The sequence below is a fragment of the Colias eurytheme genome, chromosome 8 (genome assembly GCF_061535395.1).
Source record: "Colias eurytheme isolate Ceu_HAF_F1 chromosome 8, ilColEury1 Martin Lab GWU primary, whole genome shotgun sequence".
In the NCBI taxonomy this organism is placed as follows: domain Eukaryota; kingdom Metazoa; phylum Arthropoda; class Insecta; order Lepidoptera; family Pieridae; genus Colias; species Colias eurytheme.
The window spans coordinates 9,723,785-9,847,250 of record NC_142987.1 but is presented as its reverse complement, the minus strand read 5'-3'; the positions used below and the strand labels follow the sequence as shown (position 1 = coordinate 9,847,250).

General features: G+C 36.5%; 5 protein-coding genes, 1 long non-coding RNA gene and 2 pseudogenes across 10 annotated transcripts; 3 read left to right on the top strand and 5 right to left on the bottom strand.

Annotated features, from left to right (window-relative positions):
- Window positions 1–6,919: 6,919 nt before the first annotated feature.
- LOC149906734 (solute carrier family 23 member 2) lies at window positions 6,920–54,954 on the bottom strand. Of its 2 annotated transcripts, XM_090104908.1 has the most exons (14): window positions 54,837–54,954; window positions 53,958–54,012; window positions 50,944–51,048; window positions 49,271–49,391; window positions 47,576–47,809; window positions 47,223–47,358; window positions 30,495–30,615; window positions 29,543–29,684; window positions 26,838–26,951; window positions 15,200–15,339; window positions 14,228–14,375; window positions 13,707–13,925; window positions 7,904–8,018; window positions 6,920–7,125 (listed from the first exon to the last, which is right to left on the bottom strand). In XM_090104908.1, exons 2-14 carry the CDS (start codon window positions 54,003–54,005, stop codon window positions 7,038–7,040), a joined length of 1,731 nt encoding a protein of 576 aa, XP_089961034.1. In that variant the 5' UTR covers window positions 54,006–54,012; window positions 54,837–54,954; the 3' UTR covers window positions 6,920–7,037. The 2 variants fall into 2 exon arrangements, with proteins under 2 accessions (XP_089961034.1, XP_089961035.1); XM_090104909.1 differs by lacking the exon at window positions 26,838–26,951.
- On the top strand, window positions 19,329–20,537 carry LOC149906735 (uncharacterized). The gene is made up of 2 exons (XR_016456988.1): window positions 19,329–19,582; window positions 20,185–20,537. It is a non-coding gene; the product is annotated as an uncharacterized LOC149906735 (long non-coding RNA).
- A 3,122-nt stretch (window positions 54,955–58,076) lies between the features above and the next one.
- LOC149906733 (uncharacterized) lies at window positions 58,077–62,879 on the bottom strand. Its single transcript, XM_090104904.1, has 5 exons — window positions 62,562–62,879; window positions 62,279–62,370; window positions 61,586–62,187; window positions 60,600–60,740; window positions 58,077–58,522 (listed from the first exon to the last, which is right to left on the bottom strand). Exons 1-4 carry the CDS (start codon window positions 62,692–62,694, stop codon window positions 60,665–60,667), a joined length of 903 nt encoding a protein of 300 aa, XP_089961030.1. The 5' UTR covers window positions 62,695–62,879; the 3' UTR covers window positions 58,077–58,522; window positions 60,600–60,664.
- Window positions 62,880–65,526: 2,647 nt separating this feature from the next.
- LOC149906732 (uncharacterized) lies at window positions 65,527–67,522 on the top strand. Its single transcript, XM_090104903.1, has 2 exons — window positions 65,527–66,023; window positions 66,128–67,522. The coding sequence occupies exons 1-2, from the start codon at window positions 65,906–65,908 to the stop codon at window positions 66,862–66,864; spliced, it is 855 nt and encodes a 284-aa protein (XP_089961029.1). The 5' UTR covers window positions 65,527–65,905; the 3' UTR covers window positions 66,865–67,522.
- Window positions 67,523–69,196: 1,674 nt separating this feature from the next.
- On the bottom strand, window positions 69,197–79,828 carry LOC149906731 (uncharacterized). Of its 4 annotated transcripts, none has more exons than XM_090104912.1 (4): window positions 79,696–79,828; window positions 79,200–79,342; window positions 78,275–78,369; window positions 69,197–74,693 (listed from the first exon to the last, which is right to left on the bottom strand). In XM_090104912.1, exons 2-4 carry the CDS (start codon window positions 79,333–79,335, stop codon window positions 73,554–73,556), a joined length of 1,371 nt encoding a protein of 456 aa, XP_089961038.1. In that variant the 5' UTR covers window positions 79,336–79,342; window positions 79,696–79,828; the 3' UTR covers window positions 69,197–73,553. The 4 variants fall into 4 exon arrangements, with proteins under 4 accessions (XP_089961038.1, XP_089961036.1, XP_089961037.1 ...); XM_090104910.1 differs by having other exon boundaries at window positions 79,703–79,827; XM_090104911.1 differs by having other exon boundaries at window positions 79,466–79,826.
- Window positions 79,829–83,891: 4,063 nt separating this feature from the next.
- Atg12 (Autophagy-related 12) lies at window positions 83,892–86,491 on the top strand. Its single transcript, XM_090104917.1, has 3 exons — window positions 83,892–84,307; window positions 84,554–84,690; window positions 86,058–86,491. Exons 1-3 carry the CDS (start codon window positions 84,196–84,198, stop codon window positions 86,178–86,180), a joined length of 372 nt encoding a protein of 123 aa, XP_089961043.1. The 5' UTR covers window positions 83,892–84,195; the 3' UTR covers window positions 86,181–86,491.
- A 510-nt stretch (window positions 86,492–87,001) lies between these two features.
- LOC149906729 (uncharacterized) lies at window positions 87,002–90,614 on the bottom strand (annotated as a pseudogene).
- Window positions 90,615–93,836: 3,222 nt separating this feature from the next.
- Window positions 93,837–95,164, bottom strand: LOC149906728 (uncharacterized; annotated as a pseudogene).
- Window positions 95,165–123,466: the final 28,302 nt, after the last annotated feature.

Genomic DNA, 123,466 nt, shown 5'->3' with positions numbered 1-123,466 from the left:
ATGATGATTTTGAACAAAGAAATGTCTGTGGTCTTAGGTACACGACGCGACGGGTACTAAGATTTTATTTGATGAGATTTGGTCGATTTTTGTCAGGTCGTTGATCTTCAATCAATCATCGTTGATCAGTTATCGAAGAAGCATAATCTGATATTAAAATTACATTTAAATATAAATAGCCGAATTTTTTTCCTGATTGTTATCAAATTATGTTATTGTAATTAAAAAAATGGAGTACCTACATTCCTACATAATATCCTATGACCTATCGGGGAGTCATAAATTCAAGACCTTTCTTCCGGTGCGTGACGTCACTTTTTTATGTAGCTTTTATCCTCACCTCAAACATTCTACTTGTATTTTTAATTAAGGTTTCAAATACTTTTCACATAATAATGTAAAAATTTATAGGTTGACTGATTATTTTTTGCATTGTTCCAGATATCAAATGAAAGTTACATTTTGCTGGGCTTTATATTATTATCGAGTGTATTCAATAAATATTAACAAGCAAAAAGCTTCTCTGCCAAAGTTCAGCAGTTGTAAAATGCTTTTTAATAAGCTTTTCGAATTAAATTAGTTACTACTAGGCCACTTCAAATTCTTATGATCAGGAAATTTGTTATTTATCGATAATATGGTAGAATGTAGTTGTACCTACATTTACCTAGGTACTAGATGAAAAGTGTATTTTCTTTTTAAAAGAAAGAACTTTAGCCTTTTGTTGTTCAAAGGAAAAAGTAAATTAAAAACCCTTTACATTTTTTCCTGGAAGGGGTGACTCGATAACCCTATTATAAAGTGACATTACTGCGAGGAAAAAGTAAGAATGATTTTATTGACAGGGGAAGGAATACGCCACTCACCCTTACAGTATTGAAGGCATTTTTACAAGTCAATATCTTGTATGATAATGTTTGTGCGACCCTCACTACCATAAAACATAACAATAAAAAACGAAGCTTCTATATTATGTAGGTATTTTATTATTATGGTATAACCTATATTATCTGTGGCAAGCATTAGCAATGCCAGTGTGTTGGCAATAATTCCATGAAATAACAATGCTGGGTTATCAAAAGCCTTAAATATCTAGTAAATATACATCTTTATTGCTTTTTTATTTCCTTTTTCTTTCTTCCTGATATTAATATTACATAGAGTATAGACAATCTTCTTCTTCAATAGTTCAATAGTTCTTCACTAGAAATAAATCTTTATAAGATATTTTTTTCACTAGGCAATGATGTTTCATTTATATTATTTACCGCTACCCGACCGCTAGGTCCGCCCCGGCTTCGCTCGTGGTACATATTTACGTTTTCTCTACATAAGAACCATCCTCGTACTTCAAGGAATATAATAATTATCGAAATCGGTGCACCCGTTCACGCGTGATGCCGTGACTAAGGAAAACGGGTTTCATTCATAGATAGTTCTATTTAAATAAAAAAATATCAATTCATAAATCTAAATATAAATCTAAATTACGTTAAAGTAAATGACGTGTTTATGTCCCATATTTCTCATCAACCAAACAATAGAAATATGTATACTTAAGCATAATATTTGTTTCAGTAGATGACAACGAGCTTTCTGCTTCATCACTGGAGCTTAATTATCTAAATATATCTTAATTATTGAGAAACTGGATAAGACATGTCTCCTAGATTATTATCTAAATTAGAAAAAGCCGATGATCATTGCGAAAATTATTTTTTCAATCGATTTAACAAATACTGATGAATCTATCAAACCCGAGTAACTACATATACGCAACACAGTATTTAAATTCGTTGCAAACTTGTAAACATTCCCTAAATTATTGCCCCAAAGTTCTTTAAATTGAGATTAAAAAAATATCTAAAAAAATACAAGTTACTATAAACAAATTCTCAAAAAAGCTATCAAATAATCTTATATATAAAAATGAATCGCAAAATGTGTTGATAAGCGCATAACTCGAGAACGGCTGAACCGATTTCGATAATTCTTTTTTTATTATATTCCTTGAAGTACGAGGATGGTTTTTATGTAGAGAAAACGTAAATATGTACCACGGGCGAAGCCGGGGCGGACCGCTAGTTATGAAATATTAAAACTTCGTATACATCTTAATGGTCCGGGAGCCAGCAGCAGATTTTATGACCAAGTTCCTCTCAAGCGGTAATTAGTAAAATGCATCAAAGTATAGTATTATGAAGCCTCGTGAACGTCAACAGGAGCTCGGTTGGGGGGAAGAGCGGTTGTAGCCTCCCGTATCAGCTGACGGTTTTTCCACCAAGATACAGCCAGCTGACATATATATTTATCCACAGTTACATATAAGCTATCATCAGGTAAATTTTTGTTTGAGAGGAAATAACGGAAAATAAATTTTTCTTTAAATTTAACTTTCATGTTCGAGACAGCAGCTGACGTATAATACACCATGTTGTAACCAGCTGACTATTTTTTTTCGTTGAGATATACAATTTGACAAATTTTTAGCTGAGAGGAAATGAATGAATGAATGTATTTTTTTTCCTATGTGCGTGGGAGGCTACAACCGCTCACCCCCCCAACCGAGCGCCAGCTGACGTTCACGAGGCTTTATAATACTATACTCTCATGCGTCTGACGAATTATCTCTTGAGAGGAAATAGTTAACCAAATTTGCACCTGGCTCCCTAACCATAATCAATTATTGGCGGCTCACATGGCGTGACAGCCTGCAGGAAAGCTTAATGCGATCAAACACTTTTCCACTTGAATGACCTAACCTAGTTCTGCGTAACCATATATAGGCTTAAAGTAAAGTTTTTGTGCATGTACTCCTGAGAAAAGAAATTTAAATACTGATGGTATTTATCACATAACATATTTGTATTGTACTGATAAATTCAAAAAAAGTTTCTTATTACTCTTAGAAAACAATTTACTTAACTAGACGTATGACTTTTTATTAATAATACATGAGATATTACAGTAATACCTATTAGTACCTGAAACCCTGTAATATTAGTACCTGAAACCCTAGTTTCACTAAGATTACAAAACGCGCTTTACACACTGCACACATTGTAATCCTTAATTTCAAAACCTAATCATATATTCCTGCCCTACAAAACCACCTTTTTAATACGCTACATGTACCAACATTTCATAAAAATTTCTCTTATCTCAAGAATACTTATGATTGAGGCTTATTTTACAAGAGCTTTGCGACGATGAATCGCTCACAATCCGTATGGTTTTTACGGATCTAAAAGGTATTTTATGTCAATTGTACTTGTTCAGTTCCTCATAAAATCTCCATGAGCTAATGGGCTTCACTTTACGACCAGGCTAAGTGCGTTTCTAATAGAAGTCAATTTTTATTGTAATCGAATTCAAAATGTACAGGAAAGTAAAAAGTCAGTAGATTTTCAAAAACTACATGTTATGATAATAACTTTTAATGATTATTACTAATAAAGTAATTTTTAACTAAGCTCATAGTTTTGTAAAAGCACCAACAGTTTTTTATTTTTGTGTTAAAAAATCAAAAACTGTTGGTTGTTTGTATTTTTGTAAACGCTTATAAACGGACAGATTTAATTCAATGATTGGTATACTTTTCAAGGATTGGTGACAGTAATAATTTCATGTGTACCTACACAAATACTTTAAAAAAAATAGTAGTTTTATAATTTTTATCCCGATCACGGAAGGTTATCACGGGATAGGTTACTGCGTGACGTGAAAACGGGGAACGAGGGAAGTGATATCAAGTTCCGATATAAATCACTCACACTCACATTTATTTTCGTTATAAACTTCGCTTATATCTCTCTCTGTCATTAATCTATAAATCGAAATTGATCTAAAGACTTTAGACTGTGACTTTAACTGTGAAAATGAATCGTTTCATTTATACAACGTTTCTTATATGAACGTACGTTCTTCCTGATGAATTTTGACACATAACATACCCATAAAAAAGGGGAACTATATTTTCTATCACCAAAATTTATATTTGTCATCAAGTTGTATCACCTAATAAATAGATCTATCACCACGAAATATTTTCGTTCTCAAATAAACAAAAATTGTTCCCAGGTATGAATTATCAAATTAATATTATTATGTGTAAAATAAGAGATCGATAACCAATAAAATTATATTGCATTACATGAATATAAACTTCGTTCTTATAATAACAGTTTTGTTACTTAAATAATAGCTCTGTGCTCAGAATGGTAGATCTGTCACCAAATAAATCGATTATCGATCCCTGACTGCGACTCTTTTTTATTTGATATTTTGTTACCAATACAGTAGTAACATTTTATTTCGTTCAGATATTAAATTAATAGTATTCGTTACCAATTTAATACATCAATTTAGAATTTTAATGAAAAAATGATCAATTTACTATTCTGTCTTTCTAATTATCTAATTTCTATCTTTAATTAAGTGTTTTATCTACTATTCTGCTAGCCATAAGCCAGCTATTTTAAACCAGCGCTGATTGTTCAGTGGTAATTATTTTAAACAATAAATATTGATTATTTTGACTTTAATTGTTTTATTTACTACTCTGCTAAAAATTTTATTTAAATATAATTTATATATACTACCAGTGGAAATTTAGAACCTTGGTAGTCTAGTTAAGTAGCAGAATCTTTTGGTTGAAACGATCATGACAACCCTAATTTTTTATTTGAACTTAATGCAATTTTCTAGTAACATAATATGATTTATTGGTGATCTCTTTAAATTAGTTTGCTTAAATACTTATTAGGACACACCTATTATAATACATACAAAAACATTTATTTGGTACTAGACCTTATATCTCAGGATTTAAGGTGATTTATTGTGGAACTGATTTTGCATTGTTTGGTGACTACATTTTGGTGACAGATCTACTATTTTGAGGACAAACCCTATTATTTAAGAAACACAAAACTAATTAAATTGGTGATAGCTTAAATGATACCCATAAAAAAGCGTGTGTGCCGAGCACATGTGTCAGAAGTGAAACTTCTTGGCAACATTCAAAGACGGTATTGCCGTAATCAGACCTTGAAATTTTACTCTCACCGAGCCTAAAAGAGTTTCACTTCAAAAAAGCCCACAACTAAAAAATATCTAGCTTATAAGTTATACAGTACCTACCAAAGAGACAGTTTATATACTGTGTATATTGTAGAAGAACTTACATAATCCCGTCACCCTTCATATTATCGCAGCATCCGTCTAGTCTCTATTAGCCACTTGCATTAGCATTCAGTGTGTGTCGCGTGGGTGCGTTATTTTGTAAGGCAACTTTCATACTATTGACATAGATAACTATACTGGTAGGTACTATGTATTGTTTAATTTTTAAAGTGAAACTTTTATTACATCGTCTCAAACTTTTTGGTCTGTGTAGCGCATGTCGCGTGACGGTCGGCTGCCGAGTAGGTATAAAGCAGTGTTCGGTTTCGGTTTCACTTTTACCGTGGTTTCATAAAACCACACAACATTTTTAAAGTGAAACTTTTATTACATCGTCTCAAACTTTTTGGTCTGTGTAGCGCATGTCGCGTGTATCGCGGCTGCCGAGTAGGTATACCTACTCGGCAGCCGACCGTCACGCGACATGCGCTACACAAAGCAGTGTTCGGAACCGTTCGAACAGTTTCACTTTTACCGTGGTTTCATAAAACCACACAACATTTTTTTTTATCTGAAAACTTCTGTAGGTAACACTCTTTGGTAGGGGAAGATATTATGAATTCGCTTCATCGACATGCTGATGTTATGATAAAGAATTTAGTGGAATCAGCTAATACCTGAGTACTGAATGTTGTTTCTGAACAAAAAATCGGTAATAATTTCTTTATTTTTGTATGATGTGTCATTTCTTCACATTACTACGTTGCTATGTTATAATTTTCAATCTATCTTTATGCTTAATCAGCCTAAAAATGAACGGAAAATCATCTACTGAAGAAACTTTCTGATTTATGACCACGGTAGGTGTTTATACCTACTTAATTCATCAACTCACACTAATTTATATTTCCTAGTTAACTTCGATAAAATGGCATGTTTTTAGCGTTTGTGATCTTCTTTATAGTTGTAGTGATCTTGTTTTGGCGCAATAAAAATGTTTTATTAGAGATAGTGTGTACGGCGCCTTAGTTCCAAATATGGAGCAAAATGGTTACGGGAAAATGAACCATATTTTGTAGGAATAAGGTTGTAAATCCAACGTGCAATATAATCCTGTTTACTCTTTGGTATTCGATAAAAAGCTGGGAAATTAATAGGTAGGTAAGTGATTTTTTTCGATGTGTATTAATAACGTCGAGTTGTCTATCCAGTATTTATGAAGAATCCTTAGTTTTAGTTTTCAAAAGAATCCATCAATATTATGTTTAGATTTTTCTTTCTAAATTCAGGAAAAGCTCGACTTTAATATGTTTTATATAGAACGTAGATAGTACGAAGCCTAAATGCTCTTTTAAGATAATTTTGTCAAAAGCCAAACACATTGAGTTACTATGTAGGTACGTACTAGAGAAGGCATCGCTACTACACTATTTGTAACACGAGTTAGAGCCAATGGGCTGTCTAACACCGAAAGAATTTTTCAAATCGGACCAGTAGTTCCCGAGATTAGCGCGTTCAAACAAACAAACAAACTCTTCAGCTTTATAATATTAGTATAGACTAGCCGCCCCACGCGCGCCCCGCACCGCCGCGATTGTCGCACAGATTTTGTTCGTGGTATCCTCTCTATACGTAGTAATAATACCTCAATGGCCAAACACGAGTTTTTTATACTCTGACTAAAATTCCAGATGATAGCTTAAGTATTTGGAATACTCAAGCATTTATCATCGAATAGAGAATTTTCGATCAAATTCAAAACTTGTATAGGTTTTTAAAAATAAAAACAAAAAACTGAATAATAAATCATTTAATACAATTCAACTATTAGATTCTACAATATCGCCGAAAATCATAAATCTTTGCTCTTCCTTCGGAAATCAATTCCAACTTTTAGTTCTTTCAATATTCTTTCAACTTTCCTTCTTTCGTTTGAACAAAGCTGTGAATTTGCCCGCTTCGTATGTTGGCATGAATGGTAAATATGTTGTCCAATTCCATCTGAAATTAAATAATTACTTTAAAATGGGAGAGGTATAAGTTAGTTGTATCAATAAGGAAAATATTTGCAAGATTCAACTTTATACTATAGAGTTCTATAAAAAAGACGTGTGGCACTCGGGGACTGCCGCGGTAAAGCTATTGCATGCTATGCCTTCAAGCCACACCTCCGTGTCCGTCGGAGTGGGGAGCGTGAGGTTTTTCGTTACTAAATTTCTGGATTCAGTCCCCGCACTCAGGCCCGCGATAGAAGCTATGCAATAGCTTAATAATAACTTTTAAATGGGAGAGATATAAGTTAGTTGTATCAATATAAAGGAAAATATTTGCAAGATTAAACTTTATACTATAGAGTTCTATAAAAATTTCTACAGTTCTATAGAAAGCGTTATCGAAATATTTTCCTTTTCCAAAAACGCAATCATTGAACGTCCAATAATATATTATTATGGTGTACTTGCTTCCTACGTATTTTAATTAAGAATAAAAAAGGGGGTAAAATTATTAATTTAATCGCAAAATAAAAGAACTAAAAAAGGGTCGTAAATGTTAGAAAAAGTGTCGTGACAACTTTTCGTAAGAATTTTTTCCGTCTAGTCCCCTTTCACGACGCACGGTAAGGAACTTCGTTCCAATAATTGAAAATTATTTTTGAGAAAGCTAAAAAAAACTTTTTTAAGTATTAAAATTTTCATAAATTAAGAAACAAATTTCTTCGCGTACACAATAATTGAAAGCTTTTTATTTAAGAAATAAATAAACATAATAATTAATATACCTTCGTATAAAACTCATGCCCACAGGAAAGTCATAAGTATCTCCTGTACTAGCACCAACCGCTTCGAGACACATTTCTTGAGCCCACTTGTCCAAGCCACGCTCTTCCCGAGTACCTGAGAGACGAATTGACAAACAATATATTATAGATCCATAAAATATTTTTGTAACCAGTGGACAAACTAACGGCAACAACTTTCATCGCATATATTTTATGAAAGAGAGGTTTTGTTATGTGTGTGTGTGTGTGTGTGTGAATCTTATCATTCATCATTTCATCTTATTAATTGATAATGAGGTTTATGATGAGGTTTATGTTTAGGATAAAAGCGTAAGACAGACAAACCGACAAACATCTATCAAATTATTTTAAGTATGGATAGTAAAAGTTATTCACATTCATTTATAAATTATTATCTACTTTTATTGATACTCTGCATACGTGATAGCTGATATCGATACATGTTTGCAATTTATTCAAGTGCTTTTGAATGAAAATACTTTGCCCAATGTATTTGTATTGTATATGAACAAATATTGGAATTCGACAAACAGATAATTGGAGTAAAAAGTAAAAAAAACACTTATGGGGCCTTCCATAAATAAATTAAAATTGAAAACGAAAAATTTGAAATCTGAATTGGAATCAAACTTAATAATAAGTTTATGATTCCAATTGAAATTTCTAATTTTTTGTTATATGTTTATATATCTATAGAAATTATTAGAAGAATCAATAAATAAATAATTTAAAATATGTACATTATAATTTGTCTCAAGCTGTACAAAATAAAAATCCTTAGAGTAGAGGACGTATAAGTTTGTTACACGCTACACATACAAAATAACAATAAAGAAGTTACAAACACAAAATTGCCTTTAGAACCGGTACATTTACGTATTTTGCCAATTTTGAAGTGGGCGGAATACGGAGTGAAATAAATAAAATGTAAAGGAAAGTATCCAAAGAGCAAAGGGCAAATGGAGGATCGATGGGCCATCAAATATGTATGACAGATATCTCTAGTAGGTATATTATTGGGATGTTTTTATGATGTGAGGTAGTTCTGTTTTTTGTGCGTATTTGAATAAGTTTTATGAATTGGAATTAATATCGTGGTATATTAAAGCGTAAACGGTTGGATTGACTTTGATGAAAATTGGTAAGCAGATAGGTAAGAGTTGATGCGGAATTAAAAACTTTTTAGTTGATGAACTTGTTACATATTATTTAGTTACTCGAATAATAACAAATACATAGGCTACAAGATATTATAATATATAGTAGGTAAACTCAAACTCAAACTCAAACATTTATTTATTCAATTAGACTTCTTCTAGAAGCACTTTTGAAACGTCATTAAGTACATGTTTTTAACATTTACCACCGATTCGGAAAGCAGTATCTACGGAGAAGAATCGGCAAGAAACTCCATAGTTGCTCTTTTTAATCATGTCAGATTTACAATTTTACAAATTACATAATATGTAATATATATCATAATATACCAAAGAACTGTCCTGTGGTTTTCACGCGACAACCCTCAATGGGTCTTTATCGTCCATATATTCCTGAATACTGTAGTACGCTCTCTGAACTAGTACATTTTTTATATAAGATTTAAATTTAGAACTACTAAACTCTTTAATATTATGAGGAATTCTGTTGTAAAAGCGTATACCTTGGCCCATAAATGAATTTTTAACTTTAGCTAGCCGGAATAATGGCATTTCAATTTTATTTCTGTTTCTTGTGTCATAACAATGTCTATCTCCTACTTTTGTGTGTAAGTAAGCGTTATTATGTACATATAAAATATTATTAAATATATACTGCGACGGTACAGTAAGGATACCAGTATTCTTAAAGAGATCTCTTAGTGAGTCTCGAGCACGCAAATTATATACAGAGCGTATGGCTCTTTTCTGTAATATAAATATAGTTTCTATATCTGCAGCCCTGCCCCATAGCAGAATTCCATAGGACATTATGCTATGAAAGTAGCTAAAGTAAACCAATCTAGCCGTTTCTTCATCGGTGAGATGCCTTATTCTTCTAACTGCATATGCAGCTGAGCTGAGCTTAGCAGCGGTGGTGGTAACATGGGCCCCCCATTGAAGCTTCTCATCTAATGTCAAACCAAGAAAAACAGTCGATTCCACAGGGTATAATACCTCCCCGTTTAAAATAATATTCCTTTTCACCTTTTTTACATTTGGGAGGATAAATTCTACACAATTTGTTTTTTTTGTATTTAATAGTAAATTATTAGAATTAAACCAATTGGATATGCGTAAAAGAGCAGAGTTTACTTCGTCAACATTTGTGTCATGTCTATCCACATTAAAAATTAATGAGGTGTCATCTGCAAACAGTACTATTTCACACATATCCTGCAAATAATAAGGCAGGTCATTAATATACACTAAGAACAAAAACGGTCCTAAGATAGATCCCTGCGGAACACCTATGTTAATCGGCGCACCGCGAGATTTCTCTCCATTAACGACAACGGTTTGTACCCTGTTCTGAAGATATGAAGCTATGAGATCCTGAGCTAAACCTTTGATACCATAAAAATTTAGTTTCCGTAATAGAGTGGAATGTTCTACACAGTCGAAAGCCTTAGAAAGGTCGCAGAATATCCCCAAAGCATTCTTTGAATTTTCCCATGCTTTGTATATATGTGATAAAAGAGCTACTCCGGCATCAGTGGTAGAGCGCCCCTTTGTGAAACCATACTGTTTGGCGTGCAGTAAACCATTTGATGCAAAATGACTATTTAATTGGTTTAAAATTAGTTTCTCGAAGACTTTGCTCAAAGTTGGTAATATGGAAATTGGCCTATAGTTATTACTGTCTTCTTGGTCACCACTTTTAAATAAAGGAATAACTTTGCTAAACTTTAGTAAATCAGGGAATATACCACAGTCGCAACACTGATTAAATATAAACGCTAGTTGATTGGCAATGTTTTCTATGATATTATTTACTAAATTTACAGACATACCCCAGAGATCACATGTTTTTTTTAAATTTAATGTTTTAAAAGTTTTAACAATTTCATCAGCAGTCACGTGTCGCAATTCAAATAATTTGTTACACTCAGCAACGTGATCCCTCAATAAAGACTCTGCAAGCGCTGAAGACGAATTTAAATTCTTAGTTAAACTAGCAGGGACACTACTAAAGAAATCTTCAAAAGCAAGCGCAACATCAGCACTTTTGTCAATGACCCTACCAGAGTTGACAAGTTTTATGGTACTATCGTTTGATCGGATTTTGCCCAATTCACCATTAATAATTGTCCACACCGTTTTAACTTTATTGTCAGAGTTGTGTATTTTGTCTCTGATATACAAACTCTTGGCAGTGAAACAAACTTTTTTAAATGTTTTTGAATAATTTCTAACATAACTAAGAAATGCCAAGTCTTTGTTATATTGTTTCATACCATATAACTCGTAAAGAACGTCCCTGCATCTGTGTATACTAGGAGTTGCCCATTGGCTGAATGGTAAATCCTTTGTAATAGTTAAAGATTTAATTTTAAATATTTTTTCATATTCACTATGAATGAACTTAAAAAGATTTGTAAACATTTCACAAGGATTTTTATGAAAGGATTGATTATTCAGGTCAGGTAGTTTATTATCAATATTATTTCTAAATGTATGAATGCCTTTTCTAGTTATAGGCCTAACATTAATTCTTTTAAATGTAGGTATGCAATCCCATTCAAAAACTACTTTCTGGCCACAGTGATCCGAAGTTAGCGTGTTGAGAATATATTTTTCTAAACATTTGCAATCACAGTATATATTATCAATACAAGTTGCAGAAGTAGGTGTTATTCGTGTGGGCTCATCAAAAAGTTTATACAGATTAAATGAATGAAACAAATTAACTATTCGTGTTGCCGTTTGTGTGTGTGAAAGTAAATCAATATTAAAATCACCACATACTATTACCTTCTTTTTACTCCTGCCTAAACGCTTTAATATTTCTTCCATGACTGTCTCAAACAAATTATAGTCACTGGAAGGAGGTCTGTATACGCAAACAATAATGTAACGCTCAAGCTCAACACAGGACAGTTCAATGGTGCGTTCTACAGAAAGGCTAACAATGTCAGTTCGTTCCTTGCATTTTAAACTATTGTGTACAAAAATAAGAGAACCTCCATGAATAGCATTTGTCCTAAAGTATATACTTTTTAATTTATAATTATCAATATTTATTAACAACTGACATTGTTTAAGCCAATGTTCTGTTACACAAAATATTTTAATTCTATTATGATTTAAAAATAATTCTATTTCTAATAATTTGCTAGCCAAGCCTTGAATATTTTGATGTACAATGGAAAAAGGCTGCTTAGCTGTTGTCTTACATACTAGTTTAAATCTAGCTTAGGGCTAGTTTGTCTATCAACACTTAACCTAGGTTGATGTATATAATTACTACTACATAAAATTATAGTAGATCGACGGTCTGCTACTGAACATGTATCAGACTGGTTAATAATTTTATATGCTATTAACATAGCAAGTTCTCTCTTATATCTAGATGGCAGATACACTGTATTCTTTGTCAAACAAAAAGATTTTATACAAGAATTTATGTCAAAATATATAAATGCATCACTATGATGATTTGTTAAATTATATAATTTTAAATTGATATTATAGATAAATTTGTTTTGATTTTGTGTCAAACCAGGCAAATATGGCAATGTAGGTATATACAGTGTGCAAATTATAGGGAATTTTGCTAAAAGGAAACATTACTTCATTTTTAAAAAGATATAGAACTGCATTCATAGATTTTTCGAAAAAAAAAATACTTTGACCGGGAATCGACTAACTAAAAATGAAAAAAAAATTTGAAATTTCTTATTTTAATTTAAAATCTATTAAAATCGACTTAGACAATGTTAAAGACAATTTATTCCTAATTTATCGTAAAAATATTTGCTCTTAGAAATAGAAATACACATGGAATTGAACATTTTTTATTGTATCATCAACACTATGTCAACATAAAGAACTTTACTAATTTTAACACTATTTAACTTATAAATTGTTCAAAATGAGACATCTTATTACAAGCAAAACAATTAATGAAAAATGCAAAATAATACCTAATCGAATTTAAATACTGCGGTCTTGCACAGCAAACCTGTTTAAAACGTCCTAATTACTATAAAACTTCAATAAAAAAGAAACTTCTAAAAAATAAAATATGTGCATTATAATAAATAAATAAATTATTATTTATCTATTACCAATTAAATTCATGTTTAATAAAAAATATTCAGGACACTTTGAGAAAGTTATAACTGGTTGTTCAGTCACACCCCGGACACTCCATACAAAATTATCGTTTTGACAGTCACACTGTAGAGACAATGACAGTCACAATGTGTGTGTTAACGCTTTATGGTTGGCACATTTTTGACTAGCGTAAAAAAAAATTGGCGTTTTTCTGATGAAAAACATCCGTAAACAGCACAATATCTAACCATTTTCTACGAAAAACGATAATCACAAATCCAAAATAATAAAATTACTTTATGTCAATTTGATTAATGTTGTCAATCTTCGTTGCGTATCGTCCCTGTAGAAAAATGTGGACCATTTATAGCCTGATCGCGCGGGGTGAGGTAAGTGTTTAATTTTGGCGGGAGGCGGAGAGTGTCCGTTCTGTAGCGTTTTGCTACTATCATGTATTCAGTGGTTCAGTGTTCACGTGACAGACGGACAATTTTTCGTAGACCTTGATGTGCCCATGGGTCACTTACCAGGTATCACATTATCCAGGACACATCCAACCACTCCCCCCACCAGGATGGATGTAGACAACAACACTTGCAGCACAGCATCCAAAGCTTCGAAGCCTGTATGTATGGCATGGTGGGATGACATCCAACGGGTCAGAACGAGTGGAAAGAAAAGGCTGAAGCCAATGATGTACAGGTTACGGGAACTGTTCAGGTTCACGTATTGTAGGGCGGAGAGACCTAAAAGATATTTCAATATGGTTCATGTCATTCATTTAACAGATATTTAGTTCTATATAATTATTGTGTAGACTCGAAAGAAAATACAGATACGATCTACATCAAAATTCGTGCGATCTACAACAAAGTTATAATGATTGATGTTATTATTCTCACTTCCATTAAAAATCCTGTAAACTACAATTAACACTAAAAAATTAAAAATCTTCATTTTTACTAACATATAAAAAATCCAATACAACAGAATTGAATTCACGAACGTAATTGTTATAACAGAGAATAAATCCGAACAAAAATCTCACCAAAAGCAGAAATCATGCCGAACATAACACAGAACAGTCCGCCCACAATCGGCTGCGGGATGATGATGAACACTGCACCAAGTTTCCCGATCACCCCCTGGACTATCATCAGACCCGCTGCGTATTGTACTACTCGACGGGATCCTACCTAAGGAATTGATTAAAATGAAATTAATTTTAATTTAGAAATTGATCCAAACTTTTATTAAAAAGTAATTTCTTTGAGATCTTGAATCAAAAAATTGTATTCACCGATTCAGAAAATACTTAGTTAGTATAAAGAAATTGGAACCATAGTATAGATATCTAGAGACTTCAGACTACAGATGGTGATATTTTTAAAAATCAATGTTTTACAATGTATAAATAAATAAAAAAATAGATAGAGATTTGGTTATTATCCTAAATCACTGACAATCTATTTCTTGATGCAGTCTTATTCTTTCAAGAAGATTATACCAGCCCCCCTAGTCAAGTGGCTTTCTGTTAGCGTAGCGTTCAATAGAATAGACTACGAATGTATGAGATTGACGTAACCTGTAGATACGTTTATCTACAGCCTACGTCAATCTCATACATTCGTAGTCTATTCTATTGAACGCTACCTAAACGAAAGCCACTTGACTAGGGGGGCTGGCCAATGTATAATTTCCATAATATAAGTATTACTAGAATTCCGCCCGCGGCTTCGCCCGCGTTTTCAAAGGAAAACCCGCATAGTTCCCGTTCCCGTGGGATTTCCGGGATAAAACCTATCCTATGTGTTAATCTAAGTTACCCTCTATATGTGTGCTAAATTTCATTGTAATCGGTTCAGTAGTTTTTACGTGAAAGAGTAACAAACATCCATACATCCATACATCCATACAAACTTTCGCCTTTATTATGTATTAAGATTAAGATGATTAGTGATCATTCCAAGGGATGACTGTAAAAGAAGTCCACTATAAATATTTTACAAAAACAGCCAACCTTAGTAACCCCAATAGCGCCAACATTCTCCCCAAACGTGTTTGTCCCGTTACCGGAGCCCCAGAGCCCCGCGAGTACTGTACCGAGTCCTTCTGTTCCAAGACCGCGGTTGATCGCGTGTAGGGGGGGTGGTGGTGCCGCTAGAGATATAGGTAGAGGTATAGGTACAGGTACAGGTAGACTTCTACTTGTACCTGTACAGATATAGGTAGGGTGCATTCGATTCGAATTCCAAATGACGGGGTAAATGTAGAGGTAATAATGTTAAATTAAAACGTAACTAGTGATTGATTTGAACCCGTTTGTTTTCATGCGATACCTAAACGATGCTCACTATAAATATTGCGAATTTCACGAAATTACCCCGCATACAGAATAATAATTGATTGCATTATACACGGATTGTTACAAATATAGGTGTACTACAGGTAAATTTGCTAGTACAGATGAAGGTACAAGTAGAAATACCTGTACATATACAGATACAGATAACCATGCAGATAGCAAATATAGACACAGGTCTATGCACCGGTACATGTATAATTATTACAGATTCAAATGTAAATGCAGAGGCTGATACAAACGCAGATAAAGATACAGTTACAAATATAATTACCATATGTTTTACCATATGTTTTTACACAGATACACTTTGATTGACGTTGCACACTTTACACATATTGGCTTAATCTAGGTTTATTATAAAAGGATTACCTATAGTACCCACACTAGGCAAGCCTGTATCGTGGGCACTGAGACGTTTTACCAAAAAAACAAAATTAGATGTCCTCGGTATGATCAACGCTTATATCTTACACGTACAAAGGCATTTTATCACTTATAAGCTACAGGAAAATAAATACTGAAGATACTAAATAATACAATTAACATAATATTTTATAAAATAAATAAATATATTTATATATACATGACGGCGCCACCGTCGAAGCTTTAAAAAATAACGAACGACGAACCGATATAAAGCAGCGCGCGCGCACGACTCGGGTCATTCGTTCGCCGACCGTTGCCGAGTGCACATCTATTACGAGCTTACTATAGCTTATTTGTGATATTTATTTTATTAGTGGTCATAATTGTAATACCAAGTGATTGTATTAAGAAACGACTGTATTGTAAAACTGACATGATTTAAAAGAGCAACTATGGAGTTTCTTGCCGGTTCTTCTCTGTAGATACTGCTTTCCGAATCGGTGGTAAATAAAGAAATGTTTGAGTTAGAGGTGTTTCTTTGCTCGATTACCCAACGCAACGCCCACATTCTACACCTTTCGCCGATATCAGAATTGGGATCAAATCGAGCAAATGAGAAAGCATGTGGCGATAACCTAGATATAATTAATACGTGCGCTGATTAAAAGACAAAATGCCGCAACCACGTGGCACTTCGATCCAGTTTCAACGGGAAGAGGCATCCTACAGATCTACGAGCATACGTGTCACTGAGCAGCCGGTGACAAAGGGAGAGCTCGTTATGTGCGGGCAGGGTGGCAACTTCGCCTCGCGCTGCGCGGATGCCACTGCCGCTCGCACCACCGCGTCGGACCCCGTATGATCGAGAGCAGCGCTTCATCATGACTTGGCATCGCAGCGTTATCGCAGTAGCAGTGGCGCGGGCGGTGCGCCTACAAGCCGTGTGGTTCATGGTAGAGGAGGGTTATTGTGTAACGAAACGACGCGTTGGCAGCTGCCACTCGGCACATGTATGAGGCTAAGTGCTGGTGAATCTGGTCAGTCGTACTATTTTTATTACTATGTTTCTGATGTTCTCTTGTAAGAAATCGGTCAGTAGATAACATTTCACTTTGAGTGTGCAATTAGATAAAGAAAGTAAGGTTTTTAAAATGTAGTAACTTATTTGAAAGAAAAAGAAATTTATTGCCAAAAACAAAATTTATCTTAAAATTAATTGAGGAAAATCGTCACAGCCTCAGCTAAATGCTGCATAAAAACAGCGCTGATTTACAGGCCGTACAGATTTTGTTAAAAGTTGTAACCTACAAGACCAGTGTATAGTTAAATCGTTTTGCATTTAACTCGACTTATTCACGCAGTGATGTTATTATTAGGTCGTGCGATATTGCTTTACGGTTTTGTAGTTAGTTAAATCTTATTCCATTACATTTAGCCCATCTTAGTTACGCAGTGATAAATTATTATCAGTACCTAGGTCGTGTGACTTGTATTTCACTTATTCAGGGACACGTTTACTTGAGTAGGTAATTCACGTTATTTAAAAAAAAAAAACACTTCGCGGCGTAAGCACTGACTTCAAGATGAATTAAGTAACGACTTGCTTTAATGTTGGTTAGTTTGTGAGCTAACACTAAAGAAAGAAAGCGCAATAATTTGTACACTGCATCCAGATACTTCAATCGAACGTAAACAATAAACATTCACTTGTCCGTGTATCGGAACAAAAAACAGTATGCGAATTACTTTTAAATTAGTTTCTTAGCTACCCGCGTTAGTTTCTTGACTACCCGCATTCATTTCTTGAACTACCTGCGTTAGTTTTTATTTAGACTATACCCTTGACAAATAGCAATTAATTGCTACACAAAGACAGCCTTATTGCCATTCGATTAAAAAACGAAAAGCAATGCGTTAACTAGTGCTTAGAGGTTTAATAAACTTTTCGTAGGTATTTATTTAGGGTGATATTATTGAGGTCATTTCTTTATAAAAAAAAAAAATATTAAGTCGTGAACAATTCACAGTATACAGTTTTTACAATATGCAGTTTTATGAAATGTGGCAGATTTAGTTTGAACGGTAAATCGAGGCATTTAGTTTTGAATTTTTACTTAGATAATTTATTAAGTCCCTATTTAGGCAGTTCATAATACAATGTCACAGATAATTAGCGTGTGTTCAAATAAACATCTGGCGTAAGATTTTATGATTGGAGTACGGGTCTAGATTTGGTTTTAGTATGTAATGTGATTGCTTTAAAATAAAAAAAAGAGAAAAAAAAAAAACTCTTAACTATCCCATCAACGTAAGGGTCCGTTAAATATTACGATAGTTTAAAAAAAAGATAATAACCGAAAATAATCTCAAGGTTAATAGCGCATTTACAGTTTACATACTGTCGTCAGAATATAATGTCTGTTTAATTGAATAGAGAAAAGAAAAAAATCCATCCAGGTTTTCTGAAGGTTATTTTGTAGCTTCAAAATATAAGAACGCAAATCCTAAACGTGGAGTATTCGATAGTATAATCGATTTACATTTGTAATTCCTTGATAATAGTTTTTCTGACTAGCTGCAGTTTGACATCAACTGAATACATCAATTAGGTAGTTGTACAGTAGTTGTTGAGCAGTACATTCTTATTTACGTTGAAACTAAAATTTAGCTCAGCCCTTTTACTGTTCGATATGGGATTCACAGATGAGTTTAAGCCTACACTTATCAATTGTTTTAAGTTGAGTTTTCAAAAGTTAACATACCGTTAAGGAATTTTAACCACATTTGAGAACAAGCTTTTGCCACTTTTTGAGTTAGTCGAAATTTTATGTTTTTTTGCGGTTAAGTTACGGATTATTCGTTTTAAACTTTTTAGATATTGTAATTTTTGCGCTATAGTCAATGATCATAATTAACGACAGGTAATGTCAGATTGATTTTAATTAGCTAAATTACAGAGAGCGTTTTACGACACAGCGTTTAGAAGCGAGGCAGTTAACAGTACGGCGCAGCGGTTGCGTAGCATATGGAGCAACGTAGCATCATCAGCGGCCAATGGTACGGCTCGATGACGCGATGCCAGGATGACGCAGCACAAACGTTGAGGATACGGTCGCGTACCGTTTTACTGATTTGCTGCGGCAACACTCTGTTTTCAGTTTTCATAGTTGACCAGTAGCATACTGACATCTGTTTACTCGTACGCTGTACGAAGTAAATGGGTGTTGTGTCCACACAACACACATTTACGTAATATTCCAATATTACTACGGTAATGTCGTTTATTAGAAGAAAGTGATATGCTATCTGGCATGAGGTCCAGGATAGTACATGTGTGTTCTGACCGGTCAGTAGGATCGGGGCAGTGTAGAAACCCTGTAAGGTCAGTGTAGGCTGAGACATGATGGATGTAATTTTGACAAAAAAAAAATGAAAATGAATTATCGTAGTAATGTAGTGTGAGATATTATGGCGTACGAGGACGCAAGTATGACTGTATCGGAGATAACTTGTGTAAAGTAAAAGTTTGTAACGTGGATTATTGTAACGGTAATGATTTCATTGCAGGAATTGTGCGTGCTATCTGGTTTGCAGTCCACGGTAGTTGAGCCTTCATTTGTGGTGAGCGAGCGTCGTGTCTATGTTATGTGGATGTTGTTGGTGTTCTGTAAGGTCAGTGTGGCCGAGCGGTATAGTAGTCTAATCCCGGGATGAAATACCGTAGTGCTGTAAAACAAGAAGGGACGTACGAGGACGTACGATTGTCAGTATGGCCGAGGAGTGGAGAGAGTGGAGAGAGTCGTGAGTTTGGATTTAATATTGTTGTGTAAAAAAAAAGAAAAGAAGGAAAAAAAATAATCCTTAAAAAAAATTATGCAAAAAAATTTATGCAAAAAAAAAAATTATGATGCAAAAAGAATGATGCAAAAAGAATGATGCAAAAAAAATTATGCAAAAAAAAATGATGCAAAAAGAATGATGCAAAAAAAAAGGAGAGCAAAAAGAATGGTGCAAAAAAAAGAGAGAGCGAGTTATTGAAGGGAGTCCGGTCCAATAACTCGGCTATAGGGATTGCAGATCCGGTCTAGCACGCTATAGGGAAATCTGGTCTAGCGCAGTAAGCTAAAGAGATTTCCGGACTGGCACGCTAGAGGGAAATCTGGAGAGATTTCCGGACTGGCACGCTAGAGGGAAATCTGGAGAGATTTCCGGACTAGCACGGTTGCTGAAGGGCTTGCCGGACCAGCACATTGTTTTAATTGTCTTGTTCCCAGGTGTTCAGAAGTCGCTCGAGGACGAGCGTATGTCAGAATGGCCGTGACGGCGCCACCGTCGAAGCTTTAAAAAATAACGAACGACGAACCGATATAAAGCAGCGCGCGCGCACGACTCGGGTCATTCGTTCGCCGACCGTTGCCGAGTGCACATCTATTACGAGCTTACTATAGCTTATTTGTGATATTTATTTTATTAGTGGTCATAATTGTAATACCAAGTGATTGTATTAAGAAACGACTGTATTGTAAAACTGACATGATTTAAAAGAGCAACTATGGAGTTTCTTGCCGGTTCTTCTCTGTAGATACTGCTTTCCGAATCGGTGGTAAATAAAGAAATGTTTGAGTTAGAGGTGTTTCTTTGCTCGATTACCCAACGCAACGCCCACATTCTACACCTTTCGCCGATATACATATATATATAGATAATGTTTATATAACAATAAATATAATAAAATATATGAAATAATATAGGTGCCGATTATACTCAAATTAAAATTAAAATAATGATGCAAGAAGATTTTCTGTTGATACGTAGTTCAGAGAATTAAGGTAATTAGTTACGATGATCTTTGCTTTTCTAGAAGTACAGTTTTTAATATTACAATTGGAGCTAATTTTATTATAAATAAATATACCAACAAATGGATTGAAACGCTTAGCAAAAGAAGTATTTACACGAACATTTGGTATTTTGTAAATACGCTTTCTCACATAATTCTTGTAATTGGGAGAGGTAATGACCCATTTGTGCGTCGATATAAATTTATCAAGGATAAAAAGTTGGCGAACTGTAAGAACACTAGCGTCTTTATAAAGGTCAAAAGTAGGGTATCTAAAAGGTTTTTGTAACATAGTCTTAAGTACCGCTCGTTGAGCCCTCTCAATACGAATTAGGTTTGTCTTAACGGCGCCTCCCCACGAACCAATGCAGTAAGTAATTAGTGATTGGCATAACGCGAAATATATAGTTTTGAGCAATTTGAAATCGGCAGATCGGCGGAGTTGCTTCATGATGAAAATGATTTTACGCACGCGATCAGACAGAAGATTTATATGATTCTTAAAACTTATATTTTGATCCACCAAAACACCTAAGTACTTGACAACTTCAACTCTTTCAATGTATTGAGGTGCACATTCGTCAGGAGATACATTTATTAATTCGATCAGTGATGGGGCGGACGCAGAGGTCTTATGAAAGCAGACAAAATTCGTCTTGTCTAGATTCAGGGTCAACAAGTTACGTTCGAGCCAAGAATTTACCTGTATCATTCCCTGCCTTGCAGCTAACACTGCCTCATCCCAGCTGCCACCGTGAAAAGTGATAGCAGTGTCATCCGCATAACAAAGAATATCAGCACCGCTAAGTGGGAGGTTGTGAATATCATCCATGTAAAGAATGAAGAGAGTGGGACCCAGGATACTGCCTTGGGGAACACCGTAATTAACTTCTTTCGTGGCACTAACACTCTCTCCAATCTTCACACATTGAAGTCTCCCTCTGAGATAACTTTCGAACCATAGCAGTGCATGTCCCCTGACACCTTTATTATCAAGTTTTCTAAGCAGCAGCGGGATAGAAACAGTGTCAAAGGCCTTCGCAAGGTCGAGAAAAACACTGAGACATGCGTTCTTTTTGTCCAAATGTGAAGATATTATAGATGTCAATAGGCTTACAGCATCTGACGTACTTTTTTGACATCTGAAAACCGAACTGACGAGATGATAGAAGATTATTGGACTCTAGAAACTTGGTAAGTCGGGAGTTAACAATTTTCTCAAGGATTTTCGAAAAAACACCTAAAAGTGATATCGGCCTATAATTATTGGGATTGTCACGAACTCCTGTTTTATAAATCGGGCAAACTGCAGCAACCTTCCAGCTATTAGGAAAAATACCGAGTGATAGGCTTCGATTATATATTGACGTTAAAGGATATAAAATTTCTTCCCGAATCTGTTTAATTAGTGAATTATTAAGGCCATCAATGCCAGGTGATTTTTCATTTCGTAATTGTAAAATAAGGTTTTCAACTTCGGATGTATCCGTTGGACTCAAAAAGAACGATTTTGCTGGGATATTGTTCGATTTAATACTTGAAGCTAACGTGTCTTGAGTAATTTGTAATTTATTTAAAATATTAGTAGCATATGATTCACCGACAGAGGTAAAATGTTCGTTACATATATTAAGAGATTCTGTAGTTCCATTTTTATTGATATTTAAGAGATCTAAAGGCTTATTTTTGTGGTTATCTATGTAACATATATTTTTAACTACATTCCAGAGCTTTTTCGGGTTTCCTACACTAGATTTTAGGATATTGGCTTCATACTCGCGTTTCAGTTTTTTCAACAGATTATTAGTAAAGTTACGATAACGGTGGTAGACATGGAGTAATACTGCATCGAGAGGATTTCGTTTAACTTTAATGTGAAGACGATCTCTATGGCGTATGCAACGTAAAAGACCGGGAGTTATCCACGGCTTTAAAATATATTTTGATCTGGAACAATAAATTTTTTGAGTATGTTTATGAATAATTGTTAGTAGTGTTTCTGTAAATGTCTCAACCAAAACATGTATATCATCTATAGCCAATACTTCGGACCAATTCACTGTTTTTAGGTCGTTTTTGATGAGATCTATATTTCTTTTAAACATAAACTTTGTTGGTGTTTGAGTTTTTATCTTCCCCAGTCTCATGCCAACCATGACAGTATCGTGATCTGTTATATCAGTTCCACAAACTAATCCCACAACAGCTTTGTTCGTTTTCACAAAAATATGATCGAGACACGCCCCTTCTCTTGTAGGCTGTGTAATCGCGGGAACAAGACCAAATTCTGCTAAGATACATAAATAATCATACCACCAGGAGTTTGCAGACTGGGCCAAAATGTCAATGTTAATATCACCCGCCAAAACCAAATATTGAAAATTTAGTGTTGAAAGATGCATGTGTAAAGTATCAAGAAATATTGAAGGATTTCTGAAGGACGGGGAGCGATAAATACCCAATATGCAGGTTTTTTCATCCAGCACAAGCTGCAAACAATTTGCATCGTCGATTAAAGGTTCCGACACTGAAACGCTCAGGGCACTCCGTACATAAGCCACAACTCCACCGTTTTGGTTAATGAACTTACTGGATTTATATGCAGTGTAATTAGGTAGTATAGGAATTTGCAACAGATCATTGAGCCAACATTCAGTGAGTATAATAACATCATACACTATATTTAAGCGTTTCAATGCTACAATTAAACTATCGAAGTTTTTATTTATGCTGCGAATATTTAACGAAAAAATTTTTAAATTATATTCACTTGTAAGATAAGTTCTGCATGATTCAAGGTTAGAAACAGTGTTACATTTTATTTTATACGAATCTAAGTCTATTGCAATATTATTCGCAGCCATTTAAAATTATTGTTAAAATCCATTTGATTATTAATTTTATGTATAGAGAAAAAAGTGAAAATAATTTTTTAAAAATGCAAAGAACATTTTTTCTCGCCTGGCGATTATATTGTAGCAAATTTGTGTATGTACAAAACTGTATTAATAGTATAATATTATGAATTTCTATAGTAAAAATTAATGTGAGATAATATAATATTTTATGTTTATAATAAATACAATAAAATAAATACATATAAAAATAGATTATAGATTGTAATATATACATTAGTAGTTGGAATAATACAAAGTTATACACGGTTAACATAATATTACGATGAATAAATAAGACAAATAGGATTCTTTTCAGACTAATTGAACAATAAATTAGACTTTTACAATTGAAAGATAATGAAACAATAATTTTATTACTACGGCTGACTAGGGACCTGTTTGTCTGTGTTAAAAATATTGGCAAGAACTTCTCGCGACCGGATATGAATGGCGCTTTTCCCTTCGCGCTGTCTAACATAAACATTTCCGTTACTGCACCAACAGAAGGCATAACCGAAGTTCTTATATAGACTTCGAGCCTCACGAAATAAAATTCGATTATCTTTGGTTAATCTTTCGTTTATATAAATCTTACAGGCATCTCCGGGTAAATTAAAATCTGCACTACTAATGTTTTTTCTTGATTTTGCGGCTTTCAATATCTCGTCGCGCTTCGAACGGCGAAGTAATCGGACAACAACGGGACGAGATAGCTTATTGGTATTGTTAGGGCCCTTCTCCTTCGAAATACGGGGACCCACTCGCATTGCCCAGTCTATGTCTGCATCGCTTAGTTCCACGCCGACTTTTCGAGCCGCTAACAATGTAATATGCTGAAGGTTTTCGTGAGAAGTCTCCGGGATACCGGCTAATTCAATTTCATTACGTAGATATTGTTGCGCTTGAAGGTTTAATTCGCATTGAAGATTAGATATAGTGACTTTCAGGTCATTAATCTGCCCAGAGTTACATTCCAAAAGCTTGATACGCGATTCGCTTGTATTAACCTTCTCCTCAAGTTTATCAAGGCGCTCGTTACAAAGTATCAACGATTGAGTGGCGTCTTCTAATTTCAGCTTGACGGAGGAAAGTTCCTGGGTCAGACGACGAATTTCGGTAGTGAGTTCCTTTACCTCTTCACCCGTCACCGTCGCAGCGGCCGTATCTTTTTTACGCATCGTAATAAAATTAGAGTCGCTAGTGCACCTCACCGGGGTATTGCTATTATCACCCCCTCTCTTTTGGGCCGAAGAGCAGTTAGGACACTCCCATTTGCTTTTATGTTCTGCGGATAATCCACTCACGTCAATACATAATGGACAAAATTTTTTTCCACAGACCGCAGACGAACATTTGACGAAGTTGTTATCCTTAAAAGATTTAAGGCAACCGGAGCACTTCATATTATTAACTAAATAATATATAAACTGTGACGCCGTGATTTTTTTACAATATACTTCCGTGTCAGTTCTGCGGAAGCTTATCTTTGCCGCGCGTTGACTCGTAGCGCACGGCAAGCGGCCGCACGGAGATGTCACCCGGTCGCTCACAGGACTTACGTGCGGTAATCGCTTGCACGGAGATGCTGCCGCAGGATACTACCCGACACTTTATTAATTGCGAAAGAATCACTTTACACACTAAATTGATTGAAATTTTATATATAATTTCATTAAATACTTGTTGCACTGTTCTTGATCGTTCACACAGAGTTTATTTTAGATAAATATTATGGAGAAAACTTGTTTAAACAAACTTTTAGAGCACTAAATGATTATTAAATACGGAGCTTATACAGAGACCAAGTTAACGATTTGACCGAGGCGTCAAAGATGGAAAAAAAAATTTGCAAATTGCGCATAAATTATAAAGGAATCGGCTTTTTTAAAAGCTTTTCGATAAAACCGATTAACTCTTACACCCTTTTTTAGGAGAGTATTGATTTGTGGCCCAAAATTCAAAAAGTTAAATTCAATAGCGTCAATTTCATAAAAAATGCCCAATTTGCCAAGTTTTGTCTATTGAATGTGCAAAACACGAGTCCATCTCGCCCCTCGACTCAAAACTTTTGTTTTCCCTGCAAATGACAGGGAGTTCCTTAATTAGTTTTGCTTTCAGTGCCTGTAATTTGTACTGTAGATCTATTTAATTACGTGACTTCTGAGAAAAATGTACACAAAGGAAAATTTTAAACATGCCATTTTCGTTATTGTTGTTTATGAACAATGAAACGGATTTGAAACGGATTCTTTTGTGAAGGACACAAAATTCAATTTAACAAATGGTGCGTGCGTATTTGTTAGGAATTTTCAGAAAATTATAAGTAGGTATATTTAAGGATTGAATACTACCGTTCATTTCAATGAATAAAACTGAAAAGCGATTGCGAGACCAGACAAATATGTAATAATAAATTGTAGCGTGCAAGTTATTCAGAAACTATTGCAATTAGCAGTGCCGAGACCCCATTCGATTTATTAAAAGCAGCTTTCAATAGCAATTCATATTTAACTATCGATTATTATATTTTGCTATCAACACAAAAGCAAAGCGAAATATTGTTATCCATTCAAATATATTTGTAGATAGGATCGTTGTTATTTCCTATATATAAGTAAAGGAACATAATATATCATAAGCAATTTTAGAATTAAGAGTTGTTTAATTATGTATTCTTTGTTGCAAATTCAAAATAAAAATAAAACTAGAGCAATAGAAAAAATCAAACATGCTCCACATCTACATAACTATCGATTCATATTTCCTATTAGATGACCAATTTACAGGTTTATCATTTATGCATCTCATCGTTGCACAGGTTAAGATAACAAACGTTTAAACCTTCCCTGGACAAACATTTCAAAACCACAATCAGCTAAATCGGTACAGCCATTCCTGAATTTTAGCGAGACTAACTAAGAGCACTTATTTTTTATACACATAGATAGTAGATATAAAATATACATAGACACCAAATCAAACAAAAAAAGACGGGTTGCTCTCCCGGAGTGCCGGCAGAAGTGAAAACTTGATTAGTAACGTTGAGCATGTTTGATATCCATCCGTCTTACGCTTTTTCGATCAGGTCACGTGACCTGACGCGAGTTTAAGATTTTATACCCATTACAGAAAAAGTGCTCAACGCCGCTAAAGAAGTTTTCACTTCAAAACTGGAACAAAATAAACTTACCACACATCCTAGCAGTAGTAGGATAGTAGCTTATCGACTCCACAGTACAAGCGAGGACTCCGGCCAACATTCCGAGTACTCCCGCCACACTTACCGTTGGTGTTCCCCATTGTCCTAAAAAGTATTTATTTATATAGAAAACTAGCTTTCCGCCCGCGGCTTCACCCGCGTTTTCAAAGAAAAACCTGTTCCCGTAGGATTTCCGGGATAAAACCTATCCTATGTCCTTTCTCGGGTATCAAAATATCTCTATACCAAATTTCATGCAAATTGGTTCAGTAGTTAAGGCGTGATTGAGTAACAGACAGACAGACAGAGTTACTTTCGCATTTATAATATTAGTATATGGACTAGCTGTGCTTCGCGGTTTCACCCGCATTGCTCCGCTCCTGTTGGTCTTAGCGTGATGATATATAGCCTATAGCCTTCCTCGATAAATGGGCTATATAACACCGAAAGAATTTTTCAAGTCGGACCAGTAGTTCTTGAGATTAGCGCGCTCAAACAAACTCACAAACAAACAAACTCTTCAGCTTTATAATATTATTATAGATGCGCTAAATTAACCAATATTATTAATTGTTGAAATGAAATTGAATCTGTGTTTAAGTATTTAAGCTTTGTTTTAAAGCCAAGCTCGTATAAATGAAATAAAGTAAAGCCTGCCATGTGATTCAGGAAAATGTAGCTGCTGATGAAAGAAGTTTTGAAATCGGTCACATTGAAAGGTTTTAAGGTGGTTTTCTAGGTCAAAAACACAAATTTTTCCTCTTTATTGTATTAGTTAAGAAGTTTTTATAGCTGTATTTTTTTAATAAGTCACTAGGTAATGGTGGTGATGCGTCTCGTTTTTGATAAAAGACCACTATTTTTTGCCAAATGCAGAGACCAGTAACTATCGGTAAACTAATAACAGCTATATTAGAATCGGTGAAAATTTCATTCAATTCCACGTTTCGCACGTTTCTTTATATATCTAATTAAAAGTAATATAATTTCAAAATATCAGGCTTCCCTGACTCTTAGCGAACGTTCGAGATATAGGTACGTTGTAATTAGAATTTCGGCGCTCGTCCCTATGTATGAACATGTAATGAATTATGAATTAAAATCTTGTTGCTATTCGATCCCAAATTTCCCATATAGATCTAGATATTGTAACTGTTAACACGCGTTTTGATTTTGAGCGGTAGTTTTTATTTATTACAATTTTAAAAAAATACTGCTTTTTTGTAAAAACAACGAATACTAAAAATATTAATACATAATGATATATTTTCATTTAAAACTAGGTACTTATGCAATTTAAAGATGGTATGCCTAGAAAAAATCACTCTAATCCAAAAGCCCTTTAGATAAAATAAATATATTTGAAAAATTTAAACTACTTACATTATTTAAAAAAGCATGAAAACAAAAGTATATAAACTGTAAAGCACGCTGAAACCATAATTCTAACATAATACCAAATAGGCATTGTCATGAATAACAATGTAATAAGAATTTGCGACGTAAATCTCTCTCGAATGTTCTTTAATTTAGCGAAGAGACAATTTGACTGTACTCATTAGTGTAAGACATGGTTTGACTTTTAAATCGGCAAATCGTATTAAAGTATAAAATTCTATATATTGTACATATACTTAAGAATTTAGTAGTGTATTTTATCGGATTTAAACAAAAGATAGAGAGAGAGACATATACTACACCGAAAAAATATATATTTTTATCTATACATCTATACAAATATTATAAAGAGGAAAGGTTTGATTTTTTGTTTGTTTGTTTGTTTGTATGAATTGAATAGGCTCCGAAACTACTTGGCAGATTTGAAAAATTCTTTCACTGTTGGAAAGCTACATCATTTCTGAGTGACATAGGCTAGGTTTTATCCCGGAAATCCCACGGGAACGGGAACTATGCGGGTTTTTTTTTGAAAACGCGGGCGAAGCCGCAGGCAGAAAGCTAGTTCAAAATATACGCTTTAGATTTTTTTCAATTTAAAATTCATATAATTTCACTCCATAATACTCGGCTACCATCATAATGTACCCGGTCCTTTGGAAGGCTTACGTGGGGACACGGATCCAACACGCAGAGGCCCTTTAGAGACCTTTACTGTGTTGTGGGACACCAATTTCACCATTATTATGTTTCACAAGTAATTTAATGAATGATTTATAATGAAATTTCATATCTACTACATTAAACATTAATAACATAATAAATTTTAAGTGCCATTACAACATAAAAAAGTCAAAAAATCTAAAAAAACCGGCCAAGTGCGAGTAGGACTCGCGCACCGAGGGTTCCGTATGTGATGTAACTAAAAATTTATGGTTTTCGTAATTTTTCCTTTATCTATGCTATAAGACGTTGCTTTGTACCAAATTTCAAGATTCTGAGTTCACGGGAAGCACCCTGTAGGTTTTGATTCCCTTGCAAGTGTCGAAAATTTGCGGCATAAACGGCTGTATCTTTTGATTGCGTCGGCTTAGAAGTTTGATTTTTTCACAGCTTCAAGGGACAGTAGACCTGAGTAATTGATATAAATTTCAGCTTCATACCTCCACGCGTTCCTGAGAAAAAGGGTCTTGACAGACGGACGGACGGACGGACGGACAGACGGACAACAAAGTGATCCTATAAGGGTTCCGTTTTTTCCTTTTGAGGTACGGAACCCTAAAAACAACAAAAATTCTCACCAGGATACGGCACTCGGAACCACGGCGCGTCTTCTATAATATTAACCTTGAGGTCTGTACGAGCGGGGTGTCCCGGTTCAAATACTCCTGTTATAGTCAGTATCCCGCATATTGCCCACATTATCACTATTGTTAGCAGCACCTGTATTTTTAAATAATTTGGAAAATCCAAAAGTGCACGCCTCATAATTTTTTTTTAATAAATATTTATTAATTATTATTTTTGTTTATTTAATAACAATTAAACCACATCGAATCAGACCCTGAAAAATGAAAGGGTTCTATTCCTGAGCATACTCAAGCGTAAGAGAAAAAAAAGACTCGATTAGTAAAGTATTTCGGTCGCTATCGTGTTAACAAGAAAAAGGATCCGCACATACAGACACACGGACGTCCAAGACAGAACTTTTTTAAACTGTTTTTTAACTAGTTTAAATAACAAAAATGACATCAAAAATATCATGAACGTTAAAAATAGTGTTTTTTCTTAATATGTGTGTGTATGTATTATCTTATAAGTGCAATGTATGATACATAAAGACATTTTAAGTTTGAAAAATCAGATGTTTTGCGCGAAGTGACAGTAGTACCCACCTCAACGCTTCGCTTATGAGGCGTGCAATATTTATTTTATCATATTTTTTATATATATATTCATGATATTCAGGGCAGCATTATACAAAAAAGTTAATAATTTGGCCACATAATAAAAAAAAAACTAAAGTTGATTATTGAATGCCGTCTCATGACATTCTCACTTCCTGAAAAACTCACTTATTCAACACTTTCCGATTATATTTTCATACGTAATTAGTCTTTCAATTAATTGTCGTAATCACACCGTGCTTTGAAAAGAAATAAAAATAAATGTTTCTATATTTGCTAAAGACTAACGTTAAAAAGTATGAAAAAATAAAACTGATTGAAATTAAATAAAATCAAATATACGTACTGGAAATAATTTGAATAGCGGAAACCAAATAATGGTGAAACCAACTCCTTTCCTCCAAGCCACTGTGGGGATCTTCACTTCACCCATGCATTGAGAGAATATTGTTAGCAATATGAACGTACTGAAAAGAAATATCATTTAAAGCATGTTTATTTAGGTTCTGAAAATAAAATATATAAATATTGGGTAAATAGTAATATTAGCTATTTCTAATAGTTTTACATTTATTGGACTAAACAAGGACTAAACAATTTTAATTTAGGACACATGGTTAGGACAAATAAAGAATCATACTTATCAAATTCTTAACCTAATAATCTAATAAAACATAATTCAACATTACAAATTCTATTCCCGTTCAACATAATATCCCTATAAGCAATATAAGCCTATATTTTAGACAAAATGTTCTGTTTCGGCTTACTATTATCCGATAATTAATGATCAATTAGTGGTTCAATCTAACCAATATTGAATGCATGTATTTAAGTACATGCTATGTTTAGGGAGTACATTTAAATTTATTCACATAATACTCAATTCGTATGTAAATGCAACTACACTAGCAGAATATCAGTTTTCAAAGCGTGCATTTCAGTGTAGTATTTAAAGCAATGTTCATGGATTAGCGATTAGCGAATATTAGAAGAAAATCTTAATAAAAATAGAAATAAAAAGTGTATTTGTGCACATATAACGTGTAGACAATTGAATTACAAGTTCATTACAATGTTTAAGAAAAATAACTTATTACTCGTATGAAATATTTTAACAGATAAAAAATGTTTATTAGTTATTATGACAAAGCAACTCAGTCAGTAACGGCCTTAGGTAACGGCATACCCAACTAGGCGATTATCCCGTGCGTAGTCTAAACTTTAGCCTTATTATATCCTACTCTATAATAATTCTCATACCCACTAATGTTTTTTATATCTGTGCTCATACCTAATAATGCAATAATTATACATTTTCTTTAACATACGATCGCGTTTCCGTCAGTGTGAACGCACCGTCCGCGTCAGTGTTTTAACGCCTTTGTGAACGTTTTCGATATTTCACAGGCAAAATTTTCAACGTTTCAAAGCTCAAAAGAACCTTACTTTGTAGTTCCAGTTAGTGATAGCTTTGTTGGCAGAAAATTCGATAGATATGAACAAAAATGGTACATATGTTTATCCGTTTATATCCAGTGCATTTAAGCACCGCAAAAAGTAGGTACGAAAATATTATGAGCATATTTTTTAGAATATTAATAACATATAAATGTGTACTTATATTAAAATTATATGCAGCTAGTACATATTATACCGTAATTGTAATACATACTTTATGACAAAATAGTAATGTTAAATAGACTATCATAGAACCACTTATAATAATAATAATAATAAGGGCGTAGGGATGTGACGACCCCATCGCCCACGGTTGGAATATCTAATGTTTACGTGACAATAGATATTCCATCCGTGCAATCAGTCAACCCGCAGGACACCTTGTGGCGTGGTGTCGGGGAGTAGCGACCCCGCGGGAACCGAGTGCTCCCGGGGGAGGCCCCTGTCTTCATCTCCGGCTCGCCTTCACCGGCCGGTCGGAGTGAAGCCTGACGAGGACAGGACCCCCACCTCTGGCTTGCCTTAACCGGCCGGCCAGAGTGGAGTCGCGAGAGCTTTTAGCTCGAAGGGTGGATGCGAATCATAAGTGGCGAGTGGGCACGTGATGCTGGACCCTCAGGGAGCGCGTGATCGTAGTTTAAAGTCCAGGGACGCCTCTCCACCCTTAGCTGCTCACAATATGTTGCCCCCTTGTCGCACTTTTGCAGCGACTTATTTCGGGGGCCCATACAGTGAGAGGGCGAGTCACCACCTGCCAACATATTTTTACTTTATTTTAGTAGAAAGGCAGGTGCCATAGTTTCCAATAGTTCCCAAATACCGGCCCATTTAACATCCCACTCCATAGCCCAGTTTATTTTGTTTTCCATATCTCGAAATAGTCCTACATCGGCCGCGGACTGCCTAGGACTGTATCTCTATAGTGCAGTCATGGGCAGGCTGCGGCTGGTGTCCCACAACACAGTAAAGTTCTCTATATAGTCCATTGAATAAAAAGTTCTAGAGTGCGTGAGTTAGTAACGTAAGATGTTTCTTCGGAAACATGTCAAGAGTCCCTAGGTAATAAACATACTACAACCCCGGGCCACTAGGAGGAGCCCCGGAGTGGGGGGAGGGGGGAAATGGGTCCATTTTTTCATTTTTCGCTTAAATCTCAAAAACGGTACATGTTAGAGAAAAACTTTCAAGGAAAAGTTGAAAGGCCATAAAATTATCTACAAGTTGTACCTAAATCATTTTTTCCTATATCCTACCGTTTCTGAGTTATACGCAGTAAAACATGATTTTGGCTCAAACAATTTCCACATCAATCGATCAAAAAATATTTCTTTCTTCCAAAAAACTCAAATGTGCAACTCGTGACCGGTACTGATAGATTGCTCTTAATTTGGTCTATAATTGGTAAAATAAACACATTCCTCCATGGAAGCCTTTAGGAGGAATCGATTGTCAAAATATTATATTAGGGTAGTTTGAGTTACTGAACTTGATCTTTTTATTTTTTTCTTCCAAAAAACTCAAAAGTGCAACTTGTGACCGGTACAGATAGATTGCTCATAATTGGGTCTATCATTGATAAAAATACCAGATTCCACCACGGAGGCGTTTACGGGGAATTGAATTTTATTAGGGTAGTTACGATACTTGAACTTTTTATTTTTTTTCTCCAAAAAAACTCAAAAGTGCAACTTGTGACCGGTACTGATAGATTGCTCTTAATTAGTTCTATGATTGGTAAAATAAACACATTCCTCCATGGAAGCCTTTAGGAGGAATCGATTGTCAAAATATTATATTAGGGTAGTTTGAGTTACTGAACTTGATCTTTTTATTTTTTTCTTCCAAAAAACTCAAAAGTGCAACTTGTGACCGGTACTGATAGATTGCTCTTAATTAGGTCTATAATTGGTAAAATAAACACATTCCTCCATGGAAGCCTTTAGGGGGAATCGATTGTCAAAATATTATATTAGGGTAGTTTGAGTTACTGAACTTGATCTTTTTATTTTTTTCTTCCAAAAAACTCAAAAGTGCAACTTGTGACCGGTACAGATAGATTGCTCATAATTAGGTCTATCATTGATAAAAATACTAGATTCCACCACGGAGGCGTTTACGGGGAATTGAATTTTATTAGGGTAGTTACGATACTTGAACTTTTTATTTTTTTTCTTCCAAAAAACTCAAAAGTGCAACTTGTGACCGGTACAGATAGATTGCTCATAATTAGGTCTATCATTGATAAAAATACCAGATTCCACTATGGAGGCGTTTACGGGGAATTTGAGTTTTATTAGGGTAGTTACGATACTTGAACTTTTTAACTAACTACCATAATAAAATTCAATTCCCCGTAAACGCCTCCGTGGTGGAATCTGGTATTTTTATCAATGATAGATCTAATTATGAGCAATCTATCTGTACCGGTCACAAGTTGCACTTTTGAGTTTTTAGGAAGAAAAAAAAATAAAAAGTTCATGTATCGTAACTACCCTGATAAAATTCAATTCCCCGTAAACGCCTCCGTGGTGGAATCTGGTATTTTTAGCAATGATAGACCCAATTATGAGCAATCTATCTGTACCGGTCACAAGTTGCACTTTTGAGTTTTTTGGAAGAAAAAAATAAAAAGATCAAGTTCAGTAACTCAAACTACCCTAATATAATATTTTGACAATCGATTCCTCCTAAAGGCTTCCATGGAGGAATGTGTTTATTTTACCAATTATAGACCAAATTAAGAGCAATCTATCTTTACCGGTCACAAGTTGCACATTTGAGTTTTTTGGAAGAAAGAAATATTTTTTGATCGATTGATGTGGAAATTGTTTGAGCCAAAATCATGTTTTACTGCGTATAACTCAGAAACGGTAGGATATAGGAAAAAATGATTTAGGTACAACTTGTAGATAATTTTATGGCCTTTCAACTTTTCCTTAAAAGTTTTTCTCTAACATGTACCGTTTTTGAGATTTAAGCGAAAAATGAAAAAATGGACCCATTTCCCCCCTCCCCCCACTCCGGGGCTCCTCCTAGTGGCCCGGGGTTTTAGTATGTTTATTACCTAGGGACTCTTGACATGTTTCCGAAGAAACATCTTACGTTACTAACTCACGCACTCTAGGCCCCCCTTGGAGGGACTCATTCAATGGACTAATAGGGCCTCTGCGTGTTGGATCCGTGTCCCCACGTAAGCCTTCCAAAGGACCGGGTACCTTCCTTACGATGGTACCCGAGTATTATGGATGAGATACACATAATAATAATAATAAATTCTTTATTTGACAACAAAAAATATACATGTACATGCAATTATAGGATAACTTACATATAAGTAAAACATAAATCGTAGCTGTAGGTACAATTAATTGCAATATTTGAACAATGTCTCCTATGCTAGGAAATGTCCTGTGTTACAGGAGACATTTATCCGTCCGTTGATACAAGATATATACCTGAATATTATAACAATTCTATACTATGCAAGTATCACTTTAGCCGAAAATTTGATGACTTTAAAGAATAAACTCTTTGCAAAAAAAAAATATATATATATGAGAGAAATTTAACTAAAAATCTAAAAGAATTTAAAAGAAAGGATATACGTATTGAGTGTGTGTGTGTGTGTGTGTGTGTGTGTGGGTGTGCGTGTGTGTGAAAGAGTGTGTATGTGAGTGAGTGTGTGTTTTCTAGTTTGTAGTTTGGATTAAATAATATAATGATCTAACAAGTGTTCACATTCATCATAATTTAGCTCTAGAAGGTAATTAGTTAGGTTGGACTTACATTGTAATGTGTTCATGTTGTGTATATTAAGTGTCTTATGTAATTTATTATATAGATGTGCACTTAGGTAGTCGTAATGTCTTTTTGCAAGCTTAGTATTTGTATATATGACTGGACATATCGGCGGGGGTCGCCTCTTATCTGAGAGTTTACTTTTAGTTGCGGGAAGGCTTTTATGCTTCTTCATCATTGCCCGGAGTATATACATTTTGCGCACAGTAAGTACCTTAAAATCAGTGTATACTTGTTTCGTTGGATATCTGAAGGGTTTGTTGAGAAGAGTTTTAATCACTGCTCTTTGAGCTCGTTCGGCTTGTATAATATTGTTTTTCGGAGCACCTCCCCAAGCGGTGATGCAGTAACCAATAATTGATTCGCATAATGCGGTGTACACTATTTTAAGAACGTCTTTATTAGCAGGGATTCGTAATTTTTTAAAAACAAAGATTAACTTCCTTATTCGTGAAGAGATAGCGTTAAGGTGCTGTTTCCAGGAAAGGCAAGAGTCTATCCAGACACCGAGATATTTAACTGTGTCGGCCCTATCTATAGATAGACAATTGCAGGTATTTACTCTATCGCACGAGTGAGCTAAAATTTTGAAAGAGGGTTTAGGTGGAATGGCAGATATTTTACTGGCAAAGGTAATAAATTTAGATTTTTGAATATTTAGACTCAGGAAGTTTGAAGAAAGCCAATTTTGAACAACACTTAAAGCACCTTCTGCTCCTTTCTTTGCCTCATCCCAGTCACGGCCACTCACCAAAAGGACAGTATCATCAGCATATGCTATGATACGTGTAGAAGGATAAGCAAGTTGGCAAAGTTCGTTAACATATATTTGAAAGAGGAGTGGAGATAGTAAACTACCTTGGGGTAAGCCAAATTCCAAAGATTCTTCAGTGCTGATGTGACTACCAATCTTAACGGATTGAGTTCGATTCGAGAGGAAATCTTCAAGTAGTTTGTAAGCCGTTCCCCGGATACCAATTCGCTCGAGCTTTTTTAGTAGGATAGGGATAGAGACAGTATCAAAAGCTTTGGACAAGTCGAGGAATATGCCAATACACTTTAGTTTGTTGTCTATATTTTTAACTAAAAATTCTAGAAGTGCAGCGACTGCATTTTCTGTTGACATGCCTTTTCGAAAACCAAACTGATTGTCAGCGATGATTTTATATTTCTCAAGGTAGCTATTCATGTTCTTGTATATTATTCTTTCTAAAATTTTGGAGATAGCTGGCAGTACTGAAATTGGTCTGTAATTATTTATACTATCTCTATCCCCAGCCTTGTAAACCGGATGTACGATAGCCTTTTTGAGAGCTGTAGGAAAAATACCCGAAGTTAAAGCAAGATTACAGATGTGTGTGATGGGAGGTACAAGTTTTGATCTGGTAGCGTTAAGTAGTTTGGGGGTAATGCCATCCCACCCAGGGGCACTATCAATGCGGAGGTTACTTACTATACCATCAACTGTATTTTCATCGATCTCCAAGAAAACTATCGAATTAGGCATTGAGCAATTTAAGCTTGAGTTTGCAAATTTGGGTTGACTTGTTGCATTTATTTTACTTGCCATATTTTTACCTACGCTGGCGAAGAAGCTATTTATGGTGTTAACTGATTCCAGTGGGTTACTATGCGTGTTAAGAAGTTCGGTGCATGATGAGGTATATGAGTCCTGATCTAACACGTTACGGACAGCTCCCCACATTTTTTTAGTGTCCTTACCGGCCTCGACGAATAATTTTTCTTCGAACACTCGCCTTACTTTTTTGAGTAGGTTGTTACAGAAGTTACGGTAACGTAAGTATGTTAATTTTAAAATAGTATTTTTAGGGTTTTTATTTGATTTATAGTGCATCCTATCTCTATTGCGAATACATCTGAGAAGGCCAATTGTCATCCACGGTTTTTTGAGTCTAAGCTTGGAGGGAATGGGTCTAAGTATAGTATTCTTAGTCAAAATAGGCGAAAGTAGGTGGAGTAGTCTATTCATGGCTGTGTTAGCATCCGTACAACTGAAAACACTCGATAAATCACATTGTTGAATATCATTAACGGTTTCTGTAAAATTTAAGTGGGGACGATTAAAGTGAGTGATTTTATTAGTCAATTTTATTTCTAAATTTAATAATAAAGCCGAATGATCAGTTATTGATGTTTTTAGAATAAGAGATGTGGGAACATAGGTTGATTTAATAAATATATGATCTAGACAATTATCTAACCGAGTTGCTAGATTGTGAGCTGGAAGAAGCCCATGCGAGGCCATAAAGTTTAAATAATAATTTGAACGATGATCACTGTTATTTGGGGTTATATTAATATTCATATCGCCAATTAATGAAATATTACTAAATTGTTTATAATTTATTAAAATGCAATCTAAGCTGTCTAAAAAATTGTCTATGTTTTTATGGCATGGGGATCTATATAAAGCTACTAATATAATTTTATTGTATATATTGCATACTAGGCCACTTGCATCAGTGAGATTTGGTTCATAAATATTAAAGCTTATGGAGTTTTTGATATAAAGGACTACTCCATCATTTTTATTTATGACTTTTGATGTGTGGACTGAGGTATATCCCTGTATTTGTGGAATAATAGAAGACTTTTGCAGCCAACATTCAGTTAAAATAATTACATCTAAGTTGATATCCATCGCTACGAGTAGGCAAAGTAAATCGTTGAAATTTTTGGTAATGCTTCTGATATTAATGTGCATTATGTTAAGCGAGCTTTCAGTAAGATTTATATATTTTTTACATTGTTCTGGAAAACATGTATATGAAGAGCAGACAATGAGATTGTCCAACTCGTCGTTTATATCATTTACAGGAGCCATTGAGTATAGTTAATAGACTTAATAATAATTGACTTTTGATGTTTCGGAATGCAAGGCAATTTTTACTTAAGTATACACGCGATGGGATATTATGTATGGAGGTTTGGAGAGAGAATGTGTTTAATGAAATGCAAGTGTTCTGTGTTAAATTAGTGCGAGAGAAATGAGAAATGTTATTAAATTTTAAACATGGTATAGAGTGATGCGGGCGGTGCAGAATAATTAATGAATGTGTTTTATTGTTTGTAGTAGTGAGTACAAGTATGCTGAAGTTATAAATGGGAAATTAAAATGTGATTTTAAATTGTATGTGTGTGTAATCCTTTCTATATAGATATTATTAATTACATTAATTATAACTATTATGAAGAGATAAGATCGATTTACAAAGGTTATGCTAAATATACAGATAGTATCATTATATACGACAAAACTTTCAAAAAATTTGGAATATAGTCATTGATTAGTATTGTTAAGTGATTGTAACTCACGCAATGTTTGTTCTGACTTAACGAGGATTTGTTTGGCGCCTGGAATTTTTCTTAGAAATATGTTTCCATTTGTTGTCCAACAGTAATTGTAATTATTATGTTTTGCAAAGTCCTTGGCAGCAAGAAACAGCTTTCTCGAGCTAGCGTAAAGGTGTTCTGATACATATATTGGACGATCTTCTCCAGGCAAGCCGATACTATGAGTAGTAAGGCGATGATCTTTCGAATGTTTTTTATTGAAGCTTCTTAGGGAGGTAACAATTTGATTTTTTAGTTGCACGTTACTAAGCTCGGCGACGATGGGTCTTATGGTTCCTGTTTTACCTGGTAATCGATATACATCCCGGATATTTGTTTCACCCAGCGTCACGTCTACTGCGGAACAAACTTTTTTGACTATATTTGACAGTTGTGATGTAGATTCTTTGTCCTCTGGTGGAATGTTGCGTATTTCGATTGTAGAAGCCCTAGTTGAGCGCTGGATATCCTGTAATTTTGTTTCAAGGCACTTAATACTTTCTCTGTATGTTTGTTTCTCCTTTTGTAAAGTTTCAATTTGTTTAAGCATGTCATCATACTGTTTATTAATAAAGGTGATAGTTTTTTCGATTTCAAGATTAGATTTTTGAATAGCAATGTTTTGTAGTTTTATCTCAGCCATTTCGGAAGATAGTTTATTTAAAGCTGAGCTTTGGTCTTCACAGAATTTCTTTAGATACGATTCTTGTTCATTTTTCCATGCTTTCAATATTTGATGTATATCGATAGAAGAATCCTTGGTATCCGAGTCCGGAGAAGAACTTATGTATGTATTTCGAAATAAATTAACATAAACATCCGTATTCCCGTAAATGTATGCAAATATTAAGTTTCCTTGAAGCGATAGTTCACCTACATTTCGGAATTTATGGTAAATACTGTAATATGGAACATATCCTAAACTTCGAGCGTAGAAATTACATATATATATAGAAAGACAAATAGACGTAACCCGATACGCACGAGTATGGAACATCAACCTGCATAGTATACATGTTTGTAATTGCTATATCAACAAGGAACTTTATTTAGGCTGTTAATTAATAGTTAACCAATTAGTTAATCTTCAGATTTGTCTATATAAGGTATCCACTTATCTATACTAATATAATAAAGCTGAAGTTTGTTTGTTGAAAGCACAGAACAGATATATGTTCTGTGGTTGAAAGCGCTAAACTCAGGAAGTAATGGTCCGATTTGAAAAATTATTTCGGTGTTAGATAGCCCATTTATCTTTACTAGACGATCATCCCAACTCGAGACAATATGTTTGATATTTAGTTTTATAGCATTCAAAATGCTTTAAAAATACGAACTTTGTTAAAGAATAGAAAAAATTATATCCCACCTCGTGTTCGAAATTTTTCTATTCTTTCCTAAGAAGATGTTTCCTAAGAACAGATCTTCCTTTGTTTTTTAGTTTCAGTTTTTTTTCCATACTGACTGATGTTACGCCTTATAAAGCTCGAATAATGTAGCTTTCTATGGTGAAGAAATTTTGACGGCGATCCAACTTTTTTCTTAGTAATAAATGTTCAAAAATAGACTTTCCTATTTACCATATTAATATGTAAAATATGACATAAACACTCCCTTTCATCTTATAAATATCTCGGTCAACTAAAAACTCTTCGTCACCGGAGGGCACTTAAAAAGAACTTTTAATGTTATTGCCCGTAGACGTTTCTCATTAAATTTAATATAAAGTAGCTTAATAACCCTTTGAGAATGAAACTTGAAACTCGGAAAACGTAAGAAATTTATATACTTACCTACCGTGAACTTTAAAATTCTCTGCGAAATAAAAATGACTTATGTTTGAGAAATTTTGGAGGCTTTTTCGCATTGAGTATTATTCCACTGCCCTAGTTTCTGCCCTAAATCGTAAATAAAGGTAAAAAACAAAGTATTATTATACGTTATAATAGCCTGTTAAATGTTAATCCAGATTATAAATTGCCCGTGTGCTCATTTCATTCTAATCCGTTTAGTGAAATTAATAGCCACTTTTTTTATTCCACTCAATAATAGTAGGAAAGGAAAACATGTAAGAGTAACAAAAACAAATAAAACAGATTATAAAATACTAGCTGCGCTCCGCGGTTTCACCCGCGTGGCTCCGCTTCTGTTTGTCTTAGCGTGATGAGATAGCCTACAAGCCTTCCTCGATAAATGGGCTATCCAACACTGAAATAATTTTTCAAATCGGACCATTAGTTCTTGAGATTAGCGCGTTCAAACAAACAAATTCTTCAGCTTAATAATATTAGTGTAGATAACTCATAGCTTACAGATTTAATGAATAGATTACAGATTTAAGCTTGATAAGAACGGTAAGTTTTGCTCAAACTTATTTGTTCTTTGATAGCCAAAATGGCCAAAATAGTACGTTTATAATCTAGTATCATATAATATAGGAAGTGTAACACCTTATATTATAACAAGCACTTATACCTAGTATAGTATTATATTATCTGTATTCATAATTAATATAATAAAGAGCTATAAAAGCAGCACGTTACAACCAAATAAAACATCAATTTTAGATGCGCGATGCAGATACGATCGATACGGGCTCACTTGTTGCGTGCCGCGACCTGGTTGCCATGGCAACGGCCCCTGCCCAGATCAACCTAGCCGGGTATTCTAGGAATTTTTCATTGAGCTAGCTTAGCCCGGTCCGGTAAAAGTATGGGCTTTAATTGGGTTATGAGTTATGACGTAAATAGGGCAATGTAAAATATAGGTACAATTTTAGTAGTTGGATGAAGGTAACCTCTTAATAAAATAAATAATTGTGTTTAAGTGAACGTTATAAGTCTTTTCAATGTTTATTTCATCGCTTCGATGAGGGATTTGTCATAGTAGATGTAATATAACTTCCTCCGAAACGGCTGGACAGATTCTTATGAAATTTTTTGTGCATATCGGGTAGATCCGAGAATAGAACATGTACTCTTCCTACCCCCTATATAATAAGATAGATAGGTCAGCTAGAGTTTTTTTTTTTTTTTGTTGTTATTTTCCTACTCAATGCATTGTTTCAGATGGATAGTTTTGAGATGTTCAAGTAGCATTATTAGTATTTGTTCAGAGTACCTAGCTTTCAAAGTAGTAACTGGCAGATAGAAGAATGAAAATATTTTAAAGACAAAGACTATCAAAGCTTATGTACGTTGTGGATTTCACAGACAAAGTTTTAATCCAAACAAATATAATATAACTAGAAAATTTATCAAAGAAACGTTGAGCGCAACGAAACCATAATCTGCAAGATGCAGCGTGAGCTAAGAAAATAAAAATATTTATACAACCCTCGTCGTTCTGTTTATTTCGAAGCGATGGCTTAAGCAATGTTTAATAAAAACGTGAAAACGTTGAAATGCTGTAAAATAAAATAAAACGCGGTGTAAGCTCAGTTGCATAAGGGAAAATGTTTTTAAACTTTTCTAGAAATCGCTAGGGCATTATCGCATCGACGAAGTTTGTTTCAACAATTTTCCGTTCGGAAATACATCGAACGTGACTGCTCGTTCAGTTTGCAAGTTTTTAATTAGAAGTTATCGCGGTTATGCAAGGTTCTATCGAACTATTTGCATATTCAGTGTGGAATCGTGGTAAGACTTACAGGAAAATGATGCTCTGATTAAAGCGCATAGAATTTTGTGTCAGATAATTTGACGACAATAACCGAGAGGAAAAATTGTTATTAGTTTTTACAATAATACATGCATTATGTACCTACCATTTGTATAATGCAACATTGTCTTTGCTATAGTAGCATTTCCGGATTACCTACAATGTCAGAAAGATAGACCTTTATATGTCTAAATTCAAGATTAAAATATCCCACCAAAAACATTTTCATATGTCTAAATTCAAGATTAAAATATCCGAAAATATCACATAAGCCAAATCTGTGAACGAAATTCATGAAGCGCCGCGCAGTCCTGGCTCAGCTAGTATAATATGAATGACGAAATCTCAGTGGCAAACGTTTTCAATTTCGGCCTAAACTCACGAATGAACATTTATCGGAGCCCGGGGCACTATTCCCGGCGAATTACAAACGAGTATAGCAGAACGTTTGATTGGTTCCACAAACTTTCAGCTTCGTCTATTTATTTGATGTTTGGAAACTACACAAGAGTAACACTATAAAGGTACATTTTGTTTGAATCTGAGGATGATTGCAGTGCAATGAATTAATGCTTTTTTTATACTTTAATGAGCAGGAACCCCGTTTTAGTAATTACGACTTACGAGTATAACAAGTTTCTACCTCAAACCGACAGAATGAGGAGTATTGCAGATCATTTATTTGCAGGTACAAAGAACAGTAAAACATCTAATTCAGGATGATTACCACTTATGGAAAACCAATAAATAATAGCAACAAAGAAAGAGTAGCCAACCGAAATAAAAAACGCACCCCTCATTAATTAGCCACTATAATTTCTAAAGAGTATTGTTTCTTATTTATCCAAATGGGAGAAATTTGAGAAATCATCTTTTGAAATACATACTAACAAATTACAAAGGTACGGGAAAAAATATGCACCTATGCAAACTACAACACAAACAAAATAACAAAGAAGTTCCAATCCTAGAAATCATCTAACCCTATAGCTCCTGTGGGGAACATAGCGAAAGTCGAAACATTACTATGCGCCAGAATGGTTTTCAATCAGATTTCAAAGGCTTGACAGTGTAGTGGAAAGGATCAGTCACTAGTGCAAATATTTTGCTTTCCAAAGCAAAAAGGAACTTTGTGTACACAAGGAAGTGGAACAAAGTCCGAAATGTCAAAGGTCGTCGCCCGCTGCAGTATTGATTTTAACACTCGTGCAGCTTTATATGGGCTATTTCACTATGATAGATTGGATCAAATTGCAGATTCTTAAGACTGTCTTGTTGTATATCTGTACCAATGTAATCCTTTAAGTTCCTAAGTTAATCGGAACCAGAAATATTTAGAAACATTTAAACTTATAGGTATAGCGACCCAGAAATATTTAGAAACTTTTAAACTTATAGGTCGACCCAGAAATATTTAGAAACTTTTAAACTTACATAGCGACTTAATAACCTGATGAATTTGATAACCTTAATCTATCATCCCAATATTATCCACCATATAACAAAAATGAATGAATGAATGAATGAAAAATACTTTATTGCACACTTAATACAGGATTATAAACTAAGAACCATACAAGTAACAACATGAACAGAGGGCGGTCTTATCGCTGTAAGCGATTTCTGCCAGACAACCCGAAAATTTAGAAGGATTACATTTATGGTGGTGGTGCATTACAAACTTAAAATTTTGATTTGAACTAAAATAAAATGAATAATAAATAAATATAATTATAATTTAAAAATGTACGTAATCAAGAAAATATAGGTTTCTATGTGTAATCAAAATGAATCGCCATGTAAGCGTAAAACTCGATAAGAGTGCTAGATCAATTCGGCTCATTTTTTTTACGTTTTTGTTAAGGCACTAGAAAGGTTCTTATCGAAAGAAAAATCGTTAAGGAGGAAAAGGGCAGAACAACCTCTGCTGGGTCAGTGTCAAAACTGAATCACCAAAATCAAATGTGTTGCTAAGCGCAAAACTCGAGAACGGCTGAACCGATTCCGTTAATTTTTTGTTTTAATATTCCTTGAAGTAGGAGAATGCTTCTTATGTCGAGAAAACGTAAATATGTACCACGGGCCAAGCCGGAGCGGACCGCTGGTTTTAAATATTAATTAGATACATGAAATTATGTACAACATAGGATAATTAACATGCCCAAGTACCAGGCGGACAGCATTGCAAGAAGATCAGCGTATCAAAGTGTTAGTTAAAGGATTGAATCGTTTCAATCCCCAAGATTAACAAATAAGCTCAATTTCCTATCCGAACCCTTTTGCACGTGTAGAATACACGTGTTTCACTTTATACGAGAAAACACGTTTCTATTCAGGATAGTCTTGAGGATCAAACTAGATTTGAATCTTTATCTAATGTTATTACTTAGCAGAAAGCCATGTCTTCGTTTGTGATATTAGATATTTGCGGTTTATTAAGTTCTTTAATTTATTTATAAAAATAAAATATACAAGGGACAATTATAGTCTAAAATAGCTCCTTCTTTTATTATTTTTTATTAGAAAGTAAAATATGTACTTTTTTAAAATGCACGTGCAAAATCTTTGTTTTAGGTAAATTAAGCTATTTCAGTCGTATTATAAATGCTCAAAAATGCGCTAAAAATGACTGATAACGAAATTACTATTTAGCAAGAGCTATTTATATATAGACTAGCGGTCCGCCCCGGCTTCGCCCGTGGTACATATGAAAAATAGATGTTGGCCGATTCTCAGACTTACCCGATATGCACAGAAAATTTCATGAGAATCGGTCCACCCGTTTCGGAGGAGTATGCAGACTAACATTGTGACACGAGAATTTTATATATAAGACTAGCGGTCCGCCCCGGCTTCGCCCGTGGTACATATGAAAAATAGATGTTGGCCGATTCTCAGACTTACCCGATATGCACAGAAAATTTCATGAGAATCGGTCCACCCGTTTCGGAGGAGTATGCAGACTAACATTGTGACACGAGAATTTTATATATAAGAAGATATAACCTATAGATATAGATATTAGATAACCTAATAAATAGGTAATAACTTTATATATGAAATTATTGAAATACCAAAGTTCACGCAGATATCCTAGACAGTGAAACTTAACGCCTACGCATTTCATGAAATTTGACCTTAACCTTTAGATGTGTAACCTAGAATTATTATGAATGAACACATAACTACCTAAAAGTAAGCTTTTAAAAAGGATTCATATTTTCTTTCTTATTAATATTATAACATGAAATGTGTGAGGATGGATGGATGATTGACGTGCAAACTATTGAACGAATTTTGATAAAAAAAAATAAAAAAATAAAATTATATTTATTTGCCAAAAGGAAAGGCACAAACTTAACTGACCCGGTGACGGTGTCACTGATGTCGATTTTAGTGCCGCTAAATTTTCGGGTCAGATAATTTTGTGGCACTGTACCAGTATTAAACATAAGGCATAATAGAAAAATTAAAATAGTTTGGAAAATCCAAAAGTGCACGCCTCATAATTTTTTTTTAATAATTATTTATTAATTATTATTTTTGTTTATTTAATAACAATTAAACCACATCGAATCAGACCCTGAAAAATGAAAGGGTTCTATTCCTGAGCATACTCAAGCGTAAGAGAAAAAAAAAGACTCGATTAGTAAAGTATTTCGGTCGCTATCGTGTTAACAAGAAAATCCTCCGCACATACAGACACACGGACGTCCAAGACAGAACTTTTTTAAACTGTTTTTTAACTAGTTTAAATAACAAAATGACATCAAAAATATCAAAAAAAATAGTTAAAAATAGTGTTTTTTCTTAATATGTGTGTGTATGTATTATCTTACAAGTGCAATGTATGATACATAAAGACATTTTAAGTTTGAAAAATCAGATGTTTTGCGCGAAGTGACAGTAGTACCCACCTCAACGCTTCGCTTATGAGGCGTGCAATAACTACGTTAAAAAAACCAACTTCAAAAACGGAAAATTAAAAAATAAAAAAAGGTTGGATATATTATTAATTAAGTACTAGGTACATATTTTTTAGATGTGCTATTTCTAAATACGTTAGATATCGGTGCACGGGCTTAGTACTAAGTGCTTAGTGCTTGACTAATATACCGGTGAAATTTAGAACCTCCTCCTTTTTTAAGTCGGTTAAAATGTATATACTAATAATAGAAAAGGTTATTGGAAATCATAATCAGTATATTTCGCTCCGGGGCCCGGGGGCCACAGCCCACAGGCCTCCCATGTGAATAGATGTCACATGTCGGGAAACTTTTTGGTTCTACCGGTTTAATCACGTTTGTAACATCGTGTGGATAATTTGTAAATTTCATTATTAGTTCATAAAGTTTTCCTTTTCCTATACAATTTCCAAATTATTATGTAAATATGGTGTGGGATAATTCTTTAAAAAATGTAGCTCTTTAAAAAATAGTAAAGATAGGTAAGTAAGAAAGACATCCGTATAAACTTGCTACCTATCTAGTGATTTCAAAACTATTTACAATTTTTATAAAAATAAAATACTTAGTAAAGTTTTGTGTATAGCTTAGTTCAAGCAATTCAATATGCAATGATGCGTTGTTTGTATTTTGGCGTATAGCTGTGACGTAGCGTAGAGAAGTATAGTGTAGCGAATGTAGCGTGATAGCGTAGCGTAGCGTAGCGTGACGTAGCGTGACGTAGCGTAATGTAGCGTACCTATCTATTGTAGCGTGGTGTAGCGTACCTATTGTAGCGTGGTGTAGCGTGGTGTAGCGAGGTGTAGCGTAGTATAATGTAATGTCCTGTAACTTACCCAGCCGCGATCCCCCACTGCTGCGAAGCCGCCGCCGCTGCATGGTCGAATAACGTGAGACCTACTAGTGCTACTGTTGGTGCTATTGTGAGTGGCGTCACGTAGTGGAGCAACGAGCCGATCAGGCCGAAGTAGCCTAGACGTAAACGCACAATTAAGTAAAAGCACAAACGCTTTTAAACATATACTTATTATGTACATAGATACAAACATGGACGCGCGCGAAAAAACCGCGCACAGGCACAAAATTAAAAAATCGTATATTAAATGAATGTTCTAGAAAAATTACAGATATTACCTTTCAAAATACTAACAGATTTAAAGTGAAACACTCAAACCTAATAAAAACTTACCTCCAAACACTTGAAACAGCGCAGAAACAGCAATAGCACCAGACAATTCGCACATCCTACTGGTCCAGACTGTTCTCCTCTCTTCTGGACTCATAGCAGCCAGCGTGGCTTGTTCTGGGCACTTCCACGCTGGGAGACCGAGTATTGCTAGCGTGGGCACTAGGAAGGATATAGTCCCGCCTTGTACTATGGGCAGACGACAGCCGAATGTCGCTTGTAGCCAGGTTATGAGCCCTGAATTATTGATTTTCAGGTTTTAAAGTCATATTTGCTGTTTTATGTATTTTTCATGATATCTTCAATAATTCATACTATGTATTTGAAATGAAATGAAAATAAAAATAGATATAAATGAAACCATTTAAACTATTTTAGAGTTAATTGTGGTTTTAATATTGTAATAAATGTAAAATAGTTATTCGACTGGTAGTCCAGGTATGGACTGGATGGACGGGAAGAAGAACAATAGTAACCTTTGCTTCGAAAACTAATTTCAAAATTTCATAATATTAGTTACGTTTGATATAATATAGAAGGTTAAAAACAATAGGAGAAATAAGTAGCCGTCACTTGAACTATGTGACTGTAATGACCTTTCAGGACGTGGGAATATTACGTAACTAAATAGATACAAGTTTAATAATTATTATATTTCTATGCGTAATTGGAATAATGATAATAATAGAGAAATAATGAAACAATTTCTGAACCTTATAATTATTTAATACGTAATATGTATTATGTTATAATTAAACACGTATTTGAAGCCGCGATATAAATGTTTTTTTAGTGACAAAGCACGCCCTATCTTCCATCATTGGGGAGCCATCAGTCACAAACAAAATGAATAATTCGGAATTTGATACTCTGAATGAGGTCACAGAGACTTTCCAAGCGGAATCTACCGCGATAATATTGTTAGTCTATTAATTGAAGTAAAGTTAAGCCAACAACAACTTACATTAAGAAATTGCTTTTATATTTTAGTCTATTGTCAGAAACATGTTCATATACGGTTACATTTTTTAACAAGTAGTTGGTTTTATATAAGTAGTTTATGGTTTTGTGAAAATATAGCAAAAATTCAAAACGTCGCAGTTTTTATCGACTTATGAACCCTAATTGGTTCGTAAGTTTAGCTATTTTCCGAATTTCTCAAAATTTTAATTATATTATGCAATAAAAATAACGCAAAATAGCATAGAAAACACGTGCATCGTAATCTTATAAAATCTAAATTATCTACGTATTTAACAAAGCATATCAAAGATAACAGTTTAAACATAATAAAGAAAATCCTCAGTGGAAAATCTATTCGGTTTATCTCAAACGCTTGAGAAGGCGGTATTTATTCATTATGATAAGGTGATAATATCATATTATTATCTCATTGAAATCATGAAACTCAAGCCTTCTAAAGTCATCTATCTTCAGTAATCTTTTGGGAAAGGGGTTTATCTTTTTAAGGTGATTGCACTAAGAGAGTTATAATTTTATATGTATGTATGTAAGTTTTTTTGGCATTCCTTGTAGTAGCATTTCAATATTTCGACTCTTTTATCTACATAGAATTATTAAAAAATAATGACTTTTAGTCAATGTGTACCCACAGATATAACTTCTATTTTACAGTTTACTACCTACATATAGCTTCCTTAACTTAAAAATGACAAGTTAAATACCATATTTTCTTACCTGTAACAAAAATCATAGTGGATATAATATTAGATCTATCCGGGTCGGTATCCTCCATACATAGCGCGGGGCACAGGATGAACGGTATCGCTACTATGGCCCCGATCATGGTTAGGTAGTGCTGAAAATTATTACAGAAGATTGAAAGATAAAGTAGGGACATCATTTGTTGTAAAAACTTCAGGAAAAATAATACGAGTAAAAATGAGGTTTAGACTTTGGTCATAATTACATAGGTACTATGTTTTTTGTCAAATTTCGCAATTTTACATTAGGCCGTGTAGGTACCTTTCACATTTTTCTCAGTTTTTATGAAATTTTTTCAATGAAATAGCTTATAATCTAAAATACAATAAAGACTATGTATTGTTTATTTTGACCTTTTTAATATTGAGGGCACAGCTATACCAGCCATTTATTTAAAACAGACTTTTTATAAAATAATAGTAGTGCATAAAATCCATTGCGTCAAATAAAGGTGAGCTCCACTTGACCACTTGCAAACAAGCAATGTATTTGCACAAATAATTGAAATTATTTCTCTGCACATTGTTTACTTAAAAATTGCACTTCGTGACTTATTTATTGTTTTCATTTACAATTTATGTCCATCTCGTGATTGTGAATTTTCAGTTTTTACAGTCGATACTTTTTGTTTAAGTTAATTTATTTTTTCAATGTTGTTGAAAAATAAACAATTTGGGAAGTTTAAACTGAAAAATTAATTTCAATTTTCATTGACGGATAAACTGAAATTAATTTTTGTCAAATTTAAGTTTGTAGGTAAAGATATTATTATATTACATACGAGAACAAGTTAAATGACAATGTATTTTACGTGTAACAATATAATGTAAAATCTATTTACCTTCTATACCTTATAATGATCCTTATTACATAATAGATACCATCACAGATCACAGAAACTAAAGGGAGATATGGTTAGGGGGCGGGGCCGGTGTCGCAGCAATATGCCCAAAAAAAGAACAAGCTGTATACGTACGTCACTTACAATCTAGTGTGCGAACGAATAGTCGCTCTCATATTTTTGTGTGATGACACGCACACAACGCGAAGTATTGTTTTGATTTTGTTTACTGCAGTTGTGTGCGTAAATTTGTAATGAGACACAGGCACAGAATACATAATAGTAGCTAAACGCTACAGAACGGACACTCTCCGCCTCCCGCCAAAATTAAACTTACCTCACCCCCGCGCGATCAGACATAAAATGGGCCATATTTTTCTGCAAGGACGATACGCAACGAAGATTGACAACATTAATCAAATTGACTTAAAGTAATTTTATTATTTTGGATTTGTGATTATCGTTTTTCGTAGAAAATGGTTAGATATTGTGCTGTTTACGGATGTATTTCATCAGAAAAACGCGAATTTTTTTTTACGCTAGTCACAAATGTGCCAACCATAAAGCGTTAACACACACATTTGCAGTCTCTACAGTGTGACTGTCAAAACGATCATTTTGTATGGAGTGTCCGGGGTGTGACACAGGTTTCGTACTCAGCGCAAGCGATTGGCATCTCTCTAGATCTCTATGGATACCATAATATTTGTTAATATCTTAGAGCATTCAACCAACATGCTCTAACTTTAATATAGAAGGATAAAAATGATTAAGATACCTATATAGAAATTAATATAGAACTTACTTGTAGAGCCATAAAGATGCAAAGATACCATGGTGGTATATCATCAATACCATATGTGACGTTGCCTTTACGAACCTCCTTTTGTCCATTTATATTATTGGTCTCCTGAAATAAGAAATTGATAAAATTATCATCATCATCACCATCGTCATCATAATGTTTCCATCACCGATTGGAAATAGTTACAAGAGCAATGGTTACACAAATTGATAATGGGTTTGAACAATTGAACCCTATATATGTATATAAAAATGAAACCCGTTTTGCGTTGTCACGGCATCACGTGTGAACGGCTGAACCGATTTCGATAATTCTTTTTTTATTATAGGTATTCCTTGAAGTACGAGGATAGTTCTTATGTAGAGAAAACGTAAATATGTACCTACCACGGGCGGAACGCTAATCCCACTAATTTGCAAGACTATTATCTATCGAATCTATTTAGCTGAAATATAATAGGTATTAGGAGACCGTGGAGTATATACAAACAGGGGCTTATATATTTTAGCTCAAGTAAATATTATGTACTAGTTACGTAAAAATTGTTTATTTCTTTTGCGCTATTTTTAACCAAATGAAATTAATACATATCTACATAATAAACAGTTTCTGAATAGGTATAATATTACATAATATTTATGGAAATATATTTCCTTTAATCTTTGTAATTACCACCTTTATAATTTGTTGGTCGTTTGAAATAATATGCCTGATATCTGATTCACCCTTACACAAATACAAGATTTTATTATGTAACGTTAATATAATTGCAATATTATTTAAATATATGGGTATCTACTAGAGATATGAACTGTTTTGCTTTATACTTTTTAATACTTTTTACCTTTTTTTATAGTGGAGAATGCATTTAGTTTAGGCATACCCAGAGCGCTCGGGGAAAGGACCCTGGGTTACGTTAACATATTAACGCAACTATCCCTGTATTAACCCATTGAGCCCCGAACGGCCCGATCGGTCCACGACACAATAGATTTTCTATTGTGTCTGTGATTCCGGGGCCTGAGTTATTAAAGAATAAATACTATCACATGCTATCACTATATCGATGTGAAGATTGAAATCGTTAATAAAGTTTTCGCGTTTTATTTATTTTTGAATGTGTCTTTCAACAAAACTGAGCCATGTTGGTTCCGTGTGTATGTTTGTACCGCATATAGTTGACTTAAAATACCAAGTCACGGTTCAAACACAACCACATCATGTGTTAATCGAGCATGGTTCACACTTCCATAATAAATACAATATGTTCTTAGCAAATTGGAAAAATAAACAACTACTTGAAGCATGCGAAAAACGATGTTCTTTAGTGATTTATTAAACCTGAATTAAAATATAATCGAAACTTTTGGTATAGGTATATATCTTATTTTTTGTGCTTTACCAATATTTATTTTAAATGGGTGCTGTTTTTTAAATTCTTAAGTTAATAAGTACGTTAGGTACGTTTTAAGGAAAAGTTGCCAATCACTACATAGTATAAAACAAAATCGCTTTCCCTGTCCCTATGTCCCTATGTCCCTATGTCCCTATGTCCCTTTGTACGCTTAAATCTTTGAAACTACGCAACGGATTTTGATGCGGTTTTTTTAATAGATAGAGTGATTCAAGAGGAAGGTTTATATGTATAATAACATCCAATAAATAGTGGAGAAGTACTGTTATTTTTGAGGTTTCTTATGTGATGTCGTAAAAAATTACATTTTTTCCGCTTACATTGCAAACGCAGGCTGAACCCTACGAGTTTTATCAAAATAATGTACTAAGTATTATACACATTGAAAAGGTCTACAGAAAAGTCCGCGATGGTATATGTCTTTCTCTTATGGATAACCCACAATAACTTTTTTTTGTCATTTACTTTTTACGACAAATAATGGCTAATTTTCGATGCTATTTTAACCAATACTTACAGCATTAATCCTTAACCAATTAAATACCTTGAATACATTGTTCATTTAATATAGATCTATATTGCCCTTACACCGTATAATTTAAGTGAATATTTTCGAAGATATTACAGATTTAAAAATTGCGGGACGTAGCGTTTGCGGCGGTACCGGCCGGCCGGCAGCGGGCCGCTATGTTTTTATATACAACGTTCACAGTTTTTCCGTAGTGTATTAATTAGTATCAGCATTGCACCCGTGCGAAGCCGGGGCTGGTCGCTAGTATATAATATAAGAAGCTAAAAATAATTATCGTGTATCTATAGTCAAAGGCATTTACGAAGGCCTGATATTTTTCTTAGTCTATATTTTTACAAAGTTTATTTAAACTCGACCATTTATTTCACCGTTTACTCATAAATTATAGTACGGTCTATACTATCATAAAACAAACATATTTAAAACAAGTTTTATTAAGTAACTACCATAAGAATAATAAGTGGCTTATTTAAATGCGAACACCCGTGTTATTAATAAGCGATTGATTTTTACAATTATGGCAATTTATATAAAGGAAAATCATAAATCTCTATACCTATATAAAGTTCTAATAGGTGGAATATATTTAAATCGTCTGTGATAGACGTTAAGGCCTATGAATAGGTTGAAAATGAAAAACTGCAAGTGATTATGTAAGTATAATTATAAATTTATTAATTTAAAATACGCATTTCGCCATGTACAATCATTTCAGTCCAGATCATCTGTTTTTAAACCTATTGAAAATCAACTTAGGTAATAACCTGTGGTAATAACATAAACAAAAAGCTATCAGAATTCGAACCTAATGAACATTATAACCACATCGTAACGTCAACAATCAATTGACTTAATTGTCCTTTTTGTCAGGCCACTGACATTTTTATCGTGACATCTTATTTTGTATCATTAGGTACGAGGATTTAAAGCACAGTATGTATCAAATTTTATTACGAAATCGCGGCAATTTTACAGAATTACTAAACCACAGATTAACTAGTAAATAGTTCAAACTAAAAATATGATAAGCTTAATGAAATTTAAAGTTAATATAATAATGTTCCTTACCGTTTCGTTCAAGTTCTCCAATCCAATTTGTATGTTTTCGTGGACCATGGTTTAACTGAAAAATAGCATTTAATTATGATTAGGCAACTAATTTTAAAGATCTCTCGTGACTCTTTCATAAAGTTGTACCACAGTAATTGTCGTGTAATTGTACACTAAAAAAATGTTATTGATCCGAGTTCCCGCCAAAATCAAAGGTACCTACAGATGTTTTACAATAATTAGTAATGTTTTTTTTTTAATTAAAATGTCACCAACACGTCATAGATGTTTTCCGTGTTTTGTTTTTTCGACAGATAAGAACAACAATAAACAAAATAATGAAAATTTATTTTTTACTGAAATACAAATGATTAAAAAATAATGTTTAATATGATAACTAATATTCCAATAAAAAAAAATTGTAGGTATGCATTGAGTGACCCATTTATAATGACGGATGCTATCTAATAAAAGTTTAATATCTTACGATAGATCCCCTCGCTTTCATTACAACAGATGATTTATCTTTGATCATTCAGAAAAATAGATAATGCGCAAGTTAAGTAATTTAAATCAATGATACATAAGACTATATTATATGCCTGTTTTATGCAATTGACACATGAAACATTATACGTACAACCTATAGGAACATATTAAATGAAAATATAATTGATATTATATATTATATAATATATTCCTACTATATATATAGATGATTTTTTTACGTAGCAGGTAGGTATGTACTGAAGTGGCTCCACGCCAAAACCAGTCGCAAATTTTTCGTTAGATATTTTGATAGTCTGAACTATGAAGTATGAACCCACAAACTCTAAATTCTAATTACCTCTGTATCTTAACTTTTTCAAACATTAAAATAACGTTAATTAAACTTACCACCAAAATATTTTGCTTCCTTAATTAAAACTACCCGCTATCTTTGAATATCTGGCGGAACAATGCATCGGATAAAAATGTTTGACATTTAGAAGCGCGCGCGTCAGTTGAGAGCTAACAAATGGAAATGACTGCTTGTACCTAATGATTTATATTGAAGTGTATGATATCTTCAATTAATACCGTTCTTGTGAATATCATTGGTTGTAAAACTTAATAGTTTTGCGACGTCGTGACTTGTGAGATAATTTATTTACTCGACTGCATTAGGATTATGATTCTAGCGTAGTGATTTCTTTTTATTAAGTTACTACCTACTTACTAGATTCTGCTACAGCCTACTATATAAATGAATTTTCACAAATTTGGTTGAAGTTGATTAAAAACTTGTTTATAAGAAAATATTAAAGAAGATACTTCGTATTTTAAAGTACATAGATACATATATACTTAGGCACTACTTAGGCGATATTGATATTTTTAATTCACACAGTTTACAAAAATATCCTCAATGATTGATTGAGGATAATATCACAGACTAATAATAATATACTTACTACGTATACAATAATGAATAATGATAATTAAATTATTACTTATTATTAATAAATTTTTACTTATTAACAATGTTATTAACTGATTATTTTAGAATGTATTGAATGTGTTGTTGTGCATGCAGTGCTCATTTTTTATTGGTTGTCCATCCTGTTCTACATTTTTTGCGTATTTTTTATGTAATTTCATCGATGTACGCTGCTAATGAGCCTTAATAAATAAATAAATGATCTCTAGGGTGAATGAAAATTGAATAATGTCAATGACCGTTCTAGACAAATGTTAAGGTTCTTTGTATATTCCGCTCTTATCAAAAAAACACATCCTATTCCATCTACAATATGGTTATGTGGATACCTATACATACGTATTTAAAGGTTATTTTATTTTTAAAGTGAAACTTTTATTACATCGTCACAAACTGTTTGGTCTGTGTAGCGCATGTCGCGTGTATCGCGGCTGCCGAGTAGGTATACCTACTCGGCAGCCGACCGTCACGCGACATGCGCTACACAAAGCAGTGTTCGGAACCGTTCGAACAGTTTCACTTTTACCGTGGTTTCATAAAACCACACAACATTTTTTTTTCAGTAGTGGAAAGGCACATTATTCGTAAGTTACATGGGTTAGTGTAGGTATACACTATACAGGGTGTAATCGTTAAGTGTGCACAGGCGATTATTCCGTAACTATTACAGATATCAAAAAACTTTAACCTGATATCGAAATGAGTAAAATGGCCATAATAAATTTTTAAAAGTAAAACGAGAAATATCTACTTAAAAAATTAATTTGAAACCCTCCCATAGATTTGTATGAGATACGAATATCCCATGTACATTTAATATGAAAGATTTTAGCTTTTTCTTTCTTTTTTTGGTTTTCTGCTTTAATTACTTCGCAAATTTGGAGGGAAGTTCATTTAGAAACTGTAAATAGAGCTCCTCATTGTATTGCACAATGAGGACATCACTTCGAAAATCTGCTATGAATACAAAATGTATGGGAAATAAAATGTATGGGAGCGTTTAATGTAACATTTTTGGATATTTCTCGTTTTATTTTTAAAAAATTATTATGGCCATTTTACTCATTAGGTTAAGTACTTTCGATATCGGGTTAAAGTTTTTTTATATATTCTGTAATAGTTACGGAATAAACGCTTGTGCACACTTAACGATTACACCCTGTATACGTTACGTAGGTATTTTAAGTTTTTGCTTTCAACCCAGGTATAATGCGATCGTGTACCTACTGGATATTAATTCAGCCTTAGAATACATATACATACACATATAAACAAACAAACAGTAAAGAAAACAACGTTCATTTTAATATTTTAATTGTAAAATAAAATTCCATAAGTCTATCTGTTCTAAACAGCACAACATTCCAGCTTTAAATTCAAGTACTCTTACATAAAACTTCAAAAATTTGTTACATTTCAAATGAATAGTTGAATACTAATAATTGTGAAAAAATTTCACAATAATTACCTAAAGCTAAACAGTATAACTACCTTGGAAAATTTTATATTAGGACTTCTAAGGATCTTCTATATAAACCTATATCCATACTAATATTATAAATGCGAAAGTAACTCTGTCTGTCTGTCTGTTACTCAATCACGCCTAAACTACTGAACCAATTTTTATGAAATTTGGTGTGGAGATATTTTGATACCCGAGAAAGGACATAGGCTACTTTTTATCCCGGGAAAATAACGCAATCCCGGAAATCCCACGGGAACGGGAACTATGCGGGTTTTTCTTTGACTACGCGGGCGAAGCCGCGGGCCGAAACCTAGTATACCTATATATTTTTTTATACCGCGTCCATGTGAAGCCGGGTCAAGCAGCTAGTCGACTTTGTACAACTACACAATGTTGGAACATAGTTTTGGAACGAAATTCCTTATCGCGCGTTGCGAAAGGGGGCTAGACGGAAAAAAAGTTGCAACGACACTTTTGCTATAGCTTATTTATTTATTTATTTATTTAACACTTTATTGTGCAATAAACCAGATACATAAAATAACAGTTTACAATAAACAAAAGCACAAAGGGCGGCCTTATCACTATGCAGTGATTTCTGCCAGGCAACCACGGGGAGAAGGCAAAGAAGCGAGATAATAAATTGAGAAACAGAAGAAAAAAAAAATTATTGGATTGAGTAGAAGTAATTATATAATACAATAAAATGCATATACAAGATACACACAACATACAATACATTATAATAAACTAATTATATTAATACAACTAAAGACACACATACATACATATTATCTTATATATAAAATTCTCGTGTCACAATGTTAGTCTGCATACTCCTCCGAAACGGGTGGACCGATTCTCATGAAATTTTCTGTGCATATCGGGTAAGTCTGAGAATCGGCCAACATCTATTTTTCATATGTACCACGGGCGAAGCCGGGGCGGACCGCTAGTATAATATACTATATACAAATACATACAAAATAGTAGTAACTATATAACTAAAAATATATATAAATATACTAATACTAGGTACATAAATATAATATACTAATCCTTATAGATATGGAGTGTTTATATCTTAAAGATAGTTTATGTGTTGAAAGAAGCCTTATTTTTGGTTTAAACCTCATTAATACCTTACAGACAGATCACACAAAATTCTAAAAATAAATAATAACAATTTCAATATTTTCAATCGGTTTAATACATCTAACCTGTATTGAATGTGATACATAATATCATGCAAGTTCCTTAGAAAAACAATGCAATATTACATACTTATCTTGGAATAACTTATACATATATGTATATACAATAGGTTTTATCCCGGAAATCCCACGGGAATGGGAACTATGCGGGTTTTTCTTTGACTGCGCGGGCGAAGCCGCGGGCGGAAACCTAGTATCTTATAAGATTATTTATGTGAAGCTGGACATTTAGTGACAAAGTATTTGAGTTTTGGACATAAAACATACTTTTTGATATATTCACAGACAATATAGAATTATACTAGTAATATTACCCAATATAAAAAATAATAAAAAAATAATGTTAGTGAGCCAATTTTTTTTTTTTTTTTTTTGGTTTAAGCTTGTCTCAACTTCTCTGTCCAATTAATAACTCATTTGACTCCATGGGCGTAGCCACGGTGGGGCAGGGTGGGGCGCTTGCCCCACCCTGGCTCTGACCTGGAAGGTACCTAACCAAATCTAAAAAAAGTAATTATCTAGGTACTGACTACAAAACTTAATATCCGTTAAAAAATTCTCATGCGAAAGTTGTCAGACGGCACAAAAAATGCGATCTAAACAAAAAGCTTGCGCTTCTATGTTACATGATTTTAACCTCCTTTGGTGACAGAAAAGTACTTGTTACCCCATTAAATAAAGCTGTTTTTATTTAGCCAAATTCGCACTTAATTTCCGATCCAATTTCATTTTTGTTTTAGGTTAAGGGTCACTTATTGACCATAAAAGCACAAAATGCTGACAGATCCAGGTGGAGCTTCGCTCGCAATCTTAAATAAAAGTTTTTGGCCGATATCTCGGAAACTATCCACTTTAAGGCAAAAAATATTTGGAATTTTTTGTAGACTATAGAAAAATTTTACATCTTTTATACCTTTTAAACTTTTTTGTAAAACTTTCCGTTTACGATTTATGGCCTATTTAATGAGCCGGTTAATCGTTTTTGGCAAGTAACTCTTTAAATATTGAATTAATCAATGAAATGCATAATATATATTATATCCAATATCCATTTTTAAAGATTGACTTTATTTGAAACTTTTTTCTAATGCTTTTTGAGTTATTTCCGGGCGAAAAATAGAAAATTTGAAGGAATGTATGTTTCGTATATATTTCGTACAACTTTGAGTAGTTATTTTATATTCGGATGCAAGCATAAAATAAATGAAAATGAAAGGAAAATATTTCAAAAAATGTATAAAAAATTTTCTATAAGTAAAAACAAGTGATAACTGCGTTAAAAACAACCAACTTCAAACTTGCACTTGCAACATTTACAAATACAGACAAAAATGCTCATAAAATAAAAACTACTGGGCCTATCCTAATAAAATTTTGATGGGACCAATTCGACACCATCCCGCATCGAACAAAAAAAGAATCACGTAAATCGGTTGAGAAACCTCGGAGTAATCGGTGTACATACATAAAAAAAATAAAAAAAACATACCGGCCGAATTGATAACCTCCTCCTTTTTTTGAAGTCGGTTAAAAAATTTGCCGTTTCGGAAACGGCGAAAATCCGCTTGCATTGGAAATTTCTTTTTCGTTTTCATTACATCCGTAAAAAAAACTTTTGGCCTGTCACGTCACCCGCCGAGCATTTCTACATTATACCTAGAATAACTCAAAAAATATGGACACTAGAACAAAAATTTAAATAAAAGTTGTAGAGAATAAAAGTGATCTAAAAACTACATACTGTATGCATTTTATTGATTAATCCAAGATTTTACGAGTTATTAGCCAAAAACGATAAATCGGTTCATTAAATAGGCCATAAACCGTAAACAGTAAGTTTTACAAAAAAGTTTACAAAGTATAAAAGATGCGAAATTTTACTTTCTACAAAAAAGTCTTAGTAACTTTTGCCCTAAAGTGGATAGTTTTCGCGATATCGATCAAAAACTATAAGATTACGAGCAAAGCTCCACCTGGATCTATCATCATTTTGTGTTTTTATGGTCAATAAGTGACCCTTAATCTAAAACAAAAATGAAATTGGATCGGAAGTGCAAGGTTTTGCGTTATTTACTGAGTTATGTCTAGAATTTGAAATGGTTTATTTTTTCCATTTACATAGACATGTTTAGTACCTATATTTTATGGTAAAAAGGAATCATATTATTGTTTTAGAAAACTGAAAAATTCAATCTTATAAGCCAACGCAATCAAAAGATACAGCCGTTTTATGCTGCAAATTATCGCAAATTTCGACATTCGCAAGGGAATCAAAACCTACAATTGTACTTCCCGTGAACACAGAGTCTTGAAATTTGGTTAAAAGCAATGTCCTATAATAGCACAGATAAAGGAAAAATTGCTAAAACATACATTTTAGAGTTACAACATAATAAAAAGTAGGTTTGTTCGGAGCCCTCGGTGCGCGACTCCGACTCGCACTTGGCCGGTTTTTTTTGCCCCACCCTGTGCCCATGGCTAGCTACGCCCATGTTTGACTCAATACCTTAACATCACAATATAATATCACATTTACAGTTACATGTAATTTTGTTTAATACCAACACTATTCTGAATTTGATTCATTAACAGTTTCTGGAGATTTCGTGCTAGGCGACACAAGCTCCTCTTTTTCTCGTTTTCTGAAAATAACAATATAAAATATTATATATAAAAAATCATGCTGTTTTTTCCAATAGATGTTTAAAACAATGTTTTAATTATAGTAGATAATATATTTATAATTTCAAAGCAAAATTTTTTATTCATCACAATAATAAAACTTTAATGTAGGTAAACCGTAAGACATGAATAATTAACATAAAATTAATTGCACGCCTAATAAGCGAAGCGTTGAGGGGGGTACTACTGTCACTTCGCGCAAAACATCTGATTTTTCAAACTTAAAATGTCTTTATGTATCATACATTGCACTTGTAAGATAATACATACACACACATATTAAGAAAAAACACTATTTTTAACGTTCATGATATTTTTGATGTCATTTTTGTTATTTAAACTAGTTAAAAAACAGTTTAAAAAAGTTCTGTCTTGGACGTCCGTGTGTCTGTATGTGCGGATCCTTTTTCTTGTTAACACGATAGCGACCGAAATACTTTACTAATCGAGTCTTTTTTTTTCTCTTACGCTTGAGTATGCTCAGGAATAGAACCCTTTCATTTTTCAGGGTCTGATTCGATGTGGTTTAATTGTTATTAAATAAACAAAAATAATAATTAATAAATATTTATTAAAAAAAAAAATTATGAGGCGTGCACTTTTGGATTTTCCAAATTATTGTATAATATTGTAATGCAGAAAACTATTATCTAAAACAATTTGATGATCTATAGGCAGAATTTAAACTTCCTTTTAACCCATTGAGCCCCAAGCGGCCCTATCGGTCCCAGACACAATAGATTTTCTATTGTGTCTGTGGTTCCAGGGACTGAGTTATTAAGGAAATAAAAGACTAGTAGAATACCTTTTTTCTTCAATTTCCGTCATCATCCTCTCTGCTTTTGTCCAAATATCTTCTTTTATTGCCTGCCTTGTTTTACTTCTCTCAATATATTTTTCATAATATTCATTAGCTTTTGAGGATGGTACAAATACTTGTGTGCTAGTATCATTTTCTGTTTTATTTTGAACTGGCGTACGAATCTTCCTTTTAAACATAGACGCACTATCAGAAGTAGGTATCTTCTTTCTAAACATATTCGCCGGTGATGTTAATCTATTTTCATTTCTTGGCAACCAAGTCCCTATATCTTGTGTAATTTCCTCATTTTTCAGCACAAAATCAGTTGGCTTTAATAATTTCATGTTTTTATGGTCTGTACTATCTGCCTCATTTTGTTCTATGCAATTTTGGTCACCATAAGTTTCAATCAGTGACACAATTGCCGCGTTTCTATTTCTTTTCTTTTGAGGAGTTATTTTGGGAGTTTCTTGCCTGCTTTCTTGTCCTGGTTCATGGTCACCAGAAGGACCAGGTAGAGGTTCATGCGATTTTATATTCAGCTTACTTATTTCAATAACACTATTGTTATTTTCTAGATCAGGACTTACATTTGCATTACGAACCTGAAATCAATGTATAAAATTAAAAAAAATAACTGCAGGCATCAATACCTATACAAAAAAGTGTAATATATATAATATAATTATTAATTACCACTTCCAGAAGTTGCTGTATCATTCCAATATCTGGTCCATTGCTGAAGTCCCCATTAGCCATGCAATCTTTGTAAAATTCTTCTTCAGTATCTAAAATATTTGCAATTGGAATTAATATAAGATCGCGTAAAAATCTTAACCTAATTCAAGTCTCATAAGTTGTGAACATTCAAGCTGTGTACTCCTAGCTACTCTCCATTATCAATAATCACTATAATGTAAAAAAAAACAATTCTATAATTTGCTGTCATAACTATTCACATTTGTAACGTTGTCCATACCTTCCTCCCAAACTTCTCTTGGTGGTTTTTCATCGTACGATAAAGGATTCTCAATATCAACAGGTACTACACTTCCTTGTGCGTAAGCCAAATCTTGTAAAATAGCCATTTTGTTCGTCCATCGAGCTGACATTGCTAAAGTCTGTTAAAATACAAGACCAAGACAAATTTTTCACAATCACTACGAAAATGAAGGTAGATTCCTTAAAATAAAAATATATATTTGGTAGAAATGGACATATGTTTGAATTTTTTACATTATTTTTTAAAACGTCAATAAGTAAGCAATTTCGTCGATTGTAAAATGACATGTGTCAAGTAAGTGAAGTAAGTTATGCAATCTCATTGAAATTGAGTTGACGGTCTTGACTTCTAAACAAAGGCGAAAATGGCAACTCCTTAGATCAAAATATTTTGTTGTTGTAATAGTTTGTGTATGTACAACTTCTTCTTATATTACACAATAGGTTATAGGTAAACTGAGCTTGACCGGTATGCCGACTGGTGACCGCGAGACTTCTTGCTTACCCGCTGCCAAGCTGCTCAAACACAGGTCGGTTGAGTCTTCGCAAAATGCGAAAAGGTTTAAAATTTCTAAGTCGGGGTCTCCTATACTGTGCCCCAAATACATAAACAGGACGATTCGACCTCACAATGACCCGCCCGTATTCACAGGCGGCGCCAGAGGACGAATCGTACTGAACAACATTCCCCACACGGGGAATGTACTAACCTCATGCTAAAGCATGTCTGGCTCATTTCATACAAAACAAAATTAATGCCATCCACTACCGAAAGATGCCGCTAAGTGCATAATTTTAACCAACAAAAAATAAAATTAGATTAAATTGCAATTTCATTATTTTTTATAATTTTTTACTACCTATTTATTTATTTTTCAACGTCATCAAACGTCATGAAACTACTGTAAACAAGTTAAGGCGGAAACATATAGGTCTACCAGAATCTGATGGCATATTTATATTTAAGAAATTAAAGATTTTCATGTGGCAACTTATTTGACAACTATCAAATTGGTTGTCAAATTATTTGTCTTTTTTGCAGTTGATAAATAATTTTTAGGATTTTGTCTAAAAAATCTTCGAAAATGTCGAAAAAGCCGCTGTGATCACAAGCAAGAGGTGTTGTTTATAATGTGTATAGAAAAATATTAGATGAAGAAGGGTCAAACACATGTCACAGTCAAACATTTAGAAGATTTTATTGGTAAATTGGACTTACCCGCTTTGATACTTTCAATTAAAAAATATTATATGTAGGTAACTAACTATAATATTGTTTGTTGATTGGAATATAATTTTATGAAAACTTATTACAGGAGTTTCCAATACGGCTATTCGTCAAGTCCAAGCTGTCCAAGTCAATTTTATAATGTGTGTATCTGTTAATACTTACGAAAATAAACATGTGGCTCTCCTTCTGTGTGGAGATAATAAACGTTAAAACTGTGAGTGTGTGGTTATTTGTGCATCACCCAAAGGTACTGTACCTAGTGTAATTAATATCAATTATCACGCACCCCACAAACATAGTTTTATTTTATTTTTATTTTATTTTATAAAAAATTATAAGCAGTCTAGCTTTCTATCGATATAACATCGATATTTTCACATGGCATAATGATAATGAACATAGAAATATAGGTATGTGTAAATAATAATATGTATTACCTGTATAAAAGTAATATGTATATTATACATGTAAGTATGTACCTACATAATATTAAGTGGATATCTCATTATTAAGTACAGTTTTGTCCACTTATGTAATGTGACTAATGATATTGAGAACAAACTAAAAAATAAGCAGTATCAAGATCGTTCAGTCCATTTTCCCTAGGGTTGCACACTCAAAATTTTGATTTCCCTAATTGCCATCAGATTCTGGTTTACCTATACTTACGTGTCGTGGCGTGTCGTGGCGCGCCAGGAGCATATCGGTTTCATACATTTAATATGGTTAGGGACATATTCGCGTGTCGTGTCGTGACTTAACGCTTTCTGTCGTGGCGCGGACTGCTCGCCACCGATTGCGCCAGAGCGGTGGTGGGGGTTATGGCGCGACACGGCACAACAGACAAATGTGTTTCTATACTGGCGCGTGGCTCGTGGCGCAAACATCTAGCGGGAATTAAATTTTAATTTTAAAAATGACTGACGATCTCATAGAACTCGTACGTCAAAGAAAAGTTATATATGATTCTAAGTGTAAAGATTACAAGGATCATTTCATCAACCATCAAGACGATGAAATTCACCTTTGTCTTGTCTCCCTCTGTTTATAGGGTGAACCGAGTATCTTCTTTTCTTTTTTTTGCTCTTAAGAAGTTTCATTGCTAAGAGAAATTGAAGGTCTTCATCAAAATCACTATCCGAATCAGAAGAAAACATTATTTATGTTTGAACGCTGCAAAGGTTCGCCAAGTACTGTTCAGAAATAACGCCAGAGTACGCCACGACACGACATTATAGTGTGCACACTCACCGTCACGACAGTAAGCGCCACGACACGCCACGACACGTAAGTATGTTTCCGCCTTTAATTCTCCTCCGATTTGGCGATGCTAAACGATCAATATAGATGGCACTACAGACGTTTTTACTGTTTTTACCATTTACGTTTTTAATAGTCTCATTCAAAGGTGCATTCATGCAGTGGCATTAATTTTTTTTTGTAATTATATAAAAAAACAATTAAAACGAGCAACAACACAAACAAGTCATTTTTTTCTTAGTTTAATCAAATACTTTCTATATTTCTGAAAATCATCCCTCCCAGGCATTGCAGATAATATTATTATATATACAACCGAAAACAAGCAACGATTTTTTGGGAGGAATTTAAAATTTGTTGTAGGTCACACTGAACCGGCCTGACAGGCGACAGCTGACGCCTGACAGCAAAGAGGTAATAAAAGCTGACAGATACAGATTGCGTTTCGCGGTTCGCCCATAGCAAAGTCCGTAGGTTTCGCCGTTCGCGTGTGGTTTCGCGCGCTGTTGTGTTCTTCACAGATTACTTGCTGTGTGGTTCACAGGACACAGAGCAAGTAATATTGTTCACAGAGCAAGTAATAACTAATATATATTGTTGGAATTGTTTGTTTCGGTTTGGTTGGTGTGTTGTTTCTTGTGCGCTGTTTTTTTGGATGATCCCAATTTCTCAATTGACTACGACCCCTGCTTCGTCTTTTGGACTCCGTGACTGCTTTCCTACGATTTGGCCTATACTTCTGGACCTCGGTTTGCGAGATTGACGACTTTTGCTGTGCACCCGGACTCTGTGAACTGCCTTATGTTTGGAATCTGTCTGCATTGAAAACCATGGCGCCTGGGCGTAAATGTACCTACTTTGGCTGTAATAACACCAGTTATGATTATTCAATGTTCCGGTTCCCTATAAAAGATAAAAGTCGACTGAAACTATGGCTTGAAAATGCTGGTACGTATATTTCTACAATACTTAATTATGTATATTAAAAAATTTATTTCTATTCCCACTGTAACCTTATTCAACAGGTGATTAAAAACCCTTTTTTATTGCAGGAAACATGAATTTAAGCCACTTGACAGACGATGAGCTATATAACAGATATATCTGTGAAGTCCATTTTGAGCATTGTGATATAAAAAAGAACACAGCGTTTCGACCAGTACTGGAAAAAACAGCTGTACCAAAATGTGCTATATCACCAGAACATATAAAAGTTGAAACACCTGAAGAAGAGTCCAGCAATGAAAGAAAATTACAGTCTGGAGAAGGGAACATTAATAACTCAGGCCCCGGAACCACAGACACAATAGAAAATCTATTGTGTCGTGGACCAATCGGGCCGCTTGGGTCTCAATGGGTTAATAAACCAACAGATCCAGAGAACAATTTTAGTATGCCTAGAAAAACCAAGGATCTTTGTTTGTCTGAGTCTCCGCAAAAAACCATTCTTAAACTTAAAGAAAGCATGACATATTATGTAAAGAAAATAAAAAGTAACAATATAATTATTAAAAGAATGAAAAATAAAATGTCAGGAAAAAAATTTATAGATATAGACAATTTTGAATACAAAAGTGAGAATGCTAAAATCTTTACTAAAATGCAGCTGAGAAAACGACAAATAAAATGGAAAACTTCTGAAAAAAATTTCTGCTTGTCCTTATATTATAAGTCCCCATCAATGTACAGGCATCTTATAAAGATAGGTCTTATTTTGGCCCCGCTAAGTACAATTAAAAGGTGGAAGCGAAGAAATAGCTCCTTCCCTGATGTACCAAACTTGTTATGAAAATGTGAAAATAAAACTTGAACATGCTTCAATTAAAGAGAAGTGAATTTAGTTTACACACATTCACGCTCGCCTAACTTCGTTTTCCTCGGCAACGTTTTGACGGACGCTGTCAAAGCGTTGGTTCACCCGTGTTTGACCCACGCTGGTGGAAACAATTTTTGATTATCTATGTTGAGATTGGAACTGGGTGTAATAATAATTATTATTTTTATATAAGAGGTACCTAAAAGAGACCGATTATTCTTCTAAGTACAAATACCAATCCAAAGTATTAAAGACTCTTTAATAAAGAGAAAGATCTCAAAATACCAATACTTAGTATTTAAAGTAAAAGTAACAATTACTGATTTGATTTAGATGACTGATTTTACTGAGAACTTAATTTGAAAAAATAATAAAAATTATAATTGTTATCTACACTAATATTATAAAGAGGAAAACTTTGTTTGTTTGATTGTAATGAACAGGCTCATAAACTACTGGACCGATTTTGACGAAATTTGGCACAGATAATCTTTAGACCCTGAGAAAGAACGTAGGCTACCTTTTGTTGCGAAATATTACGGGCGAAGCCGGGGCGGACGGACCGCTAGCTAATATTTTAAAGATATTTTTTTATTATTTTATATTAAATAAATGATTACAACAAATTTAATATACTGTGTTTTCATTTCATGCCCTAATTAAGGCAAAATAATAGGTAAAATGCACAAAAGTTCAGTATTTTTAGAAATTTCATACTTGACCACGTGAGTTTCGGTTTCGGCCGAAACTGAAGCCACGGCCGAACATTCGGTTTCGGCCTGGAAACCAGTTTCGGTCGGACACTACAAAAATACTTCTTCCTTCTCATTTAAACCCAAACTCATTTGAAAAAATGAAAGTTAAGCTGGCAACACAAGTGCTTAGCCAATCGATTTAAAAAATGAAACTGCTGAAACTGGGATACAGTTTATTCATACTTACAGACTAAATCAGGACCTAATAGGAATTGAGATTGTATGGTCATTTCGGCTTGTATGGCCTTTAGAGGACAAAAACAGGAATTCAACAGCAACCAGCAATTCAACAACAAACTTAGAGCCAGCGCCGTCAACATCAACCATGCCTGCATTATCGGAACCGGAAGAAATCACATGCTCGAATAAATTAGAAGAGTGCTCAATTTCCTACTTTGCTATGGCTATCTTGGGAAAAAATGTTTTGAAAAATACAGGTGTGCCCAGTGTGAAAATATTTTATTTAAGAAGAATGAAATAATAAACGATAAGAAACAACTTTTAATCCTGAACAAAAATTACAGCATATTTGAGATTTCTTTAAAAACACCCAGTGATTTTCTATATAACATAGTGAAACAAGGATTGAACATTTTCAGCAAAGTGTTTCCAAACTTAAAGCATAAACACGGCACACAATAAAATATGTGCCGTGTGAAGAGTGTGAAGAACATTTACTTTTTATTAAGTATAGAAAAACTAATAATTATAAAAATTGATTATTCTAATTCCGAAAAGCGCAACATTAAAGAACAATCTTTTATTAAAAAGTTTTGAGATTTAAACCGTAGAAAAGGTTTTGAATGATCTTTTGCGTTTTTTTTTCTTTATGCGCCTAAAATTAAATATTTCGACATCCATTCCCGTAAAAATGAAGCATTTTCCCGCTATAAGTAAAAAGTAGGTTATGTAGGTAGGTATAATTTTTGTCTAGTACCTACCTAATACCACAGACTACTAATACATATTAAGTGAAAATTTTGAAAAAATTATTTTCTTTAGGAAATATAATTAGCATTAATTAAGTACCTTGTCTTGTCATTCATTTATTTACTTGGTAATAATCATTCGAATACTTGTTTTATAGCTATCTTTTTCCTTGTCCTTTCCAGGTAATCTAAATTATTTCATTTTTGCAGTAGGTAAATAATTCATTTCGGCTTGAATAGACAAGGCCATTATGTGAGGTGAGATTGCCAAATATGGGACATCTGTAGAAATAAATAATCCACAAGGAAGAATGATAATGCAATTAAATGTTCGAACTAACGTAATTTATTGAAGAACAAACGTTAATGTGTATTTATGGACTAATGATAAGGAACAATATTAAGTAATAAATTTCATTGAGGGGGCTAACCAAACGGTCAATATTACTTTTAAATAAACAATTAAGGAACAAACAATTATTTATATCGAACAATCAAATGGCGCTCTACTTGGGCAAATTCATAGCTCAACTTTTTTGTATGGAATTGGACCGTCTAGTATATTATTATTAGTCTGTGGTTTTAGCAATACATAATTTAAAATGGAATAAAACTCCAAAATATAGTTCAATGTTTTTATTCAATTAAATTTTTGTATACTCCTTCACTGCTTCCTTATCTTTTAGTAAAATATCGTCTAACGATTTAAACTTTGTTACGAAGTTAAGCATTGTCTAAAGTTTTTTGTCATAAGACAGAAATAGTCTTAGGGCGGCCGTACACGGACCGCTTCAAGACTGCTTGAGACCGACGGCTCGAGCAGTCATGCGTACGGCCGCAGCGGTGAAAGAATGTCTATAATTAACCGCGAAGTCGCGTCTTCAAGCCGTCGGTCCTAACTGCTTGAAGCGGTCCATATACGGCCGCCCTTATTCATTTAAATGCCAATCAACATTTCAATATATTATGTTAACCACTTTCCTAAAAAATTAAAAACTTAAAACATTTTATTTGTTCACTTTAAGATCTGTCAAATGATGCCACATTATGGCACTACAAATTCTGAAAACATATATATCCGGTCCGCCCCGGCTTCGCCCGTGGTACCTATATGTTTAAACTATTCTATCTCTCAAGTTGGATCGAACTGCACATGGTGTGCGAATTTTATTATAATCGGTTAAGTGGTTTAGGAGTCCATTGAGGACAAACATTGTGACACGAGATTTATATATATGTATTAAGATATAATATATAGTGTTTACAGATTGATTACAATATTATTAAAACAAAATGCTTTTAGATATGTTTTGATTATTTCATAGTCATCTTTATTATTACCAATACATAAATATTCAAGTCAACATTTTCATTCATTTTAATGCTATAAATCCATAAGCTTATTGGGTATTTTCTAGGGTCTTAACTATCCTAAAGTCAAACATTTATTCAATTACACTTCTTCTAGAAGCACTTTTGAATCGTCATTACATATTATTTTTAACATTTACCACCGATTCGGAAAGATCTACGGAGAAGAACCGGCAAGAAACTCCATAGTTGCTCTTTTAAACCATGTCAGTATTACAATTAAAATTATACAAGATATGTAACAGCGTATATATTTTCAAAATATGCCAAAGAACTAAACTAATGCAAAACAGGGTTGTCAGAGTCAGGGAAGTCGACCAATTCCCATTAAGAGTGTATAGTGTACCTTGTTTCGACTGATACTCTACTACAGGGTGTCCCAAAAAGTAGTGATATACTGAAGCTGGGAGGTAGAGGACCTAGAGGGCTATCCGAATCACCCCCATGTATGTCATGCGATTTATCGTATTATCGGAGTTATGCCGTTTTTTTCAATTTTTCACCTATCACCTAGTATGATGAGATTTTTATTCAAGGTGACGTTAATTATTGCGGTAGATGCTTTTAGAGTTAGTTTTATTCTATTCAAAGATCTAACGATACGATAGTAAATTTTACTGTACTAAATTGGCCCATCCATCAGCTTAGCACACAACAAAATCAAGCATCTACCGCAATAATTAAAGTCATAAATAAAAATCTCATGGGGGTGATTCGGATAGCCCTTTAGGTCATCTACCTCCCAGCTTCAGTATATCACTACTTTTTGGGACATCCTGTATAACATACACAACTACTATCTTAATCTAACCGTTTCGGGATATTCGAACGTATCATAAAAAATTCGCACTATGAGCTTAGATAATTTGAAATGTGTTATTCTTATTATTACTATTGTACAATTTTGACATGCAGAATAAGATGCTTTATGACCTCTTTAAGGGTGCCTTTTCACCAGCGATGTGCTATGTAGATATGCTTCAACTACAAACCACACACATATGTGCCACAGCTACGTAGCATAGCGCATCTCTGGTGGAAAAGCGCCCTAAGGCGCGGGACAGATACAAGCGGCGCGGCGCGCATCGGGCGCACTGCGGGCGCGCATCGGGCGGCCTGCCGGCGTGCATCGGGTGCGCTATTGGCATTTTGTATGAAATAACTTTGGAAAGGCGGCGCAACCGTGGCACAACCGTGGCGTGCCGTCTCGACGCCTTTCCAAAATTCTTTCATACAAAATGTATAAGAAGGACGTGGTGCAAAACAGATTCAAGAGGTGCGCTTATGGCACGCCCGCGCCCGCGCCGCTTGTGTTTGACCCGCGCCTAACACTTCTTTTTCTCAAAAAACATGAAATACTAACTGATTATTCATTCCTCAAAGTCTTAGTGTAATGTACATCATTGAAATATGTATATCCGTGACACTTATCTATCACAAATATTTAAAATACAAGTAAAAATAATTTAACTAGTTAAAATTTGTTCGACAAAAGTCTCAATTGCACAAATTTCTGACAGTACATAAAACCCTTAGATCATTAAGTAATGGATAACACTCACAGGCGCTTCCCCTTTTGCCGAGGTATAAGATTTTTCAAATCGAAAAATCTTATACATTCATAAAAACTACTTGCGTAGGTAATCGATTACAAACACTGTGCGTATTCGTAAAACATCGAAAGGACGTCTGCGAGTGCTCCGCTAAAAATGCCGTTTTATGCTGTCAAGTCTTGCAGAAGCAATTCAAACACATCAAATATTAAAAAAGATGGAATAACCTTCCATTTAAGTATTTTTTTATTTTTTTTTTACGTAAATATCAATTTAAATGCAATTTCTAATAATCGTCGATGTATCGTTTAGCGATATGATCAAGACAAATAATCGAGTCATGTGTTTACTCGATAATTGATGCGGCCTCACGAGACTATCATGGAAAGAAAATATACAAATTTAATCTTTATGAACTAAGAGATAAAGTTGAATTTAAAACGTGATATTGAACCGCATTCCCCACGAGACTATATTTTAAAGAAATACAAATTTAGCGAGACTATCTTGAAAAGAAATACAAATTTAATCTTTATGAACTAAGCGATAAAGTTGAATTTAGAACGCGATATTGAACCGCACTCCCCACGAAACTATAAAGCGATGTAGCGAGACTATCTTGAAGAGAAATTCAAATTTAATCTTTATGAACTTAGTGATAGAGTTGAATTTAAAAACTCGTCGCTTAAAAGGTCGTAAATTTTTACGACTTTCTTAGTGACGGACTGCTTTTAACTTGAACGTCGATAAAAAAATATTTAAGTATAATTTGAAATGAGATGAGAATTAATCTTTATTATATTAAAATTTTATACAACTGCATAAAAAGGAGTATAATGTTTATTTTGTAAGTCTTGTATATATTTATTAAAATTTACGCTTGGTTACTTTTAACTTGCAGAACATTTTAATGGTACGGAACCCTTCGTGCGCGAGTCCGACTCGCATTTAGCCGTTTTTTTTTGTAATGTTAATCTTGTAACCTTTCTATTATGTAATCTATACTAATATTATAAAGCTGAAGAGTTTGTTTGTTTGTTTTAACGCGCTATTCTCGGGAACTACTGGTCCGATTTGAAAAATTCTTTCGGTGTTAGATAGCCCATTTATCGAGGAAGGTTATAGGCTATATATCATCACGCTACGACCAACAGGAGTGGAGCCACGGGGGTGAAACCGCGAGAAGCAGCTACTTTGTTTATATGTATGTATTAATATTGCGTATATTTCAGATTTACAAAAAATCCTGCTTTAAGGCTAAGGTGGATTGAATGCTGTGGGAGAAAATCAGAATGGACACCTCGGTACAGAAATAATAAAAATTTCTGGACCGATATTTATTTTATTGAATATAATATGTGATGTGTTGAATAAATACATATTCAAATACAAATAAAATGGCGTTTTATTGTTTTTTCGTATGCATATAATAATGATGAAAACGTTACAAATGACCTGTGTAGTATTTTTTATGAATATAATATTATGTTATTTCTAATTTCAACAAAATTATTATTTTTGTAATATCGATATGGTTACATCCCTTTAGAGCGATTGTATTATTACGTATATGTACAGAGATTTTTCTGTGTAATCGATGTATGTGTGCAAAAACATGCTAGTCTGTCAATTTTGTAATAGTTTGAGTTTGTAAAGACACAAATTATTTTTGTGAATGTGTGATTGTGTTTCAAAGTGTGAGTTACCCTCCCCGCACCAAAATCGGCAGAAAGTTTAGTTAGAACATTTGCCAGCGTGCTCCATCCATTACTTAATGATCTAAGATAAAACCATAAAACTAGAGAGAAATTAAAATATTAGAACACAAATTAATTATTAATTGGCATAATCTTACACTAATATATCATAGAGATATAAAATATTATTCACATACATTTGTATTGAGTCATTTAGTTGTAAAATATTTAAACTACTTACAATATAACATAAAAAATATAAAATAATCTGTTTCCTATAATAATATATGAAAAAATATCACTTCCTACGGAAATTCGTCAATTATATTATCACCGTTACTTGTGATTATTTATGTTTTATTCTGAATTTGGGCTAGAAAGTTTCTTTCTTATAATCTCATCTTGCACTTTCAAGGTCGCTACCAAGTTCGTCCAGTTAGGAGGTCCATCTTGTGTGGAGACAGTTTTATCGTTAACACGCTTCATATATTTTTGCGACAGTTCAGTAGCGTACGCTGAAGGCACAAATTCTTGTGTTGGTTCTACTCCCAGTGGCTCACTTGCAACAGAACTGGTTCTGTCCGTTTGACTGTTTGGAGACTTTCTTGTTTCTTTCTTCTTGTAGGTAATTGGCCCTAAGAACAGACCAGACTTGGCTTCTATTGATTTTTTTACGTTTGCTGATGGTTCATTACTTACACATTCACTTGATTCTGTGCTAATATTAGAAATTTTATTTTCAGTCTTATCAATATTATTACTCTCACTTGATGGAGAATAATCCTCTCCTGTGAGCCATTTTTTGACTTTGTCAATGGAATTTTCCATGTATGTTTGTGTTTCCTCCGCCTCACTAGTCCTATCTATTATTATTTCATGTGCTTGCTTCTTTTCAGTCTCATTATCACAGACTGTGGTTTTGTAATGTTGCGGCGTTATCAAATTTGGTTTGGCCCCTATAACCTCATCCTTTGTGGTTGGTGTCGAATTAGAACATAATTTCATTAATGTAGCAATTGCTAAATTTCTTTGCCTCTTAACTTTAACACAACTCGTTTGTGCAGTGTTACTTATGCTAGTTATGAGATTTTCTCTCAATTTCTCCTTTTCATTTGGCTCAAGACTAGACATATCTATTTTACTATCGACAGGAATCACTTCTATTTTCTTCGAATCACACAATGGACTATGGTTTTGACCAACATCATTGTTTTGTTTTGTTTCTAATGTGCTATTCAAATCCTTATTTTCCTTAAATTGATTTGAATTCCTTACGTCTTGTTTGTTTGGCATTATATTTTCGTTTAGAGGCGATTCGACTGCTCTTTTCCTATTTGAATTGGTATTTGATGTTGAATTTACACTAGATTTTGGTACGAAAGGTGGTACAGAAGGATTTAATTTACTTATAACTACAGCCTCTTGTGTCAATGTTTCTCTTATTTTCGTGTTGTCAGACTCGTCGAAAGATGAATCATTTGTTGAATAGCCGTCAACCTGAAATAAAAAGGAAAGAAACTTATAATAAATAACACATAATTTTTTAGATTTTAAGCAAGTAAATTGGTGTAGTAAAGTCACTGCGGGATGAGTGACTTCAGTCCAGACATTAAAATTATATAATAGACTATTTTTATATACTATTTTAATTATATTAATACATTATCATCATCATTAGTCCATTATGATCTTACGGTAGAGACATAGGCCTCCTATGAGGATACCAAATCCATACTAATATTATAAATGCGAAAGTAACTCTGTCTGTCTGTCTGTTACTCAATCACGCCTTAATTACTGAACCAATTTGCATGAAATTTGATATAGAGATATTTTGATAACCGAGAAAGGACATAGGCTACTTTTTACCCCGGGACATAGAATAGGTTTTATCCCGGAAATCCCACGGGAACGGGAACTATGCAGGATTTCTTTGACTGCGCGGGCGAAGCCACGGGCGCAAAGCTAGTATTACATAAATCTTAAAAACTTTACTAATATCACACCCCGGACACTCCATACAAAATTATCGTTTTGACAGTCACCCTGTAGAGAGTGCAATTTATGTGTGTGTTAACGCTTTAGGGTTCGCACATTAATTGTGACGCGGAAAGAAATTCGCGTTTTTCTGATGAAATACATCCATTATCAACACAATAACTAACCATTTTCTACGAAAAACGATAATCACAAATCCAAAATTACTTTAAGTCAATTTGATTAATGTTGTCAATGTTCGTTGCGTATCGTCCTTATATTACGGAAAAATGCGGGCCATCTATAGCCTGATTGTGCGGGGTGAGGTAAGTGTTTAATCTCTCAAGTTGGATCGAACTGCACATGGTGTGCGAATTTTATTATAATCGGTTAAGTGGTTTAGGAGTCCATTGAGGACAAACATTGTGACACGAGATTTATATATATTAAGTAATACCAAACTATATAGGTACACGGATATTCCTTTTGCTTTGTTAATCCTATCTCCCGCTCTATAATCATGTCACCACCACAGATACCCTAATAGGTATCTAAATAGTTGTTTTCAATAGATATCCTTGTAGCTGAGTGATGAACTTTTTGCATATAAATGCAAGACAAATCAAATAAATTTATGAAGGAAGGAATATGGAATTCTTATAATAATAATTGATATAGTGTACAAACTAAAAAACACGCTTTAACTCATGAAATTATTGTATTGTCAGTTTGTCACCATTGCTTGATTAGTGTACAAAGTTTGAATAAAATATGTTTAATGTGGGGCAAAATCAAAAGAAGTTGTTTAAAAACAAGTACGTTGGTTACATACAAAGTTACAGATAAAGCTAAAACAAAACGTGTTATAAAGAGCTAAATATTATAATCTAAAATTCTAAAATGGTCTGCGCGACTGGCCGGATTAATTTTGTCAAAACGTTGTATTTTTGCTACTAATAACTAATTGATTTCGCTTCTGCGATTCAGAACATGTTGCTATTAGACCGGGAGATACTGACACAAAATTTCGAGTCATTTGTAACAGGATGGCGGTTCTACAGGGTTCTTAGTACGCAATGACAAAAAGAAAAATGATGGTGTGAACGCTGGTACCGGCGGCTTAGTCGCGTGGGCGTTAGTCGAACTCGTCGGAAAATAGCGAAAGTCAAACGATTTGTAACAGTATGGCACTTATTTTTCCTGTAAGTTTGAGGATCGACGAATATAAATACAAAATTTCAAAGATCTAGGTGTTGGAAATCTTCACTTATATAAATTAATAATAAATTTATTTTTCAAGTATGACAGCACTTTTTCCCCCTACTAGAAGTATGGCAAATATAATAATGGTCACATTTTATCAAATACTCTCCAAAAAGCCAAATGCAATACTGGTACAAAAAGATAGGCGAAATAAAAAAAATTTGCAGATTTTCGGCGGTATGGCGACCATTTGGAATCGTCCGAAAAGTATGGCATGGCGATTTTCGTAAATGGCTGCACGACGATGGTTACCTGTGCAAAAGTTAGCTTGGTACAAATGGTTGAATAATTGTTTTTTTTAAATCAACACATTCGCGTCGGTATGGCGGGCTGTAAGTCATACCGGAAAAGTATGGCATGACACTACCGCCTACTTCTTTTTTATGGGCTATCGGTAAATTCTAAAATTTTTGTGTTACAAATCGTTTGACTTTCGCTATTTTTCCGACGAGTTCGACTAACGCCCACGCGACTAACCCACCGGTACCAGCGTTCACACCATCATTTTTCTTTTTGTCATTGCGTACTAAGACCCCTGTAGAACCGCCATCCTGTTACAAATGACTCGAAATTTTGTGTCAGTATCTCCCGGTCTATATGGCATAAAGGTCTGATTTGAAATGCAAGCGAAATACACAAATACAAATAATAATTTGAGCATGTTACCCACTTAAAATATTACGTTATCAAATTACGAGCAGCTTAGTGGAATGTGCTGATTCTTTTAAGTGTCGTAATAAATTACGCATAGCAACAAAAAATGACGTTCAAGAATATTTTAAGTGGATCGTAAATTAAAACTTGGGTGCATATTTGTTCATTTTAAATATTATTGTAGTTCTTGTTCTTGAAATGAGAAATGTTTCATGGTAATATGAAACCCTTCATTTTCTTAACAATTGGAATGCTCATTAAAATAATTACGTTGAAAATTACTCGGGTATTAGAGACCAGAAGGGTTACATAATGGAGAATGATGCTTTAATTTATAAATAAATAATGGATATATATTAATAATGGCTTAATTGATGATGTTTAAATATATTTCAAATAAATTATCTAATACTAACTAAACCTAAAAATATAACATTAACGATGCAACAAAATGGAAAAATAATGAAGATAATTTAAGAGATGTGAAAGTGCTACAAAATTTGTCAGTTGCGCAGTTTACTTTATAAATAAAACTAATTTATTTATAATACATTATTGTACAAAATAAAATGTAAATACAGTCAAAACCGTTTATGGCGACATCGTTAAGAACAACATACCGGTTAAATTGACCAAAATCAAAGGTCCTGGCTGAATGTTATATGACCGCCTTATCGAAAACATTGGTTTTTACGACATTGTTTACTACGACATACTGCATTAAGCGACCACATTTGGTTAATATTTTCGGAGTATTATATCTGTAGAACGACCGGCTCTGCTGTATTGTAAACAATTTGAATAGGTAACTGTATCCACATCTGGCACGGTATAATAGTCAATGGCTATTATCGTAAAAGTAAACCACATTTGGTTAATATTTTCGGAGTATTATATCTGTAGAACGACAGGCTCTGCTGTATTGTAAACAATTTGAATAGGTAACTGTATCCACATCTGGCACGGTATAATAGTCAATGGCTATTATCGTAAAAGTAATCAAAGTTTAGGGTCTTTTGTAATTCTTAGAAAAAAAGCACATGCATGCAGTAGCCTGAAGGCCCGGTTCGTCATATCTCTTTCTCGTAGTATTAAAAAAAGACATTGCTTGTACAATAGGCTTCATTGCTAACAGCAATCTCTACCAGACTAAACGGCTATAAAAAAATATATTATATATTTACCAAGCGTATCATTTCTGTGATCCCTTGTAGGTCTGGTTTAGTCTCATCTTGTAAAATACAGTGGCCATTTAAATTGTGCATGTCTTGTAACTCATCTGAAATAAAATGGTTATTGTATCTTTTTCGTTAATTGTAACGAATTACGTTGTGTTTGTTGTCATTGATGTGTTTATTTGATGTTATATTGTTACACACTAAATATTCACTAGATGATCGAAGCAATTTCATTCATTCCTGATTTTCAATCATTCACTTTGTGACGACGCTATTTTTATTTCATCAAAAACTGACAACACAGTAAACATCAGTTTACTTCATCTAATTAAAAATCCGAGTATAGTTGTAATTATTTAAATGATTAAGTTGTGATTTTAATAGTTTGCCAAAAAATAATATTTAAAATAAGAGTTACAAGCCGTTGGAACACTAAATAGAGAAAATGGATACTTAAATAAAGTTTACAAGAAAAGTCAGTTATAAATAAGCCAAATTTAAGCTTATATTTCTTAATGCCACTAAAAACAGTGGTATAAAGTTATTTTTCACATTCCCAACATTAGCTATCTTAAATTTGGAATGATCGTACTTAACATTTGCCATCTAACCTACCACTCTAAGCCCACCACAATCAAAATATTAACAAACAACTAAAATAGATAGGTACTAAATCATTCTAACTTATTCTCATGTTTTGTACTTATAACTTAACAAAACTGAACATAGAATAAGAAAATAGCTTACAGCTGGAATGGAACAGATTAACAGGAAATCCAAACAGTCAATTACTATTTATCCAACAATAATCAAGCACTTATCATCAACTAATTCAGATTCTTGATGACCAAAATTTGAATAAGATTTGAATGTTTCAAATGAAACCAAAAGCTTTTGAAACCAAGCTCTAAAAACGGAAAATATTACGTACCTTCGTCAGTATTATATCGTGGTTTTTGTTTACCCACCACTACATATTTCGCGTCTAGGTCACTGACAATCTGACCCGATGCTCTTGCGATGTCTTGCGTTACATCTTCTATGGTATACCATTTTCGACCACTCATTGTTACGCTGCAAAGTAATAAAAAATATCGATATTACATATAACAAACACGTTACAACATGTCAATGCAATCCGTTTTTGCCAGTACTTAGTTCTAGACCACTGTTCTAGACGAAAATGGTGAAACTTACGATGCTAAAATACGTTATAAATTAACGTATATTTTATTCCAACGGAGCATCAAATCACAATTTGCCTTAATTAAGATTTATTCAAACTAAAACATTTATCGACCACTTGTTTTTCGTTAAAACTATTGCGTCAGGCGTAGGCGTAGCTAAAATTGTAGTGACTAATGCAGTCTGACGAACTGAACTGACGAAAACATGGACGAAAATTAGCACGTGAGTAATTAACGAACAACGGACTTCAAGTGTGTCGGGACTCGGGGCTGTCGGCGAGTGGTGACTGGTGAGTTCAGAGTTGAGAACTTGAGAGTTCCCTGCTTTTTGTATCTTTTCCTTGTCATTGCTGATTGCAGTTTGCACTTTGCATTGTCTTTTCATAATTTGACAGTTGACACTTGGCAGATAAAGCGCCTTATTCACGGTCCATCCCCGCTGTACGTCAGCTCGAGGTGGTGCTGGATGTATCCTACTGACGATCGTGCGCGCATCAGCCATCAACTTATCAAGCATGGCATTTAAATCGAACGAAGTTAACGAGAGGACGTATGTGAAAATGCCACCTGCTTTATCAAAACGCAAAAAAATGGGAGTTCTTCTGATATTGTCAGCAGCAGAAGAGAATAAAAGAAAAAGGAAGAGAGAGGAGTGTGCCTGATTTAGTAAAAGCTCATTATCACACTGTTTGTATGCGTTTCCTGAGAACATTTACTATGGTAATGTTTATTTTTTTTACACCATATGAAAGTAGAGATTTCATTGAACAAAAAGCTCCCCAAGTTTTTGAAAAAAGCTGATATTTTGATGGGTGACTTTTCGATTGAAAATTAGGTTGATTTTTTGGTATTAATTCAAAATAAGGCGAAAAAATAAATATTTTCAACAAATAAATTACAGTGTATTTGGGACATAATAAAGTAAGTTTCCACCAAATTTCGTAGAAAAAAAATAAATTTTGAAGTAGATAAAAATAAAAGACCAAAAACTTGGTTTTTTGAATTTTTCACCTAAATTTTGAAGTTATGTGAAAAAATTGTGAATAAAAAAGTTGTAGAACTTTTTATTACCTACAACTTTGTCATTGAACTTTTTTCCGTAGGACCTTGTAGTTTTGTCGGAAATCGAGAGAAACCATTTTTTTCTCTTAAAAGCTCCCCCCCTCCCACTTCCCGAACTAGGATTGACCGTAATTTATTTTTCCTTTTATTTTCATCATATTCCCCTCCTTTTCTAATGGGTTTCATCCAACTGCGATTTTTTTTTGTTTCAAAAATTATCTACTCTTAGAGCGTATACGCACTATGCGGGTAGCCGCATTGCGGGTAGCCGTCCGGCTGACCGCAAGCACAATTATGTACGTAATATTCATTTCTATGCGCACTGAGCGGTCTGCGGTAGCCGCATCGCAGTGCGCATAGAAATGAATATTACGTACATAATTGTGCTTGCGGTCAGCCGGACGGCTACCCGCAATGCGGCTACCCGCATAGTGCGTATACGCTCTTAGTCTATTATGTTCCGCTCAACAGGGGTCAACCGGCTTCACTGCACTCTGTCGCTTAAGAGCGTTTTCACATTATCCGATCCGATATCGGATATCGGACGCCGATAGCCGATATCCGATATCGGATACAATTTGCCCTTTCACATTGTCCGATAAAATCGTTCCGATATCATCATGAGTGTTGCCAGAAATTTTTAGAGAAAACTAAACTAAATTGCCAGTTGATAAAAAAAGGTATAATTAAAAAAAATCAAATGTTATAGATTCTATCATAGTTGTACACAAGAAGCTTATATCTAATACACTGTAGATTTCAGTATGAACATTAACTTGTAACAAGAAAATATGACGTTGAATGACGCCTGTATGTTTTTTTTATCCCTTTTACACCTAGGTAGTTAGTTAGGTGTGAAAGGGATAAAAAACATACAGGCGTCATTCAAGGTCATATTTTCTTGTAACAAGTTAATGTTCATACTGAAATCCGGTGTGAAATCTCCTCCTTTTTTTGAAGTCGGTTAAAAACAAAGCACTCAATGACAACAATACAATAAACAGCACAACCGACATCCGAGTAGGAGGAGGAGCGAGGCAGAATGAGATAAAATAAAGATGATAGACACTAATGACTACGACACTAATTTCGAAGATAGATATTTGAATTTAAGAACGCAATATATTTTTGTTTACTTCAGTTCAGCCAATTGCCGTATATTTTAATACGGTAATTAAAATAGCTGCCGTATAAATCGTATTTTTAATGCCTATAAATACTTAAATGTGTGTTTTCTTAATAAAAAAAGGTTTCTTTTAATAGAAAGGGTTTTAGGTTAAAGCAAAGAATTTTTTTAAAGATTTAGCGCCCTATAAGACTGAAAATACACAAACTAGTGTTTTTTTGCTGTTGGTATACTGCCTTTTCGAAAATTGAGTTGGCAACACTGAACTTTATCGTCCGATAGCCGCCGGCATATCGGTGTCGGCTCCGATATCCGATATCGGACCGGACAATGTGAAAGACAGGTACATATTTCATAAGCGTCTTATTCACGGTCCATCCCCGACGTACGTCGGCTCAAGGCCGCGGTGCTGGATGTATCCTACTGACGATCGTGCGCGCATCAAGCAAGGCTAGGGTTGCCAACTTTTATTTGAAGAAATAGAGTATATCTGATTTTAAAGGAGGTAAATAAAGAGTAAATAAATATTTTTAAAAATGTATTTTTTTGTACTTTTTGCAGTAACTAAGAATTTTTCATTATTTTTAAATGAATTATATGAATCCAAACATTCCAAATCTAAATTTCTATATTTCAAGAGCTCATTTTTAATTAATTTTTAATGAAGCTCGGTTTCTCTCTTCCCGCCACTTCACATTCATGACCGAAAAGACTCTTTCAGTAAATGCTGAAGTGGCGGGAACAGAGAGTATATAGACAATCATTTTTTTTAAACAAACAAATTCGTCAAGATATATTTTTTTAAAATAAATTGCCAATTTTCTGTAGTGGACTTTTGCATAAAATCTGTGTCATTCAACAATTCGCCTTGGAGTTCTTTTAAAATAATAACTTCTGAATATAAACTGTCCATGTGTACAAGGTTGATCCAAAAGTAATGATAATTGGGATTTCCTGTGTACATAAAAATATAAAATAACCGTTTCTTGCTTGCTCATGTACTCACTAAGTTATCACAAAAAAATCATATATCAATAGGCCACGTTTCCAAGTAATTTCTGTTTATTATTTATTTCTGTTGGCAACACTAATCTGCTGTACGTCCGCGCTATTCACTGTCCATCTGCACGACGTTCGCGGTGGTGGGGGTGCTCGCTGGATGAAAAGTTGGTCGTGCACATCCAGCAAGATAATAATAATAATTATTGACGTACGTCAACGCTATTCACTGTCGTTTTGCGTCGTGCATCGTGTATGACCTTGGCGGGACGTACGTCAAGATGGACCGTGAATAAGACGCTATACATTTTACTTCCCTCCGATATCGGATATCGGCTATCGGCGTCCGATATTCGATATCGGATCGGATAATGTGAAAACGCTCTTATTGGTAATCAATTCAGATATCAGATTAAAAATACATGCATATTCAAGAAGTTATTAAAATAATATAGTTGTAGTTTACAGAATGACGAATGGATATATGCCCCGTTTTCCAATTACAGCACTAGAGCGCATTATGCGGCATAATGCTTAACGTTGAATGTTCCAACTACAGCAACGCTTCGCACAATCGAGCACTAGAAAAAGTAATGCGCGTGAATTGATGCGTGCAATCGATTTATCGTTAGTAATTATTAATTGTTGGAAAAAATTTTAAAGCTTTCGTTTCATTGTAGTTTTTTCGAAATAATCAAAGTTAATTCAAATTGTGTTAAAAAAATAAATATAAGTATGGATGAAGGCACAAACATTGAAAAAAATGTTAATGAAATAATCAAAATCCATATTACTTAAAATAACCGTAAATATTTTTCAAACAATTATTATGTATTACACTTTATTTACACATTAATGAGGTTATTGCTAACTCTAAGAATATTTTTTTTTTCAACACTGAACTTAGCGCAACCTGCTGGTGCGTTTCATGTTCCAATTAAGCATCAGCATAATTCGGCATTGTGCGGCACTGAGTCGCATTATGCTCTGTAATTGGAAAACAGCCATAGAAACTAAAGTTTCAAGAATCAATCATACGTTTAATATCGAGCTGCACCACAGAACAGCACGGTCGATAACTGGCAACAATCTTATCAACAAGAATAAAATCTCAGAGCAATAAAATAATAGTGTCGTCCACTCAGGTCGTCCATGGTCGTCCAACGGCAACATCCGAGAAAAAAAAACTGGATTGTCATTTGTCATTTTTTCACATTTGTCACTACTCACTTGTCAGATACGGTCAGATCAGGATCAATCCGTTATCCGATCATTGATCAATCACTAATCAGTATCAGATTCAGAAATCGGAAGCACAGAAGTTTATACTACCATTGTCTTTTTTTTTAATTTGCGAATAAAATTTCTTATCGTATATAAATCTATTCAGATTTGTTGTCCTTAATGAAACGAGTTAACAACGTGTGTGTGAGTTAAATAAATTGCCAATTGTATTTTGTTCTTAAATTTATTATCTCACCTGTAACTTAAAAGATTTGGATTGAATATTGTTTTCAAAATAATAATTATTATTGGACTCAAAATAATTAAAAATGAGTGATGATAAGCCATCTGAAGAACAGGCTCAAACTGAGTCTCAAGTAGAATCTTTGAAAGAAGACCAAAAGGATAACGGAGACAGTATCAAATCTGATAAAGTTAAAGGTACCTATGTTAACATAATGTCATTTTCCAGTTTTGAGAAATTTGAAGGTTTAGTTTGTTCATGTTTGTAGGAAAAGGAAAAAAATGTATGATGTATATTGTAATGGGAATTTGAAATTGTTTCAATCTGGTAAACAAAACCATAGTCATTAATTTCCTAACAATATTGTTACAAATAGGTTTAGTACTGCGATTTTAATAATTTCATCAATTTAAATTAATAATTCATGCCCATGTTGTTTTCAGTTGATATATTATTAAAAGCAACTGGTAATGCTCCAATCATGAAAAAGAAGAAATGGGCAGTGGATGCCGAAAAGCCTATTGGATGGATTATGGAGTTTGTTAAAAAGTATTTAAAATTAGAGGCTGATGAAAAACTGGTGAGTTATCTTTGCTTAAATGTTTAGGTGCCTCAGGAGTGAAATGGTGTTATTGGCTTGCATTTTCTACACTTATAATTAGTTTTATTGACTTATAACTGATTTTATGAACAAACAATTAAAAAGAAATCTACATTCCTTAAAAAACTACATCTTTACCAGAATAAAGATAGCTACATCTGCTTCTGTATGTCTTTGGTATTGTGAATTCCTAAAGAACACCATTTGTAAATTTAAAAACATGTGTGTATCAAGCAATTGATGTTCAACAGTAATGTTTAAATTTTTTCATTAAAACAAAGATTGTAGAAGCTATGAATGTTTATGGTTAGGGAGCCAGGTGCAAATTTGGTTAACTATTTCCTCTCAAGAGATAATTCGTCAGACGCATGAGAGTATAGTATTATAAAGCCTCGTGAACGTCAGCTGGCGCTCGGTTGGGGGGGTGCCTCCCACGCACATAGGAAAAAAAATACATTCATTCATTCATTTCCTCTCAGCTAAAAATTTGTCAAATTGTAGCTAACCCAATATCTCAACGAAAAAAAATAGTCAGCTGGTTACAACATGGTGTATTATACGTCAGCTGGTGTCTCGAACATGAAAGTTAAATTTAAAGAAAAATTTATTTTCCGTTATTTCCTCTCAAAAAAAAATTTACCTGATGATACCTTATATGTAACTGTGGATATATGTCAGCTGGCTGTATCTTGGTGGAAAAACCGTCAGCTGATACGGGAGGCTACAACCGCTCTTCCCCCCAACCGAGCTCCAGCTGACGTTCACGAGGCTTCATAATACTATACTTTGATGCATTTTACTAATTACCGCTTGAGAGGAACTTGGTCATAAAATCTGCTGCTGGCTCCCGGACCATTAGATTTGCAAATTTTGTTCTTTTTTATTTCTTCTATATCAGTCAGTATTCTTACGGTTATTGTAATTTGTAAGGGTTTTCATTAGAATCTTACAAAATCTCGTCCTTTGTGGTAACTGCATAAAGTATTTTAAAGTGTAAATTGCCACTTATGCCATTTGGTTTGGGTGTTTTTATAAGACATATTAATTACTTACCATTTTTTTACATATATCAATTACTAGAGGTCCGCCCCGGCTTAGCCTGTGGTACATATTTCGCAATAAAAGGTAGCCTATGTCCTTTCTCGGGTATCAAAATATCTCCATACCAAATTTCATGCAAATTGGTTCAGTAGTTTAGGCGTGATTGAGTAACAGACAGACAGACAGAGTTACTTTCGCATTTATAATATTAGTATGGATTAAACTATTTACTTGTAAATTAAAATACTTACCACTAACCCGCACTAAACTTCCAAATAATGTAAAAGTGTATATTTTTATTTCAGTTTCTATATGTTAATCAAACATTTGCGCCATCTCCGGATCAAATTATCAAGAATTTGTATGAATGTTTTGGAACTGATGGCAAGTTAGTTCTACATTATTGCAAGAGTCAGGCTTGGGGATGAATCAACGCCTTTTAGTTAAAATGAACCAAAGTTTTAAAGTAAGGAATGATTTTAAACAGCAGTTTGTATACTATTTAATTGTAAACATAAGAGGGAAGTGTTTAAAAACTCGAGTAGAATTAATTTCTAGTTTTGGGAGTTGTATTTAATTTTTTTATATTTGTTTAATTTTCAAATTATTATTTTGTGCTCTGTCTGAAGAAACTTCAATTTTATGCAAACATAAAAATTCTAATTTCAATATTGTTTAGTAATTATTTCATATGCCATGAATAAGTGGATTTTATTTTGATGATGAAAGAAAGTTTTAATATAGTCAAATGGTATGTTGTTGGATTTAGTTAAATAAATAGTTAAGAGGATTATAACAAGAGCTAGCTGAAATTGAGTGAGTCGCGCACACTTTAACACAATCGACGACGGTTGATGGAGATCACGCCGGAGTATTGTACTAGATGGCGCCACAGCGACGTGAAAATAAGATACAGATCTAAGAAATAACTAGCCAATTCGTTTATTTTTGATTTGTTGTATTACTTGGAAAATAAGGATATGGGTGATTTTAAAGTAAAGCTAATAATAATATACTTATATTTTTTTGATTACTTGAAATATGCGATCGACGAAAAAAAAAATTTTAATCGTAACTTAAAAGCGTAAAATAAAAATTATTAAAAAAATTGAAACCGACTTCAAAAACTAGTTGTAGAAGGACTTTCTACTTAGATCTCAACCGGAGCGTCCGGTAACCTAACCAAGCAATACGCAAGGATAAAACACTTAACATTCCCTAAATAAAAAGCTCAAAAACTACTAAACCGATTTTGATTAAACGTGCACTGTTCCCTAAGTTGAACAATACTTGTAAAAGAAAAAAGAAACAAGCATTGTTGTTGTACAGGCCGCGTTACGTAAAAAGAGCGCTGGGAAAAAGTGGAGTGGGTAACTTTGCGCATGGGTACACTCGCGCACGCAAGTACTATACTAGGCCTATTGTTTTATTTTTTAACGATCTTTTCGCTCGCCGTTTCGTATATTGATTAATGCTAGGTACATTGATAAATATATGGAATAGCAAATATAACTAAAACATGTTGAATGCAGTTTAAAATGTTTAATCTAGAATATTTAAAAAAATTAAAGTAAAGGGGAGACTCCTTCCATTAAATCGTCATGGGTGACGTGAAATCCAGATGAGGACGCGGTGTTGGTGCTAGAGGTGGCCATTTCATCATCGTCGCTTCCGTCACTTGAGCTCTCATCGTCATTTGACTCAGAATCATCATCCCCTACGTGAATAACAAATGTTTCTGTCATCATATCGACCACATGATCGCTTTTACAGTAATCGGCCTCTCTTTCCTTTACCTTGGTGCATAACTTCGCCCATTCTGTTGCTCCCATTAAATTCACTTTGTCATTTACTAATTCAGTTATCCGTGCAAGGTTCCAACTTACATTCTTGCTGGCGACATATCCTTTAATTTGGGACCAGGCCATTTCGATTTGATTAAGGTCAGGGTGATATGGAGGCAAACGAAGTACCGCATGGCCTGTTTCGTTCAATATAGCATCGATATTAAATTTCTTAAATTGTTCTTTATATTTTTTTATTAAGTTGTACAACTCCGGCTTTAGCATGGATTCATCAAATTTAATTTCTTTTTGTTGGAGCCAGGTTTGCATGTCTGCTTTTTTAGTGTTGGACGTTGGTGCGGCATCGAGTTGTTTGTTATGATACGATGCATTGTCGACTACCACGACTGAATTAGGCGGTAAATTTGGTATAAGTTTAGTACGGAGCCACCGCTCGTAATTCTCCGAATTCATATTGTTGTGGTAGTCGCCGCTTTTTGTACCGGCTTTGAATGTCAGCAAAGCGTTCGGCACAAAACCAGCTTCTCCACCCGCGTGCACTATGACCAATCGGTTACCTTTAGATATAGGTTTTTTAATGCCTTTGGCTGTCAGTCCAAGAATGGTGAGACGCATGGGAACTATCGATGTATGATTCATCAGTGTAAATGATAGGTCTTCCTTCCTCTCTATATTTTTTTATCTTCCTCAGATATTTAATCCTCTGCAATCGAATTTGTGACTGCTCAATTAACATTTTTCTATTGTTTTCTGTTTTTTTCCACTTAAAACCCAAGTTTTTTATTATTCGCCTGAGACTTGCTGCAGATCCTTGGAAATTTAGATCTTCCTGTAACTTCCTTCGCAACTTACCATTAGTAGGCAATTCTTTTTCAGTGACGTGAAAATTGTGGATTTTTTTTTTATTACACCCTGGTCAAAGCTGTCAATATCTGTTATTGGTCTTTGTTTATTCCTTTTATTTATTCCGGGGGTTCGAAAGACAGAAATTCTGAATCTTTTGAACTTTTAACAATTCGTCTCACTGTAGACACGGAACATTTTGTTGCCACTGCGGTTCGTTTCATGTATTGTTTTAAATTATCAACTGAATTATTATCAGCTTCTCTCTTCATAGAACAATATACATCATACATCATTTTTCTCACTTTTCTGTGAAAAACCATTTCGTAATTAAAAACTTTTGTGTGCAGTAGTACTTTGAGAACAAACGTAACGTGAACACAGCGCGGGAAGCAAAGGTTAACTGACGAACTAATAGCGCACCGGCAAGCAAGCGGCGCGTCACCCGCCCGCCCCGCGCCGCACCTCATGCCACCATCGATCGATAAATCATCTAGTGCGCAGCTTGACCGCCAGCGCTCTTACATGATGCCACCTGTATTTGATAGTATTCACCGATTCCGTTTTGAAGATCTGATGTAAAGTCATTGTTTGAGGTATACGTATAGATATCAAATCTGCATCTACTGAGAAATTTTGAATTGAGTCTTGTGGTACATAAAATGTCAATACTGATGAATCAGGTTTTGGAGAATTTCGTAAGCGGTTTCTGCATTTGGCACATCCATTCTTTGTGAGACGCAGTTGTCAAAACGTCGCTTTACTGCGGCACCGACACCATCGGCGGCTCCTTTTCCGTGAGAAGCTTCACTGAAATTCCAAGTAGAATTTGGGAATCCCATTAGCACATAAGCTTAGAGAAGAAGTAAAAGTTTTTCTTTTGCTTGTATTGGCTTGTTGGGCCATCTGAAAAAAAGTGAATTCCAGTGATATTCGGTAATATTTTTCTGATGTATTGCAAGATTGGAGTCAGATGGGCCCATATTGCCTCTGGTCCGTGTTCATTGTTTGATGAAATGGACGCAAAGGTTTGAGGTTCTTTGTTTTTTTGCATATATCACTCTAGTATGAATTGTAATTTGTGGTTTAGATGCTCCCAATGCATCGTCTGTACTTCTTTACCGTACTTGCACGTATAGTTCTCTGAGATGTCAATATGCACTACAACTTCGTTTGTCGTCAATTTTTTTATGCAGGATAATTAATATTGAGAATACTGATGTTTTATGTTGTATACATGTTTACTGAATGTATTCAAGTCACTATTGTATGAATCAGTTAATGAGAGATCATTGTGCCGCTTTTCTCTCTTTTAACCATTTTTTCAGTAGTTTTATTAAGACCGCTGCTGTTTTATTTGTCAATTTTGAATTTCCTTAAGGACTTGGGAAACTCGAAAGGCACCAATCCGCTTCGAAGAAGATTTAAATAAAGGTGGAGGTAGTTTTTTTACTATCTGATACTTAGCGATCACACGATTAGTATCTGGTTTTTCCGACCATTTAAATTTTTTGTCAGTATTTTTTTTTTGCGAATTTGATGTCTAGGCTAGCTAGCGATTCATTTATTTGTCCGACATATTATCTGCGTGGTATACTTCTTTCTGAGATAAAATTGACGATTACCCAATCGCCTTCGTGGACCATATCTTCATCAAGATTATTTACGTCATCTTCCTCTTCGCTCATCGCTGTTCTCGTCTTCCATTTCGCCTTCTATGATATAATCGGACTCTGGTGATGGTGGTAATACGTGCTGGAGTCACCGTCAGATATCAGTCGTCCATATATCCGACCGTGTGTTGCCAAAGATTGTTTAAAACCTTCCACTATAATCTCACTCTCCATCCCTGTGGATGGACTGGAGTAGTTTTTGGAGCAGAAATGTTCAGGCATTGTTGATTTTTTCTTTTCAGCACGATCACAATGGTAGCAGTATTTGTTACGGACTCCCAAATACAAAAGTTTTCCTTTTTTTTCTACCTACGATTGCGGCAGCGCCGGATAAAGCAGAATAGTTTTTTTTGTACGACCTTTTAGCATACACACCATCTGCTATCACATCAATGATTGGCGTGCCATTCTTACTAACTCTACCTTCTGCTATAGCCATATTCTTCTCTTCTTCAGCTGCTTGGTCCATAGACTGTTGTGCAAGTTGCTGCCAGTTCTCGGATATCAATTTGTGGTTCTTTTGATACGTCTTTTGAGACATGATTGGCAAATTCATGGCAGATGAAAATTCTTGTAGCTGAGAATGACCACACCCAATCGAATTGGTACCAGCTACAGCACATATTGTATTAATTGGCAAACAAGTATCAGCGTCGTTATTGATAACAAATTGTCTTTTACACATTTTACATAAAAAGTAAATTTAGAAGAAAACCCGTGAAGTTTTTAGCCAACTAATTGAATACAAGTTAGTTCACAGTCCAATGGTCCGTGATTTGATATTTTATTTCTTCTTCTGACTTTTCCAAAAATAGGAAACTTTAATGATTCTCCGTCCAATTTGGATGTTCTTTCCAGGAGTAAAGTTTTTCATCTGTAAAAGTAAATGAACATACCTGTAGCATTGTAAATAAAAATTATTATAATAAGTAAGTTTGTATTCGCGGAATAGCTTACATGGCGATTTTATCTTGATAGTATTTTGTCATCGTCTCTGTAGGTTGCTTCTTCCTTTGTAGTAATTCTTCAAGCATATTTCCATAATCGCGATATCGAGGAAATGCTCGCAATAGCATATCCTTCCATTGTTCCCACGTGTAATCGTAGTTCTCTAGACGATTATACCACTTCTTTGCTTGACCTCGCAGCTTATCTTGTAGGTAAAATGATTTAGTTGTATCGTCCCATCCATTTATTTCCCCAATTTGGTCAATTTTACAAATCCATGCTGGTACCGTGTATTCCTCACTATCATGGTCAAATTCCGGGATTAAAGATGCAGCACGATGAACTTTTGACTTATTTGGAGCTTGGGGGTCATCTTCCAGGTTGCGTAAAGCCTTTACTACTTCTTTTTCCAGCAGATTCTTGAGCAGCTTCCGTGCAGGCGGTGAAGAAGTACCCTCATCTTCCTCCGACATTGATTCGTCAGGAGGTCGATAAACTTGTGGCCGATGTCGTTTCATACCACTTCTGATTTGTGAAGAAATGGAGAAAATAAAATTGCAGCGTAACGACACACTTATTTATTTCGCAAATTTCAACAAGAAAATCAATGCTTAATTATGGCTAGCTATCATATATATAGGCTCATCGCCTCCGCGTGGCTGGCTGGTAGGCATGGCGGCTGGCTGGAGGGGAGGTCAACATGGCGGCTTGGCTTGACGGGGGTGACAGGCGACGTCACGTCTGTTACAAATATCAAATCTTTTTTATTTTTTACTTTTCCGTTTTTGCAGTCGGTTGTTTTTAACGTAGTTATTGTCATTTCGGCTTCGCCGTAGTCGAGTAAAAGGTGGCAGTTGGCACGCATGGCAAGATGATGTTACCATTAGTGCTGTACCGATTCGATTATTTATCTAATCGATTATGCGAACCAAGATAATCGATTATTAGTTCGAAATAAAAATTGTTACAAATTGTCTTACCTCCAGATTATAAAAATGAAACAAAACTGAATTAAATCACATATTTATTTAAAATGAAACTACAAGATATTAAAATTCAAACAAATACATCAATTTCCAAATTCCAATCAGTGGCCAGTTAGCATTTAAAAAAATGATGTAATCTAAATGCTTTGGCAGCAGGCTGTTCCTCCTTAAATTTGTCAACTGACCTGCTTTAGAGAAAATTCTCTCCGAGGGAACGGAGGTGGCAGGGATACACGAATATTTCAAATGTAATTTATACAGATGTGGGTTATTTGTTTTCATGCTCTTCCAATACAGTAGAGGATTGCTTGTCCTTGCAAGTTGAGGCAATTCTAAGTATTTATTTATTTATTTAACACTTTATTGTGCAATAAACCAGATACATAAAATAACAGTTTACAATAAACAAAAGCACAAAGGGCGGCCTTATCACTATGCAGTGATTTCTGCCAGGCAAGTATTGTCGTAATGTTATTATATTTTCAGTTGAAGATGTAGATGTTGCGATAAAATTTGATTTCTTCTGATCAAAATGATCCCAGATCGATGGTTTTGCAGTTACTTGCTCAAGTTGTTGTGGTTGTGTAATTACTAGCTCACTAGTTCCTGGAGTGCTGTTTCTGAGATAAGTTAGTTCTTCAAGACAACGTTGTTGGGCATTTTTTGCATTACTGTCCGTACCGAAACCAAGTTTTTTAAAACGTGGATCCTGCAGACAAGCTATTGCCACATGTTTGTTGCTTTCTAGTGAGCCAAGTCGTCTATGTAGGACTTCTAATAATTTTTCTTTCACTTGACCTCCAGTTAGTGTTTCGGTATTGATTGCATTTAAGTTGTACTGCAGTCCTCGAATAAATGGAATTACCATTCCCATGGTGGGATATTTTTCTCCAGAGAGTTGCTCTGTAATTTCTTCAATATTTTTTAGAAGTGCCACACAGTCCACTAATACTTTCCACTTATTATTATCAAGGGATTCCAGTGTAAGATCAATTTCTGCTAAAGCTATCGTAAGTGGGATTTTAACTTCACACAGTCTCGCAAACATAATACTTATACAGTTCCACCTAGTTTCAATGTCTTGTTTTAATTTTAAAATTGGCATATTCATTTGCTTTTGTTTTGCAGACAGAATCTCAGTACTTTTGACGCTGTGTCGGAAATGGGCAACTATACGTTTGCATTTCTGAATTCTATCTTGCAGAGTTGGATTTCCAGTAAGTGTTTCTTTAACACTCAGATTGAGAGTGTGCGCAATACATGGATGGTGGTGTTTTTGAAGATTCTGATTTATCACTTTTTTCATATTGGCTGCATTGTCTGATACTCGCATGAGATGGCTATTTAATTATAGTAACACCCAGGTTCTTGGCCCTTTCTAGAATTTTTAACTGTATATGGGTTGAATGCCCGTCAAATATAAGTAATGCGGGGGGGTCTTGGCTTAAATGTGGTAGTTCTGTATTAAACATGTATTTTTCGAAAACCAGTCGTATCCTGGCCTTTCGTTTTTAAATGGAGTTTTGTAATTATTTTGCCTTACGTGTATACTAACCAAATCTAATGTTTCTTTAGATGTAAGACCAAAACCATATTTTTCCATTACCCGCAAGCCATTGGCGAGTCTAAGCTCAAATTCTCTATTTGATGTAGTTGGTGGGCCTCGATTATTTTTCACAACTCTTCTTTTATTATTTGCTCTATCAGCAATAGTAGTGCGGGGAATTCCGTATTTTCTTGCCGCTTCATATGCGTTAAGTTTACCAGCTTTGACCTCATTTACAGCTTTCATTAATGTTTCGTAATCGTAAGAGTCTGCTGTTTTTCTTTTATATTATCTCACTAGGATGTAAAATTACTTCCAACCTTTTAAGTTTTTTTTCAATAATTCCAAATGTCCTATCAGCTGGCATGTACGAGTGGCCTGTCACTGGGAAAACGATTTCTATCGTTTTGATGATTGGATTATTTAGTAGCCACTTGGCGCAAGCACCTACCACGATACAATTTTTATTTTGGCCGCCACAGCCGTCTGCGACCAAACGAATTGTATGTATTCCACTTTTGTCAGTTGCAGTGAGACGATGAAATACTGCTGAAGCTACTAGATTGGAGTCTTTAGCAAAGTCATTTTTTGTGCAGATATAAGCGAAAATTCGTTCCTTTGCAAGTGGAAGCTGTGAAGAACCCTCCACCATGGTCCATGGTAAAGTTGTAATAATATAACTGCCTACTGTAGTAGCATGCCTGATCAGGCAGTTTTGGTAGGGGTAGATTTTTCTGGCAGTCAAATGAAATTATCTTGAGTACATCAGATGCTTCTCTTAATTTCTCAAAAAAGGCTTTTGCCCTCAATGAATGAACTCTCTTTTCGGTCATTAAAATATTTTCCCTTTCAAGGTCAGCATCGTTCTTAATCCTTTCAGAGAGCTCTAAACACTTCGAACAAACGTCGGTCATTGGAGTTCCAAATCCAATATTATATGAATTATTAAAAATACTTCGGAAGTACGACTGTTTCACGTCCGGGTGTGAATACTCACTTTGTTTATACATTTTAAAAAGTTTTGCAATGTTTAGTTCTGCTGGGAGATACTTGCGTTCAGCAGTCTTAGTCTTCCGACAATAATGTGATTCGACACATTTAAGTTTTTGTATAAACCTGTGAACGGATGCTTTTTGATCAGCATATTTTTGTATTTTATGATTTCCGCCACGTCTTTCGTCTGCCACCTGTCCGGTATAAAAGAAACGCTGCATTACATAGTTTATTCTATGCTTTGTGACCTGAAAAATACTCAAACAGGCAACAGCTTCTTGCATACAGGTATTTTCTTTTTATTTAATTATACTGAAAATTTCATAGTTGTTTTCCTTTTTGCCCTTAAAGCCAGCTCTGTGCTTGGTAGGCACAATTGAACACAGTTTCAAAATCATGGCATCTTGGGCCTGTTTGTCGGGGCGAGAATAAATTTTTTGGTGAATTTCTGCCATTTGACGAATGGATACATTTGAACACTGTAATGCTTCTGTATTATGACTACATACTCGTTGTGGTAAACTTTCTGCAGAATACCTGAAAAAAATAGGTAGGTACCATGTGAGTAATAACATCTTCACTTCCTGTGTACTCATGCCTGTACAACAGACACAAACGCACTATCGTGTGTTTTTTCATATCATATATATATAAAGCTACACTACCACTGACTCACTGACATCGCTTTTCTCGGAAACTATGCGGAAAGTTGGGGGGATTTAGACGTGATCGTGTAGAGGTGCGCCGATCGACCAGAGGAAAAATATAGCGATCTCGGTCACCTTCGAAAACCAAGTGGACCCCTGGAGGTGCGCAAAAACGGTGGTACATGGAGGGGGGGTGTCTGAACAAAAAATGCTCGGAACTGGTGGCGATTACCAGGGGTGGTGGAAAAATGGGGATTTTCGCGAAAACAAGATGGCCGCCGTACTTTGCCAAAATCGCCGTTTATGAATCCTTACGTCTCAAATTTGGCACACGTGCTCTGTTCGAGCCGGCGAATCGATCGGTGCCCCGTTCGAGTGGCTCCGGGCCCCGGTTTCCAACTTTCATACATTGGAAAATCCAACGGCCCGCGGAAACGGTGCGAGTTGGGTGGGGGGTGTCGGAACTAAAAATGATCACCACCTTGGGACGCTACCAGGGAGCCATAGCGGGACGCTCGATTTTGGAATTTTTCCATTTTTGGCGCAAACATAAAAACGTAAATTTAGCCGAGGTGGCGCAACGCGGAAACACACTCTCACCACGTTTGTACTCGCCCAGCTCCCAGGATATCTAGAAAAATCCGAAATCTTGAACTTTCTTACAGCCCGCGGAGACGGTCAACGGCCCGCGCAAACGGTAGCAGCTACATCTGGGGTGCTCAAACTAAACTTGTAGTAGACCTCGAGCAATTACCACAGATAGTGAAAAAAATTCAAAATGGCGGAAAAAATGGCCGCCGCCATACAAATTCTAAAACGGCCATCGCTGGTCCGATCGCGCTGAAAATTGGCACAGGGGCTTTAATCGAGCCGCATGTTAAGTTGGCATACTCATAATCGAGTTTCCACCGCTGGTTTCCGAGTTTCATACAACGCAAAATTCGACGGCTCTCCGAAACGGCGCGAGATAGGTGGGGGGTGTACAACTAAAAAATGATCAGGAAGATGGGGTGCTACCAGGGCAATGGAGAAATTTCAATTTGGACGCAATTTTTTTTTCAAAAATGGCCGATTTTTTGAGGCAAGATGGTGGCGCCGGTTACTTCACGATCGGTCTGAAAATTGACTTCTGTGCTCTGATCGGTCAGATTTACAAAACTGCATACTCAGAATCTCTCTCCGATCCCTGGTTTCCATTTTCCATACATCAGGAAATTCAACGGCTCTCTGAACCGGTGACAGGTAGGTCGGGGTCGCCTAAGTAAAAAATACTTCAAAACCTGGTCCGCTTCCAGGCATATAAAATTTTTTGGTAAAAAGCGAAATTTTTTTTTTCAAAAATTTTGTATGGAAATTTCCATAGTAGGAAGGGTAATTGAATAGCAACGGAAAAAGACGGCGCCGCGGGCTGCTTGCTGCCCGCGCACCGCGCAACCTCGAAGGTCGACAGCCTCTCGGAGTAGAAAATATTTATTAACTTTTGAACTACCGCACGAGCCAAGCGAGCGAAGCGAGCGAATCACGGCAGCGGCTGGCGTAAATATTCAAATAGGTAGCGAGGAGCGAAGCGACGAGCGAGTTAAGTTAACTTTTGAACTACCGCACTAGCCAAGCGAGCGAAGCGAGCAAGTCACGTCAGCGGCCGGCGTAAATATTCAAAGAAGTAGCGAGGAGCGAAGCGACGAGCGAGTTAGGTTAACTTTTGAACTACTGCAGTAGCCAAGCGAGCGAAGCGAGCAAGTCACGTCAGCGCCCGGCATAAATATTCAAAGAAGTAGCGAGGAGCGAAGCGACGAGCGAGTTAGGTTAACTTTTGAACTACCGCACTAGCCAAGCGAGCGAAGCGAGCAAGTCACGTCAGCGGCCGGCGTAAATACTCAAAGAAGTAGCGAGGAGCGAAGCGACGAGCGAGTTAGGTTACTTTTGAACTACCGCACTAGCCAAGCGAGCGAAGCGAGCAAGTCACGTCAGTGGCCGGCGTAAATATTCAAATAAGTAGCGAGGAGCGAAGCGACGAGCGTGTTAAGTAAACTCTTTAACAGTTTATTATGAAAAGTCACTGCCCACTATCGATTTATAGACACCTCAAAATGATGAAATTCGGGGATCACGTTTCAAGAATTTAACCAATATTTGAACAAGTAATTTATAAACAGTGTCGACTGACTGTAGAATCGCTGTTAGCAGATGTAACAAATGGACAGGAAATTCAAATGCATTTTCAAATGACTGAAGATTTCTGCCCTGGGATGAGCCGCGAGCTGCTTGCAGCTCGCGCACCACGCACCCTCGAAGGTATACAGCCCCCCGGAATAGAAAATATTTGAATGGGAAATTTATAAGCACTTCCGATTGACTGTGGAATCGCTGTTAGCAGATATTAACAAATTGACGGGGAATTTTTATGCATTTTCAACTGACTGAAGATTTCTGCCCTGGGATGCTTCGCGGGCTGCTTGCAGCCCGCGCACCACGCACCCTCGAAGGTGGGCAGCCTCCCGAAGTGGAAAATACTTGAATGAAGAATTTATAAGCATTACCGACTGACTGTAGAATCGCTGTTAGCAGATGTAACAAATGGACAGGAAATTCGAATGCATTTTCAAATGACTGCCCTATTGCTTAAACCCAGAGGCAAAAGAGGCTCGCGGGCTGCTTGCAGCCCGCGCACAACGCACCCTCGAAGGTCGACAGCATTCCAGAATAGAAAATTTATGAATTGGGAATTTATAAGCACTTCCGATTGACTGTGGAATCGCAGTTAGCAGAAAATTATAAATGGACTTGGAATTCTAACACATTTTCTAATGACTGCCCTATTGCTTCAACCCAGGGGCAAAAGGGGCTCGCGGGCTGCTTGCAGCCCGCGCACAACGCACCAGCTAGTTATTATTATAATATATAAAGCTACACTACCACTGACTCACTGACATCGCTTTTCTCTGAAACTATGCAGAAAGTGGGGGGGATAACGACGTGGACGTGTAGAGGTGCTCCCAGTGACCACCGGAAAAATATTGACATCTCCAACACCCTGGAAAAGAGAGTGGACCCCTGGAGGTGCGCAAAAACGGTGGTACCTGGAGGGGGGGTGTCTGAACAAAAAATGCTCGGAACTGGTGGCGATTACCAGGGGTGGTGGAAAAATGGGGACTTTCGCGAAAACAAGATGGCCGCCGTACTTTGCCAAAATCGCCGTTTATGAATCCTTACGTCTCAAATTTGGCACACGTGCTCTGTTCGAGCCGGCGAATCGATCGGTGCCCCGTTCGAGTGGCCCCGGGCCCCAGTTTCCGACTTCCATACAACGTAAAATCCAACGGCCCGCGGAAACGGTGCGAGTTGGGTGGGGGGTCCGGGAACTAAAAATGATCACCACCCTGGGACGCTACCAGGGAGCCATAGTGGGTCGCTCGATTTTGGAATTTTTCCATTTTTGGCGCAAACATAAAAACGTAAATTTAGACGAGGTGGCGCAACGGAGAAATACACCAATGATGCATTCGTACTCGCCCAGCTCCCAGGATATCCAGAAAAATACGAAATCTTAAACTTTCCCTCATCTCTCGAAGACGGTCAACGTCCCGCACAAACGGTAGCAGCTACATCTGGGGTGCTCAAACTAAAGTTGGAGTAGACCTCGAGCAATTACCACAGATAGTGAAAAAAATTCAAAATGGCGGAAAAAATGGCCGCCGCCATACAAATGCTAAAACGGCCATCGCTGGTCCGATCACGCTGAAACTTGGCACAGGGGCTTTAATCGAGCCTCACATTACGTTGGCATACTCATCATCGAGTTTCCATAGCTGGTTTCCGAGTTTCATACAACGCGAAATTCAACGGCTCTCCGAAACGGCGCCAGATAGGTGGGGGGTGTAGAACTAAAAAATGATCAGAAACATGGGGCGCTACCAGAGCAATGGAGAAATTTCAAATTGGACGCAATTTTTTTTTCAAAAATGGCCAATTTTTCAAAGCAAGATGGTGGCGCCGATTACTTTACGATCGGTCTGAAAATTTACTTTTGTGCTCTAATCGGTCAGATTTACAATACTGCATACTCAGAATTTCTTTCTGACCCCCGGTTTCCATTTTCCATACATCACGAAATTCAACGGCTCTCTGAACCGGTGGCAGGTAGGTCGGGATCGCCAAAGTAAAAAATGCTTCAAAACCTGGTCCGCTTCCAGGCATATAAAATTTTTTGGTAAAAAGTGAAATTTTTTTTTTTCGAAAATTTTGTATGGAAATTTCCATAGTAGGAAGGGTAATTGAATAGCAACGGCAAAAGACGGCGCCGCGGGCTGCTTGCTGCCCGCGCACCGCGCAACCTCGAAGGTCGACAGCCTCCCGGAGTAGAAAATATTTATTAACTTTTGAACTACCGCACGAGCCAAGCGAGCGAAGCGAGCGAATCACGGCATCGGCTGGCGTAAATATTCAAATAGGTAGCGAGGAGCGAAGCGACGAGCGAGTTAGGTTAACTTTTGAACTACCGCACTAGCCAAGCAAGCGAAGCGAGCAAGTCACGTCAGCGGCCGGCGTAAATATTCAAAGAAGTAGCGAGGAGCGAAGCGACGAGCGAGTTAGGTTAACTTTTGAACTACTGCACTAGCCAAGCGAGCGAAGCGAGCAAGTCACGTCAGCGGCCGGCGTAAATATTCTAAGAAGTAGCGAGGAGCGAAGCGACGAGCGAGTTAGGTTACTTTTGAACTACCGCACTAGCCAAGCGAGCGAAGCGAGCAAGTCACGTCAGCGGCCGGCGTAAATATTCAAAGAAGTAGCGAGGAGCGAAGCGACGAGCGAGTTAGGTTAACTTTTGAACTACTGCACTAGCCAAGCGAGCGAAGCGAGCAAGTCACGTCAGCGGCCGGCGTAAATATTCAAAGAAGTAGCGAGGAGCGAAGCGACGAGCGAGTTAGGTTACTTTTGAACTACCGCACTAGCCAAGCGAGCGAAGCGAGCAAGTCACGTCAGCGGCCGGCGTAAATATTCAAAGAAGTAGCGAGGAGCGAAGCGACGAGCGAGTTAGGTTAACTTTTGAACTACTGCACTAGCCAAGCGAGCGAAGCGAGCAAGTCACGTCAGCGGCCGGCGTAAATATTCAAAGAAGTAGCGAGGAGCGAAGCGACGAGCGAGTTAGGTTACTTTTGAACTACCGCACTAGCCAAGCGAGCGAAGCGAGCAAGTCACGTCAGCGGCCGGCTTAAATATTCAAATAGGTAGCGAGGAGCGAAGCGACGAGCGTGTTAAGTAAACTCTTTAACAGTTTATTATGAAAAGTCACTGCCCGCTATCGATTAGACACCTCAAAATGATGAAATTCGGGGATCACGTTTCAAGAATTTAACCAATATTTGAATAAGTAATTTATAAACAGTTTCGACTGACTGTAGAATCGCTGTTAGCAGATGTAACAAATGGACAGGAAATTCAAATGCATTTTCAAATGACTGAAGATTTCTGCCCTGGGATGAGCCGCGAGCTGCTTGCATCTCGCGCACCACGCACCCTCGAAGGTATACAGCCCCCCGGAATAGAAAATATTTGAATGGGAAATTTATAAGCACTTCCGATTGACTGTGGAATCGCTGTTAGCAGATATTAACAAATTGACGGGGAATTTTTATGCATTTTCAACTGACTGAAGATTTCTGCCCTGGGATGCTTCGCGGGCTGCTTGCAGCCCGCGCACCACGCACTCTCGAAGGTATACAGCCCCCCGGAATAGAAAATATTTGAATGGGAAATTTATAAGCACTTCCGATTGACTGTGGAATCGCTGTTAGCAGATATTAACAAATTGACGGGGAATTTTTATGCATTTTCAACTGACTGAAGATTTCTGCCCTGGGATGCTTCGCGGGCTGCTTGCAGCCCGCGCACAACGCACCCTCGAAGGTGGGCAGCCTCCCGAAGTGGAAAATACTTGAATGGGGAAATTATAAGCATTACCGACTGACTGTAGATTCGCTGTTAGCAGATGTAGCAAATGGACAGAAAATTCAAATGCATTTCCAAATGACTGCCCTATTGCTTCAACCCAGGGGCAAAAGGGGCTCGCGGGCTGCTTGCAGCCCGCGCACAACGCACCAGCTAGTTATTATATATATATAAAGCTACACTACCACTCACTGACTGACATCGGGTTTCTCGGAAACTACGCGAAAAGTTGGGGGGATTTCGACGTGATCGTGTAGAGGTGCTCCCAGTGACCACCGGAAAAATATAGCGATCTCGATCACCTTCGCATACCGAGTGGACCCCTGGTGGTGCGCAGAAACGGTGCCACCTGGAGGGGGGGTGTCTGAACAAAAAATTCTCAGAACTGGTGGCGATTACCAGGGGTGGTGGAAAAATGGGGATTTTCGCGAAAACAAGATGGCCGCCGTACTTTGCCAAAATCGCCGTTTATGAATCCTTACGTCTCAAATTTGGCACACGTGCTCTGTGCGAGCCGGCGAATCGATCGGTGCCCCGTTCGAGTGGCTCCGGGCCCCCGTTTCCGACTTCCATACAACGTAAAATCCAACGGCCCGCGGAAACGGTGCGAGTTGGGTGGGGGGTCCCGGAACTAAAAATGATCACCACCCTGGGACGCTACCAGGGAGCCATAGTGGGTCGCTCGATTTTGGAATTTTTCCATTTTTGGCGCAAACATAAAAACGTAAATTTAGACGAGGTGGCGCAACGGAGAAATACACTAATGATGCATTCGTACTCGCCCAGCTCCCAGGATATCCAGAAAAATACGAAATCTTAAACTTTCCCTCATCTCTCGAAGACGGTCAACGGCCCGCGCAAACGGTAGCAGCTACATCTGGGGTGCTCTAACTAAACTTGGAGTAGGCCTCGAGCAATTACCACAGATAGTGAAAAAAATTCAAAATGGCGGAAAAAATGGCCGCTGCCATACAAATGCTAAAATGGCCATCGCTGGTCCGATCGCGCTGAAACTTGGCACAGGGGCTTTAATCGAGCCGCACATTAAGTTGGCATACTCATAATCGAGTTTTCACCTCTGGTTTCCGAGTTTCATACAACGCGAAATTCGACGGCTCTCCGAAACGGCGCCAGATAGGTGGGGGGTGTAGAACTAAAAAATGATCAGGAAGATGGGGCGCTACCAGGGCAATGGAGAAATTTCAAATTGGACGCAATTTTTTTTTCAAAAATGGCCAATTTTTCAAAGCAAGATGGTGGCGCCGGTTACTTTACGATCGGTCTGAAAATTGACTTCTATGCTCTAATCGGCCAGATTTACAAAACTGCATACTCAGAATTTCTCTCCGACCCCCGGTTTCCATTTTCCATACATCAAGAAATTCAATGGTTCTCTGAACTGGTGGCAGGTAGGTCAGGGTCGCCGAAGTAATAAATGCTTCAAAACCTGGTCCGCTTCCAGGCATATAATTTTTTTTGTTAAAAAGCGAAATTTTTTTTTTCGAAAATTTTGTATGGAAATTTCCATAGTAGGAAGGGTAATTGAATAGCAACGGCAAAAGACGGCGCCGCGGGCCGCTTGCTGCCCGCGTACCGCGCAACCTCGAAGGTCGACAGCCTCCCGGAGTAGAAAATATTTATTAACTTTTGAACTACCGCACGAGCCAAGCGAGCGAAGCGAGCGAATGACGGCAGCGGCTGGCGTAAATATTCAAATAGGTAGCGAGGAGCGAAGCGACGAGCGAGTTAGGTTAACTTTTGAACTACCGCACTAGCCAAGCGAGCGAAGCGAGCAATTCACGTCAGCGGCCGGCGTAAATATTCAAAGAAGTAGCGAGGAGCGAAGCGACGAGCCAGTTAGGTTAACTTTTGAACTACCGCACTAGCCAAGCGAGCGAAGCGAGCAAGTCACGTCAGCGGCCTGCGTAAATATTCAAAGAAGTAGCGAGGAGCGAAGCGACGAGCCAGTTAGGTTAACTTTTGAACTACCGCACTAGCCAAGCGAGCGAAGCGAGCAAGTCACGTCAGCGGCCTGCGTAAATATTCAAAGAAGTAGCGAGGAGCGAAGCGACGAGCCAGTTAGGTTAACTTTTGAATTACCGCACTAGCCAAGCGAGCGAAGCGAGCAAGTCACGTCAGCGGCCGGCGTAAATATTCAAAGAAGTAGCGAGGAGCGAAGCGACGAGCGAGTTAGGTTAACTTTTGAACTACTGCACTAGCCAAGCGAGCGAAGCGAGCAAGTCACGTCAGCGGCCGGCGTAAATATTCAAATAGGTAGCGAGGAGCGAAGCGACGAGCGTGTTTAGTAAACTCTTGAACAGTTTATTATGAAAAGTCACTGCCCACTATCGATTAGACACCTCAAAATGATGAAATTCGGAGATCACGTTTCAAGAATTTAACCAATATTTGAATATGTAATTTATAAACAGTTTCGACTGACTGTAGAATCGCTGTTAGCAGATGTAACAAATGGACAGGAAATTCAAATGCATTTTCAGATGACTGAAGATTTCTGCCCTGGGATGAGCCGCGAGCTGCTTGCAGCTCGCGCACCACGCACCCTCGAAGGTAGACAGCCCCCCGGAATAGAAAATATTTGAATGAGAAATTTATAAGCACTTCCGATTGACTGTGGAATCGCTGTTAGCAGTATATTAACAAATTGAAGGGGAATTTTTATGCATTTTCAACTGACTGAAGATTTCTGCCCTGGGATGAGCCGCGAGCTGCTTGCAGCTCGCGCACCACGCACCCTCGAAGGTAGACAGCCCCCCGGAATAGAAAATATTTGAATGGGAAATTTATAAGCACTTCCGATTGACTGTGGAATCGCTGTTAGCAGATATTAACAAATTGAAGGGGAATTTTTATGCATTTTCAACTGACTGAAGATTTCTGCCCTGGGATGCTTCGCGGGCTGCTTGCAGCCCGCGCACCACGCACCCTCGAAGATGGTCAGCCTCCCGAAGTGGAAAATACTTGAATGGAGAATTTATAAGCATTACCGACCGACTGTAGAATCGCTGTTAGCAGATGTAACAAATGGACAGGAAATTCGAATGCATTTTCAAATGACTGCCCTATTGCTTCAACCCAGAGGCAAAAGAGGCTCGCGGGCTGCTTGCAGCCCGCGCACCACGCACCCTCAAAGTTCGACAGCATTTCAAAATAGAAAATATTCGAATTGGGAATTTATAAGCACTTCCGATTGACTGTGGAATCGCTGTTGGCAAATAATAACAAATTGTCGGGGGATTTTGATGCATTTTCAAATGACTGCCCTATTGCTTCAACCCAGGGGCAAAAGGGGCTCGCGGGCTGCTTGCAGCCCGCGCACAACGCACCAGCTAGTTCATATATATATAAAGCTACACTACCACTCACTGACTGACTGACATCGGGTTTCTCGGAAACTACGCGGAAAGTTGGGGGGATTTTGACGTGATCGTGTAGAGGTGCTCCCAGTGACCACCGGAAAAATATAGCGATCTCGATCATCTTCGAATACCGAGTGGACCCATGGAGGTGCGCGAAAACGGTGCCACCTGGAGGGGGGGTGTCTCAACAAAAAATGCTCGGAACTGGTGGCGATTACCAGGGGTGGTGGAAAAATGGCGATTTTCGCGAAAACAAGATGGCCGCCGTACTTTGCCAAAATCGCCGTTTATGAATCCTTACGTCTCAAATTTGGCACACGTGCTCTGTTCGAGCCGGCGAATCGATCGGTGCCCCGTTCGAGTGGCTCCGGGCCCCAGTTTCCGACTTCCATACAACGTAAAATCCAACGGCCCGCGGAAACGGTGCGAGTTGAGTGGGGGGTCCCGGAACTAAAAATGATCACCACCCTGTGACGCTACCAGGGAGCCGTAGTGGGACGCTCGATTTTGGAATTTTTCCATTTTTGGCGCAAACATAAAAACGTAAATTTAGACGAGGTGGCGCATCGCGGAAACACACTCACACCGCGTTCGTACTCGCCCAGCTCCCAGGATATCCAGAAAAATCCGAAATTTTGAACTTTCTCACAGCCCGTGGAGACGGTCAACGGCCCGCGCAAACGGTAGCAGCTACATCTGGGGTGCTCAAACTAAATGTGTAGTAGACCTCGAGCAATTACCACAGATAGTGAAAAAAATTCAAAATGGCGGAAAAAATGGCCGCCGCCATACAAATGCTAAAATGGCCATCGCTGGTCCGATCGCGCTGAAACTTGGCACAGGGGCTTTAATCGAGCCGCACATTAAGTTGGCATACTCATAATCGAGTTTTCACCGCTGGTTTCCGAGTTTCATACAACGCGAAATTCGACGGCTCTCCGAAACGGCGCTAGATAGGTGGGGGGTGTAGAACTAAAAAATGATCAGAAACATGGGGCGCTACCAGGGCAATCGAGAAATTTCAAATTGGACGCAATTTTTTTTTCAAAAATGGCCAATTTTTCAAAGCAAGATGGTGGCGCCGGTTACCTTACGATCGGTCTGAAAATTGATTTCTGTGCTCTAATCGGTCTGATTTACAAAACTGCATACTCAGAATTTGTCTACGACCCTCGGTTTCCATTTTCCATACATCACGAAATTCAACGGCTCTCTGAACCGGTGGCAGGTAGGTCGGGGTCGCCGAAGTAAAAAATGCTTCAAAACCTGGTCCGCTTCCAGGCATATAAAAATTTTTGGTAAAAAGCGAAATTTTTTTTTTCGAAAATTTTGTATGGAAATTTCCATAGTAGGAAGGGTAATTGAATAGCAACGGCAAAAGACGGCGCCGCGGGCTGCTTGCTGCCCGCGCACCGCGCAACCTCGAAGGTCGACAGCCTCCCGGAGTAGAAAATATTTATTAACTTTTGAACTACCGCACGAGCCAAGCGAGCGAAGCGAGCGAATCACGGCAGCGGCTGGCGTAAATATTAAAGAAGTAGCGAGGAGCGAAGCGACGAGCGAGTTAGGTTAACTTTTAAACTACTGCACTAGCCAAGCGAGCGAAGCGAGCAAGTTACGTCTGCGGCCGGCGTAAATATTCAAACAAGTAGCGAGGAGCGTAGCGACGAGCGAGTTAGGTTAACTTTTGAACTACCGCACTAGCCAAGCGAGCGAAGCGAGCCAGTTACGTCAGCGGCCGGCGTAAATATTCAAAGAAGTAGCGAGGAGCGAAGCGACGAGCGAGTTAGGTTAACTTTTAAACTACTGCACTAGCCAAGCGAGCGAAGCGAGCAAGTCACGTCTGCGGCCGGCGTAAATACTCAAACAAGTAGCGAGGAGCGAAGCGACGAGCGAGTAAGGTTAACTTTTGAACTACCGCACTAGCCAAGCGAGCGAAGCGATTAGACACCTCAAAATGATGAAATTCGGGGATCACGTTTCAATAATTTAACCAATATTTGAATAAGTAATTTATAAACAGTTTCGACTGACTGTAGAATCGCTGTTAGCAGATGTAACAAATGGACAGGAAATTCCAATGCATTTTCAAATGACTGAAGATTTCTGCCCTGGGATGAGCCGCGAGCTGCTTGCAGCTCGCGCACCACGCACTCTCGAAGGTGGACAGCCCCCCGGAATAGAAAATATTTGAATGGGAAATTTATAAGCACTTCCGATTGACTGTGGAATCGCTGTTAGCAGATATTATTAACAAATTGACGGGGAATTTTTATGCATTTTCAACTGACTGAAGATTTCTGCCCTGGGATGAGCCGCGAGCTGCTTGCAGCTCGCGCACCACGCACCCTCGAAGGTAGACAGCCCCCCGGAATAGAAAATATTTGAATGGGAAATTTATAAGCACTTCCGATTGACTGTGGAATCGCTGTTAGCAGATATTAACAAATTGACGGGGAATTTTTATGCATTTTCAACTGACTGAAGATTTCTGCCCTGGGATGAGCCGCGAGCTGCTGCAGCTCGCGCACCACGCACCCTCGAAGGTAGACAGCCCCCCGGAATAGAAAATATTTGAATGGGAAATTTATAAGCACTTCCGATTGACTGTGGAATCGCTGTTAGCAGATATTATTAACAAATTGACGGGGAATTTTTATGCATTTTCAACTGACTGAAGATTTCTGCCCTGGGATGAGCCGCGAGCTGCTTGCAGCTCGCGCACCACGCACCCTCGAAGGTAGACAGCCCCCCGGAATAGAAAATATTTGAATGGGAAATTTATAAGCACTTCCGATTGACTGTGGAATCGCTGTTAGCAGATATTAACAAATTGACGGGGAATTTTTATGCATTTTCAACTGACTGAAGATTTCTGCCCTGGGATGAGCCGCGAGCTGCTTGCAGCTCGCGCACCACGCACCCTCGAAGGTAGACAGCCCCCCGGAATATAAAATATTTGAATGGGAAATTTATAAGCACTTCCGATTGACTGTGGAATCGCTGTTAGCAGAAAATTATAAATGGACTTGGAATTCTAACACATTTTCTAATGACTGCCCTATTGCTTCAACCCAGGGGCAAAAGGGGCTCGCGGGCTGCTTGCAGCCCGCGCACAACGCACCAGCTAGTTATAATATATAAAGCTACACTACCACTGACTCACTCACTGACATCGCTTTTCTCGGAAACTACGCGGAAAGTGGGGGGGATAACGACGTGATCGTGTAGAGGTGCGCCGTGTGACCAGAGGAAAAATATAGCGATCTCGATCACCTTCGAAAACCGAGTGGACCCCTGGAGGTGCGCAAAAACGGTGGTACCTGGAGGGGGGGTGTCTGAACAAAAAATGCTCGGAACTGGTGGCGATTACCAGGGGTGGTGGAAAAATGGGGATTTTCGCGAAAACAAGATGGCCGCCGTACTTTGCCAAAATCGCCGTTTATGAATCCTTACGTCTCAAATTTGGCACACGTGCTCTGTTCGAGCCGGCGAATCGATCGGTGCCCCGTTCGAGTGGCTCCGGGCCCCCGTTTCCGACTTCCATACAACGTAAAATCCAACGGCCAGCGGAAACGGTGCGAGTTGGGTGGGGGGTCCGGGAACTAAAAATGATCACCACCCTGGGACGCTACCAGGGAGCTATAGTGGGTCGCTCGATTTTGGAATTTTTCCATTTTTGGCGCAAACATAAAAAGGTGCCTATAGCCGAGTTGGTGCAATGGAGAAACACACCAATGACGCATTCATACTCGCCCAGCTCCCAGGATATCCAGAAAAATATGAAACCCTGAACTTTCTCACAGCCCGCGAAAACGGTCAACGGCCCGCGCAAACGGTAGCACCTTAATCTGGGGTGCTCAAACTAAACTTAGACCTCGAGCAATTACCACAGATAGTGAAAAAAATTCAAAATGGCGGAAAAAATGGCCGCCGCCATACAAATTCTAAAACGGCCATTACTGGGCCGATCGCGCTGAAACTTGGCACAGGGGCTTTAATCGAGCCGCACATTAAGATGGCATACTCATAATCAAGTTTCCACCGCTGGTTTCCGAGTTTCATACAACGTGAAATTCGACGGCTCTCCGAAACGGCTTGAGATAGGTGGGGGGTGTAGAACTAAAAAATGATCAGGAAGATGGGGTGCTACCAGGGCAATCGAGAAATTTCAAATTGGACGCAATTTTTTTTTCAAAAATGGCCAATTTTTCAAAGCAAGATGGTGGCGCCGGTTACTTTACGATCGGTCTGAAAATTGACTTCTGTTCTTTAATCGGTCATATTTACAAAACTGCATACTCAGAATTTCTCTCCGACCCCCGGTTTCCATTTTCCATACATCACGAAATTCAACGGCTCTCTGAACCGGTGGCAGGTAGGTCGGGGTCGCCGAAGTAAAAAATGCTTCAAAACCTGGTCCGCTTCCAGGGATGTAAAAAGTTTTGGTAAAATGCGAAATTTTTTTTTTCGAAAATTTTGTATGGAAATTTCCATAGTAGGAAGGATGATTGAATAGCAACGGCAAAAGGTGGTACCGCGGGCTGCTTGCTGCCCGCGCACCGCGCAACCTCGAAGATCGACAGCCTCCCGGAGTAGAAAATATTTGAATATGTAATTTATAAGCAGTTTCGACTGACTGTGGAATCGCTGTTAGCAGATAATAACAAATGGATAAGGAATTCTAATGCATTTTCAAATGACTGAAGATTTCATCCCTGGGCGCGCCCGCGCACCACGCAACTTCGGTGGAAGATGGCCTCCCGGAGTAGAAAAAAAACTTGAATAGGGAATTTATAAGCATTTCGGACTGACTGTGGAATCGCTTTTAGCATATAGTAACAAAATATGAACAGGAAATTCTAATGCATTTTCAAATGACTGAAGATTTGTAGATAGGTATTTAAGCCAATAAGTAGTTAGATATCTACAAAGGCTATTCAAATTCAATACGATACAGACACAATTCCAAATTTTGAACCAATTCGACCTTGGGAAGTTATTAACCGACTTCCTAAAAAAAATTAGCCAATTAGGTAATTTCTTAGTTAATTTTTGATGATGATGATATCAATATAGACCTGCCTACCTAAATTGTTACTTACATCAAAAGTTTTAATGAAACTTGAAAAAACTTGAATGTGATTTGTGAATAATTATAGGTAAATATTTTTGTACTAGCTCTCCGCGCGCCATCGTAGTTGAAGAATCCGCATAGTTGTGAATAATAATATAATAATATAGGTAACGAACCGAGATGAGTAATTTCTATTGATGTTATTAAAACAAATTGTAAAAAATCGAGGTTAAACAACCATATTTTTATACAGATTCTCTACGGACGGTTCTCACACAACACTAAGGTTTCAGTATAAGTATGAAACTTCAATATAAGACCTTGCCAAGATTGCTAATCTACGGTTTTTATTATTTTTGTTGTTGAAGCGACATCGACATCATGATCTCTGAAATTTTCAAATGTAGGTATTAAGGTTCATGAGATACAGCCTGGTGGCAGATGGACAAACAGTCAGCCAGTCCCCATAGGGTCCCCTTTTTACCCTTTGGGTACAGATTCTTAAGAATAGAACATTTTTATTTTTAACTAGCCGCTCCGCGCGGTTTCAATCCCGTGGCTCCTCTCCTGTTGGTCGTAGCGTGATGATATATAGCCTATAGCCTTCCTCGATAAATGAGCTATCTAACACCGAAAGAATTTTTTAAATCAATTATATTCAAATCTGTAGAATAAGTGTGGAACCTATACTATCACATTAAACATTAGGGTGGAGTGATATTGTATGAAATAATTTTTTTTTTGTTTTTTTCAAATGGCATAGCGACAGAAAGGTGCCTTTTAATGAGTGAATTCAGCATACAAAATATTGTTTACGTGTCTTGATGTTTTGAGGTGCCCCCAACCCAATTGAAAATAGCAAACTTTGATTTATTTTTTAATCACAGTATTTTTATGGCCTTCAAGTCTATTAAATAACAAACTTATTTGAGATACATTAAATAATAGCCTGATAAGTTGTTTTCACGTTTTTCATTAATGAAAATTATATTATAGAGGAATGAAAATATCAGAAATAATTAATTATTTAGTTTCACCCGCGTGGCTCAGCTCCTGTTAATCTTAGCATAATGATATATAGCCTTTAGCCTTCCTCGATAAATGGGCTATCTAACACCGAAAGAACTTTTCAAATCGGACCAGTAGTTTTTGACATTAGCGCGTTCAAACAAACAAACTCTTCAGCTTTATAATAAAACTAGGCATTGGCAGTCGTGATACTGATACTCTTGCCATTATAAAACCATTTTGTTTTCTTTCTCAACAAACTGCACTTGAAGCTTCTGCCACCAATTTGATAATATGCATTACGGCCTGGGTAAGGCAAAGAAAATCTTTGATATTCTGAAACATGTAGTCAAACCGCTGTTCACGATGTCTTTTAAGATTTATTCAGATAAATTAGAAGTCAGAGGCTCAGTGTTCTTACATTCTTGCCACATAGTTAAGTCGGTATAATCTTTTGAGCAAGTACAAGAGAGTTAAAAAAATGCATTTACAACTTCAAATATCAAAATATAACCTTTGGTACCGAGTGACAAAATACTTCAGTTATCTTTTCTTGTTCTTTTTTGTTCGTTTGTCGGTCTTGATAAGGTTTTAATAAGCGTCTATATTAATTTGTCATGGTGTGTCGAATAAGTTGTAGTACTCTGTTAAAGCTAATAGTGGGAAGCGATGCTTTTCGCCACACATCAAACATTTCCGTAGCTAATCTTTCGGATAAATCATGAATTTTGTTATTTTATCAGGTTTAATTCATATCTAATAAATAAGTAATAGTTTCTTAGCATCAGTATAAGTTGGTAATTGAGACACTGGGTACTTCTCTGGCAAACAAAATGCAGGACAACATGTCGTTTGTCGTATTTTGACTTGCAACATTTTACTGAAACAAAGCGAAATTATAGATAGAACTCACATCAAAAATATTAAATTATGATCTTAATTGTATTTACGTGTAAAATGTAATTTAGAAATATTACTAACATTAGTGTTATTTCCTTAACGGCACTGTTTAAAATCAATGTTTCCTACAATAAGAGTAAGCGCAAACGGGCCACCGACCAGAGCCTCTGGTAGACAGCGATAGCCACTTTTTTATATATTGAAATACTAGCGATCCGCCCCGGCTTCGCCCGTGGTACATGTTTACGTTTTCTCTACATAAGAACCATCCTCATACTTCAAGGAATATAGTAAAAAAAGAATTATCGAAATCGGTTCAGCTGTTCTCGAGTTATGCGCTTACCAACACATTTTGCGATTCATTTTTATATATAAGATTGTGTATTCTGTGTCTTCCCGTTGGCAACCAACGAGATAACACAGAATCTGATTTAGCGTCAATTTGTCAAAATTAAACTTTAATGATTTTCGACGAAATTTTTTGAATTTCTTAAGGGTGCTATAACAGATTTTTAACAAAAACCGCTATTTTACGGTACAATTTTAACTCAAAGCACTTACACGTGAGAACAAAGTAATATCTTAATTTAAAGATAATATATTCAGTTCTACGATCATCTTATAAAAATTGTACGACGTCATACAAAATTGTCACTGAAATACGATTTTCCCAGCACAATGATCGCATAAAATGCAAAAAAATGGGGTCTAAAACGGTACACTTTTAAGAAAATTAAAAGCCTAATCTATCTTCTTACCTATAAATTATTGAGGGATATATAGTCCTTTATAGATTGTGATAATTTTTTTGTATCTAAATCAAAATTTTATTTCAATTATAAGCTAAATTAAAAATACTTGTCGATTTCTTCATACATTTTGCTCTCGCGGGTCGTCAGACCGCGCTCAGAAGCGCTCTTGGAAGGACGGGTGTATCGCTCCTCGTCCCAAAAATAAAAACGAATTAGAAAAAGATTATTGTGCGTATACTGTCGTTTTCGTGATTTGAAATATTTGATACTTTATAAGAGTAAACTGTATAAGTTTCATATTCCAGTTATTTGTAATTTAAAATTATGTTTTAAAAATTATGTTGACTGAGATCCTCTTTTTTTATGGGTTGTTGAACGGATTGGTGGGGTAAAGCAATTTGACAAAACTTAAATCCAAAATGGCGCCGACGAAAATTTGCCATCTTTTCGTCATGGGTGTCATTTTCATGGTTTTTGGGGTAGCTATTAACCAATATGAGGTCAAAAATAAAATCCAAGATGGCGCCGACGAAAATTTTACATCTTTTCATCATGGGTGTCATTTTCATGGTTTTTGGGGTAGCTATTAACTAATATGAGGTCAAAACTAAAATCCAAGATGGCGCCGACGAAAATTTTACATCTTTTCGTCATGGGTGTCATTTTCATGGTTTTTGGGGTAGCTATTAACCAATATGAGGTCAAAAATAAAATCCAAGATGGCGCCGACGAAAATTTTACATCTTTCCGTGATGGGTGTCATTTTCATGGTTTTTGGGGTGGATATTACGCAATATGAGGTCAGAACTAAAATCCAAGATGGCGCCGGTGAAAATTTGACATCTTTTCGTCATGGGTGTCATTTTCATGGTTTTTGGGGTAGCTATTAACCAATATGAGGTCAAAAATAAAATCCAAGATGGCGCCGACGAAAATTTTACATCTTTTCGTCATGGGTGTCATTTTCATGGTTTTTGGGGTAGCTATTAACCAATATGAGGTCAAAAATAAAATCCAAGATGGCGCCGACGAAAATCTTTGTTATTTTATTTTAGTTTACTTCTTTATTATTAAGAAAATTACACCTATGACGAAAAGATGTCAAATTTTCGTCGGCGCCATCTTGGATTTTGGTTTTAACCTCATATTCGTTAATAGCTACCCCAAAAACCATGAAAATGACACCCATCACGAAAAAAGTCAAATTTTCGTCGGCGCCATCTTGGATTTTGGTTTTAACCTCATATTCGTTAATAGCTACCCCAAAAACCATGAAAATGACACCCATCACGAAAAAAGTCAAATTTTCGTCGGCGCCATCTTGGATTTTATTTTTGACCTCATATTGGTTAATAGCTACCCCAAAAACCATGAAAATGACACCCATGACGAAAAGATGTAAAATTTTCGTCGGCGCCATCTTGGATTTTAGTTTTGACCTCATATTGGTTAATAGCTACCCCAAAAACTACCCACACTTGCAAATGTGTTTGCTACGTAGGAAAAGTTCAGATTTAAGAGTATCCTAGGTAATGTGTTATGTGACGAATACCTATAATTTATTTCATTCCGACTATTTTTCGGAATAACATACATTTACTAAGAATTGTATACAATGCCGGATTTAATACAGTGCCGGTAACATCATATGTATGATAATAATTCTACATTTCATAAAAAGCTTTGATATTGTATACAATTCATAGATTATTATTCAATGAAATAATGTTGTAAAATAGTCACACTTTTGTTGTTTGAATATACTAACATACTTATTAGGATCGTACCTACTAATAAAAGTAACAAAATGAATTTTTAAAGTTCCTAGTAATCTTCTGGAATCAATTTCAATAAAAATACATAATATCAAAAATTAAAAATAATATCAAGTATGAAGATGGTCTATAAAATGGAATGCGCTATGTTTACGTGAGCGTGATATTGCCGCGAACAAAGTTACGTCGTAAGATACCTAAATTTGAGTAACGCAGATTTGTGACAGCGTCCTTAAAGTTCATGATGTTGGGGGAACCTCTAAATGTATCATCTGCAAAGTATAATTTTGCATGCGTATTTATGAGCAATAATGACATCTTTTTACAGGTATGCCGAAACGAAAATGAAAAAAAATATTTTTCACTCCACCCTATTAAACATGTATAGTAGTTAATAAGTATTTATCTATTAATAATTATTTATACTGATTTTTTATTACATTTAGCTTTCACCAATGTTGTGATAAAAATTCAGTGTGAATAAAATGTACCTACCCACTCTCTTCAAATATTTATATGATTTCAAATCAAATTGGAATAATAAAAATTCATAATCAACAAACATTCAATGAGAATTTTATAAATCAATACAGTTTACTTTAACATACATGCTATATATGCAAAGTTATCTAACATTAAAATAAAGGTATTTTAAAAAATTATATGAAAGCAATTTAAATTATTTTTTTCTACTTTATGAATATTATTACTAAGAGACACTAGATTAATAAGAAAATGAAACACATTAAAAAGTTTTCATTATAATATATTTACACTGAAAACATAATATCCAAACCATATGATAACTATTTATTTAATTTAATTATAAACATGACTTGGTGTAGGTATAGGTACTATGTTTAAATTAATATTTTAATGTTACAGTAACTTTTATTTCATATTTTTGTCAAGACTTCTGCAGGGATCCCGAGTTACATTGTTCTTGAAAGATATTTTTTGGTTAAATAATATATTAAATTTATGATGTTTGGTGAATTAAAATTGATAAAGAGTATGGCCAAATTATTATACTCGGTTCCTTTTTTCTTATAGCAAACAATGTTGTTTAAAATGTAGACGGCTTTCACTTATTAGGTATATTCTGTATATTATAGTAAGAAGTATAAAATGTACAGTAGCAATAGCTATCAAGTTTTCAGAGATATAATGGTTATTCAAATTGAAGTTTATACACTTTATTACTATTTTTCATCTATAATATAATACCATCAATGGGTCAATCAGTCTGAGTTATTCAATATTAATAATACTAATAACTTTCTGGAATCTTAGACGGATACCTCAAATAAATGAAATTCGGGATCACGTTTCAAAAATTTAACCAATATTTGAATAAGTAATTTATAAGCAGTTTCGACTGACTGTAGAATCGCTGATAGCAGATGTAACAAATGGACAGGAAATTCGAATGCATTTTCAAATGACTGAAGATTTCTGCCCTGGGATGAGCCGCGAGCTGCTTGCAGCTCGCGCACCACGCACCCTCGGAGGTGGACAGCCCTCCGGAATAGAAAATATTTGAATGGGAAATTTATAAGCACTTCCGTTAGCAGATAATAACAAATTGACGGGGAATTTTAATGCATTTTCAAATGACTGAAGATTTCTGCCCTGGGATGCTTCCGCACCACGCTCCCTCGAAGGTGGACAGCCTCCCGGAGTGGAAAATACTTGAATGGGGAATTTATAAGCATTACCGACTGACTGTAGAATCGCTGTTAGCAGATGTAAGAAATGGACAGAAAATTCGAATGCATTTTCAAATGACTGCCCTATTGCTTCAACCCAGGGGCAAAAGAGGCGCACAACGCTCCCTCGAAGGTCGACAGCATTCCAGAATAGAAATTTTTTTAAGTGGGAATTTATAAGCACTTCCGATTGACTGTGGAATTGCTGTTAGCAGAAAATTACAAATTAACTTGGAATTCTAACACATTTTCTAATGACTGCCCTATTGCTTCAACCCAGGGGCAAAAGGGGCTCGCGGGCTGCTTGCAGCCCGCGCACAACGCACCAGCTAGTTATAATATATAAAGCTACACTACCACTCACTCACTGACTCACTGACATCGCTTTTCTCGGAAACTACGTGGAAAGTTGGGGGGATTTCGACGTGATCGTGTAGAGGTGCTCCGATCGACCAGAGGAAAAATATAGCGATCTCGATCACCTTCGAAAACCGAGTGGACCCCTGGAGGTGCGCAAAAACGGTGGTACCTGGAGGGGGGGTGTCTGAACAAAAAATGCTCGGAACTGGTGGCGATTACCAGGGGGGGTGGAAAAATGGGGATTTTCGCGAAAACAAGATGGCCGCCGTACTTTGCCAAAATCGCCGTTTATGAATCCTTACGTCTCAAATTTGGCACACGTGCTCTGTTCGAGCCGGCAAATCGATCGGTGCCCCGTTCGAGTGGCTCCGGGCCCCAGTTTCCGACTTTCATACATTGGAAAATTCAACGGCCCGCGGAAACGGTACGAGTTGGGTGGGGGGTCCCGGACTAAAAATGATCACCACCCTGGGACGCTACCAGGGAGCCATAGTGGGTCGCTCGATTTTGGAATTTTTCCATTTTTGGCGCAAACATAAAAACGTAAATTTAGACGAGGTGGCGCAACGGAGATATACACCAATGATGCATTCGTACTCGCCCAGCTCCCAGGATATCCAGAAAAATACGAAATCTTAAACTTTCCCTCATCTCGCGAAGACGGTCAACGGCCCGCGCAAACGGTAGCTACAGCTACATCTGGGGTGCTCAAACTAAACTTGGAGTAGACCTCAAGCAATTACCACAGATGGTGAAAAAAATTCAAAATGGCGGAAAAAATGGCCGCCGCCATACAAATGCTAAAATGGCCATCGCTGGTCCGATCGCGCTGAAACTTGGCACAGGGGCTTTAATCGAGCCGCACATTAAGGTGGCATACTCATAATCGAGTTTTCACTGCTGGTTTCCGAGTTTCATACAACGCGAAATTCGACGGCTCTCCGAAACGGCGCCAGATAGGTGGGGGGTGTAGAACTAAAAAATGATCAGGAAGATGGGGTGCTACCAGGGCAATCGAGAAATTTCAAATTGGACGCAATTTTTTTTTCAAAAATGGCCAATTTTTCAAAGCAAGATGGTGGCACCGGTTACTTTACGATCGGTCTGAAAATTGATTTCTGTACTCTAATTGGCCAGATTTACAAAACTGCATACTCAGAATTTCTCTCCGACCCTCGGTTTCCATTTTCCATACATCACGAAATTCAACGGCTCTCTGAACCGGTTGCACTTAGATCGGGGTCGCCGAAGTAAAAAATGCTTCAAAACCTGGTCCGCTTCCAGATATATAAAAATTTTTGTTAAAAAGCGAAATTTTTTTTTCGAAAATTTTGTATGGAAATTTCCATAGTAGGAAGGGTAATTGAATAGCAACGGCAAAAGACGGCACCGCGGGCTGCTTGCTGCCCGCGCACCGCGCAACCTCGAAGGTCGACAGCCTCCCGGAGTAGAAAATATTTATTAACTTTTGAACTACCGCACGAGCCAAGCGAGCGAAGCGAGCGAATGACGGCAGCGGCTGGCGTAAATATTCAAATAGGTAGCGAGGAGCGAAGCGACGAGCGAGTTAGGTTAACTTTTGAACTACCGCACTAGCCAAGCGAGCGAAGCGAGCAATTCACGTCAGCGGCCGGCGTAAATATTCAAAGAAGTAGCGAGGAGCGAAGCGACGAGCCAGTTAGGTTAACTTTTGAACTACCGCACTAGCCAAGCGAGCGAAGCGAGCAAGTCACGTCAGCGGCCTGCGTAAATATTCAAAGAAGTAGCGAGGAGCGAAGCGACGAGCCAGTTAGGTTAACTTTTGAACTACCGCACTAGCCAAGCGAGCGAAGCGAGCAAGTCACGTCAGCGGCCGGCGTAAATATTCAAAGAAGTAGCGAGGAGCGAAGCGACGAGCGAGTTAGGTTAACTTTTGAACTACTGCACTAGCCAAGCGAGCGAAGCGAGCAAGTCACGTCAGCGGCCGGCGTAAATATTCAAATAGGTAGCGAGGAGCGAAGCGACGAGCGTGTTAAGTAAACTCTTGAACAGTTTATTATGAAAAGTCACTGCCCACTATCGATTAGACACCTCAAAATGATGAAATTCGGAGATCACGTTTCAAGAATTTAACCAATATTTGAATATGTAATTTATAAACAGTTTCGACTGACTGTAGAATCGCTGTTAGCAGATGTAACAAATGGACAGGAAATTCAAATGCATTTTCAGATGACTGAAGATTTCTGCCCTGGGATGAGCCGCGAGCTGCTTGCAGCTCGCGCACCACGCACCCTCGAAGGTAGACAGCCCCCCGGAATATAAAATATTTGAATGAGAAATTTATAAGCACTTCCGATTGACTGTGGAATCGCTGTTAGCAGTATATTAACAAATTGAAGGGGAATTTTTATGCATTTTCAACTGACTGAAGATTTCTGCCCTGGGATGAGCCGCGAGCTGCTTGCAGCTCGCGCACCACGCACCCTCGAAGGTAGACAGCCCCCCGGAATAGAAAATATTTGAATGGGAAATTTATAAGCACTTCCGATTGACTGTGGAATCGCTGTTAGCAGATATTAACAAATTGAAGGGGAATTTTTATGCATTTTCAACTGACTGAAGATTTCTGCCCTGGGATGCTTCGCGGGCTGCTTCAGCCCGCGCACCACGCACCCTCGAAGGTGGGCAGCCTCCCGAAGTGGAAAATACTTGAATGGAGAATTTATAAGCATTACCGACCGACTGTAGAATCGCTGTTAGCAGATGTAACAAATGGACAGGAAATTCGAATGCATTTTCAAATGACTGCCCTATTGCTTCAACCCAGAGGCAAAAGAGGCTCGCGGGCTGCTTGCAGCCCGCGCACCACGCACCCTCGAAGTTCGACAGCATTTCAAAATAGAAAATATTCGAATTGGGAATTTATAAGCACTTCCGATTGACTGTGGAATCGCTGTTGGCAAATAATAACAAATTGACGGGGGATTTTGATGCATTTTCAAATGACTGCCCTATTGCTTCAACCCAGGGGCAAAAGGGGCTCGCGGGCTGCTTGCAGCCCGCGCACAACGCACCAGCTAGTTATTATAATATATAAAGCTACACTACCACTGACTGACTCACTGACATCGGGTTTCTCGGAAACTACGGGGAAAGTTGGGGGGATTTCGACGTGGACGTGTAGAGGTGCTCCCAGTGACCACCGGAAAAATATTGACATCTCCAACACCCTGGACAAGAGAGTGGACCCCTGGTGGTGCGCAGAAACGGTGCTACCTGGAGGGGGGGTGTCTGAACAAAAAATGCTCGGAACTGGTGGCGATTACCAGGGGTGGTGGAAAAATGGCGATTTTCGCGAAAACAAGATGGCCGCCGTACTTTGCCAAAATCGCCGTTTATGAATCCTTACGTCTCAAATTTGGCACACGTGCTCTGTTCGAGCCGGCGAATCGATCGGTGCCCCGTTCGAGTGGCTCCGGGCCCCAGTTTCCGACTTCCATACAACGTAAAATCCAACGGCCCGCGGAAACGGTGCGAGTTGGGTGGAGGGTCCCGGAACTAAAAATGATCACCACCCTGGGACGCTACCAGGGAGCTATAGTGGGTCGCTCGATTTTGGAATTTTTCCATTTTTGGCGCAAACATAAAAACGTAAATTTAGACGAGGTGGCGCAACGGAGAAATACACCAATGATGCATTCGTACTCGCCCAGCTCCCAGGATATCCAGAAAAATACGAAATCTTAAACTTTCCCTCATCTCTCGAAGACGGTCAACGGCCCGCGCAAACGGTAGCAGCTACATCTGGGGTGCTCGAACTAAACTTGTAGTAGACCTCGAGCAATTACCACAGATAGTGAAAAAAATTCAAAATGGCGGAAAAAATGGCCGCCGCCATACAAATTCTAAAACGGCCATCGCTGGTCCGATCGCGCTGAAACTTGGCACAGGGGCTTTAATCGAGCCTCACATTAAGGTGGGATACTCATAATCGAGTTTCCACCGCTGGTTTCCGAGTTTCATACAACGTGAAATTCGACGGCTCTCCGAAACGGCGCGAGATAGGTTGGGGGTGTAGAACTAAAAAATGATCAGGAAGATGGGGCGCTACCAGGGCAATCGAGAAATTTCAAATTGGACGCAATTTTTTTTTCAAAAATGGCCAATTTTTCAAAGCAAGATGGTGGCGCCGGTTACTTTGAGATCGGTCTGAAAATTGATTTCTGTGCTCTAATCGGCCAGATTTACAAAACTGCATACTCAGAATTTCTCTCCGACCCTCGGTTTCCATTTTCCATACATCACGAAATTCAACGGCTCTCTAAACCGGTGGCAGGTAGGTCGGGGTCGCCCAAGTAAAAAATGCTTCAAAACTTGGTCCGCTTCCAGGCATATAAAAATTTTTGGTAAAAAGCGAATTTTTTTTTTTCGAAAATTTTGTATGGAAATTTCCATAGTAGGAAGGGTAATTGAATAGCAACGGCAAAAGACGGCGCCGCGGGCTGCTTGCTGCCCGCGCACCGCGCAACCTCGAAGGTCGACAGCCTCCCGGAGTAGAAAATATTTATTAACTTTTGAACTACCGCACGAGCCAAGCGAGCGAAGCGAGCGAATCACGACAGCGGCTGGCGTAAATATTCAAATAGGTAGCGAGGAGCGAAGCGACGAGCGAGTTAGGTTAACTTTTAAACTACTGCACTAGCCAAGCGAGCGAAGCGAGCAAGTCACGTCAGCGGCCGGCGTAAATATTCAAAGAAGTAGCGAGGAGCGAAGCGACGAGCGAGTTAGGTTAACTTTTGAACTACCGCACTAGCCAAGCGAGCGAAGCGAGCAAGTCACGTCAGCGGCCTGCGTAAATATTCAAAGAAGTAGCGAGGAGCGAAGTGACGAGCGAGTTAGGTTACTTTTGAACTACCGCACTAGCCAAGCGAGCGAAGCGAGCGAATCACGGCAGCGGCTGGCGTAAATATTCAAATAGGTAGCGAGGAGCGAAGCGACGAGTGAGTTAGGTTAACTTTTAAACTACTGCACTAGCCAAGCGAGCGAAGCGAGCAAGTCACGTCAGCGGCCGGCGTAAATATTCAAATAGGTAGCGAGGAGCGAAGCGACGAGCGTGTTAAGTAAACTCTTTAACAGTTTATTATGAAAAGTCACTGCCCACTATCGATTAGACACCTCAAAATGATGAAATTCGGGGATCACGTTTCAAGAATTTAACCAATATTTGAATAAGTAATTTATAAACATTTTCGACTGACTGTAGAATCGCTGTTAGCAGATGTAACAAATAGACAGGAAATTCAAATGCATTTTCAAATGACTGAAGATTTCTGCCCTGGGATGAGCCGCGAGCTGCTTGCAGCTCGCGCACCACGCACCCTCGAAGGTATAGACAGCCCCCCGCAATAGAAAATATTTGAATGGGAAATTTATAAGCACTTCCGATTGACTGTGGAATCGCTGTTAGCAGATATTAACAAATTGACGGGGAATTTTTATGCATTTTCAACTGACTGAAGATTTCTGCCCTGGGATGCTTCGCGGGCTGCTTGCAGCCCGCGCACCACGAACCCTCGAAGGTCGACAGCATTTCAAAATAGAAAATATTTGAATTGGGAATTTATAAGCACTTCCGATTGACTGTGGAATCGCTGTTGGCAAATAATAACAAATTGACGGGGGATTTTGATGCATTTTCAAATGACTGCCCTATTGCTTCATCCCAGAGGCAAAAGAGGCTCGCGGGCTGCTTGCAGCCCGCGCACCACGCACCCTCGAAGGTCGACAGCATTGCAAAATAGAAAATTTATGAATTGGGAATTTATAAGCACTTCCGATTGACTGTGGAATCGCAGTTAGCAGAAAATTATAAATGGACTTGGAATTCTAACACATTTTCTAATGACTGCCCTATTGCTTCAACCCAGGGGCAAAAGGGGCTCGCGGGCTGCTTGCAGCCCGCGCACAACGCACCAGCTAGTTATTATAATATATAAAGCTACACTACCACTGACTCACTGACATCGCTTTTCTCTGAAACTATGCAGAAAGTGGGGGGGATAACGACGTGGACGTGTAGAGGTGCTCCCAGTGACCACCGGAAAAATATTGACATCTCCAACACCCTGGAAAAGAGAGTGGACCCCTGGAGGTGCGCAAAAACGGTGGTACCTGGAGGGGGGGTGTCTGAACAAAAAATGCTCGGAACTGGTGGCGATTACCAGGGGAGGTGGAAAAATGGGGATTTTCGCGAAAACAAGATGGCCGCCGTACTTTGCCAAAATCGCCGTTTATGAATCCTTACGTCCCAAATTTGGCACACGTGCTCTGTTCGAGCCGGCGAATCGATCGGTGCCCCGTTCGAGTGGCTCCGAGCCCCAGTTTCCGACTTTCATACATTGGAAAATCCAACGGCCCGCGGAAACGGTGCGAGTTGGGTGGGGGGTCCCGGAACTAAAAATGATCACCACCCTGGGACGCTACCAGGGAGCCATAGTGGGTCGCTCGATTTTGGAATTTTTCCATTTTTGGCGCAAACATAAAAACGTAAATTTAGACGAGGTGGCGCAACGGAGAAACACACCAATGATGCATTCATACTCGCCCAGCTCCCAGGATATCCAGAAAAATCCGAAATTTTGAACTTTCTCACAGCCCGCGGAGACGGTCAACGGCCCGCGTAAACGGTAGCAGCTGCATCTGGGGTGCTCGAACCAAACTTGGAGTAGACCTCGAGCAATTACCACAGATAGTGAAAAAAATTCAAAATGGCGGAAAAAAATGGCCGCCGCCATACAAATGCTAAAATGGCCATCGCTGGTCCGATCGCGCTGAAACTTGGCACAGGGGCTTTAATCGAGCTGCACATTAAGTTGGCATACTCATAATCGAGTTTTCACCGCTGGTTTCCGAGTTTCATACAACGCGAAATTCGACGGCTCTCCGAAACGGCGCCAGATAGGTGGGGGGTGTAGAACTAAAAAATGATCAGAAACATGGGGCGCTACCAGGGCAATCGAGAAATTTCAAATTGGACGCAATTTTTTTTTCAAAAATGGCCAATTTTTCAAAGCAAGATGGTGGCGCCGGTTACTTTACGATCGGTCTGAAAATTGATTTCTGTGCTCTAATCGGCCAGATTTACAAAACTGCATACTAAGAATTTCTCTTCGACCCTCGGTTTCCATTTTCCATACATCACGAAATTCAACGGCTCTCTGAACCGGTGGCAGGTAGGTCGGGTTCGCCAAAGTAAAAAATGCTTCAAAACTTGGTCCGCTTCCAGGCATATAAAAATTTTTGGTAAAAAGCGAAATTTTTTTTTTCGAAAATTTTGTATGGAAATTTCCATAGTAGGAAGGGTTATTGAATAGCAACGGCAAAA

Excerpts from the sequence above, each read along its gene's own strand:
- LOC149906731 (XM_090104910.1), bottom strand. The coding sequence starts at position 79,803 with ATGACAAGGAAAAGATACAAAAAGCAGGGAACTCTCAAGTTCTCAACT. Across the intron at positions 79,343-79,702 it reads CGAGTCCCGACACACTTGAA|CGTAACAATGAGTGGTCGAA; the intron begins GTCCGTTGTTCG and ends ATTACTTTGCAG. Across the intron at positions 74,694-78,274 it reads TCACAGAAATGATACGCTTG|GTTGACGGCTATTCAACAAA; the intron begins GTAAATATATAA and ends TTTTTATTTCAG.
- Atg12 (XM_090104917.1), top strand. The coding sequence starts at position 84,196 with ATGAGTGATGATAAGCCATCTGAAGAACAGGCTCAAACTGAGTCTCAA. Across the intron at positions 84,308-84,553 it reads CAAATCTGATAAAGTTAAAG|TTGATATATTATTAAAAGCA; the intron begins GTACCTATGTTA and ends TGTTGTTTTCAG. Across the intron at positions 84,691-86,057 it reads TAGAGGCTGATGAAAAACTG|TTTCTATATGTTAATCAAAC; the intron begins GTGAGTTATCTT and ends TTTTTATTTCAG.
- LOC149906733 (XM_090104904.1), bottom strand. The coding sequence starts at position 62,694 with ATGTCAGCTCGATGGACGAACAAAATGGCTATTTTACAAGATTTGGCT. Across the intron at positions 62,188-62,278 it reads TACAGCAACTTCTGGAAGTG|GTTCGTAATGCAAATGTAAG; the intron begins GTAATTAATAAT and ends CATTGATTTCAG. Across the intron at positions 60,741-61,585 it reads ACGGAAATTGAAGAAAAAAG|AAAACGAGAAAAAGAGGAGC; the intron begins GTATTCTACTAG and ends TGTTATTTTCAG.
- LOC149906734 (XM_090104908.1), bottom strand. The coding sequence starts at position 54,005 with ATGGTCCACGAAAACATACAAATTGGATTGGAGAACTTGAACGAAACG. Across the intron at positions 29,685-30,494 it reads CGCTATTCAAATTATTTCCA|GTGCTGCTAACAATAGTGAT; the intron begins GTACGTATATTT and ends TTAAAAATACAG. Across the intron at positions 26,952-29,542 it reads GTTCCGAGTGCCGTATCCTG|GACAATGGGGAACACCAACG; the intron begins GTGAGAATTTTT and ends AATACTTTTTAG.
- LOC149906732 (XM_090104903.1), top strand. The coding sequence starts at position 65,906 with ATGGCGCCTGGGCGTAAATGTACCTACTTTGGCTGTAATAACACCAGT. Across the intron at positions 66,024-66,127 it reads ACTATGGCTTGAAAATGCTG|GAAACATGAATTTAAGCCAC; the intron begins GTACGTATATTT and ends TTTTTATTGCAG.